Source organism: Thalia democratica, chromosome 6 (assembly GCF_965202585.1).
Source record: "Thalia democratica chromosome 6, ktThaDemo2.hap1.1, whole genome shotgun sequence".
NCBI classification, from domain to species: Eukaryota; Metazoa; Chordata; class Thaliacea; order Salpida; family Salpidae; genus Thalia; species Thalia democratica.
In genome coordinates, this window is record NC_139170.1 from 48,192,901 (window position 1) to 48,297,245 (window position 104,345).

The 104,345-nt window shown below is 26.2% G+C and overlaps 6 protein-coding genes across 10 annotated transcripts in view; 4 read left to right on the plus strand and 2 right to left on the minus strand.

Annotated features, from left to right (window-relative positions):
- The window catches only part of LOC145838556 (RNA-binding protein Nova-1-like), a 16,924-nt gene extending 7,704 nt beyond the window's left edge, over nt 1–9,220 (minus strand). For all 5 annotated transcript variants that reach the window (XR_014370038.1, XR_014370035.1, XR_014370037.1 and 2 more), the window contains exons 1-2: nt 8,980–9,220; nt 2,440–2,655 (exon numbers count right to left, since the gene is read on the minus strand). Coding sequence is in view for 1 of the 5 variants with exons in the window: in XM_082946173.1 (XP_082802299.1) it covers nt 2,440–2,655; nt 8,980–9,142 (379 nt within the window). In the remaining 4 variants the exon portion in view is untranslated. The remainder of the gene's footprint in view (nt 1–2,439; nt 2,656–8,979) is intronic.
- Nucleotides 9,221–31,596: 22,376 nt separating this feature from the next.
- LOC145839183 (kelch-like protein 35) lies at nt 31,597–33,905 on the plus strand. The gene is made up of 2 exons (XM_082946790.1): nt 31,597–31,831; nt 32,485–33,905. Exons 1-2 carry the CDS (start codon nt 31,597–31,599, stop codon nt 33,903–33,905), a joined length of 1,656 nt encoding a protein of 551 aa, XP_082802916.1.
- Nucleotides 33,906–37,633: 3,728 nt separating this feature from the next.
- LOC145839184 (leukocyte elastase inhibitor A-like) lies at nt 37,634–38,992 on the plus strand. The gene is made up of 2 exons (XM_082946791.1): nt 37,634–37,640; nt 37,758–38,992. The coding sequence occupies exons 1-2, from the start codon at nt 37,634–37,636 to the stop codon at nt 38,990–38,992; spliced, it is 1,242 nt and encodes a 413-aa protein (XP_082802917.1).
- Nucleotides 38,993–57,132: 18,140 nt separating this feature from the next.
- On the plus strand, nt 57,133–57,963 carry LOC145839185 (trypsin-like). The gene has a single exon (XM_082946793.1). The coding sequence runs from the start codon at nt 57,133–57,135 to the stop codon at nt 57,961–57,963; it is 831 nt and encodes a 276-aa protein (XP_082802919.1).
- Nucleotides 57,964–63,170: 5,207 nt separating this feature from the next.
- Nucleotides 63,171–80,257, minus strand: LOC145838002 (calcium/calmodulin-dependent protein kinase kinase 1-like). Its single transcript, XM_082945517.1, has 12 exons — nt 80,155–80,257; nt 79,613–79,714; nt 78,836–78,940; nt 76,991–77,042; nt 76,042–76,157; nt 74,130–74,188; nt 71,884–71,969; nt 70,502–70,575; nt 69,849–69,968; nt 69,406–69,533; nt 64,497–64,707; nt 63,171–63,827 (listed from the first exon to the last, which is right to left on the minus strand). The coding sequence occupies exons 1-12, from the start codon at nt 80,233–80,235 to the stop codon at nt 63,768–63,770; spliced, it is 1,194 nt and encodes a 397-aa protein (XP_082801643.1). The 5' UTR covers nt 80,236–80,257; the 3' UTR covers nt 63,171–63,767.
- Nucleotides 80,258–89,661: 9,404 nt separating this feature from the next.
- On the plus strand, nt 89,662–93,663 carry LOC145839186 (carboxypeptidase B-like). Its single transcript, XM_082946794.1, has 7 exons — nt 89,662–89,667; nt 90,805–91,056; nt 91,363–91,446; nt 91,676–91,772; nt 92,249–92,457; nt 92,731–92,815; nt 93,473–93,663. Exons 1-7 carry the CDS (start codon nt 89,662–89,664, stop codon nt 93,661–93,663), a joined length of 924 nt encoding a protein of 307 aa, XP_082802920.1.
- The last annotated feature ends 10,682 nt before the right edge of the window (nt 93,664–104,345 follow it).

Genomic DNA, 104,345 nt, shown 5'->3' on the forward strand with positions numbered 1-104,345 from the left:
ATTTTGAATTTATCTAGATTTTATTCAAAAGTCATAATAGTTTTTACTTTACTCTAATTCAATCGTATGTAAATCGCAAGCTTATTATTCTTATAACAAAATACAAATGTTTAATTAGTTCATAGTACAATTAGACTGGCAGTAAAAATTTATCTAAAAGTTTCAAACATTTAACTAGTAATGATTACAACAAGACTGGCAGTTTTAACTACATGTAGAATAATGCTGACTTCACAACTTTCACTGTTTAGCTGCTAGTGCGTATAAAATGTCCCTAGAGTATTTATTCCCTGATGATGCATATTGTGCTCTCTCTTATTAATAAAAATTTTAGCTACGTTGTTATTAACTGCTCAGTTTTATTTTGTTTTACTTCTTCAAAGTTTGATTTTTGGCTGTGAAACAATTTTTATAATAGTATTCAAACAGGATTTTAGTATAAAAAAGATTCAATTTTAAAGGTAAAGAGCTTTTGTTTGTCAGTTTTTTTAGTAGTACAAAAAACACATATAAACTATAAAAAACACTAATATAATTATTCCAAAACACTTTGTTGAGTTTTAATATTCTAAAAATGGTAAATTTTCGATTCTTATATTACTTTTGTGTAACAATCACTAATACAGTATACAAATGAAACATATTTACACATCATCTACACTTTTATCAAAACTATAAAGTTAAGACAAATAAAATAGCGAGCTGCTTATTTATGTTTGCAAAACAAACACGCTTGTCCAAAACTTTTTTGAACTTTCAAAATGTTTGTTTGATTTTTAACGTGGCCAACAACTTTTCCTGCTCTGTGATGTCACACGAGTGCTTTAAAGTGAGAGTTAAATTCTTTTGTTTTTCAGCTGTCTACTCGAGTTAAGTACGCTCTTAAAACGCTTTTGTTCTTGTCAAGCCACTGTGTATTTATATATACTTTCTTTTGTATTGGCCGCATATTTGCAATCAAGAAATAGCTCTGTTTAGAAAAAAACGAGGTCTTTTTAAAAGCTTTCAGATACATAGAATTCAAAACTGTAAAGTAATTGATAAAAAAGTTTGACCGGTTTATTATTATTTCAAACTATATTGTTTAAATTTACTTGACAGAAAAAACCTAGTTTTAATAAAAACACCAAAGCTAAAGCTGTGTGAAAACCGACCCTTAGTATAAAAAATACGTCAGATAGATCAAACAAACTGAAATGTTTGCAAAGTCAGCCGTGTAATCACGATGATATTTTTATGAATAAAGTTTCAACTTTTTCTCATCTAGCTCTTTTCATGATACATACTAGTATATAAGAAAGTGAGTTTTATCTTGAACGTAAGTTTAATCGAAGTTTAAATCTTTATAGTGTTTCAAATGAAATAGCACGTGACACTGAATTAAATTACAATGCTTGTTGGCAATATATATTTGTACATTTTTAAAGTGATTGAAAACTGCAGTCTAATGTCGAAAGCATTTAAACAAAACAGATTATTTCGTTTAAATTTATTGAACATTTAGTACAAAGTATTTGGCTAAAAGTGATGAAAATATGCTTAAATTAGTTTTTAAAAAAATCAAAGATTAGAAAGTTTCAAAACAAGTTAAATTAAAAAACAAATCGTTTATCAGTTAAGACGTAACAATTGAACAAAATTAACTCCTTTTATTTCGAAACATGTACAAGAAAACTGTTATTTGCGATAAAGAAGGTTAGGTATTTTTATTGATAGCCAATAAATTGCTTTGTGATTTGAACCACGAGAAATAATAATTTTTACAAACTACTTTGTCACGTAATTGTTAAAACTAAAACAAAAATCTAGAACGTGAATTACGGTTTAAAATATTATCATTTTTTGATTTTCACACTATAAAAAATATCTTTTTAAGCTTCATAATTTTTGGAAAATTCTGTATCTTAATGTTAATCAAATGACTTTAGTTAATAATTTTTTTCTTTAAAACTTGGTACAATTTTTTTGTATTTTTTTTAGTTTAAAATAACAAGAGGTTATGAATTGTTTAAAAATGCTCTGTATTAAATTCTATGCAATACTAATTTAAATGAAGTCAATTTTAACTTTATGATAACTTGAAATTATAAATTAGGTTGACTTTTTTTGTTTTTTTTTTTAGGTGGCTACTTCCGTGATTTTGTCGTTAGAGGATTTTAGTTTAAACACCGCCAAGTAAAACAGATTACTAAATCTGTTCATGACAAACTCTAAAAAGCTACAACAAATTTCTTAATAACTTCTTATATTTAACGCTCTACTACTAAGACAAAAATCTCACAGACACTTTCATCAATTACAGCTCACTGCACCACATAACTAATGACAATTTATCATTATGTTCTTCTACCTCAAAATAACCTGAAGAAGCCCTAACGTTCGCCCTAACTTAACATTACCGAGCTTATATGTATTTATATTAAAAAGAATCAATCCTACCTGGATAGAGATCGTTGTTCTTGGAGAGTTTTATGTTGGCCTTGGCGTCCTGCTGCATCTTGACGATGATCTGTCCCTGCTTGCCGATGATGGCGCCCGCCGCGTACGAGGGCACCATCAGCTTCAGGAAGTTCTGGCCCGGCGGCAGGTTAGACACCTGGACGGCTGCCGGTTGCTGCATCTGGACCGCGCAGTCGAAATTAACCATGCTTGTATCTGTGGTTTAAACAATGTTTATTTTACCTTTTTAAGTTTATTTTTGTTGGCTATAAATTCGAAAATTATTTTAGGTTTTGTTGGCGTTTTTTTTTGTAATTTTGGTGGACTGAAAAGCTCTTTAAATTTAGTAACTTTTTGTAACAACAAACAACATCTCGCAACTGTTTTCAAACTTTTGTTTAAAACTTAACGATTTTTAAACTGAATTTTTTAAAGGGCGTAGCGAGCTTATTTTATTTTTGCACGAATTTTTTTTCGCTCCAAAAAACTAATCAAAAAATAATACAAACCCGAAAAAGCGGCATCGATTTCTCGCGGGGAGGCGCGACGCTCGAGAAAAATAAAAAAAAAACAAATTGATTTTGCGGCGGCATTAAGAAAAAGTTGGAAGATTATCGATCCCCCTCAGAAGGAGCAGCTTCAGGTGACCGGTGCGGATCAATACCCACCTGCCATCCATAATGCATGAACATCCTCAAGTTCGTCCTTCAAACTTCGCAGGAGAGACATGTATGTGCTCAAAAAGTTTTTGTTTGACTTTTTACCCGGAGCTCTCGTTAAGCGTTGTTAAATTGTTGTTTACGATCTTTTTGTAGCTTTTTTTCGAGTTTACGATGAAAGCTAGTCGGCCGACTTTTCAAAGCGTAAATAGAAATTTTAATAGCATTTATTTTTAGTTTATCAGAATTTTTAAAAAAGTGCTTTATCCAGAAAGATTTGTCAATTAAAAAGTCTTACTAAGTCTAAAAAAAATACTTCTATTTAAAAATAGTTTTTGTTAGCTGAATAAACTTTTAACTAAAAAACACTGTTTATTTTTAAAGTCTGATAAAACTTTATTAATAACAGGTTATGCTCAACTAAAAAAGTTCTAGTTTAATTGATAAACTTACACCATAAAAAATGTTGTACTGTATCAAACGTGTTTAATATTAACTGTGATAATTTTCAACTAATATACGTTCTCAATTATACTCGTCATTAGATAGATACACGAAATTAAATTTGTTGTTATTTAAATTGATAACATATTAAAATAAGTACCAGTGTAAGAGTGCTGATTGTACTGGTGAGGTATCTCGTAAATGCTGGGAAATTGTATAGATGGATTTTGAGGAATTTCATACCCGTTGCCTTGTATGTACGATTGCATATTTAATTAAATAGTCTAAATTAATTAATTCTACAGATTAGAGCTACTGAACTACTATTAGGAGTAACTGCAAAAACTAAAAAGCTTAAACAACATAAATATTGTTATGTATGTGAGGTTGTAAGTTATGTTTTAAAAAGGTCAAAATGATTTCGTAACTACTGCAACTATTTTAGACAGTAAAAGTTAGCTGTAAAAGATTTAAAACTAAAGAGCTTAAGCTGAACCGTTTTAAAGATCTTGGCTAGTCAATTTTTATTGATTAAGGCAAGAAACAACTAGGTCATAAGATTAAAAGCATGCCAGCTCAAAAAGTTAAATCAAATTTGCTTCAGGGAAAACCGTTTTACATCCTCTTAAAGACTTAAAATGCAATCAGTTAAAAGATTTAAGCTGAAAAGATTTTCCTGTCAGAAATACTTTTTCAATACTAAGTAATTTTAAAATTGAAAATAAAAGCTATTAAATCATTGTTGAAAAATCTTTACAATAAACTAAACTGTTTGGTTTGTACAATTAAAAAAAATAAACAAAAAATTCATCACTAAAACACCTTACCAATCTGACTCTAACTGAATACAAATGAATTTTATTATTTTTTCTTTCATCTTTTAAAAAACTTTTCATTTCGATTACTTCCTGAGTTAGTTAACGGTACCTGTTGTGTTACGTCACAATTGCTGCAAAACAACCAATAAAAATTCAAATAGGTACTTTTAATTGCTACTTGATTAAAGAAAAGTTAAATTCGAGGAAATGTTTACTAAAGTTAATGGAATTAAAAACAAATTTTGAAATAACAAAACAATAGTTTAAGTTTAATAAGGTTTTTATCTTCAAAACATTTAAAAAAAGTCTAAGAACTAGTTCATGAAAAATTGTAAAAACTACCAAACTAGTTTTTTTTGAAGTTTAAGAATTGCCAAACTAGTTTTTAAGAAGTCTAAGAATTACCCAAGTAGTACATAAAAAACTTTTATAAGTGAATCAGCTTAAAAAATATTCAGCTTTATTAGTTTACCACATACGATTTACTGTTTAATTAAAAACTTTCCTTTTTACTTTATTATAATTAGTGTCTTAAATGTCTTTTTCAAAATAAGTAGAACGTATCAAGCTAAATATAAAACATACCCTGAAAAAAGCTAACAAAAGTATTTTTCTTTTGTTTACTTAATCTTTCAGAACTTATATTAGATCAAACTTTAAAGAAAACTGTTAAAAAAAAATAACATGCAACACTCACAATTTTTAGCATAAACTATTTATAGTTTAAGTTTTTTTTTAAGTTATAAACTGATATAAACCTTTTTCATGTAAGAAACAAACTTTTCATCACATGACTACTGCTACTGAACTGTTTTTATCTCTTACTTTCAAGATAATTCAGAACCAATGACTTTAATATATAAAAAAACAGTGTATTAGTATCAGTTAACCCATAGCACAGTTATATGTAAATAACTTGAATGAAGTATCCAACATTACAGAAGTGAACTTTCTGTGTGAAAACTTTGCTTGGAAATTTATTTTTGCTGATGCAATTTTAAATGAGCATGAAAACGTCATATAAAAAACTGTGTGGTTATGAATTTAAATATTCTAGGATATATTTAGCAGTCTTTATAATATATTTTAAACAACTGGTGTTTGCTGTCTTTTAAAAGTTAGCTTGTCTAAATTTTTTTCTTTGAAATTCAAAAACAAAAAAAAATACTCGAAATTTTTAAATATTTTATAGTTAACCAATAGACTGGTTATTTTTTGTAAATTTTTCTAGACATTTTTAGAGTATTTTTTTTAAATTTATTATGTGTAAGCATAATGCTTTAATCCTTAGCTTGCACTTTTACTTAAATCAATTTTATTTGATATAAAGTTTGACATAAAAATAAATAGTATGCTAGGCTTTTATATGAAACACTTAGACATATCATTTTTGTAAAGTTTAAAAACTTATTAATGCCAAAACGTGCAAAGTTAACGGTTGTTTCTTTGTAATTTAATTTGATAAGATTTACCCTTTACAAAGCAATTACTTTGAGAAGGTTGACGATACATAAAAAAAAAAGTTCACTTTTAGAAAAGTTACTGGCCAAAATACCACACTTTTGTTTTCAAAGCTAAAATTGAGTTATTTGATATTATAAACATTGTAACTACAAATATAAAATAACAAGTGCATATGTTTACCACAGAGTAGTTTTACATCAATTTTGACTTACTGACTTTACATTAGTTTGCAAATAAAATGAATAAAAAAACTACAGTACAGTTTTTATTTATTACTTAAAGACTAATTAAAACTTTTATTGCCTTAATAAGAGAAGAAATCCAGCTGTGTTTAGAAAAAAACAAAAACTTTGTTTGTTTTCTTGCCAAGTAATTAAAATTAATATAATTAATAAATATAGAAGTCGTAAAAAATTTATTTTGCTAAATGTTAACCATGTGCTCTCATTAAAGGACTTTGATTCTTTATGGTTACTATGTAGTCGACATTTTTCTACAAGTTTTACTTATGTGCTACTTTATATAAAAATAACACATCTGTTAGTTTCACTTATACATGAGACTTAAGACATTTATGAAATCATAATTACATGAAATAATACTATATGATGATAAATGTCGATACGAAAAATACAGTGTCGCAAATTTGATGTTTAAAGTTTCAATTTTTTTATGAAACTGTAAAAAATCAATAAACTTTATTAAATCTTTATACATTAATAATTAAACGATTTACGTCTACTTTTTCACCATATATATTCGTCATTAACGTTTATTTAATTAAAAGTAAGAAGAAATAAGCAAAACACAGCATGCGAATTTTTTTCGATACTTTTCCATATCATTGCAAAAAAAAAAATTGAATAGGTTTTACGTATTTGGAAATTTTTCACGTTCAAAAGTACCTAGCATATAATTACTGCGTAAAAAAATATCCCATTTTTGTACCATTACAAAAAGGTTTGTAATTTTTTTATTTAGAATAAGATTTACAAAACAGCGTATATACAAAAACCTTTAAAACAGTAAGAGTTAGGCTAAAAATATTTCTTATATCACAAAAGGTGTTCCTTAAAAATTTAGCAAACAAGGCAAAGGATAAATACTTATATTTTGTCACATTGTTACAAACAGTTGGATAAGAATGTTTTATTTGTGTTTGCACAAAACTTAAAACACTTATCACTTAGATTGAAGAAAGGCTGTGCAAATAGAAACTTAAAAATAAAAGTAAACACAAGATTGATTTAGTTTCAAATTTGATGAAAAACTCTTGTGCTTAAGTAGTCGTTTTGCTCTTGATTAATTAACAAAACAAACTGTAAAACAAGCCCTGTCAAGCTTTTTTGTTAAATTTACGTAAATTTTTAACCTTTTTGTAAAAAAATTGTACATTATTTTAAACTTTAATATAAAAAAAATTTGTTTGTTTCATTTAAAATACACATATCGTTGATTTATATAACCAATATGCTATAAAGTAGAAAGAAAATTGTTTTTATTTCAAAGTGAACGTGTTTAAAAGAATGATATATTTTTAGATATAAAAAGGTGCCAAAATTAGTGTTGAAGTTATGTAAATCTGTATAAAAAAAAATTAAAATCTTTTCAGCTTTAAATGTTATTTCAAGACCGATTAAGTAATTTAAAATTTAGTGTTTTTGACAGAAATGTATGTTTACAACAAACAAGTAAAGTTTTCAGTACAAAAAAAGAACAAAAATCTGGGTAAAATAGTTACGTATATACATATTAGTAAAATGGATGGTTTAAAAGTACTAGAGTGAAGTTTCAACGTGAATTTGTTTGGAAAAAGAACTTTTTTCCGTGCCGAAACAAACCAGCACGAAATTTCCATGTTACTTAAAACAAGAAATTTTACATGCTAATTTAAATTCCCACTAATGAAAAGTAGTTCGCACACACGAGATTTTCTGTGGGATAATTAAAAGGACATTTGTAATTGTCATTTAGAGTTTTCAATTTGATTTCGCATCAAGTAATGATGTCGTACGACTTTGATGGTTATTTTTCTTTGAAACTAATTTGGTGCATAATTAAATAAATTCATTAAAAACAGATTTGAAAAAATACACAAATTACATTTACTGTGCATTATGTTTAGATAATTAAGTTTATTAGCTGCTAACGGTGCAGCTGTCAAAATAAACCGTGACATCATCATCGAAATTATGACGTCACAAAGCAACAGATGAGCAACGTCACAAAGCGACAGATGCGATTTTAAACTGTTGCGACTCGAGAAAAAAAACTTGCGCAAGCCAACATGTGAAATTTTTTGATAATGTGAAAAATTTACGTGTTCAATACAAATCGTGTATTGCCATTCGAGCTCGACAGGATGTTGCGTCATAGTGAAAAAAAAAGTGGCAGCAGCAGCAACAAGGAAAATCGGTAAAAAATATCAATTACTTAACTGTAGTAGGTTTTTTATTTTCAGTTTGCTTTTCATTTGTATGCAGAAACTTAAAAATTAAAAGCAAGTCTACCTTAAGAGAAGGTCGAAAAAACGCGTTGTTCTTTAAGAGTCAATTTTTTTCTCAAGTTTTTGCGACAACAACAGTTTTTTTTTGAGCTCTATTAGCCTCGCGATAAGTGCCCCGCTGTGAGAAGGCAAAATACGAAATTGGCGCGTACGGCGTAGGAGAGACTTCTATTGTTTATAATACAAAGCCGATATTTCTTGCAGTTTCACATGCTCGGCTTGCACTCTCTTGGCAGAATTTAACTTTTTTTTTGTACTTAAACAGCCCGGGGCTTCTGAAGCGAATACTATGAAAAACTTATTTTTCTAAACAAAACTATGTTTTTTATAAACAAATTCTAGTTTTAAATTAAACAAAAACAACAGTGCTAATTTGTAAATCAAAATAAAAAAATCTGACTTACCTAAAACGTTGTGCTGTTGCAAAATAAAACTAAAAATCCTGGTTAACAACTTTAGCCGATTATTTACAACTTTTTACGTTAGCACAACGTTACTCTTATTGTACCAGAAATTTTTACTGCCTCAACTTTTGTTTGCACAATTGTAAAAAATTCCCAGTAAAAAGCGCAAACAGCAATTACTTTATTTTACTGCCCCTGAAAGCAGGTGCAAAAATAAGAAAACAAAATGTTTGAAAAATTCTCACCTCCGTCGACGCTGCTGCTGTTCGACGATGACGTCATCTCCGACTTCTCCCTCTTCACTATGACGTCATTACCAGCTTCCGACAGGGGCCGCTTCCGCGACGTCTCTGACGACGTCATCATCGGGAAATTCCCGTTTTGTGGGAGCGGGGCGGTCATGATCATCTTGGCCGACTTGCAACTTGGATAAATTTGAAAACTTGCAATCTTGGAATAATTGAGTTTGGTGAAGTTTGCTGCTTCGCTGTGCGATTTGTGTGCGCGAGATGTAATTAGGAGTTTCTCTGCTCGCGCGCTTTTACTTTCTCTTTCTCTCGCCTCTCTCGCATTTCGCGCAAGTAGATCAACTCTCTGTCTCGTATGGCAGCAAGTTTCTTTTCGTTTGTGCTTATTACTGTTTTGATGTTTTAATGATGTTGTTTTGAAATATGGTATTTAAGTGTTGCAAATATATTATTTTTTGTCTTCAAATTGCGACCTTTGTTTTTATGTTAACAACTTGTGACTTATTTCAGTCGATTATAACTTTTTTTCTCATTTTTACTTTATATTAGATTTTTTATACTTTTTAGTTTAATCGATAAAACAAACATGTCTAAGCATTTTAAGTACACTAGTTTTAAGTATCAAAGTAATATAAAAGATTACTCAAACACAACTTAAATTTAACTTAAACCAAAAGTATAAAGGTAATAACGTAATTTAAAAAATATATAGTTTTTATATTTAGAATGCTTTTGAAATTAATGATTTTATAAAGTTAGTAATTTTAAGTTTTTAATACTGAAATAACTGCCTTTACTTTAGTCTTCTACTAATGATAGCAGAATTTAATTTTTTAAAGAATACACTCAGACCTATTTAGAATTTTTTTTTAAGAATGCTAATAACAAATGTTGTACTTTTTATGCATGCTTGAAAAATGAAGTGTTTACGGTCATTAAAATTTTACAAAAGTTGTAAAAAGTTAAAAATAAAACAATAACGTGACATGTAAAGCATTGGATTACGCGACAAACGTGTTTATTGGGTTTTATGAGTTACAAAACTGTGAGTTAGTACTTATTAAGTTTAAATTGCATAACGAATATATTTGTGTAATTCAAACTTTTAAGCATTGTGATAAATTTTGATGTTTTTAAAAAACGATTCATACAATGATTTATTTTTAATGTAGCAAAAGTACAAAATAATAAGTTACTAGGTAACATTGAAACTTAAATTACACTAAAATTGTCTACAAATCCATCATATAAAATATCACAGCTACTATTCAGTGCTAATTTTGCAAGTCATAAACACTGTAACGTGCTTGTTAAAGTTTTATTATAAATCTTTATCTTGAAACCGTTTGCTTATCTTTCTCATACAAAATTTTGTTTCTTTAAACTTTTCATGAAAAGTTTCCAAACAAAAGCTAGAAGCTTTTTATCATAAAGATATCAAATAATACTTATTTGTTTTATAAACAAGGATTTTAGGCTTACAAAAGTTCAAACTGTTTACTTTTGCTTCTAAAAAAAGTAGCATTGAAATAATAAAAAACAACGAGCAATAATTAGTTTTTTAACAAAAAAAAATCTAAAAGACTCTAATAAAATGACTAAAGTTAAAGTTTATTTCTTAGTTTCATAAAAATTTCATATATTGCAGTTTTTCTTCAAAAATAAATGAAATAAAATTCAAAAAAAATAATTTTTTTTTAAAGTTTTCATAATAGTTATAAAATACATTGGAAAAGGTATTTTCTAACTCCTAGTACCAGTTGGTACTAAGACAATTAGTCTTTTTTAGTAATTGTGTGTATTCAGTAAAACTGATGTAATTAATATATACATTATTTAATAAGAATATAAGTACAATTAACTCAAACGTCGTTTTCTGTTAATTGACTAATTACTATACATAAGTTTTTGCTAAACAGGTATTTAGTTTTAAAAACCAAACACTTTAGTTGTTTATCGACGGAAATATATTGTAAATAGTTAGGCATATATTAATATATAACAAGATTTGAAATTTTTTATTCTTGCTTTTAAGTAGGATCTTTATTTATCAGAACTATATAAGTTCTAGTAAAACGTAATTATTTAATAAAATACTAGATTTTTTTTGTCTAAAAAATTAAAATGATATTCAAAGGGAAGCATTCAAAAACGTTAATCTTTAAAAACACACTAAATTTATTCAAAACAAAATAGAAAAGTAATTGTGCAAAATTATTTAAAGAATTCACACAAGAGTATAATAAAAAAAAATTTATAAACAATTTAATTGATCGATCAATTTTTTTTTATTACAAATTAGTATTAGGTTATTAATTTATTCCTAATAAGAAAAAAAATAAAGTTTGGCAGTAACTTATCGAAGTCATATTACTTTAAAAAGTTCACACATAGACCATAACAAAGTAACAAAGTCGGTCTTAAAGATACACAAAAATACTAGTCCCGCTATAAAAGACGTAAATATTAAAAGTAGAAAAGAGTTTGCTTTAAACATCTTTAAATCTAAAACAACATTTCCTTAAGACAAGTTATCTAATGTTTAATCTAAGTCATAAAAAAGACCAAATTTTATCTTAAGCTTTTTTTTATATCACATCACAAAGTTTATGGACATCAACTAATATCTGCTATTTTATCTTAATTACTTGTTTTAATTTTTGAAACAATCTTTTTTATTTCAGATGTTTTATACAGTGTATTTTTTTATTTTTTACTACTATTAAGATGTTTTCAATTATTTTTTTCATTTTTAAGTTTAGTTTCAAACTATTTTGTTACAAAATAACATTTTTAACTTATATGCTAACAACTTATATTAGTTTTAAGAAAATAACTAGAAATTTTTTCTTTTTATATACTAAAACTTTACGATAAAAGTAAACAGTTTTAAAAACAAGCTTTAGTTTAATGTAAGTCAAATTAAAAAGTTTACTTAAAAAATAACTGTAAGAAATAAGTCTACAAGTTAAAAAATAAGAAGTTTTTTACATGTGTTAGTATATTCAGTAGTTATGTAAGTGTAAAATAATTAAACAAGGTACAACACTGAACATTTATATTGTTATAAAGTTGTTTTATTAAACTCATATTGATAAAAAACCTAATATGAAAGTTATATGTTTTCTTAATTTTATATTCAAACAATAATAATTTTAGTTATTAAAAACCTTATTATTTTGACATAGAAAAAACTAAGTTGAATAGGTTAAGACCTTTAGACCTTTTAAAAGCCTAACTGCATTAAACTTTGATAAAGGTAATTAAATTATAAATTATAAAACTACTAGTTTATAAAACTCGTGATTTTTGTTAGAAAATGACTACTTTTTTGTTATCTTAATAATAAGCTGACACTGTTTCTTACATTAAAGATGTTTTTTTTTTTGATAAAGATCTTAAAATTTTTTAATTCAATATAGGTACAAGAATAAGAATATTTGAAACAAAATAAAAAAGATTCACAAGTGATAATATTTATCTTGTCTTATTCGTATAATCTAGTCTGGTTGTCTTTATAAATATACTTTTTCATTTATTATGTAAAAGACGTAACTAAAAGAAATTTAAAAGTTTTCTTTTAAAATCACTCATGATTTTTTTGTAATTAAAAATTAAAGGTAAGTTAATATCTATTGTTTAAGAAATAAACATTTAGACATTTAGCTTATCAAGTGATAAAGTTTAAAATGATACTGAGACTTTTTCTTTTTTTTTACAACGAGTTAAATAAAAAAAAAGCAGTTATTGTAAAAGTTTAATGCATTTTTTAACTAAAGTATACAATTTGCTCAAATCTACAATTTTTATAAACAGTTATTGGAACTTACTTAAAAATTTTTAGTTATTAGTAGTTTACTAACGCTAGAAATTATCGATAAATGTTAATATTAATAATTTCAACAAATAAATAAGGCTCCTATCAAACTCCTGCAGCCTTTATTTTAATTTAGAAACCAGGTTTCTAGTTTTTAAAGTCATGCGTGAGTTACGCACAATACTTCATGTATTTTAAATTTATGAATACAGTCTAATGATAGTATAAGCTTTGTAATTAGCCTATTTTAATGTATTACTTTTAGCATTGTCAATCGAAAAATTAAGGTAAAAGTTACCTAACTGTTTTTTTATTTTAAATTAAAGTTTTTTTTTTTGTTAGATTAATTTCAATAAGCCGTTTTGAACATGTGCCATAAAAATTCTAAATATATTTTAATTAGCTTACAGTTGTTAAAACAGCTTACTTACAAAAATATCGTTTATGCAGTTTATAAACTGCTTTCATAAATGCCAAAAATCACTTAAAGGTTTGAGACTTGAAAACTAAGTTATAAATGTGTCACGTTTTTTCTAATGTTTTTATTTTAAATAAATGTTTTAGAAACTTTGAGTACTGGAATTGCTTTAATAACTTACTTGTAAGTTTGTTTTATTTATATATACATCGTTTTTTTGTTATTAGTCACATTTGATTTATAAGTTTTTTAAGATTTATGATATACTTTAATGTTTTAGAAAAACAATAAACAAAGATTTTTACTTTAAAAGGAAAATCAATACAGTGATCTAATCTGAATTTATCTTAAAACACTTACTCAGTAGCGACAACCTGTGGTTAAAACTAAAACGAACTAAAAGTACTTCGTTATTAAGCTATTTTGATATTTAGTTATAACAAAGTTTTATGTACAAAAGTTAATTTTTTATATGTTTTGTCAAATTGTATAATAATAAGCAATTGAATGATAAGATAGAACAGGGGTCAGTAGGCATTTTGGGGTCGCGGTTCAAATTTCAAAAACTAATTTTTTTACCGGCCGCAGTTGTAGTTTTAGTTTTAACTCTTTGCAGCAGGGTAGCAGGCCCAAAGTATCTAATGTAAGTTTCAAACTTCCTGTGACTTTCGCCTAAGACCTGTGTTTTTCTTGTAATCCACTTCAAAACTGAGAACATCTATTGTGAGTTTAGAATTTTCTGTTAAATTTTGACTCTTTTTGGTTTTATTTTAAAAACCCAAAACAATCAGTGTAAGTTTCTTTTAGTTTTAGCAGACTACTTTTGCATATTTACAGGCCGCAGGCTTTAACTTTTGTGGCCGCACCCAATTTAAAATAAAAACAAACTATAAAAGTATGTCACTTATGTGAAAAATGCTTTATATTAAACCACAGTATAAAATGCTTTTAATAAATTACTAGTTGAATTTCAAAAGAGCTATAAAAATGTACAGTAAGAAAATTACAAAACTTACTTTAAATAACAATCTTAAAATCTAACAATTATAATTATATATACCAAAACTTATACTAAAACTTACCCAAGACAAAAACTATAAACATTTTATGAAATAAAAACGCTATTAGACTAATTATATTATTGCTATCAAAGATTTCTGAACAGGTTGCTGGTTTAGTATGGTTAATGGATATAGGATCTAACTTATTATAATGATATTCCTTAAACTTAAACTGATATTCTACTATTATCCTGCTACTAGATCTTCTAAAGACTATGTCCTTACTTTATTCTAGTAGACTCGTGTTTTGCCGAAATTGTTCAACTTTTTTGCAAGAAACTAATTCGTTTGGAATATTTCGTATAATAATGTTATATTTTTTTATAATTTAAATTAACAAACATTATTAGATGCTTTGTTTGTTAGTTTATGTATGAGCTTAAAAGGATAATGCTATAGCATTTACTTACAGGTATGTGTTTATGTGTGATAATTAGTAGTAAAAAAAATAAATGTTCTGAAAGTATTTTTCAGAACATTCACTCAAAATATTCAAAAATAATATTTCTGCACGTGCTCAGCAGATATTTTATTTTAAAAAGTATTATAACGTAGCTAACGCACCACAAAGCATGTTTTCCATTCTCTTCAAAATGAATTTTATAAAATTTTAGTATATATAATTATAATTCTTAGATTTTAACATTGTTTTTTAAAGTAAGTTTTGTAATTTTCTCACTGTACATTCTTATAGTTCTTTTGAAATTCAACAAGTGATTTATTAAAAGTATTTTATACAGTGGTATAATATAAAGCATTTTTCACATGAGTGCGTACTTTTATAGTTCTTGTCGTTTTCAACACTTGTTTTGCATTTAATTTTAAGTATTTCTCAAAATACTATTGAGTTTTTTTATAGTGGTTAATATACAGTATTTTAGTACACATATTACATAGTTCTATGGCGGACCGTATGTGGCTGTTTGCCTACCCATGATTCATATATATTTTCGAAATGTACTACTGTTTTTCTTCAATCCTGATTAAAGCTGTTTTAGTTTTTTATATTATTTTTTTTTTACTGTAATAAATAGTTTTTAATTTCATTACACAAGTTTTTCAACGGTGTTTATTGTGTATCTTTTAAATAAATATTCAATATTGAATTTGGTTGCAAAGCAAAGCCATTTTTACAAAAAATCTTAAATAGATTGAAAACCAATGAAAATTAGCAACAAAAAACAAAGTTAGATGTTTGATTCTACACGATTAACTTTTTAGATCGGACTAATAACGGCTAAACCAAAAAATGTCGCCAAGTCGTTGTTGACTTACACCTTCGTATATAAACTCATTAGAACTAGTTAGAGATCAATGCGTTTCGACATTATTAGGAGGTCGTGTTTTCATCGATGCCGGTAAACGCCTCTTGTTTCTTTATAGAAGTGTCCCTGCCAAAGCTTGGAAAGCGTCGGTTCGGTTGGAAGTGTGAACTATTGTGTGAGAAAATTGAACGAAAGAGAGCTATTTGATTTGAAAAGTAGAGAATTTTAAACGCAATTTGTTTCCAGAAAAACCTTGAATTTTAAACATATTTTTACAGGGTTGCCATTTTTTAGTCAAAAAACTGTCCTGAGTGACCTTAAACCAGGGTTTCCCAGACTTTTTTGCAAATGGCCCCTTTAAAGAGTTTTAAAAAGCAATGGCCCCCTTCAACATATAGGTTACTCATAAACTATACACATAAGACCTTTTTTTTTTTGCTCTTCATCTGCAACTCAAGAATATCTAGTGTAAGTTTCAAGTTATGGCCTTGTGGACCCCCTGTGGCCCCTTTGCTGCTCATGGCCCACTTTGGGAAACCCTGACTTAAACTGTACCGAGTCTTCCTAGGATTTTTTAATTTTCTGGAAAAGTATATATAATTTTATTGTTTAAACAATAGTCATGTGTTTAATCTAAGTTAGTTATAAAATAACAAAGTATTGTAACTAAGTAACCTAAATATAATTCAAAATTTATAAAAAAACAGTCGTAAGAATTAAAAAAGTATATACTGAGTAATTCTTAGCTGTTCTGAGACATTCAAAAACTTCAAACATCATGAATTATCCTGAATGTGTAGCAACGCTGCTTTTACATGTGGAATAATTAAATTTAAGTCATATAAGAAACAAATTTTAAAAAAGGCATTGGTTGAACTTCAATTATTATAAAAAACATTTAAAACAACTACACTATTTTTAGAATCTGAAAACTAAGAGGAAATATCTCAAAAACCAGTGGTAACCATGACACCTTAACATTATAAGTTACACATTCCAAGTAAGCATTTGAAATTTTAACTGACACACACAAACCACACAAACTTATTTTAAACCTCAAAGTTAGCCTGATGGTTAAGGATTTCTAATGAAGGCTTTCAAAGCTTCTGAGTTAAACGGTACAAGGTTAAAACCTAGTGCTTAACACACACAACAAAAAAAAATTTAGCTATCTAAGCTTGTTCACCTTAAAAGCAGATTAAAAAAAACAAAATCAAAATGGTCAGTGAAAAGAAACCAAAGATTAAAAAAAAAGTAACCAGAAAAAAAAAATATATACATAAATGCTACAAAGGGTAAATGATTTTCTTGTAAGTATTATTGACCCTTTTTTCAAAGCTTTACAAAAGTGTAAACTGTTAGTACAAAAGTGTACATAAATGTTCAAGACATAGTCGCTCTGACCATTTCTGTAAAAAGCCAGTTTATATTTTTTGGAAAACTTTGACCTACGTATAAAAACTACCAGGAATGTGCAATTATCAAAGTAACCCTGAAAACAAAAACTATCATAACAAACTAAAACAAAAAAATATCAATTTTCTTTCGATAGCTCTTAAGTTTTCTGTAAAGTAAACAACTATCTCTGCTGCAACTTGCTACGCTACATTCCTATCAACATTATTAGCCATCTAATGTTTAAATAATTAATTATAGCTGCCAAAATCTAAGCATCTATAAATCAAGCGTTTATACTATGCTTTCTTACACGTAAACTCTTTGAGTTATTCTTTCTATTAACAACCCAGTTGAAGTGTGTTGATTCGTTAACACGCAGAAACATATATTGGTACAATAAAGGAAGATTACTGTACAATTTGTTTTTATTTAATTATGAAAATATATTCTTATGCAGATTAGAAAACTGATTTACAAAATAACAAAAACTGGTATACTATCAAAATCCACCCGCGTTCAAAATCCACCCGATCAAAATCCACCCGCGTTCAAAATCCACCCGATCAAAATCCACCCGGTTCAAAATCCACCCGATCAAAATCCACCCGGGTCAAAACCCACCCGATCAAAATCCACCCAGTTTAAAATCCACCCGATCAAAATCAACCCGAGTCAAAATCCACCCGATCAAAATCAACCCGGTTCAAAATCCATCCGATCAAAATCCACCCGATCAAAATCCACCCGAGTTAAAATCCACCCGATTAAAATCCACCCGGTTCAAAATCCACCCGATCAAAATCAACCCGGTTCAAAATCCACCCGGTTCAAAATCCACCCGCGTTCAAAATCCACCCGATCAAAATCCACCCGGTTCAAAATCCACCCGATCAAAATCCACCCGGGTCAAAACCCACCCGATCAAAATCCACCCAGTTTAAAATCCACCCGATCAAAATCAACCCGAGTCAAAATCCACCCGATCAAAATCCACCCGGTTCAAAATCCACCCGATCAAAATCCATCCGGTTCAAAATCCACCCGATCAAAATCCACCCGACTCTAAATCCACCCGTTTCAAAATCCAACTGATCAAAATCCACCCGATCAAAATCCACCCGGTTCAAAATCCACCCGATCAAAATCCACCCGGTTCAAAATCCACCCGATCAAAATCCACCCGGTTTAAAATCCACCCGATCAAAGTCAACCCGAGTCAAAATTCACCCGATCAAAATCCACCCGAGTCAAAATCCACCCGATCAAAATTCATCCGAGTTAAAATCAACCCAAGTCAAAATCCTACCGACACAAAATCAACCAAAGTAAAAATGCAACCGAATCGAAACAAGCACCTTGCTTTATTTATTTCTTTTTAAATCAAGTATCATTTAAACAAATCTCACCACTCTAAAGTACCAATCTCAAACAAGTTTTATTTAAAAAACACTTATAAAATCTTGTATTTTTGTCCCTTATAAATTGAACTAAGAATAAAAAAACTGTACTACAGATTGAACTTATTTTGTGAGGTTTTTTGAGTTGTTATTTGGTATTTTCGCTTATTATAAGGAATTTTTGACAAAAATATTTTTGTTTTTTTGATTACTGAATATAATTTTGAATAGCTACAGCCGGCAAGCAGCTTTTAAAGGAACTGTTTTTTTTTTTGACATAAGTATAACTATAAGAGCTAATAAAAGTTAAACAATGTCAGGATAAATAAATTAAAGTTTTACTATACAAATATGACTATGTTAAAACTTTTAGAAAACTAAAGGATGTGCCAGAAAAAATAATCTTGTATTATTTCAATCACAATTACACAACAATCAATTATAATTTACTGTTTCTAGGTATAAAATTTAATAATTTAGAACTTTTAAGTAGTTTTTAAACAAATACGTCACACGATATAATTTTTATAAAAACTGAGTATTACAAGTGAAAGCTACCATTTATACTACAAATTAATCCATTTAATTTAGGGGTCAGCAAACTGCGGCCCTCGAAGTGTAGATATGTGGCCCTCGAGTATGTAAATTTGGTCCGCTAAACAAAACAAAATTTAAATTGAAATTTTCAAAAAAAGAAATCATAATAGTTTGTTTTTAAGTTCCTGAATATCATTTAAAAACCATTTATTATGCTTAAGCCTTAGATGTGAAAAAAGACAGATAGTAAATCTAGGAGTTTTCATTAAAGTTTAGACTTTACTTTTCCTTTTAAACAACAAAAGTTTACATACTTGGATAAATTACTAATATAATATTGCAAAGTTTTTTTAATTGGCAATTTTACATGTTTTAAACTTTTAAAAACACGGTGACTGGGTTGAAGTAACTGTTGTAATTTTTTTGTTTCAAAAAGTTGCAACCCAAAAAACTTTAGATAGATTATTAAAGTATTTAAAGGTTTTAAAAGAAAAACTTACACTGTTTAAAATGAAAGTATTAATATTTGTTTATATTTTAACTAGTTTAACAAAATCACTAAAATTTTAAATACGTGATATGCTATGCATTAAATAAAAAAAGATTTTTTTTAACTACTAAAAAGAAAATACAAATAAAATAATAGAAATTGATTATATAAAAAGTGTACATAATGATCTACACCTGTTTTTTAAGCTTAGTTTTTTTCAGATGTCACTGAGAGTTGCTTGTAAATGACAAACTGAAATGGCTATCAACAAAATGCAAAAGACTAAAAGAAAGATAAAAAACAACACTTTATGAAACCGAACCAGAAGAGGAAATGGATATTAAATTTTTTAATGTATTATTGCATCACTGTGTTGTTGTGTACCGTGTTGTTTTTTGAAACACAAAACGTTTCATATATTGCTTTCTTAATTATTAAACAGGTAAGAAGTGGTCATGAAAATTAAAAATTTGTTATTTAATTTAAATAACCTTGTAAATAATGATAGAAATAATAATATGACACAAGTTTTTTTAAAAAATAGTTTATGACTTTAGAAAAAAATATACATTTTAAATATGCCAGGCCTGATCCCTATAAGTAGATAAACGTGACTAAAACAGATTAAATACAAAAATTTAATAAAACAACGGCTCGCAGAAAAAATTGAAACATGAAATTTGGCCCGAGATAAACAATTGTCTGCCGACTCTGATTAAATCCAACTGCATCTTCGTTACTTTTTATTACAAGAAAGTAAAAGGCAAATGTTTAAAATTCATTTAGTTTGTGTTTTTTTTTTAATATAATTTTTTTATGTGTAAGGTCTTAACAAGATATTTATCTATAAAAGTATTTTTTTTAGTCTTAGCTATAAAAATAATTAATTGTTAACTAAATGACAACTTTGGCGAAAGCCGGTAGAAATAGTTCAGAAAATCTTGTGCCGTGAGGCAAGCTCTGTTTTACATAAAGGTTTGATTATACCTTTATTTTGATATATATATATTCAATCATCAAACCACAAACACTTGTTAGACTCAGATCGGGTCTCAGTCTACCAAGTGCTTGTGGTCTGATGATCTAATTGGTATGATCATCACTTTATGTTAATTATTATTGTAAGTTTATTGTCATACGAAGGACCCAGGCATCAAAACCTAGGCACTTATACTTTAATTAGTTTCTTTGTGAACTATATTTGGAATAAAATAAGCTAAGCTTATTTAAAACTTATAGCTTGATTTTGAAAAACAGTTGCCATAAATTAGACATAAAGTTTTTAAATGTCTTTTTATACCATTTTTAGAAACTACAGTACAAAAAAAAGTTTTGTAAAATTTTTAGAACATACAAATACACACTCTGTTGTGTCATGTCGTATTTATCTATTACTGAAATCTTCAAGATCTTAACGTTTTACATATATAAAAATTTAATAATTTTTTAAGCTATTTTAATCTTTAAAAGTTATGGTCATGTTAGTTAGACAATGCTTCTAAGCTTTTAATAAAGTTGTAATAACTTACCAAAGTTTTACACTACTTGATATTAATTTATCAATATTAATAATGATATTATAAATATAGTTACTAAGTTTAGATTTAAATCTAATAGGTGTAATATACTGTATTAGTTGTTATGCAACATAACATATAAAAGAATTTAATAACGAACGAAAACAAAACTGGTACAGGTATTAGCAAACTGAAGTTGTCTGCTTAAATGCCTAGAAAAAAAACATAATGAATACTATATAAGTCTTTAAAATGTTAGTGGCAAAAATGTTTTTTCTGAATCTTCAAAAGAACTTAATTATACATAACACTAAATTTAAATCTTTATGACATATAAATAAACCAAATTAAACAACTTAATGAAAAAAAAAGACTAAATTGGTACAGGTGTAAAGCAAATTAAAGTTTCTACAATTTCTATTCAACTTTATATTTATAAAAAAAAATAAAACGTTCACAACTAATTAATTAAAAACATGCAGTTATAGCTTTTAACTTAAATTGTCGGAAATTAATTCAAGAAAATTTATCGCATGTAAATTAAAATTTTTAGATTAAAAAATTTTAAATTTAAAATTTTAACGTTAACCAAAAGAGATTAACTTTTATAAAACCACTCAATTAATCAGTTTCAAAACTGGCCTTAACCTATTAATAAAATTAATAATACGATTGTTTAAGTTGATACAGTCTGGTACAAAAATTCATAAAAATAACTTATACTTGAATTTAAACTATCTTGTCTGAAATACATACTTTTTATAATGGACATATGTAAAAATAGAACATTTTAATAATAATAAAAAAATGTTATAAGTTTTTTTTTCGTAATATTTGTTATAAATATTTTAATTTTTAATATTTTAGATATGTCATTTCTAAAAAACTCAACTTATTTGTTTACTACTACAATTCTAAAGTATATAATTTCCCTAGCTCAAGTCTAACTACTAACTTTTTTAGTTGCAATTTACAAGCTATTTGAGCAAATTCAATGAATTGTAGAGTCGATATTTGTTTTATGTAAAGGACTTTAGAATTCATAGAAAAATGTTTAGCTTTTTAATTTGTACTATTAGTTAAAAACTAGCAAATTTAGTTGTTATCTAATTAAAAATAATTTATAACTTTAGTTACTTTAGACGAAACAATTTTTAGTTTTTTCAAAAATAGATGGTTTATAAAAAAAACATTTAATTAAATAAAATTCAAATAACTTAAACACTTTGAAAAAAGATAATAGCAGCTAAAATTATTGTATAAATTAAAAAAAATAACTAAAAAATATTTGTAACAAAAATTAGATAGAAAACACTAAAATTGTTTTAAAACAATTATTGATTTCTTACATATTCCTCATTTATATTTTTAGTAAATTAGTTTTCGTATTTTTATATTAAAATTTATGTTCTGTTTTTAAAAATTACTAATAAAAGAAACGTCAATAAATTGTTTACTAAAGACAAATAAAAGCGCTCAAAATATTTGGTCCTAAGTCCTCTTGCACGAACAAACCTTAAAGTTATCGAGTCGCACACCAAAAATATCTTTTAACGTCTTTTCCACGTCGAAAACAACAATGTTTAAAATATAATTAATAGGTGATAGTTTTTCCAAATTTAACAAAGGATTTTTATTTTATTATCACGTAGCAATTTTATATAATTCTTTATCTATATTTAATTTTTTATAAACACTGTTAGTTGAAATTTTTTTATAATAAAATATTGTATGTAATACTATTTTGAATTTTAAGTAAAGCACAAAACACAAAACTTTTTACATCAAAAAAAAAAGCTCAAAAATTTTAGATTAATATTTTAATTTTCTTTTTGTAACATTTTATTAAAATTTTCATAAATTTATATTATTTGAGATTTGATTTTTGTAATTTTCTTTAGTTTAATAAATGTTATTAAAGATTCTTCAAATTTATAAACTTCTATAGTTTTGATATTTTAATTTACTATGAGTTATCCTTAGTAAATATTTATATTTAATTATGATTGACTTTGGGAAATTAAATTAGAAGGAAGTTTAAATGTATTAAAACTGAGCGTAATTCTTTTTTTATTTTTTTTTAACTTCTTTTTTTAAAAGTAACACCAACACTACTAACATTAATAAATTATAAACATTTTAAATACTTGTAAAGCTACTATGAATATTTTTTAATGCTGTTTAATTATATTGTTTAACTTATTTTTTTAATTTTTTTATTAAATAAATTAAAATTTCTTTCTTTATAAATACTTACTCTTTTTTATACCAATAGTTGTTTAAGCATATAACTTTATTCAATTTTGCAAAATTCTATTAGAAATTAATTCTTATTTCGAAAAAAAATGAACTCGGGTTGATTTTGTTCGGGTGGATTTTGATCGGGTGGATTTTAAACCGGGTGGATTTTGATCGGGTGGATTTTGACTCGGGTTGATTTTGATTGTGTGGATTTTAAACTGGGTGGATTTTGATCGGGTTGATTTTGACTCGGGGGGATTTTGAACTGGGTGGATTTTGAACCGGGTTGATTTTGATCGGGTTGATTTTGATCGAGTTGATTTTGATCTGGGTTGATTTTGATCGGGTGGATTTTGATCGGGTGGATTTTGACTCGGATGGATTTCGATCGGGTGGATATTGAACCGGGTTGATTTTGATCGGGTGGATTTTGACTCGGGTTGATTTTGACTCGGGTTGATTTTGATCGGGTTGATTTTAATCGGGTGGATTTTGAACCGGGTTGATTTTGATCGGGTGGATTTTGACTCGGGTTGATTTTGAACGGGTAGATTTTGACTCGGGTGGATTTTGACTCGGGTGGATTTTGATCGGGTGGATTTTGACCCAGGTTGATTTTGATCGGGTGGATTTTGAACCGGGTGGATTTTGATCGGGTGGATTTTGACCCGGGTGGATTTTGATCGGGTGGATTTTGATCGGGTGGATTTTGATCGCGGGTGGATTTTGATTGCGGGTGGATTTTGAACGTGTCCCACAAAAACTACTTATAGGTTTGAGACAGGGGCGTCGCGTGGGTTTGAAATTATGTAAGAAAAAATTAGTATCGATAACGTTTTGGTTATTTAAAGAATAAAATCTCTTAAAAAAACCCTATTTAGACAACGACTATTTTGATCACTACACTACCGCAAACTTTTAGCTGACTGCCGCAAATGAACTCAAAAAAACAAATTTCTTCAAGAATTACAGCAAAATCAATATCTCGCGGTAAGTAAGCTAAGTTAAAAATTCCCTAAAACAGTACACAGGCATAAGCATCATTCAACAAGCTATTGTAAACAAAAAATGAAAACAAAGCTACGTTACTGCAAAAGGTAAGTAGTTAAGTTTATGGTGTACAAACATTATATTTTTTATAAATAAACTCATCGCTTCTATCAAAATAAGACAATCAGAGAACAAATTTGTAATAAGCAAATTATTGTATAAAAATATATAAAATGCCGTAATATAAGTCTTAAAAACATGATTTTTTTTTATGTGCGTACATAAGCTTAACTATAAGTGATTTTGGTTATCATAAAGTCAATGAAATATTTAACTAAATTTCATTTACATGTAAACTTGAGAGCTGAAAAAAATTTGTAAAAGTTTTTTTTACATAAATTTCTACTTTACTTTTACAGAAAAATAGTAAAGATTTATATTAAATAAAAACTATTTTAACTGAAACTGTCACATGTTACAAAAAAACAATCATCCCTAACAATCACCCACCCGTGAAACTTAGAATAATTAGCTTAGTTTAACAATTAACAAAAAATATGTCTACTTTTTTTGAATTTTGGTATATTTTGTCATAAACAAAGCAAGTAGTTTAGAAAGAAATTTTAAAACATTGTTGCCTTGCCACATACTCAGGAAAGAAGAGAAAACTCAAGATGATCCAGGGTAAATCAAGACAGGCCAAAAAAAACTAAATCTGACTGAAGCGGTTTTCGTTTTTGACATTGAAAATGACAACTTTATTTAAAATTGAAAAGTAAATGTTTTATCGCTATGGCCAAATGAAAATTAATCAACCTATTTTTTACTGGTATAATGGTTACATATTTATAAATTGTCATTGAAAAGTTCAACAGCTTCACCATATAAGTTAAAAAAAATTGAGTTTTTAAGAAAATGACTGTCTTTCATGAATAGTCCAAGAACTTGCTATACTATAAGAGCTTTGAATTTCACATAAAATGATTTCTTGGTTAACTACGTTTTTACTCTGTTGTTTGTATCTTCAAGACTAATCAATGACAGTTAAGTTAGCTGGGTATGAGCAGAGATTGTTTGGTCTTCGTTATAGTAGTTTATAAACATGCAGTTTTCGTTTAGTGACTTATTTTATTTATTTTTTCATGTGAGTTTCTTAATTGAGTATGATTATTATTATTATTATTATTTATATAATTTTTTAAATAGTTGTTAAGCTTATTTTATAAGTATTAAATGTTTTTGAACATGTATAGTTGAAGTTTATTTTAGTAGTTTTAAGTGAGATTTTTTAACTAATCTGATTACTATTTAAATACTTTAGTAGTTTTTAAGTTTTTTATTTTTTAAACACTTAGATATACATTTTTAAGTGTGATTTATTTATTTTTGTTTTCTTACATGTGTCTGGTAATTACTAGTGTTAGAACTAGTGTATATTTAGTGCAACTTACATGTTAAAAAAGTATATGAACACACTAAATGTTTTGACTTTTTGGTATTTGTAAGCACATAAGTCTGTAGATCTCATTAGAACAGCTTATGCTCTACAGTTGAAATGGAATGCAATTTTAAATTTTGAATGCTGAGTGTAACAAAATCAGTCAACTAGAACGCAAGTAATTCAGGCAATGCTAATATTATTATGGGATAGAGTGGTTAGATAAGACCTATAGACTAAGAGTTAGACACATATTGTTTAAATATAACTGCATTTTGACCTATTAGTGTATTTTTGTGGTTTAGTTATGGAAATTATTATTTGACCAATATTTAACTGTTTTGGATTTTTTGAATATTTTATAGTTCACAGTAATTAAAGTTTTAAATTTTTTAACAAAAGCAAATTTTTTAATAAACTTAAAATTTCAAATAACATTTTAGATACAACCAGTCACACAGAAAATATGTAAGGTTTATTTTAGAAGAAACAAACTAAAACAGCAAAAAAAGTGCTATTTTACTATAATCTATATTCCTCTTCATTTTGAAAGAAATCGTTTTCAAAATTTTTCAGCCTATCTATAATTTTTTTTTGATTTTGTTGGAGAAAGTTTCAAAATTTTAATTAAAATTAATTTTTTTATTAATATAAAAAAGACTTTTTTTATTACTTGTTTCAAAACTATTTTTTCGTAGTGCTTTAAAAATCTATATAAAAAAATTTATACTATAAATGAAACAGTTCCTAAAAGTTTAGGGTGCCTAACTTATAAAATTGAAAATAAGATCCGTTTTTAGTATTTTTTTAATTTGTTTTTTAATTTAAGGATTCTTTCGTACTCTCTGACTATAAATTACCATATCTCAAAATTAAATATATTTTTTTTTACTTGGTTAAAAAAACTTGTAGCTAAATTGAAACTGTATAAAGTAAGTTCAGCAAAATTATTTTATACACTTATAACTTCTTCCAAAAAAAACAAAGTTTATCTTCAGGTATAGAAAAAAATCAGTAGTTATTAAACTTGATGGTAAATACCTATTTTTAATAAAATCATTTTAAAACCCTTCATTTTATAGATTAAATTAAATTCTTTGTTTTCGAAAAAAATTTCAATCCTTATTTATCTATATTCAAGGTTGCCATACACTCAGGGTACTTAGAAAAACTTAGAGAATTTTTAAATTCCAAAAAATCCCAGAGAAACTCAGGGTATACTTTCTTGAAAACACAGGGTGATTCAGGGTAGTTTTTATTTTTTTTAAATTTCAGGGTAGTTTAAAGATTTTTTTTAAATCTCAAGACAGTTTTATTTTTATAGATTTAAAACGAGATTTAGTTGGTTTAGTTTCAATATTTTGTTATTTTATAACCAATTTTGTTAAAAAAGAAAAATTTATTTATTTTTTTTTAAGAATTTTAAAACTCTAAGGATGACTCAGGGCAGTTTAAGATCATTCAGGGCAGTTTTTTATACTTAAACAGTGGCAATTCTGATACTATCAAATATGTTACTTATATTATATTTCTTAATGTTAAGTTGTTTATTTATTTAATCTATATAGTTAACAGCTTTTATTTGTTAAACAAGATAGTTTCTAATGTTTATAGATTTTATAACGAGAAAACTGCAGAAAAGTACTAGTCAAATAAATTTGACATATTCCATACTTGAAACCTGCCAGTTATCAAAACTAACAGAGGCTGAAAAGTTAAAATTTAAACAGAATAAACCAATACCAGGTTTTTTAATTGAGCAAGAGTTCATTTCCAAAGAATTTTTTTTAAGGTTTACTTGCATATATTCATTTAATATTTTGAACACTACATACTTTAAGGTGTAGTTTGTTTTGTTTTAGCTTTGTTAATATGCAGTGCCAAAACTTTTAAAGATTCATAGTTATTAGAAATTGTTATATACAAAAAAATAAACCAGATTTGTATTTTTATGCTCATAAATGGTTATTTTTAAGTTAGTTAAATAGTTAAAAAGTTCAGTAATGATTCAGTAAAAAGTCTTAGAATAAATTTCTTAATTAAGTAGAAATTCAATTAAAGATGGTGAATATAATTAAATATTTGACTTTTTAACTTGAGAACAAATTGCTTTTAGATCTTAAAAGACCAAAGTGTACAAATAAACTATAGATATGATAAAAATGTGTACTTTTCTTTGTTTATTTAGCAGAGTCAGTTCTAAATTATTGTTGTCGAATTAACCTTTTAGTGATTTTAAATACACATATATCTTAGAATACTTAGATACACATGTATCCTAGAAAAAACAAATTTATGAGAAGTTAAAGTTTCTATGTGTTAAATAGATTGCTTATCTTTTGATCTAAAACTAGCAATACCTTTTATATGGATAGCTGTCTAAATTGCAAGAGCGTACCAAATTGCACGAGGGGACAAAACTCCACAAGTGTACAAAATTGCACGAAGATACTTTTGCACGAGGGGATACAATTACACGAATATACTTTTTCTAGAAGACACTTTTGCACGAGTAGACAATTTTTCACGAAGAAAATTTTGCACGGGTAAAATTTTTGTTTTTTTATTAAGTTTATTTATTATTTTTTTTTACTATCACTGTTAAACCCTAACCGTTACCCTCTGTCGGTAAGTTAATTATTTTATTTTTAATTTCATTTATTTTCACTTTATTTATAATTTTTTTTAACTATCACTGTTACCCCTTACCCTCGATCTGTAGCTCTTTTTTATTTATAATTTTATTAGTTATTGTTTTTATTTCTATTTTTACTATCACTGTTACCCCTAACCTTTCCCCTCCGTCAGTAAGTTTCTTTTTTCTTTTATTTTTCATATTTTTTTTTATGTTTTTTTTTCTGTTCATTTTTTTTTTATGTGTTTTTTACTCTTGTGCAAAATTGACCCTTGATGCTAAATTGTCTTCGTGCAATTTTATTACCTCGTGCAATTTTGTGCCCTCGTGCAAATTTGGTTTCGTACAAGTTTGACTTCGTGCAATTATGTGCTTTTGTGCAACTTTGTTCTCGTGCAATTTAGTGACCTCGCGCAATTTTATCTTTGTGCAACTTAGACCCGTTCCCCTTTTATATATATCAATATAAATAACAAATTTGGTCTTTTAAAGTTCTTGAGCTCATTTAATTGTGTGTAAACTTTTGTTAAAGGTACAACAGTTTAGAGAAAGTTTATCAAAAGTTAGTACTCCAAGCACGAATGGCTTTGCGGATGCTCAGAAACAAGAAATTTATTTTGTTTCCCGTGCTTGCTCTTTGGGAAGGAAGTAGCTTGGACTAAAACTGGTTTCAAAAATATTTCTAACATCTCTGCAAGATGCAAAAGCCATGAAAATTCACTGAGCAATATAAACAGCACAGTTGTGTTTTACTTATTAGGAAAAAAATTTATTAATAAGTCATTAAGTCAAAGCTATAAGGAAAGTATTGATAAGCACAATACCAAAGTTCAGAAAACAGAAAAATTTTGTTAATAATTAATAACAGTATTCTTTTATATGGTTTTCGATGCACTAAGAAGAAGTGATGAAAAAAGAGACTCATGAAATCCAGATTTTTTGGATTTTTGCTAAATTTTGCACGCATTCTAGATAAAGATACTAGTGACCACCTGGAAAACAGTACAGTTTTTGAAGGTAATTCAGCTACAATACAAAATGAAATGTTTAAATGTGTTCTTCAAATTTATAAAAACAAAGTTATTGCTCATGTCAGTAAAGAACCTTTCATAGCTTTAATTACTAATGAAGCCACAGATCATAATTATTTGTTGTCAGATATATACATAATATATGTTGTAAAGATATTTTTGGGCTTCTTTTAACCAGACAGAGTCAATGCTGATGGATTAGAAAATGTTATTCTGGCAGAGCTAGACAAATTTTTGAAAGGAGATAAAAAGAAAGCAGTTGCGCAGATTTATAACAGTGTTTCAGTCATGCGGGGATCACTTTGAGGAGTGCATGTAGAAGTAGAGCAAATAATGAAAATGCTTACTATGTTCATTGTGCTGCTTATCAGCTTAATTTTATTTTTTCAAAAGCTGCTAGCTGCCACGAGGAAGCATTTTTTTTTGCGAAACTAGACCAAATTCCTTCTTTTTTTTTCAAAGTAGCCAGGAAGAAGATGTGCTGTAGAAATTAATATTCCTTCTGGAAGCAAAACCAGGTTAAGTTAAAATTCAAAAACTGTTCTCATAGTTTCAATCAATAAACAGGATTTAACTTTGTTATAGACAACCAAGACCGTGTTGATTTTTCTACAGTAGCCAAGAATGCTGCATAAAAACTTTAAATGGTGATAATTTTAGTTTTTAAGCCTGCAGTTGAATTTCTGTACAGTGTCATGCGATGCACAGACTTAATTGTCCAAAAAGTTGAACAGCATTTGGAAAATTTTTAAGCTGCAGTCAATAGTATAAGAATTTCCAGTAGTAGTGACAATGTTAAAAAAAGCCTTTCTCTTCAGCGAAAGAAGTCTGTAACAGTGTCAGCTTCATTATTACTGAAAGGTTTACGCTTCTAGGGTATTTTAGAATTTCACAAATATTTTTAGCCAAATATTTTACTGTTCATAATTTGTTTTTCCTTTGGAACTTATAGAAACAGTGTGGAAATTTTTCTTGCAGTTAGATGTAATAATGTAGAAAGAGAACTAAAAACAATTTATTCACGTAAAGAAATGCATCAGGATGGTTTAAAGAAAACACTGTTATATCTAAAAGATTATAGCCTGACTAAAACATTTAACTAAACTGCAAAGCTTCTTTGCATTTGATAACAATACCCATGTACAGTAATGAAGCTTAAAGAACGTTTTCATTTTTAAAAAAAATAAAATCATTTTTAGAAAGGCCATGGGTCAATCAAGGTTAAACTTTTTAACTGAAATATTATTGGTAGGGACTTAATTAAAAACTGTACTAGTTTTAAGGGTGAAGTGATTAAAAATTTTATAAACCAAAAGGAGAGAAGAACGAATTTTTGTTAAAAAATGTGAAAAGTAAGCGTCTAATACAGGAGTCGGCGGCCTTATGTAACTCACGGGCCAATTTTTCTTGGAAAAATTGCTCGCGGGCCGCACTATTTAAAAAAAAAACCTTCGAGGGACGCATTTAATTAAAAAACATTCCAGTTTTCAGTATAAAATATTCTTGATAATTTAAGTTTAAGATCAAAAGTATGATAAATTAAGCAATATTAGAGCACAAACAAAGAGTGTTTATTGAATTAAGAGTTTAACTGTAAGTTTTTATTGAAAAATCTTAAGTTTTTATTGTTTTTAAGTGTATATTTTTGGCTGAAAAGGAGCTTACAAGCTGCAGTTTGCTGACCCCTGGTCTAAATATTTATTTTTGTGAAGTTACAACTTTAAAGTTAATTTTTTAGTTAGATATTAAGTAGTAAATATTTTTTGTTTCTTTACCAAGCAAACTAAGTTTTTTTAAATAAACTGTAGTTTGTAAAATTTTCTTTGTTTGTAGAATTTAATACTATTAAATATTAAAAAAATATTAATCTTAATTTGGTGTTCAATCCAACATTTTTTAAGTAACGTTGAAACTTAAAAAATATTATTATAATAGCTTTATTCTTTAGTATAATTATATTTTTATATAAAATTTACTCTACTTTTAGTTTTAACTTTAAAACCTTCCTAAAAATTAATATTCATAAGTAAGCTAACATTTTTTGAGTCTTTTAACTTAGTCAAAAAGTTTAATTTTTTCTAACTTTTATATCTTAATTTTCAGTTTTCACTCATTCTTAAAAAAAATATTTTTTTCAATTAACTTTTTGAAACTATTTTCTTTTAAACAATACTTTCTGATTACATTATCAATCTATTGTAATTGTTTAAGAAAAAATCTTCATCTAACAAAAAAAGTTTTCAAATAAGGGATTCTTTTTTTAATTTTTGGTAAAATAAACCTTGCGACACCACTGGTGTGTAGTACTTTAGCTTTTTAAATAATCAATACACAGTATATTTACTAGCAATTCTTTTTAGTAACTTTTTTCGACTAATAATGTCATTTAAAAGAGGGAATTCTCAAGTTGCAAAAACAAAAAACAACAATAAAGGATCTGAAGAAAAGAAATTGAAAATTGAAAGTCAACTAAATCTTTTGTGTAGTTCCTTTTTCGTTGCCGAAGCGCCTGAAGTACATAACTTTATAAACTTGAGCAAGACGAACGCTTTTACTGGTGTTGACCAAAACGAACTAACAAAGTTGAATAATTTGCTTGAAAAAGGTGAAACAAGTTTGTAAAAGAACTTGCATATTATACTATTGTGACAACAAAATATCTAATTTGGTTTGGAATGTTATAATATTTGTTTAAATGTGAATATAATTAGAATTAACCTTATATACTGTTTTTTCTTCTTAACAAGGAATCATCTAATTAGCACATAAAAGTGTTTTTTGTTTAAATAAAATAAATTTTATAGTATTCTGTGTTACTATTTTATTGTAATACACTATTGACAACCTTTAGTTTTTGATACAAGACTTTTACTTTTTTTTTGTTGTTCTGTAAAGTTTTTATCTATCTTGTGCTTAAATATTCTAAAAACGGTTTAAATGATATGGAGATAATGTTTTGTTTGCTTATTTATCATGCTAATCTTTTTTTATACTTAAATTTTAGATAAAAGCAGGTCTACCTGAAACAAGTTTAAAATCTCTCAAAATAACTTTTTTTAAACTGATCTAAAACCCCAACGGTCAATTATTCATCTTAAATTTAATTGTTATACATTTATTATATAAAAATAAATAATTATAGCTGTTATTCTGCAAATGACAATGAAGCAAAGTTATGTTCATTAATTACAGTACTGCTGCTACATATTGTTCCACAAAAGTTTTATTGAGCAACAAAATATTATTTTAAATATTTAACTTTTTAAGGAAGTGGACTTGGAAAAGGAAACAGCATGATCTCAGCTCTCAAAATTAGCAAAATGCTTCACAAAGAAATCAACGGCACCCAGCATGCCAGGCTCGTGGAGGAGGGAGTCAATTTACGAAACGTAGCAGCCTACCACCAAGTGGCTGAAGTTTTCAATTTGGCCGGCGTCGCTCGACAAACCGGCAGACTCGTTCGCAGCTGTTTCGCGGCGGTGAGCGGAAGCGAAAATTTTTTGCAGTTAGACTTTTCGTCCGTGGAAAAAATCCTGTCCAGCTCCGAGCTGCACGTCGACTCGGAGTTGGAGGTCGTGGAGGCGGCCAACGCGTGGTTGACCCACAAGCGCGAGGAGAGGAGAAAGTTTGCGAAAAAACTGTTCGTGAAAATTCGCATCTCGTTGTTGCCCGATGAGGTTTTGGAGAAATTTGTCGGCAAACCTCACTTCACGCGGTCCGCTTGCGTGTTTCAGCAATACGAAGAATGCGTGCAAGTGGTCAGGGACGTTCTCACGAACAAACCAAACCACAAGCACAACACCAGGTACTGCGGTCAGGGCGAGTTCTCCGTGCTGGTTTGCGGTGGTAAGAACACCAGAACAAACACCTTAGATTGTGACGTCATTAGAGTCGACGGGGAAAATTTCGGTGACGTCAGACGGCTGACAAAGTTTCCCGAATGCGACTACATCTTGGCGGTCAACGTTCAAAGCCAGTTGTACCTGTTTTCATACAACAAAAGTGGAAGTTGGATAAACGCCCGAAAGTACGATTTCACGTTGAACACGTGGCAAACGGTCGGTTCAATAAAGCACTCAGTGGACTGGTTCAGGCTGTGCGCTTTCATGGACAGGGTTTACTTCATCGGGGGCCGCCGCGGAAGGAACAAAAGACTCACCAAACGATGCTTCTACTTCGACACCGCGACCCTCGACACGAAGAGCATCGCGAATATGAGCGAGGCTCGGCAGTACGTCGCGAGCTGCGCGTTCCAAGGCAGGGTGGTGGTTTCGGGCGGCAACACGTCACACCCTCTGGTCACCAACTCCAGGACCAACGAAGCGTACTGCCACGTTTCAAACGAGTGGACCGGCATGCCCGACCTGGTCCACGGCAGGAACGAGCACTACCTGGTCCCGATGGGGAGCAGGTTGTACGCGGTGGGAGGGTTCAATTCCAGGGAAGCGTGCGAGGTTTACGACGTTTTGAGCGGCAGGTTCTCGGTCGTGAAGAGTCCGGTTGCGGACGTCGGGATTGAATTCGTGCTCGGGGCGTTCTCAGCAGGCGAGAAGATCCTCGTTTTCATGGACGAATCGAGCAAGGTTGCCGTCTTCGACACTGAACGGGAGGATTGGAGCGAAGAAGAGCTCGGAGTCACAAAAGATCTCAAGAGCTACTTGTGCTTGAAATTTCCTAAAATTTATTAAAACACTTTTGCACAAAGAGTCAATTTTGCACGAGAGTAAAAAAACTGAAAAAATTAAAAAAACTAAAAGATAAACTAATAAAAAAACAAAAATAAAAAAAGCTACCGACCGAGGGTTAGGGGTAAAAGTGATAGTAAAAAAAAAAATAAAATAAAAAGTTAGAAAAAAAATTAATAAAGAAATAATAAATGAAAAGTTTACCCGTGCAAAAACTTTCTGTTCGTGCAAAAGTGTCTTCGTGCAATTTTATCTTCGTGCATTTTTATCCTCTCATGCAAAAGTATACTCGTGCAATTATGTACGCTCGTGCAAAATTGACAGCTACCTACTTCTTTTAGGTAATATGGTTTTTGAATAAACAAATTTATTAATTTTGTTGTGCTTTATATATTTAGTTAAGTACAAAACCAAAATAGTATATTTTGATAATAATAACTAAATAAACAAAACTAGAAAAAGTTTTCGTTATTTTTTAAATGTTTTTTCTTTGAACAATGTAAATTTTATTTACTCAAAAATTATTTTTAAGTAAATACCTAAAAAAACTATAATTTGTAAATGTATTCATTAAAATATAATAACTTAAAGAATAAGTTAAAAAATTGAAATTTTTTCTTGCAAAATCTGCAAAACATTTTTGTAAAAAAATAACTCAAATACTTTTTATATGACAAGCCTATAATTAGTCTTATTAAGAGTATTAACTTGTATTGTTAGTTTGTTATTTAAACTAATAACATTAGGTGAAAAAAATGTTTGTTAAATAAAAATTTACTTAAAGCAGATTCTGTTTTTACTATTGTAAAACTCATTTATCTAGTCGATAGATTAAAAAAAATAATGTTTAAAATTTGATGTATCTACTCCCGAAATTATTTATAGCAAATCGGGTTAGAAATGATCGGGTTAGAAGTAATCAAGGTAGAAATGATAGTAAAACAGTTTTTATTTTGCACAAACAAACTATTTTTTTAAATTCTGTATATAAGTGGTCTTTTTTTTCTATTTTTTAATTTTTAAAACAGTAACAATTCTAGAGTATGCTATAAATTCACATTAATAAAACGAATATGTTTATTCTATTATTACTTAAAAGCTAGTTTTTTCAATTTGAATTATTTCTTTTATACTTCTGATTATAAAACGTAGTTTAAAATACTATTTTTAATAATTTTTAAAATTTTTACTCTTGCAATTGTTGAATGCTAGTATTTAATTACTTTTTGCCTGAAAAACAACTAACTTTTTGATTGTAAGACACAACGTAACTGCTATCAAAAATCAAACTTTATAAAAGTTTTATACAACTTATGTTTAAAAAATTAAAGTTTGTGACTTTAAGAGTTCAAAACCGTGGATAATGTTCAAAAAATATAAAAACTATCTACGCATTGAAAACTATTGAAACATTTTCTCATAAATTATCTAGGTAAAAAATTTAAATTCTAAAGTTTCCACTAAAAAAATTATAATGTCCATAGATAAGAATTATACACGAAAAAAAAAGTTTCTTTTTAAAAGGCAAGAACATATTCGTTTTTGAATTTATAGAATAAAGTATTGAATCCTGCAAAAACTATCAAAATTAAAGCTAAAATAATCGCATTAAAAAATGTATTGCAAACATGTCTATGTACGAAGTCTTTTACTAAAATAACTTTAATTCAACTTAACTAAAGATTTTATTGAATAGATAAGAACTTACCTATACTGTTTCTTTTTTTACACTGCTTATTTTGACAAAGTATTTCATTAAATGTTGTGTGTAAATATTGTTTAAATCATTGTAAAACATTCAATTCAATTTTGCTTTACATGTTATTGTTTGCGTAAAAGAAACATTTACTGTAAACAAAGTTATCACAATCAAATTTATTTAAACTGTTTAAACAAACAGCTAGCAGAGGAAGAATTCCTTTGTAAATGTATAACTTTATTATTATTAACAAAAATAAATAAAATCAGTTCGTTATGCACTTGGGTTGAGATAAATATTGTTTTAGAATTAGTGTTTTTTAAGTTACAGTTAAGACAGTAAATAAACAAAGTTTTCTCTAAATAAAAGTTTTTATCAGTAAAAAATTTTTCAGTTGAAAGACATATCTATGTTTTTGTTGTTTAAAAAACTAATTGTTTTAAAATTTTTAATTAGACATAGTTTTTTTTTACACTAGTTATTAAAGCAAAAAAAATTGTACATGATAATATATTCATATGCTTAGTTTTAAATATAACTTATATAAAAAAATTGTTAAGGGAGTAATTTACGGAAAACCAAAGAGTTAGTATGGAAATTATCTAAAGAGTAAAATTAAGTTTATTAACTTGTAACTGGTTGTTAATGAAATAAAAAATAGTCAAGAACTAATAAAACGGTTTTTCTGCCTGTTTCATTTACCAATACAGCTCAGTAGCTAAACCCTTGAATCTAATTAATTACAACATGATGACTTCAAAACTTTGTAGAGGCTGTTAGTATTTCGTTTAAAAAAATCAAAAACTAGTTTATAATGTTCATAATACTTATAGGATATATACACACGTTTCTATAAAATAGAAAAAGTTTTTATACAAATAGTTTTCAACCGTTTTAGAAGTTTAAATAAATTACGTTAAAATATAAAATTACGAAAAAAATACATATGCTATGTTCCATGCAGATCCACAATTATCAGCTATGCTACTTGAACTACTTTTTTTAAATAGTAGATGATTGCGGCAAAACTGATAACTTTTGCGGCAGAAAGTTGCATAAAGCATATGTACTGTTTTTTTTTTTTTGAATTAAGCATTTTAACATTAACTATTTAAAAGTCTTTTTAAGCGCGCTCAACAAAAATGATTTATTTAATAAAGTATTTTAAATGAGATACTAATGAAAACTCGGTTGAAATTTTTAAAGTTTCAGTTTTAAAATGTAAAAAAATAGTAATAATTTAGGAGAAAAAATTGTAGTGTTTTAAATTTTTAAATAGCAATTTACAGTCTGTAGAAAATAATAGTTTTAAACAATGTATTTGCGCAAATTAAACAAGAACATCAAATAGAAAAAATTGCATATTTACCAAAAGTCGACTTTTTAAACTCTAAACTATCTTTTTAGTGATTAGTATCACAATTTTTTAAGCATATTCTTTTTTATGAAATGATTTAAAGAATATAAAAAACTACTTGCAACACAGGTTGTTGTGTAACACAGGTTGTTGTGTAACACAGGTTGTTGTGTAACACAGGTTGTTGTTGTAAATAAACTGACATAGTAATTAGTTTTAATTAAACTACAACTGCAAAAACAAATTCTGATGCTAAAACAAATTGTCATTTTCACTGAAAACAGTTATAAGAGAAAGCATTATTTCGTAAATGTATAATTTTTGTAGTAACAAGTTACAAAATAGTTACAAAGTAGTAACAAAATACAAAATAGTCTTGTCCTAGACAAGACGTTAAAAGGTATCCGTGGTGTGCGACTCGATAACCGAAAGGTTTTTTCATGCACCTGGTCCTAAGACCAAATATTTTGAACGCTTTTTTTGTCGTTCAATAAACAATATATAGTTATTTTGTACTTTATTGATGTAAAAACAGATATAACAAACTATTGATTTCGAATTCAACTTCTGTGAGTCCTTACATGCTAGCCAGGCTTTATTTTTAGCCAAAATATAGATTTTGTTCAAACTAAGTTCTAAAGTAAGTTGCATATTTAAGGTATAATTATTTTTAAAATGTCTAGTACGTTGTTCTTTTACAACAAAATATTTATTTTGTTGTGTCTATTTTTTACAAAACTTCATTCAGCAGGTAATATTTTCATTATAAAAAGATTAAATAATAAGGATTTATCTGCAGAGGGAGCCGAACAGAAACAACCCAAGCAACACACAGAAGAAGGTCTTGTTGACATTTCGACCTCAGACCAAACAAAAACTTCGGAGCCATCAAAACCGACCAAATTTATGAATTTGAATTCTTTTAACGTGAGTCTCTTCAACAAGCTTTGTGAAAGCACTGATGAAAATGAAAATATTTTCTTTTCACCACTGAGCGTTTCGCTTGCTCTTTCCATGCTACTAATAGGTTCTGATGGAACAACCAAGCAGCAACTTGAAGAAGCATTAGGGTTTGAAGTAGATGAACAACTTCTTGGTAAGATAAAAGCGCTGAATGATGTCCTCAATTCCAACTCCGAAGGTTTACAAATCAAATTAGCTAATTCTATCTTTCCATCAAAAACTTTTGAACTTGCTTCAAAATACAAAACTGACATGATGAACGCTTTTGAATGTCAAGTAAAAACTTTAAATTACGAAAACAATGCAGATGATATCATCAATGACTGGGTTTCAAGTTGTACTAACGGAAAAATTAAAGAATTGATTAGTGACCTAAGCCCGGATACTGCGTGTGTTTTAGTTAATTGCATCTACTTCAAAGGTGATTGGCGTGATGCGTTTGACCCTGACGATACCTATGATCGTTCGTTTTACTGCACAAAGTACAAAACGCTACCAGTGGAAACGATGTTTCAGGAAAAGTACTACTTGTATCAATCTGTTGATAAAAAGGGGTTTAAATGCTTGAAAATACCTTATAAAGACCCTGAATTTAACATGATGATAATATTGCCTGACGAACGGTTCGGTTTGAGTGGCGTAATCAGATGTTTGGACGTCGAAACAGTTGAAAGCCTTGCGGGTGGCGAAGACTTCAAAGAGAAATTTGTCCGGTTGAAATTGCCCAAGTTTAAAATCGAACATGAAGCAAACTTGAACGAAACTCTGCGTTCGTTAGGAATAGAAGACGCTTTCGATGAAGAAAATGCAGACTTTAAAGCAATGGGTGTTAATATAGAGGAACCAGACCTTGGCCTTTATGTGTCTGGAGTATATCACAAGGCTTTTGTTGAGACAAGTGAAGAAGGAACTGAAGCTGCTGCAGCAACTGGAATAGAAATGTTAGACACGTTTGATGAACCGTTTTACGGACCAATACCAATTGATTTCGCAGTTGATCATCCGTTTGTGTTCATGATTTTATACAAAAATCAAACTTTGTTCATGGGTAAAGTGACTTCGTTTGAATGAAGCCAATCTGTAGCTATTAAAGCTTTGAATCTTAAAGCTAGTCTTGTGTTTCGTTTTATTCTTTTTTTTTAATATCGGTGAACCGTTTTTTTTAAATTAATATACATTACTAATTAAGATTCAATTTAAATTATCTAAAAAGTTTAAATTAAAAACAAAATATTATTTCTTTTTATTTAAATTACATATTATTGAAATCTTAAAATTCTTGAAACATAAATACTTATTGAGCAATGAGTTTCTACGCAATAAAAAATATTTTTGATGTTTTTTTAGTAAAGGTGGTTGGCTATTCAAAGTGTTCCAATAAACTACAAACATGTCAAAACTACTTACTTATTAGATCATTTGCTTGTACGAAAATTTACAACAGACAGTGTTGCACTAAATTTCAGCTCAAAATTTTATAAAGAGAAAGCTTATGTTTTTAAGTTTGTTTAATGAAGCCTAATAATGAACAATTTTTATAATAGCTTTGCGCCGCGATAACATAAAATTACGCGAATCTTTTTATAAATTTTATATACTAAATGTTTTATTAAAGTCAAATTATTTTAAAGAGCGACCTTGAGTTAACAACTAAAAGTTTAAACTAGATTTTGTTTGTTTAGTGAGCGAAAAATACTTTTTAGAGTAAAAAATTAACTTTAAAGATATTTCAAATTTACTAATACACTAAACCAAGATTTTTTACGACATATGTATAACAAATATTAATTGATATTTAAAATTTAATACTATGAATTAGTTTCATATTTTGATTGTACTTTTCGCACTGTTTAAATTTAGTTAAACTAATACTGATTTACTTAAAAAATATTTAAGGTACAAAAATATGCTAGTTTAACTAAGTTTTTAAAAGTAGAACAAATAATTTCAGATGTGTCGTGAAGGTTTCTTTATTTTCAAAACCCGTTTATATTACAAAGAAAAAACTCTAAAACAGGACAAACATAGTCGCTGAAATTACCTGACTTGAACATCTGTTAATATTTTAAAATGAGTTTATCAAACACTGTTTACCTGATACTTTTAGTAAACATACTTAACAATATTAAGTACATACTTTTTTTCGACAAAGTACTTTATAAAAAGTTAGCATTTCAACAGCTCTAGAGCAGCAAACGATGTTTTAAACAACTTTTCATTATTTAGCACTTTATAGTCACATCTAAAAACTTAATCTTTAAGAATAGAAAAGTTTTGTTTTACACGATCGGTTGTTTTGTTGCAAATTAACATTGTTTTTCAATTTGTTGTTTAAACTTTTTTTAATTACTTTACTTTGCAACCAAATTTAACATCAAAATGATATATAAGAGAACATATAATAAAACCGTTGATAAAGTAGTATGTAAAAAAATATAAAAAAGCTTATTATCTTACAAAAAACGAAGTAATACAAATATGTTAAACTAAAATAGCTTTATTCAGAAATAATCAAAAACTTTTTTTTTATCTTCAATTCAAACATACATACATATGAATCAGGGACCCGCGTACCACATATGATCCGCGAATATGGTTTTATTTTAAATCGAACGCGGCCACGAAAGTTAAAGCCTGCAGACTGTCAACACGTAAAAGTGGTCCGCTAAAACTGAAGGAAACTTACACTGGTTATTTTGGGATTTTTTATAGAAAAGCATAAAATTCCTTGGGTACGTTTAACAGAAAAATTTAAACTCACACTAGATGTTCTCAGTTTTAAAGTGGAGGTAAAAAAATAAAAGTTCTTAGGTAAAACTTACATTTGATACTTTTGGTATGTAGAGTAAAAACTAAAACCGTAACTGCAGTCTGTGAAAAGTTTAGTTTCTGAAATTTAACCCTCGATCACAGAATGCCTGCTGACCCCTAATCTATTTTGTCATTCAGTTGCTTATTGTTACTAAAGTTAAACATATAAAAAATTAAACTTTTGCAAAATAAAACTTTGTTACAACTACATATCAAAATAGCTTAATAACCAAGTACTTTTAGTTCGTTTTAGTTTTAATCACAATCTGAAATTAAAAACCTCTGTTTTTTTTTTTTATAACGCATAATAAATCCAAATTACTTAAAAATAAAATGTGACAATCAGAGTATTAAGTATAAATAAACAAGTAAAGTTATCAAAACAAATCCTCTACTCGAGGTTTCAAAAACATTTGTTTCAAACAAAAACATTAGAAAAAAACGCAACACTTTTATTATTTAGTTTTATAGTCTCTTAAACCTATAATAAACTTTTGTTGTTTATAAAATCTATTCAGAAAGCTGCATTAAAAAGATGTTTTTGGGTGTAAACAATTCTAACAACTGTAAGCGAATTAAAATATATTTGGTATGTTTGTAGTACATGTTCAAAACGGCTTATTAAAATTAATTTTAAATTAATAAAACTTACATTTTATCTAAAAATGCGGTTCGGTTGAATTTAACTTGATTTTTTTAATTGAAAACGCTAAAAGCAATGCCTTTTATTAGACTTATTAAAAAGCGATAATTTTTATTGTTAATAATCAATATTTAGTAAACTACTGATGATTAAAAAACTTAAAGCAGATTCAGACAAATGTTTTTAAAAAATTTAGATTTCAATAAATTGTATATTTTAGTTCAAAAAGGCAGTAGCTATTTACAATAACTGCTATTTTTTAATTTTTCTTATTTATTTCGTAGTAAAAAATAAATAAAGTCTCAGTACTATTTCAAACTATATCGATTAATAAGCTATATATCTAAATATATATATTTTTAAGTAATCAATATTAGCTTACCTGTTTTCTTTAATTAACAACAGAATATGATTGATAATTAAAATAAAAACTTGAAGTTCATTTTCTTTCTAGTTACGTCTTTTACATAACAAATTGATTTTTTGATAATAACAACCAGATTAGATTTTACGAATACTGCAAGATAACATTTATCATTTGTGAATACTTTTTTTTAGTATTCTTATTCTTTTATATACAATAATATAAAAAATTTAGGCTTTTATCAAAAAATATGTATAGTGTAAAAAGAGTGTCAGCTCATTAATAAGATAATAAAAAATTAGTCATTTTCTAACAAAGATTCAAGAGTTTTATAAACTAGTAGTTTTAAAATTTAAACTTTGATAACACTTATCAGAATTTAATGCAGTTAGGCATTTAAAAGGTCTAAGGGTCTTAACCTTTTCAACTTTATTTTTTTCTAAGCAAAATAATAAAAGTTTCTTTTAAGTTGTTCTTTTTACAGTGAGGATTTGAAATTAAAAAAATAATAATAATCTGACATCAATTTTATCAAATTTTTTTAATGCACATGTTTAATAAACAAGTACTATACGAAACAGTAAACACCTACATTGTTTTTATAGCGTTTTAATAAGTTCACTAACTGTTCTTTTACTTAAAAGGTGAAGTCTGCACTACTCAACTTAAAAAAGTCTAAGAAAAGCCCAATAAAAAAGCTGCCTCTGGTATATATATATATATATACAAGTACATGTATGATTTTACACACGAAAAGTAGTTGTAACAGTATTTTTGCACAAGTCGTTAGGTGTCACTAGCAAAACATTTTTATTTGTTTGTGTTTACTTTCCTATTTTTAAGAGAAATAAGTCAGTTTAAGTATTTTGTTTCTGTTTAACTTTTTGCCCATTTTTTCACTGCTAACTTGCAACTAGAAATAAAACAAAAAAAATTAAATTAAGGATGTTTAATCGAGTGAAGCTCTTTAAGATTAAAAGTAACTTTTTTAAACTACCATTAAAGATACTTATGCATAAATCTTCGAGAAAAGCATAGGTTTAGTATACAATTTAGTATAAAAGTTTTCTACATCGAGGTGTCAAGTTTAGTTTACGCAAACATAAATACCAAATCAATGTCATGAAGAACCATATTCATTTACAATTTGTAACATTGTATTTCAAAACAAATTCAACACATTTTAAAAGTAATAATAACTACGTTTAATTCAGCGGTGAGATTTCTATGTAAGTAGTTGTTGACAAAAAATATTCGCTCAATATGTTTATTCAAAGTTTACAACCTGAGCGAATATAAAATTATGCTATCAAAATAAAAATAAGCTCTTAAAAATAACTGAAATCTTTACAATTTTTATTAAAAACTTATTATTGGAAAATTTGAAAATAAAAAATATCAATACGTGTTCAGTTTTCAAACTTTTAAGTTAAAAATATAAAGTTTTCCTAATAAACATTGTAAAAAAAAAGTACAAAAAATTTGAGTTTGTTTTGTTTTAAAGATTATAATGAAAATAAATAGGTTTTCTTACTTTAAATTGATATTAATTAAGTGAAAGTATAGTTTGAAAACAATTACCTTTTAAGTCACTCAAGTGTAGTTAAAACATACATTTTTTTAATAAATTAAACGGATTTAAAAATAAATATATAATCACTGTGCTTAGAAAATAAATACAAAATTAACAAGTGAATTGTAGAAAATCATTTTTAGCTTAAATATTCTCAAAAGTCGTTTTAAAAAGAAATTTGTTGCTACTTATTCAATCTATAAAAAGTTAAATTGCTATACAAGTCTTAATAGGCTTTTAAATACACAATTTAAAAGAGTTTAATTTTGTTGTATGATAAATAAGCTATATTTTTTATTATCTTAAAAATAATTTAGTTTAAGTACGCGTATGTTTATGAAATATTTAATTAACACAACTAAAATGTCGGACTTTTTTTAAATTCATGTTTTTATCAAACACTTTAATGGTTAATTCAAAGAGTATACCACGAGTATAAACTAAAATCATGTTCAAAAGTTACTTAAAGCAAAAATAAAGTTTCTAAACATAGAAAAATGATTGAGGCCATAAAAGAGTGAATTAATATTAATCTATGTTTGTAGTTTAACTATTTCTTGTTTTACTTGCGTACTTTTTATACAATAATTGCAAAGAAACTCCACAAGATTAAAAAATCAAAACGTTTGAATAATTTATTGCTTAAATAAAAAACTATAGGTTTTGGCGTTAAAGTAAATTAAAAACTTTTAATTTTATTAGTTAAACGAAATATCATTCTGAAATAATTTTAAGTCATAGATATTTATTTTTTTATTAATAAGCACAAAAATTTAAAGATATTTACTAAAAACTAATGTTCTTTTTGAAAAACTTCATCTTTCCTGTTGTTAGCTCAGTAACATGGAAACTATAACAGCGAGTTAAATTTAATATTAAGCTTTTAATACACAGAAATCTGATCACAGAAGTAATTAATTTTAAAAAATTGCCTTTAAAAAATTAGAACGACTATAATAAAAACAGCATTTTGATTAACAATCACTGATTCAAACTACTTTTCTCTAGTTACGGAGTAAAAATTAAGTTTTTGAGTTCTATTTCGCTTCTGCATATGGGACAGTAACTGAAACTTTCTCCGCATTCAACACAGCAAGCGATGTGGCCACAAGGAATGAAAACAACCCCAACTTCTTTGTCCATGCAAATCTTACACTCCCTTTCCTTCTCAAGAGCCCGAATCTTGTTTTTATGAAAGTTTGTAGCTGCGCTTTTTTCTAATTCTGTCCTTTCTAGTTCTTCTGCTCTGGCTGTTGCGTGCTTCACTTGAAGCCGTAGTATTTCGTCGAGCAATCTTTCCTGATCTTCTAATTTTCTGTTTGTTTTCAACTGATCTTTCGCGACAACAATTTTACCTGATATTTCATTTAAAATTTCTGATACATTTTTTGCTTCTTTTTCTCTTTGCAGTCGTTCTATTTCTTCATTTTCTCTTTGTAATATTTCTCTTTTTTCATTTTCTCTCTGTAATCTTTCTCTGTCTTCATTTTCTCTCCTTCTTTCCTCGTTTTGCACCTCTTCCCTTCTTACTCCTTCCAATTCAACTGTCGATATTTCTTCGATGTTTCTGCTTGCGTCTGTTTCTCTTCTCCTAATAACTTTTCCGGTATTACGATCTTCATTCCTGCATTTTTTCAAACTTTAAGTGTAAGGAGGATTGGAATGTCTAAAATACCTAAAATCAAAAAAAAACAAAATAAACAAAAGGTAAAAAGATTGCCCAAAGAACGATAGTAAGAATCTCACAAGCCATGTTGGTCGATTGACAGAAATCAGGCGTCAGTTTTATGTAAAGATCGTAACAACAAGTAAGAAGACCACTCATCCTAAAAACCTGTTTAAAAAAGTAATATTGTAACTTTTGAAACAACAAATAAAGTATAAAACAGTTAAAATTGTTAAGAATTTGATTACCTTATTGTAAATGAAAGGTTAAAACTTGAATTGTTTTTTAAACTTAAACACATGCTTAAAAATAAAACATAAAATATGAAGGCTGAATTTACTTATAACTTTAAGAACTGCAATTTTGTCGAAACTCAATTCTAAACTTTTAAGTTGTAAAACTTAATTACCTAAAAATTTTTGTTTAACTTTTAAAATTATTTTTTTGTACTTTAAAGTACAGTTATAACACCAAATGCGTTTTCAAAACCTTTTAAGAGCTTTTTTATTCACTTTTGCTTTTATTACTAGTTTATAAATGATAACCTTAGCTTTATTCTTAACAACGCTTTGGTTATGATTAACTTTAGGTTGGCACCAATATCAAAGTGAAATTCAATGTACAGGAATTTTTCAGCTTTTTTTTAAATAATTTTCAGTTTTATTTCAGTTTTTCAGCGAAGCCCTGCTTATGTACTTATACTACTTAATGTAATTTTAGGTGACTCTTCAACTGTATATAACAGTGTCATTTCAACAATGCGACTTTTTAACTATTTTTTATTCTTTTATTATTACGGTTTATGTAGGTTACATATCGCTGTGAATTAATTATAAAAATTAAGTCGGTTTTTAGGCCTTATTTAACTCTAACGATAATGTGATTTCAACTAAGTGACATTTCAAATTATATTCTACATTAATAGATAAATTGATTGTTTCTATTCTTTTCAATTATACTAAAATCGGAAAGCTAAAGATATTTTATAATAATAAATTCTTTTTTTTTTTGTATTATCATAAAAGCATAGACTTTTAAAATACTTGAAAATCAGTATTAATAAGTATATAAAATTAAATAAAGCATAAATAGTATTATTTTAAACTATCTAATATTTTTACAAAAAGTTATGTTAAATCGTTGTCATTTAAATAATATCCAACAATATTTTATCGTATTTAAAAACTTCATCATTATTTTTTAAACTTTTGCCTATTTTTGTTATATACGATTTTTACTAAACTATTTTGTCATACAATAACTAACTAAAAATTAAAGTGCTGGTATTTAGTTATATATACAACACTACAGTATGTCAAGGACTTTATTTTTTAAAAGAATTAAATATAACTATTACATTTTTGACATAGGTAAAAAATTGCTGTTTGCTGATAAATCGTATAAAAACTAGATAAATTTAAAATTACTGTTAATAAAAATATCAACTCTAACATTTTAATCAGAGTTTCAAAAAGAAATAATTATTACTTTGAATTAAAAAAAGTCATAAACGAAATAATAAACAAACGAAAAAACAAAATACACTTTTTTCTATGAAAAATTTTACTTTTAAAACAAAGCTCCTGAAAAAACAACTTTCATTTAAATAACTGTAAAAAACTTTAATTAATCAAAATAATTTAAATAATCTTTTAATTAAAATTATCTAGTTTGTAACGAAAAACAAGTACTTTTCAACAAAATCATTTAATTTGATTACAGTGAACGTTGATTAAAACGAAATTAAAGAAATAAATGTGTAGACTTAACTTAACACTTTAAAATTAGAATACGTAGTTAAGTTATAACTATAACGATAATTAAAAAAAAATTATTGAAAATACTTTATAACCTGTTAAAGACATTATTTATTGATTTGATATACACAAAAAAGCAAAACTACACTTTTTTCATCTTAGAATTACAGATAGTCAAAAAAAGTATAGTCAAATAGTAAGTATTTACAAAAAAAAATTAAATTGCTTGATATATTGTTTGCATATTAAAATGTTTAAAAGTTTATTTGAGTTTTTTTAATTAAGAACAACGTTAATTGTTCTATCATGTTATCTCAAAGTAAAGTAATGAAAATCTTTTATTTACATTTTTAGAGGAAGTGTTAGAATGTTAAATAGAAAATAAGTGTAGTTTTGCTTTTTTGTGTATATCAAATCAATAATTAATGTTTTTAACAGGTTATAAAGTATTTTCAATAATTTTTTTTCAATTATTGTTATAGTTATAACTTAACTACGTATTCTAACGTTAAAGTGTTAAGTTAAGTCTACATGTTATTTCTTTAATTTCGTTTTAATCAACGTTCACTGTAATCAAGTTTAATGATTTTGTTGAAAAGTACTTTTTTTTGTTACAAACTAGATAAATTTAATTAAAAAATTATTTAAATTGTTTTGATTAATTAAAGTTTTTTACAGTTATTAAATGAAAGTTGTTTTTTATCAGGAGCTTTGTTTTAAAAGTAAAAATTTTCAAATGAAAAAAAAGTGTATTTTGTTTTTTTCGTTTGTTTATTATTTCGTTTATGATTTTTTTTAAGTCCAAGTAATAAATATTATTTTGCTGAAACTAAAGTACCAGTGTTAGAGTAGATATGTTTATAAAGAGTAATTTTAAATTTATATAATTTTTAAAAGATTTATTAGCAAACATTAATTTTTTCCCATGTCAAAAATGTAATAGTTTTACTTAACTTCGTTTAATAAATAAAGTCCTTGATATTACTGTAGTGTTGTACATATAACTAATTACTAGCACTTTAATTTTAAAGTAAGTTATTGTATTTACTTAGTTCAATTGACATTATCGTTAGAGTTAAATAAGGCCTAATGTGTAACATACATAAACCATAAAAACAAAAGAATAAAAAATAGTTCAAAAGTTGCATTGTTGAAATGACACTGTTATATACAGTTGAAGAGTCACGTAAAAATACATTCAGTAGTATAAGGATTTATTATTATATAATATTTTTAGCTTTCCGATATTAGTATTATTGAAAAGAATAGAAACAATCAACTTATCTATTAATGTAGAATATAATTTCAAATGTCACTTAGTTGTAATGACATTATCGTTAGAGTTATATAAGGCCTAAAAACCGACTTAATTTTTATAATTAATTCACAGCGATATGTAACCTACATAAACCATAATAATAAAAGAATAAAAAATAGTTAAAAAGTCGCATTGTTGAAATGACACTGTTATATACAGTTGAAGAGTCACCTAAATTACATTATGTACTTAATTTAAAAATAAAACTGAAAATTATTTAAAAAAAGCTGAAAAATTCCTGTACATTGAATTTCACTTTGATATTGGTGCCCACCTAAAGTTAATCATAACCAACGCTTTAAATATAAATTACCATATTGTTTTTTAACGAAGCAGGTTAGGAAAAATTTAAATGTTTCTTCAATTAGGTTTTTTCTTAAAAAAAGTATAAAACATTTTATCAAAAGTGGTTATTTGAAATCAATAGATTGTTTTTATTTCTTACGTACAATAGCTTTATAATTTAAGAAATACAACTTTCATTGTAGAACAATTTAATTTTGTTTTCTAGCTAGTTTGTATCAATTTGTAATTTTGTTTCACAAAAATATATATAGAAATCAGTGAAGCTTACATAAGAATTTATATATTTAAGTACATACTTAGATAAATTTTGTTTGTCTTAATAAAAAACTAAAAGTTTTAAAAACTTTTAACTTTCAAAATTGAAAACAGTGGTTGCTTTGTAGATTTTAGCTGATTTTCAATAAAATAAAGGCTAGTGCATGGATCTAAACTAATTGTAATGTGAAAAAGCACATTATAAAGAAATAAAGCAATTGTAACTTTAATAAACATTCTTAATACAAGCGTTTTATAAATAAAAAATATAAAAAACAAAGAAAAGTTCTTGATCAATACTTTAAAAAGCTCACGTTTTATTTTTTATTTAAGAGTATTACAACTAAACACTTTTAAAACTAGTTTAATAAACGTTTGAAGTTTTAGTAAAGAAACGTCTTTTTTAACGTACAGGGCTTTAAAATGGTTTTTACTAAAACATAAACTATCTATAAGTTTCAAGACTTTTTTGTTAACACAGAAGTATTTTTTAAAGGGTTTTTTATTAATTGTATGTAATGAATAAAAGGTTTAATTAAATACTTGATATTGTTTTTATGACTTAGCATTGTTTTTAAGTTTTTTTATACACGGCAAATTAATCTATATACACAAAAATGATTTGTTGAATTTTATATTATAACAATTAATTAAACAAATTACTAAAAAAACTCACAATTTTGACTCAGAGTTCAACTTAAACGGTCTGCTTTCTTAATGACTTTTTTACTTCTGGAGACGAGTGTTTTAATTGTGTTTGGAAAATTTCTTACAATTTCAGAGAAACAAAAGCAACTCAAGCAACTTTTTAAACAATCTGTAAAAAAATTTATTTGAAAGAAATTAAACTTCTGTCTCATTACAGTTGTTAGTATCAAAGTAGCGCACAAAGTATATACATTTCGCGTTTTTACTAAAAAGTTATTATAAAAACTAAGAATTGTTTTTACGAAATATTCTGAGCGGAACAACACAGTTTGTTTTTGATTTTTTAATGACTAACAACAATAAACTAAAATCGTTACATAAACTGTTCATTCTATATTTTTTACAACTGTTTATTTATACAAGGTTACAATTTTTTGTTGTCTAATATAAGTAAACAACGTTTATTTGTTTCTCGTTAATTCAATTTAAAAAATTGTTGAAGTAAACTTTAACTTTAAGTTTTCTGTTTTTATAAAAACATTAAAAAGCTCCTTTCATTGGTTGTCAAAAACAAGCAATCTTTGTAAGCTTGTTTTATATTTGATACTTAATTACATTACTGAAAATTTTTAGCTCATTGCATATAGAATATTGTTAGTTTAGAAAAAGTACGATATCCTTACATGTAATATATGTACTAGGTTTATTTAAAAAATAAATTTTTCTTCAAGTGCTAATTATTAAATTAACATAATCTTTCAAACATCTTATATGTATGTATATGTATATTATAAAATAAATAGTTTTTTGTGTTCATAAAACAACATAGAAAAGCCTAACAAAAATATGTATTTTGTTAGTGTTTTATAACTCTAAATTGTAATTTTGTCTTTAAAAAAAAAGTCGGTTTTTGGTCGAGAAAATTGTACTAAAACAATTCTATAAAAAAAAAGTTTCTTTAAAATTAAGGTTTAAAAGCCAAACAATGCATCTTAAAGGTATAATACAAAAACTTCATGTATAATAAAAAAATAAACTTTTAAGCCCTTAGTAGTTCTAAATAGTGATTAAAATATTAATACTTTTTAAATTTACGAGTACAACAAATAAACAATATACAACAGTATACAAAAGTTTGTAAAGTATACAACTTTAAGTTTGTAAGAGGTACTAAATATATAAAATAAAAAGTAGCTTCTTTTTTTTAAGTTATTGAGTAAATTTTAACGTTTTTTGTTATTAGAATAAAAATATTAGCACACCCTCTATCTATATGAAACATACAAAAAAGAGCTCAACGACTAAGATGATTTACAAAAGCTTCAAGTAAAACAACAAGGATTACAACAAACTCTTGTAAACTGTCTAGACAAAACAAATTTTTTAGTTACATTGTTGAAAGTTGACATTAGTTTATAAAGTAAGAAAACATAAATTTACAAAAAGGAATAACAAAAAATTTAAAACTTCTATTTTATCAGGGTGTACTAATATTTTGATTCTAATAACAAATAACGTTAGAATTTACTCAATAACTTAAAAAAAGCTACTTTTTATTTTATATATTTAGTACCTCTTACAAACTTAAATTTGTATATTTTACAAACTTCTGTATATTGTTGTATATTTTTCATTTGTAGTGCTTGTAAATTTAAAAAGAATTAATATTCTAAGCGGTACTTAAATTTTTTGAAACGAATGTATAACCTAGCTTTAAAGTAAAACACAAACAGATAATAAACAGGTTTTTACAACTTGTTTTAACAAGCAAATAATCTTTCACAATTGCAAACAATAAATCATTTAACGCTTTAACTTTGATAATAAAATTTAAAGACGCTTTTTTTGAAGCAATGTGCGACAACAAGTTGAAACATTTGTTGAAACAAAATTTTTTTTTTTTTCACACATTGTGTATGTTATCTAGTAAATTCTAAAAAAGTCTACTTAATGATATGCAAAATGTTTACTTTGTGCTCAAAAATTTGTTCAGTCAGTAAAGACTACACACTGTGAAACGAAAAAATAAAAATTAAATAAATCACAACACTATTAGTCTGTAGGGTTCAATACATCGAGGTTTCCAAGTTTGGAATTAATTCTGTGAATGCTAGATTTATGATAATATTACAGAAATTTTCAGTTTTTTAAGTTGCAACATATTTGAAAACAAGAAGAAATAAAACATACTGTAAAAGTTAAGAAAAAAATTGTATTTTTATCCAAGCAACATTAAATTTTTATTTATAGCTAAAAACTAAACTTAATTATTTTAAATATCCATTACATAAACACATACTAATTTTACTACTGACAAGTTTGTTAAAATAATTTATTGCATTTCAATATTCAAACTACATTGTTGCTTAATTTTTAACTGCCGTTTTTTTATAAACTATGTTTTGTTTTTTTACCAGAAAATATGAGTAGTTTTACAGCTTCATGCTGGATAACTAGTTAAGAAAATAGAATACAAAATTTTAGTACTAAACATCACTTCAGTTTTAAATCAAGTTCTCACTAAACTTATTTAGTAAAGGATAGTTAGAAAACCAAACAAGTTAAAGAAAGTATAGAAATAGAAATATTATCTAGTTTTGTTCAAGTCAAAATATTTTAGCAGGTAATATCTGTGAATGTCTTCACACAAAATCAATTTTTTTTGTCAACTTAATCCTTGCACTAAAATAAGAATTTGTACTAAGAACTACTTTTATTAATAAAAAAATAATGGTTTTGAAACCAAACAATTTATTACCCGTTAAAGTAAAAATAAGTTAAAATTCTGTTTGTTTTAGAAATGATCACTGTTTTATATAACAAAATAACCGGCGGAAGTCTGCAGAGCAGAAGTCTTGACTTTTGTATGCCATGAGACAAGCTCAAATTAAACGAAAGGGTTGATCATACCAATTCGACCATCAGACAGTATTAAGAGTAACTTTACTAAAGAACTGACTTTATTTCTGTAGAATTCTTAGTCATTTTAAATTATTAATTTTATAAAACTGAAATTAAATAGTTAACTATTATCGTTTAAATAAAATATCATTTTAATGAACATTTGTTTAAACTTTGTAAGCCCAGTAAAAACGCTATTTAATCATAAAAGCAGTTTACTATATCTAGTACAGATTTCATATTTGAAAAGTTAAAAAGACTTTCAAAATTTAAATTATCTGTTTATTAAACCGACTGCTATTAAAAAAAAATTAAGTAAACGTACTTGTACTTTTTGTCAACAAAAAATAGTAAAAGCTTTGACAGTTTTTCATTTCATAGTAACTTATATTATTTGAATTCTAAAAGCCGTTCTAATACACATAGGTTATTGATTTGTTAAGCTATATACAATTTCTACAATCTATAGTCAATAGATATTACGTTATCTATAGTCAAATAAATAGATAATACTTTGACAGTTAAACTTCATTTCAAAACCAACTGTTTTATGATTAGAATTAACTAAAATAATTAAAACTCTTCAAAATTAAAACAAAAATCTAAGTGTTCTAACAAGTGTCTATTTGATCATTACAAGGATAACATCTAACCTGTCAAGTACATTTGTATCTACACTAAGTATAAAAACTAGTTTACTTCAGAAATGCTTACAAACTAAACCTAAAATACTATTTAGTAAACATAAAATTTAATATAACAGTAAATCAAGCATCAAGTTCTAACTATTGCTAGTATTTAGGGTTGGACAAGTGTAAATAAAATTTTTTAAAAAGGAGTTTTTTTCTTATTTTACTCAAAGTTGGTAGTATCATAATGTTTTAACTTTTTATTTGATACTTAAACTGTTTTTTAGTGTATAATACACTATGTTAGTATAAACAAAATCAGCTTTATTGTATTTAAGTTGTTGACATAACACGGTTGCAAGGAAAAGAATGTTTTTGATATAATGATTGAAAATTTTACCTTCAATGAAAAGAATTTACAAATATTTTCTTAGAAAATGAGTTAAATATTTGATTTCTGATAGTAAAACATTACAATAACGTATTACAGTAACTTAACAAAAAAACAAATTATTTGTAAAATCTTTAAAATTAAAACCGTTAAAGCTTTCAAAAGTTGAAAAAATATATGTTTTCTATATTTATATAAAAGTTTTCTGGGAATTTTAGAAAAGTTCTTACTTGCAATTTCATCAAAATATTTAAAGTATTACTAAATAGTTAATAAAATTAATAAAATAATAGGACTAAAAAAGTAATACTTTATTTTGTATTTTAAACAAAAAAGGTACTACAGAAGTTTTTTTTATAGTGCAGGTCATTTAGTAATTAAAAATTGTACTGAAAAGTTTGATTATAACTTCTATTAAAACTAACGAAGATATACATTTTAAACACTTTTTAACTAAATCTCCCTACTTTTTTGCTAGTACTTACCGGTATACTATCAAAATCCACCAGCGTTTAAAATCCACCCGATCAAAATCCACCCGCGATCAAAATCCACCCGATTTTTTTTCATGTTTATTTATTTTTTAATTTATTTTATAATTTTTTTAATTTTTTTCTTTATTTCTTATATATTGTTCACTATCACTGTTACCCCTAACCCTTTCCCTCGATCGGTAAGCGAATTTGACTGGGTGGATTTTGATCGGGTGGATTTTGATCGCGGGTGGTGAACAATTTAAATTTGATGGCTTAAGTAATATAAAGTTATGCAGATATTATGTATCAGATAACTATATATTTCTAACAATTTTTTACAATTACAATTTTAATTTAGTCATTTTTGTATACAATTCTAAATAAATCTAACAAAACGAATTATCTTGCTTCGTAGATATCTATGTTTTTAGTAGGTTTTTTAAACTAAGTTAAACTCAGTTTCATCTATTTTTATACATACTTGCATGTTGCATGTAAAATTGAGGATATGAGATCAATAAGATACTTGTTAAAAACATGATAGTTATTTTTCTTGCTTAGGTTTAAAAGATTAAAAACATATAAAATAACAAAGACACTTTTACTTAAACATATATATAGATAAATAAAACACCAAACTTCTAAAACACTGCTCATAAAAAAAAATAATCTAAATAACTAGTTTTTCAATACAAACGTATCTCTTATCAAAGTATTATTCGAAATAATCAAGTTAACATATAAAGTTTCGATGATACCATTTGGATCATCAGACTACAAGATTTTAGTAGACTGAGACCTAGGTTTCCTTTTTGATGAAACTTGTCAGTCAGTTGCAACCAAATAAGTCCACCGAAGGCTTGTGGTCTTATAATCGACTTAGTATGATCAACCCTTTTGTTAACTTAAGCCTGTCTCACTAAAGTTCAGGCTTTGGCTCTCTTGGACTTTCGCCGATATTTTGTTTGGTCTCAATTATCAAGTAGCAGTTATGTGAGAAAAACTGATTAATATATTAAACTATTAATAAATGCTACAGAGAACTAGAAGTATTTTCGTCGAATTAACAAAAGAGTAGGTAAAACTTTTGTGATCATTGTTACTCATTTATTTACTTTGTCATTATTTTCAGTTAATAACAGTTATCATTTAATACCAAAAATTTTTGTTCAAAAATTGATTTGTTTGGTTACATTAACAGTGGTTCAGTCTTAATAGCAGCATTTTCTACCTGACTTTTGTTTAAAATATTTATTAAGATTACTATTTTGAATTAGATTCAAAATATTTACAAACTTCATGCCCATTTAAAAATCTAGTTTTAGATGTATTTATTTTAACGAAGAGTTAAGTATACAAATGGTAAGCTGAGATTACTGGTTCAAGTAAAATTTTAATAAATTAATCTTCTTTTCTAAGGAAACTTTCAAAAAAAAATGTTTATGTTTGCAAATATCATTTGATTTTATATAACTACAATTTTACGCTTGTTGTTACAGTAAGTTATCGTAAATGTTACAGTAATTTTTTTTATTTTATAAAAGTTAAGTTAAGTTTATGGTTGAACTCACTTTTTTAAAGTAATAAAAATTTATAAAATGAAATGTTTATATATTATTAACTGTTTTTTCCTGTAAGTGTTTCAATCAAATTATTAAATAAAATGTTGAAAGTTAAACTCTTGGTAAAAAATACTGATAAAATCCAACGTAACAATATTTAAGCTTATAAAAGTTTTACCTTTTTGAATAAGTTGTGACCTATTTTTTGAGTATGTTCACATGTTTGCTTTAATTACTGTTTATTGTTTTTTTTAGTTAGCTTAAAATTAATTATTAAATTCTAAAAAAAAATTCTACTTTTATTTTTACTATTTTAAGTTTTGGGCTTAGATTGTATTTTCATTTTATGTTATTAGACAAATTTTTGAGTACATTTTAAGTAAACACATAACTTAGTTAGTTTTCCTTTTTTTTTCATTCCGTTTAATCAATTGTTTTATAATTAAAAACTTAAATATTTAGATGATAAAAAATAATATATGTAATAGCTCGTAAGAAGTTTTAAAGCCTGTGGTGTACGACTCGATAACTGAAAGGTTCCTTGTACACCAGGTCCTTAGACCAAACTTTTTGAGTGCTGTTTCATTGTTCAATAAACAAAAAATAATTGTTGCGCCTTAAACATTTTTTTTTAATGATACTATCAAAATTAAGGCGTTATATGCATTATTGATCCCTTTTTTTCTACGTTGAATACTTATGTCAACTTTCAAAAGTGTAACTAATTATTTTTGTAAAGACAGTTTTGAATAGTTTCTTGTAATCCTTCTAGTTTTTTTGAAGTTATTCTAAATCATCTTAGTCGTTGAGCTCTTTTTTGCATGCTTCATATAGATAGAGGGTTTTTCATGCTTTATCAAGTTTTCCTTTTTTAATAACATATGAGTTAAAACTAGCTCAATAACTTTTCAATACCAAGATAACTACTTTTTATTAATTATATTTAGTACCTATTACAAACTCAAAGTCACGTGGTTTACAAGCTTAAATTACGCAACTGTAGTGTTTAATTCATTTGTTATGCTTATAAATTAAAATTAGTAACATTTTTTATCCCTAAAGCTCTATTTAGAGTTACTGAATAACTTTTTTAATATTTTGCCTGTTAAAATACCTATAAAATGTTTAAACATTTAGTTTTTTAAATACACAAAGCTTTTATACAGAAATTACTTTTGAAAGTGTTTTGTTTGGCTTTTAAAACTTAATTTGAAGACAGTTTTTTTATATAAAAACATTGTAATGCATTTTTTTGACAAAAAAACCACCTGGCTTTTAAAATAAAAGGTCAAGTTATAATTAATTATATATAGTTAGTTTAACTTGTTAGTTTCGCGCACCCTTTTGAGAAACTCTGCCTTAAACTCTTGTGAATATTTCAGCATTTGTTCTATTGATTAATGTACACTTTGCATTACGAGATAACTTCAACCAAGAGGTAAAAAATAGAAGTTTATGTTTTAATTAAAAGTGTTTTTAAGAAATTTGTAATTCAAAACACGTTAATTGTTAAACTTTAAATACTTATAAGGCTAACCAGCCAGTGGTAGTAATCAATAAAACTTTAGTTATGTTGTGTTTTTAACTAAATTATTTTTTTCTCTAAATTTAGCTTTGTTTGGAAAATTAAAACTACTTGTAAAAAAAAAAGATTAACTACCACTTGCAACTTAACAAAAACATACTTTTCATTTAAAAGTGTTGCAAAAAGTTTGTACTTAAATACAACAAAACTCTTTCTGACAATAGAATTAAAATAAGATTATTTATGAATAAGAGGCTGCTCTGATACCTTCTGATGTTCATCAGTTATCAAACTAATTTTAAACAAAATACGTCATAATGCATGCAAAAACTAAATGTGAATATTTGTGAGTTTCGTGAAACTTTTAATGTACTCGTCTGTTCGAAATGAAGATTGTGTTTCTTTTTTACTTTCTTTTCCAAGCATGCGGCGGGCAAATGTTTGGAGGCGAGCCCGTGACCGACCACACGCAGTTTCCGTTCGCGGTCCAAATCCAACGATTCAACTGCCGCCGACCTGAGTGCCGCTGCGGAGGTGCCGTAATCGCGCCCCAGTGGGTCTTAACTGCGGGCCACTGCGTGAACAAGGAAGAGAAGGATGGAAACAACGTCACCATAGGATACTTGGAGCGAAAGGTTTACATCGTGGCCGGAGACCACTCGGTGGTGGGGTCGTCCAATTTAAGGATCATAATAGAGCCGGAAGGAATGAAGATACACACACATCCCAACTTCACGGGTGACCACAAGGGGTACGACGCGGCGTTGATCTTTATCAAAGACCCGCTCGACTCCAACGACTTCGTCAAAATGATCCAGTTCGGCTCCGAGGCCGATCTTAAAAAGGGGCACGAATGCACCGTCATGGGCTGGGGCTACACGGAGGTTGAGTGGGCGAATTACACGCAAACCAATCCGTCGGACGTCCTCAAATTCGGAACGCTCAAAGTCTCAAGGGTAACGGTAGACAGGATTAGTTTAAGGCATTTGGCGAGGGACGGAAGCATGCCGTACCCGATACACGGCGATTCCGGAAGCCCGCTCGTTTGCCGGGACACCACCGACGGAAAACAAAAGTTGTTCGGGTGGGCGAGAAGCGTAAATCTTAAGGAAAATCTTGCCCGTTACGCGAACCTGGAAAAATTCAGAACTTGGTTAGGAGCAACAAAAGCTAAGGAGGACACCCAAGACATTCAGAATTTCCTTGAGTATTACTAAATGCTATGTTGCGATGATTGCCTTGGAAGTAATCAATAAAGAGATTTATTACAATTGTTAACTTAATTTGAAATAATTAAACTCGTAATCAACTTTTTGTGCAGTTCTTTCTTTTGTATAGTGTTAGTGCAATAAAACGCCCAAAACTCATAAGTTACTAACCAAAAACTAACTTGTTTGAAGTTAACATTTGTTTTTAAATTTAGTATTACCGTATAAGAAACGGTACAAAAAATAAAGTGTTTTTTATAACCTGCTCAAATAGTTTAAAAAATTCATATCCACCAAGTAGTAGTCTGCTTAAATTATTTAAAAAATATAACAAAACACATTTCATTTTATTTTTTGTTAACTTAAAATTTTTCAATCTACCCTTTTCAAAAGTTCTAGTAGATAACTAAATAGATTTTTGTAAAATAGTAAACTTAATAAAATGTAAGATTATGCGTCATAATAGGTAAATAAAATTATATGTACTATGCGATGCTATTATAAAGTTGATTAAAAAGTTTAAACATAACTGACTCATTTTCGAAAAAAGTTTATTGATTAATTTCGTTTAGCTCTCTTCGGAATAAAATTGCTAAAAGCTATGAATATTATAAAGTAATTTTAGTTATATATAATGAATTTGAAAAGTCTAACAAAAAATAGTTACGTCATAAAGTATAAAAGTCTGTTTAGAAAAAGTTTGAAAGATAGAATAGAGTTGTACTGAACTTGAAGTAATTTATAAGACAAAATTGCTAAAACAAAAACATTTAAAATAGTAAAACTTTTACCTGAAACTAAATTAAATAAAAAGCACATTAAAAAATACGACAATAACGACAACAATAATACTACTAAAGACCCTATTTGTAAAGTTTTAAAATTGTAAAAATCTCTTTGTTTGCAAATTTTTGGCTCGCGAGTTCTAATAAACAAAGATTCTAGATTTGAAAGATGGTAGGTGTTTCTATCTCGGGATAGGATTTCGAACCTATTATCCAGGTAGTTCTCGGCACAAACAGGGTTGTTGAGGAGGTGCTGATGAAAAGATGACTGTTCACCTTTAGGCTTCACGTCGTCATTGAAAATAAACCTTTTAAGCTTTTTCGTGACATGCTGTTTTCGCCTGACGTGGAAACGTTGAAATGTTCGACCTACGTAGTCATTTCCGCAATGACATTTAAATATGTATACTACATTACTCAAATCATGGGTAGGTGCGGCATCTTTTACGATTCCGTTAAGCGGGCGGTTGGTGTTGTACACAACACGTAGCGAAACGCTGTTAATGGTGGATTTTATAGCCAATGAAGCTTGCTTAGCCAGTCTTACTGAGTTTTTACCCATATAAGGAAGGCGGAGGTAGACTGGGTAAGGATGTGGGCCGAAAGAGGGTGAGCGGTTCATTTTGGACTGAGTTGCCTTAATTGTCTTCTTGATGACTGTTTCGGGGTAACCTAATGAGTGAAAAAAATTTAAATGTTGTCAAAAACTAGATCCAAACAAACGGCCGTGCAAATTTTAATAGCTCTGTTGGTTATGCATTGTATGATCTTCAATTTTTGTTTGGTGGGGCAAAACGAATTCCAGGAAATATAGTGTGGACTAAAACTATAGATTTTTTCTTGACCATTTTTATTTTGATACCATGCGAATTTCTTTTAAAACAAAGTGGTTAACAATTTACTACATGAACAAAAAATAGTAAAAAGTTTACTTCAAATATTTGTGTATTTTAGTTTTATTTAATTACTCATACTTCAGATGATTAATTTTTGGGTATTACATGCTTTTTTTTAATTAAATTCAAATCACTTTTTAGTGTATAACTTTACAACTATATTTATTGCGATTTTTAGTTATTATATGAACTTTTAAGGTTACAAAGTATTATAAATGTCTGTATTTTAGCCGTTCATATCGTTTTTTAAACGACAAAAAATAAGCTTCCAAAAAGTTTAAGGATCTGGTTTACAGAAAAACCTTGCGGTTATCGAGTTGTACGAAACAGATACAATTTAATTTCTTGTCCAGGACATACACAAAACATTTGACATATTTTTTCAATTGTTATCAGGACCTCTTATGATTGGTTAGTTTAAGTTCCATATTACATACACTGTAATATTTCTCTAAATGATTCTTAGTTTCAAGCAGGTGGTGGCAAAATTTAATTTTAAATCTAAAGGACTTAAAGTATATTTTTTAGTTTTATATCCGTATTAATTTTTCAAATATTAAAGTTGCAACCAACAATCAAAATATACATTGTAGTTTTTAGTACTATGCAGTATAAATATGTACTTTGTTTAATCTATTATCCAATAGATCTTTCTTCTCTACGAAATTTAAACAAAGTTAAATCTTGTCATTTTAAGTCAACATTTGTATTTAACTTATGATTAACTGCAAATGTGCTGAATAACGAACATTTACCACATTTTAACGAGTAAAGTATCTACAACTAATTAATAAGAAGGGCAAGCTTTATTCATACAATAGTAGATACTACATAAAATAAATAAACCATTTTAATACTTAATTGGTTACTTTACTTAGCCTGTCATAAGGTAAAGTGTAGATCAGGGTTTCCTAAAGTGGGCCATGAGGGTCACAGGGGGGCCATGAATTCATAATTTTAAACTTACACTAGATATTCTAGAGTTTATGATAAAGAGTATAAAAAAGGTCTTAGGTGTTTATAATGGTAGATATTCGAGTAATTTTGTTGGAGGGGGCCAAAGCTTTTTCAATTTCCTTAAAGGGGGCCTTTTGAAAAAAAAATGGGAAATCCTAGTGTAGATAAAAGTTTAAGACAAAAGCTATTGCAAGTTTATGTAAATTATTAGTTATTAGAAGTAAAAACCTACTAACTAATTATACTAATTTGACTTTTGTTGTTAATTTTTTAAGTATAAAAAGTCTGTGTTATTCTACTCAAAATACTTTCTTCAAAACGAACTGTTGTTAATTTAAATCAAGTTTTTACTATAAATTCGCAATTTATACTAATTGATTTTGTGCACTACTTCGATGCTAACTACCGTAATGAAAATTAAATTTAACTTTCCGTTAAATAAAAGCATTTATAGACTGTTTTTTCAACAGTTTTTATACTTCAAAAAACTGTTTGAAATTTTCTGTACCCAGCGATCAATAAAATTTTCTAAAAAACAATCAAATTTCTTTTTTTGGAAATAATGATAACATTGAAAAAATAGACTGTGTTAATTTTTAAAACTAAATAAAAAAGTTCTAGAATATGTTTAAAAACCCATTTTTTATAAATATACTTGGATTGCAATCGGAAAAATTATAAAATTACACATTGTTTATATTTCCAATAAACAACGAAAAATTTTATAAACAGTTTAAAAAAAATTCTATTTGTTGAGTAAAAGTAATGAAATACAATTTTAAAGAAAACTAATTTTATTCTTATGTGGCCCACAAAAGTTTTTTGAGTTTTTTTTAATCTAAAGCAATTCATTAGTAAATAGGAATAACAAAGGTTTAAATTTTTTTAATTCGTGTCAGTAATATTTACGAATAAAAATAATTAGTAACTTTATCAAGGAAAGTATTGTTTGTTATTTATCTGTTTTGGCTACAAATTTTTTTATTTTTCCATAATAAAATATACAACTTGATTTATGATAAAATGTTTAAAAATATTTATTTCTTATCAAAAAAACTATAATGTAACTAAACATAAATTATACTCGAAAGCTTTTAGTTTATAAAAACATTTTTATCGTACAAGTATTAAATTAATTTTTTTCAACTAGAAAATTAATACTTTGTTCTTTTGTCTATAGTATTTTTTAGTTTATACGAACTTAAAAGCACAGTGTATTTCTATTTAGTTTCTACTTTACTTGACATTACCTAAACATTATTTTTGAGTAAACACTTTTTGTTAAAAGCTTGGAAATAGATAAGATCTTGATTTGTTTATTTTTCTTGTCAGACAAAAAATATAATCCTTCCTTGTTGATACAAAAGCTTTAAATATCTGCGCACCTTTTAAACCAAAAACATGATAGAATATTCTTCAATTTGAGAAAATTTGTTTATTAAACAAACGAAAAAGGCAGACTGTTTTATTGAAGCTAAAAAAATTCTATAAAAAATAAAAAAACAAAACTGTCGGCACAGTGAAAAAAAAAAAAGTTTTTTGTTTTGTTTGCTTTACAAGTTTTTTAGAAATTAGACAAAAAACATTTAATGAAAATATTAATTTGATGCAATTCTAAACAAATAAAGGTATCATTACATTATAAAATAAAACATAGCTATCAAAAATAGAGAAAATAAAATTGATTAAGATCAAGCAAACTGATTATTAGTAAGAAACATTTTTTTTAATCTCAAGTATTTAACCTTTGAAAAAACTGTTGACGTTTTCAGGTACAAAACAGTTCGATCAAACGATCAATACTTACAACATGATTTATAACATATGTTATTGTTATTTGTGTTTTAAAACTGGAATGTTTTGTTGAAAATATAAGATTTGTATCATTTGTTTTATAAAGACTACAGTTCTCAAAAATTGAGTAAAAAATAATAATTTGATGTATTTTTCAATTTTTGATGATATGCAAAAATATGAGTTTTTATATTAAAAAGTCAATAGCTATATAATAACATTTTGAAAATTGAACAAAGAGTTACAAATTATGGGTCAGGCAAGGTCACAAATAAATTTTAAAACTTTGTTTTAAACTTATTACTAATTGCTCTATAAAAAGTAGTAGTAGTAGACAAACATAATTAAAACGTCTTACAATGCTTAGTTAAATATCTTGATCTTAAAAATTAATAAAACTAGAAACATGCTCACTCAAAAGTTTTTAAATAGAATAAAAGATTACTAGTAGAGAAACTAAATAATCTGATTCAGTTTAATACTAAAAACTTAAGTAAAAAATTTTTAGAGTCCCTTAAACGTAATATAATCAAATATAATCAAGTTTAAATTAAGTTATGACTTTACGGATCTTATACTAGTAATTTTTTTAACTTTATAACTACATTTTTATAGTTATAAAGCTAATTCATAAATTAAAGTAGTTTTTATTAAGAATATTGGACTAAAGCAAAAATTGTTTTTTCAACTAACTTCGTCAAGTAAAAAATATTTAGACTAAATGAAAAATTGCTATAAAATATATATAGTATTAAATCTTATATTATATATATTAAACCTTATACTATATACATATAATTGCCATTATAGCAGATAATTTTATCAAAACTTTGAATGTTTGGAGCTTAAAATTGTGTAGCAAGTAATAAAACTTTATACGAAATTTAAAACTTTCAACCATACAAATTTCTGTGGTATATGTTAATAACATCCATTAAAATTCTTTTCACTTGAGTAAATATCAAAATAATTCCAATGCAAAATAAGCGGTCAGTTTTTAAGTGCAATCATTAAAGTTTAAGTCAGACATATTACTGTAAAAATTTGGTACAAAAAAGAGCATATAAAAGTGTGAATTAGTTAAATAACATTAACCTATTTTATATTAAAAGGCACTTTCAATATAAGATACCTTCTATAAACATTATACAGGCTTTTTTTGATTATTTTGTATTAAATGTATACAAATATTGCTTTCGTACTTATATTTGCTTGTTTTAATTTCCAGTGCAAAGTTTTAGTAAACCTTTTTGAGATTTTCAAAAAAAAAATGTCCATAAGCTTATAGAAATATTGTTTTCATATAAAAACCTGAGCATATAATAGATTTCAGAGTTTATAAGAAAGTTTTTTTTTAATAATATTCCAAACTAATAACATTTCAAACTTTTTTCAGATTCGATCTAAATGTTCTGTGTTTCAACATTGATTTCACCATAATCTGTGTATATATTTTTTTATACGACTTCTTACATGATAAACATATTTATACTACCATTTAATAAAACTTTTATCAAATTAAATTATTTTATACAGATTACCAAACTTTATTTTTTGTAATGTTGCTAGCTATTAAAAATTTTATATATATATAAGTATTTTAAAGTTATGGTAAATAAATAATTTATAATAAGTTATATACTTTTATATCTTAATTTGTTTTATAAATTCGAAATTCTTCTTTTAAATCCAAAATGTTTAAATTAACTAAGGCAACGTTGTTTTACTTTAAAACTATAATAAAACTTATTATTTTTCAAAGAATATATTTTAATAACTTTAATCATAAGTCTTTTAAAATTCATTATACTTATAATAAAAACAAAATTATTTTGAGCTGTAATTTTTTTTTTTATTAAAAAAAAAAGTTTAGCAAAAAAAACTATGTTTAAGTTATTTACATCATATGGTTATTGTACTATATACACAATGATTTATTATCATTTAATAACTTAATTTAAAAGTACAACCTAGTAAAATAAATAAACAAAACTGCGTTAAACATATTAGTTTGAAACATATTTACTTATCTGTTTTAAAAATTATCTTTTATTTTAATTTAAATACTGCATTTCACTTCATGAAATAAAATTAATTAAAACAAACAAACCAGGGTATGAAGTTTCGGCACGCTCGTCACGCACGACTGCACATCCGATTCGGTGACGCTTATTACGTCACAAACGTCATTGCTGACGTCATCGTTGCTCAAACCCAGCCACGCGTGGCGGGCGACTTGGTCCAGTGTTATTCGGTCGAGGGGATTTTTGTCGAGCATGCAGGATATCAGGTCACGGACTTCCGCGGACAAACTCGAAGATCTGTTGGGATAAATTATTATATTTAATTTTTGATATAAAAAAGAATTGTTACAATATATAAATATGTTATCTGATAAGTTAGATGACCTGTTGAGTAACACAAAAACAAATATACATTTATTTATAGACATATTTCAATAAAGAGAATATGAGAACTTATTTGTTCTACTTCTATGGAAAAATATCTCTTTTTTTTAACAATAAAATCTGTAGTGGTTAAGTTTATTTTAACTTTTTTTTTAATTACCACGATATACTTTGTGATCATCTGAGTAATTAAACTTGATGTTTAAAAAAAAAAACATTTACATAGTTTACTTTTTCCTACAATGTAATTGAAAGTTTAATACAAATTTACCATTAAGTTGTTAATTTAAGATCATAAGTTTTAAAAAACCATGTATTAGCTGCATGTAAAAACACATTTTTAAAAATAAACATAAACAAGTTTTCATTAGATTAGTTGTTTAGTTTTATATATTAACTTTTTTAATTAATTTTACATTATTTCGAATTAAATAAAAATTATAATTTAGCTCAAATATGGGAAAAAACAAAGTTTTAGAACTTAAATAAAGGGTGTATAACATTTCTTCGAAAGTATAAATAAAAAGTTTGACTGTATGCAACAAGTTTAATAACTATTTATATAGTACTTATGATTTAATAATGTTCAAAATTAGAGGAAGTATGTGTTAAAAATAAACAGAATCCAGGAAGGTTTTTTTTAATACTTTAAAAACAAAAATTTATGTTTTTTAATAAACAAGTTTAAATATTAAAACATAACAAAGTTAGTTTTATAAATAAACTTAACTTTCCCAGGTTAATTAAAAAAAGTTACTAAAAAAATTGGTTTAAAAATAAACATTAAGCTCGATCGGAAACTCACATTAACTTTTTATTCCAAAAAAACTAGTAAACTAGAATTTTAAAATAAACTAACGGATCGTGAGATAAACCGAGGGTCAATTAGCTTTTTATTATTTTATTACCTTGTTTTTGCGCGTACAAGCTACATGATACGTCAATCACGTCATAATGTTACTTGTTACGTAAATTTTAAATTTTATTACAACGCGAAAGTTAATGCTTTATATGGAAGAAAAAAAATACGTACAAGTCAGTCTGATCGAAGATATGGTAAAATTGTATTTATTATATATTTATAGCGACTATTATGAGAGCTTTAAATTTTCTATTGTAGAAACCAATTTAAAAACTGTTAAATTTCATATACGAATTTTACGATAAGTATTTAATTTTTTTTTTGATAGATTAAAACATTTATTTAATTTTATTGTTAACAAAAAATACATACAATTATGATCCTAGATAGCTTTTTTGATATCGAAGAGTAACTTGTTTCTGTTGTATTATTCTAATCTAAACATTTCATAATTAAATTTTTATTGGATTATGTTGTTATAAATTCTACATATACTTTTCAAGAAAACCTCATTACATTAATAAAAATAATACTAAAATAACCTTAAGTTTAAAAATTACGACCATATTTTCTTTGGGTTTTCCAATGAAAATATTCTCTATTTTCGTTAAATGATCAAACTATTTTAATTGTGTACGTACAGCTTAAGTTACAAATATGAGATAAGAACCCCAAAAAATAATAAACGAAGCCAGAAATTTTTACTATTTCCCAGAAAAATGTTTCATTTTCGTGAGAACACCAACCACAAATTTTTCAACCACTTAAATACTTAAAAGAAAAAAAAGAAACAAATTTTTACAAATTAAATATTTTACAGAGAAAATAAATGAAACAAATTTTTACAGCTTAAATATTTAAAAGGAAAATAAATGAAACAAATTTGTAATAGAATTTAAATATTTAAAGAAAAATAGAATATTTTAAAAGAAAAGTAAATGAAACAAATTTGTGGTAGCATTTAAATATTTAAAGAAAAATATAATATTTTAAAAGGAAAAATAAATGAAACAAATTTGTGGTAGCTGGTTGTTTTTATGGAAAATCAAACAAGAAGGTGTGTTGAGAATTTCCAATAAATTATTCACAAATTACTCTGTTTTTTCAATCTTATCTGAAAAGGCATTTTAAAAACACATTTGTTTCTTACTAAACAAATTCGTTTTTTTTACCTGAACTAATTTTTCCGCACTAATTTTGCAACGGCCAATAAAGATTTAAAATACTTTTTCCAATCAGTTTTTGCCAGAGTTTGTCTAATAATACAAAACGTTGAATTATTTTGCATACAGGGTTGAAATTATATTTCTATAAATTTTACTTTTTATATTACTGCTAACTACATTATATTTTTTTATAAACTTAAGGTTGAACAAACAACAAATTTCAATTCTTGTTGAGAAACAATAGTTTTATGAACTCAATGCAAATATAAAAGCATTTCTCTACGTCTTTAAATTACTCTTCTCTAAATTATTTTTGTTTAATTTATGAAAAAAGTGTTTTTTTTTTCAACTTAATTAGTTCAAGGCAAACTAGGTAGCCTAAGTTTACGGATTTTAATATAAATAAAAACATTTAGATAAAATTTCATTTATGTTTTTCCAAAATATTTTCTCACCATAATTCCATGCTTCATTAGGCCAACATGGAATTATTTACTACATAAACAAAAACAAATTTGAGAAATAAAACTATATTCTGGTTAGGCTAATATATTTCATTATATATTTTCTAAACTAAGTTTTATCAGATTTTAACAAGTTTGACTTTACTAATAAGAAAACCAAAACCACAACAATTTTTTATTTGTTTATCACAGTTACATAACAAAAGTCTAGTATAATGTGATTTATCTTATATTGCTTCTTATCTAAGTGTTAAAACCGCATTTAGTTAATATTTATTAATAATAATTGAAATGTCGTGTATTTAAATCCACACTTAAAATCAAATTTATCATACAATAAATCTGTCAGCACTTGTGTATTAAAATTAAATATTTGATTTTAAGTGGCTTTCATTACCATAGTAAACTAAGTAATAAATAAAAACAGTACTTAATAAAACGGTTAAGCATTTTTTATAATATATTTAGAAACTGTTTTTGTATTTGTTTTTTTATTAGTATCTTGTTTTACATTTACTCATCAATAAAAACTTAAGTTTTAGACTTTCTTCACACTTCAAATAGCTTTATATTAGTTTGTGTTTTTGTAGTAAATTTAAAACTTGCTTACTAAAAAATAATTAATTTGTAACCTTTTAGAATAAAATAAATAAACTGAATTAATTTTTCTTAAAATTATGAACAACTTTAAAGTAATGGAGAATCTGCATAAAATATAATAAGTAAAACTTATTGCTATATTATATCTTTAAATTAATTAAAACAAAGTTGTTAATTAGAAAACAATCGTCCCCTTTTTTTAAAGTAAACAGTCGTTAAAATTGATTAGCAAATAAAACTAAACATTGTTGTTTTTTTAGTTTTTTTATTAAAAACATTAGACTTTTTGTTTTAAACAGTAGTAATAAAAAAACAATTACAGTAACCTCTCGGATCTTTACGCACTCGTGACGTTACGCACTCTCGTTTAGTTACGCATTTCAGAATTCTATAAAAGTCAGAAAATAAAAATTTTAATTTTTTTTAATATTGCACAAATTAGGTTTAATGTATATTTTTAAATTAAAATATGTTTTCGAATGCTAACACACCTCTCTATATTTTAAAACTTTGTAAATTTATGTTTCTTGACTAATTGATAAACATTTAGTTATACTTCAGTATATCAGAAATTTTGTTAACAATAAGAGATTAAATTAAAATTCTGAAATACACATGACTGTGTTTAATAATGAAAACATAATGAAATAATGAGAGTTTAAAACATAAAGAAATAATACAGCAATCTTGCCCTATATATCAATAAACACCATTTTATAAATGTAAAGAAATGCTTAATTATAAATTGAATTTGCTAAGTAGAATAGAATACAAATGTCACATATAAATAAAGATAAAGATAATTTCTACTTATTATTAAAATAGTAAAATTATTTCTACTCGTATTATTTTTTTTTTATAAAAATTCAAATTCTTTTTTTAATATATGTATAGTTTATCTGTTGTTTTCATATTTATAAAAGAAGTAAACAAATAGTTAAAAGTGCCCAGTCTGCTTTTAACTAGAAGCAATATATAAAAACAGCCATTATAGTGAGTATATTTGGTAACTCTCGTTTCTTTACGATCTCTCATATCTTTACGCGCTTTTTCTGTGGACACAATGTGCGTAAATAAGCGAGAGGTTACTGTAATAAATTTATCGGAGAAGTTTAACAAAACAATTACTAAATGAAAAATTTCAGAATTTTTTAAAATAAGTATTTTTTTTACTTTTATAATTGTCTACAGCGTTTTTTAGGCTTTACAAACAAAATTGTATTTCTTTTAACTTGACTTTTATAAGTTTTCTGTTAACTGTTTTTTTCAGAATTTTGCTAGGTTACTAATTGTACTCGATAATAAAATTGTTTTTGTTTTTTGTTTTGCTAAAGTTGAAACTAACTCAAAACCGACTGAAAAAAAGCTCTTAAATAAAAACTTACCAACCAGAACAAAGTAATGGAAACAAATAAAAAATTTTATCAACTTCTATAAGAAATAAAAATTATTAGATAAATAAAAGCGACTTGAACAAATTACAGCCTAATAAGTAATTTAGCTTAACAATATAACAAACTTGAAATCTGGTTGGTCGTTTTTGATTTGCTGATGAAGCTCGATGATGGATTGTGATTGGAAGGGAGGCCGTCCAATCACGAAGCAGTATAGTGTGCATCCAAACGACCATACGTCTAGGGGTTTTCCCTAGAATAAAAAAAATAAAAGTTGAAAATGTAAAAAAAAATATTGAAAAAGTGTCTTAAAATAGTAACAATTATAGAGTAAAAAGATAAGTTTATGGTTTTTTTAATATACTTTTTTTAAAGGTTTTTCTTAAAACGAAATAAAAAAATAATTTATTAAAAAGTATTTATCCATATAAGACATTTTTTTCTTTAATTTATCTATTATGAATTAAATAATAAATTTATGTTTAAAATTTGTTCTTAATTAACATATATTTTAGATTCTAAAATTCTTCAGTGTTTTTAGCAATTTTTTTAAATTAGATATTCAAACCTGAAACTTTGTGTTTTGGGTGGAAATACTTTCGGGGCTCATAAACGCCGGGGTCCCCGCGGTTCCCGTGATAAAGTCGTCATCCCCGTCGTATTGGTGGGAAACCCCCAAATCTGCTATCTGCGTGGCAAGAAAAAAAATTTTGCATGGCAACAAGAAATAACATTGAGAAGAAAATTTGTTTTACTTAAATCTGGAAAGGTTTTTATCAAAAGATCAACCGAAAAGGTTTAATGTTTTATAAAGTATATTATATTTCTAAACAAACTTTAAGTTTAATAAAGATAACTAAGAAATAAGTTCACAAACTTATAGAACTGTTTGTGTTTTTTTTTTTTAAACAAGAAATAATATTTCACTTTTTATTATACAAGCTTTGTTGAACTTAACAAATGTGAATGCTTCATCTTTGAAAAACAGCGTTTGTATTTTTGAATTCATATCAATAAATTAGTTTTTTTTATTTGGTACAATGTGAGTTTAAATGAATACTACAAACAATTTTCATATCAATAAACACATTTATTTAAAAAATAAATGACTTAATAACTTTAGACTATTTGAAAATGTATACCAGAAGCCTTTAATTAGCCTACACAAATTTATTGAAATATATTGCAACTTTTTTACAAAACTTTATAATATAAATTCACCTTAACATTACCATGATTGTCGAGTAGCAGATTAGAAGGTTTGATATCACGATGAATTATATGTTGGTGGTGTACTATAAAAATTTATTAAGTATTTAAAATAAACAATTAAGATTTTAAATTTTAAAAATAATAAACAACTAGTACATCTAAACATTTTAATATCTCGATGTATTATGTGTTGGTGATGTATAGTAAAAAAAATATTTTTAAACTGTTATAAAAACATAATTAAAAAATAATAAACAATTAGTACATGTAAACATTTTAAGATCTCAATTTATTGTATGTTGGTGATGTATTGTAAAAAAATCATGTTTTTATAAGGTTATATATGAAAAAATATACATTGTAGGTAGATTCTATTTAAGTTTAATCTTGTTAAGATGAATATATAAATTTAAAACTTTATATTTTTTCGTCTGATGTAAGTAGTTTTAAAAAAATTATATATAATTTGTTATTGGGAACAAAACTTTTAAGGTTATTTTATTTTTTTATTACGGATGAAAATCATTCAAATAAAAGTTTTGAAAACATCCGTTAAAAAGGAAGACTAAAAAAATCAATTAAATTTTAAAAATACTAAAAAACTAAATCAAGCAAAAATACTAGTCTTAAAATTTAAATTAACTCATTATTTAAAAAATACTTGGTTATCTTAATAATATATTTTCCTAGCAAAAAATAAGATTTAATCTGAAACTGAAAAGGAGAATTAAATTGGATAAAACAAATAAGATATTCGGATAAAAGCTTAAATTCTAAACCCATAGAGGTATCTATGGCGTATTGATTTTCAATAATCTTATTTTCAATCTTATTATTTTTATTATTTTGGAGATCTTATGCTAATGTGGCTTTTCTTTACATTGAAAACAACTGAACTTGAAGAAAAGTTAATACTTTAATAACTTAAAAACAAATTCAGTTTAAAGTCAGGTATAGTTGTTAATTGCAATTAGCAATAGAGACACTGTAAAATTATATGGGAAAATAATCTTTTATTTACACAGAAACAACTTTTGGTTTAGAAAAAATATACAGTTGTCTTGATTAAAAAAAAATTCCAATTTTGAAACAGTCCAACGAACAAAGACGTTTTTATTTACTTTTTTAAACCGATATATATCTAATAAATTAAATTAACAATTATTTTACAAATTCAAAATAAACACTCCTTTTTTGAAACCATTTTACAAACAAAGTTAGTTACTTTTATTTCTTTAGATTTCAAATCTAAATAGATTCTATTTCAAAAATAATATTTTTTACAAGTTTGTTTTAATACTTTTAAAAACTTTATTTTAATAATAAACCAACTAAATGTTTCATACTAATATACTTTTGTAATTTATATTTTAATAATCTTGTCAACTCACAATACTGCAAACCCTTCAAAACGTCGACGGAATACTTTTTTGCTGTTTTTTCATCAAAAGGGTCACAAGGAACTGTCATTACTTCACTAGAAATTAAAAAATTATAACTATGTTTATTCATATCATGAAATTTTATTGAAGGAAAATTGAAAAATTAAACTTACATATTTATTTCATACTTACTAAACTACTTAACACTTTGCAGTATGTACAAACATACTAACTTTTAAAGACTACATAGTATAAATAAACAGTATGAAACAAAACTAAGATAAATTTATGATAAAAATAAACTGTTTTAAACGATATAAACTAATAATATCATAATAATTTTAAGTGTATATTGTTATTTAATTTTAAGGTCTGTTCTACAATGGTGATAAAAGTTTAAAAATAAATACAAATTTGAAACCAATTAATTTTATTAAAAATATGTTCAAAAATAATTACATGAAAAATATAACAACCAAATTGCATAAACAGCTTCTTGTTTAGCACCAATTCAATAAATATGTGAACACATTAAACATATCATGGTTTGGATTGTGATAATAAATAAATGTCAACGTAATATAAGTTTAATTAAATCATTAAACAAATAACCTTTAAACTTATGAATTATTGGAAATAGATTTTATACTTTTTCAAGTAAAAAACTATATGTATTGTATAAGTATTACTATATTACTAAAAGAAAAAAAAAATAATGAATACAAATAATCTACTGTATAAAATTTTCATTTAATAAGATCAATAAAGATAACTTTATCTTAAATCAAACTTGACTACATATGAAGTTTTAAAAAATATGCGTCAACTACCTTTCTTCTGAAAAGTTATGTAAAATCACGTAACATTTGTATTTGAATGTCAAAACAACATTATTAATCTGGTGGGCAGTTTTATTTTTCACAAACTTTTCCAATTATCGAGCGCACATAGTTGGAAAACTAATAAATGAAAGTGACATTCGCATTCGCTGATAAATGAAAAACAAATTGACATTTTTACTCGGACAGTGTCATTCCGTTTCACCTGGCGTAGTGACGTAATAATCGGCGTTGTAACTACAAGTTTCCGATCGATAATTGCGGAAAACATCATGATATTGTAGCGGAGAAAAACAACCACGATTTTAATAACATGCACATAAATGTTGGCTTAGTGTTTAAAGTAACTTTTTTTAAAGACGTGCATAATATTTTTTGATTATTAAAAAATCTTTTGAGTATCAAAAAGTAGGTATGTACTTAAAAAAGTTATATAAATTATCTTCAGGTTTTATTTTATATAATTTTTTTGACTAACTTAAAAACGTACTAAACGGTAAAAGCTAGCTTAACTACGATTTTTTTAATCTATTTTATCACTTATATCAGCCACTATTTCAACTTTTTAACTTCAAATTAATAAATTTACATTCAAACTAACTGCAATATAAAGTTCAACTTACAGTAGATAGATTTAGTTAATTAAAACTTAACAAGTTAAAAGGGTCTTAATTAATTCAGGTTACTTGAAAATATTTCGCAACTTTTGTTAAATAACAGTTTAAAGAAGCGGCAACAATTAAGTTAGTAATCTTTAAATTCCCTTTAATACTTACACAGTGTTAAAGCACGTTATATAAGTGTCTTACATGAAATATTTAGTTCATTTATAGGAATTATACAAGGGTATTAATTAGAAAGGGCAATGTTTTACTTGAACATTTTGAATTACGTTTTATTTTTCTGGGAAAACAAGTTTTTCTTATCTACATGAAAACTAAACTATGCAATACAAATATTTGTAGAATGTGGAATTTAAAATACACCTAAATTTTATTTCATAATAACATTTATGCTACTTAATTCGAAAAACTTACAACTAGTGATTAGTTTCTAGGCTACAATAAAAGCTATTTTTTTGTAATTCTATCTTAGAAATTAAAAGCTGTTGTATCTTAATAATATACTTTCTTTTATAAAGTTTGTTTATAAAACTTGGTTTAGATACATTTAATTATATACAATTTATATAAATGCATTACTTAGTAAGTGTAAGTTTTAGTCTCATAAATTTGTTATTCAAACGTTGTATTTGGATATATGCAACTTATTTATATACTTATTGCTCTAGACACATTTGTTTACAAACCAACTATTTTATTTTAGATTATTATTTATATTTTTCTAATAAATTTATCAATTCACATCTATTTAATCAAACACAACTTATTTATTTATACTTATTTACCAACTAACCCGTTAGGCATGAGTTCAAACACCATACACAAGTCGTCTTCCGTTGGATCGTCGAACACCTGAAATTACAATGTGACGTCATAATACAACTAAAATCACATAATTACACGATAAACATATGATACATCACCATAACATATTCAATTTGTGTATGAAAACTTGTTTACACAATTTAGGGTCAACAACCACCTGTAGTAACAATATGACGTCATAATACAATATTTTACATCATAATAAACTAAAACAACATAATTATGTCATAATAGAAATGGAACAAAATATACAATAGTACTAGTTATACCAAATAACCACACGTTTAGATGTTATGCAAATAATTTGGTGTATATAATTGAATTGCAGACTATCAGTTCTGTAGATACAATTTCTTTTTTATTATTTTATGAAGTTTATAAAGTTTAAACATTCAAAATATTTCATTAGCTTTATGATTTACTAAAAGTATAACTTTAAGTTTGATGCCTCAGTTATTTTTTACTACTAAAAATAAAATTCAAAACTTTTCTGCTTCTATTGAACTTAAACCTTATAGACTGTTTTTTACGATTTGAAATCTTATACCATTCACCGTTTTTAAAATTGTACAAGAACTAAAATGCTGGATGACATTGGAAATAAAAACTTTATGCGAATGGTAATAAAAATTCCCACAGGGTTTAAATTTTATGTTTGTTTTACTTTTCAATACTTGAAGGTCGGCTAAACTCGGAAGCTTCGTAAAAAAATATTAGAAACCAAAAAAAAATTTGTAAAAATATTTGTTACTACATAAAAAATCAACAACCATTGCAACAATAGAACTAGTAGTCTTTGAAAATTTAAGCTTACTATTAAGTATTAACATACATAAAAAGTTAGATGATTTCATGAGCTATTAGTAAACAATTAAGGTGTGTCGATATTCTTTCATATAAATTTTAATACAGTTTTACATGTATAAATGAGTGAAAATAAAGTTTTTGTTAATAGTAATATTTAAGTTACTTCTATAAAACATTTAACTATTCTTGTTTTCTTAAGCACAGATTCACAAAATCATTCTTTTAAAAGAACACTTGTAAAAGAATAAAATAACTGTTTACCAAAACATATATTATTATCAAAAATCAGTTGCTTTCAGCTTAAATTAGTCAAAATTAAATTATAATAGTCAGAACTTTTCAAATTTTGTTCCATAAATAGAAACTATTTAGATATTACATCAGAAATAACCTTTTTTTCAAACACTAACAATTTTATCAAATTTAAATTTTACAACCAAATAATTTTGTTACCTTGTTAAACACAACTTGTTATTGAAAAAGTATAAAATTACTTCAACAATTTTAATTGCAAAAATTTGTTCTAGTAATTAAACTACCTCAAAAAGATCGGCACATTGAAGTAATTAAAATAAATGAAAAGCAACTGCAGAAATTTGTATTTTTAAGTAAAAAACTTTCGAAAAAATAATTCAAACTTCATCAACCTTGACTACACTTTACGACTTTACAAAGAAACTTAAACAAACAAAATTTTACCATCTCCATTACAAATATAAAAATCACATTCAAAACGTTTTAATTTGCTGTTAAAAAAAGAAAAACAATAAACAGAATATTTCTATTATTGTAATCAAACAAAAATATATATGCACAATCAAAATTAACTGGAAATAACTTTAATACTATATAATTACAGCATAAAAATAATCTAATAATTTCTACAAGTTTTACCACATTGGGATGGTCTAGTTTTTTCAGCAAGTAAAATAATATTTGATAAAATTATTTATACAAATATTTCGAATCAAATTACCTCAACCAGTTTAACCACATTGGGATGGTCTAGTTTTTCAGCAAGTAGAATAATAATTAACAATATTATTTCTATTGATTTTTTTTTTATTAATTACCTCAACCAGTTTAACCACATTTGGGTGGTCGAGTTTTTTCAGCAGGGCAATTTCCTGGTAGACGCGGTCCAATGGGGTGGTTCGTTTTATGTTGCCACCTCTGCGTGGAGGGCGTCCTTTGTAAAAATAAAAAAAATACTAAAGTGTTTTTTAAAAAATACTACAACTTGAATTACATGAGTTTTTCTCAGAAAGCATAAATAAGATTTTGAATTTAGAAGTAAACTGTTAAAAGATATAAAATTTAGTAATTTAACTAATTGATGAACAAAAGCTTTCTGTAATTTTTTTTTTGCATAGGGCGCTTATTTTTCCCATATCATAAACCTTATACTTATTGTTAAGTTTTGAAACATTTTGTTGAAAAATGCAACGTAGTATTATATGATTAAATGATTATATGACTCAGTTTTAACTGAGTTTTTGTGTGCTCAATTTTAAATGATCACTATCATGGAGACGTAACTTTTTGTCAGTATAACCTCAACTTATAAAACAAATTTAAAATTTTCAGCACATTTCTAAAGCGCTCTTTTTTAATTCAACTTATTTTTGACCCTTGCGTAGGTATGTTAAATCAATCGGCAGTAATTAGGTTAATGTCGCTTAGCCGCATATGCTCAAGTGCATAGTTTTTAAATATAAAACTCTGTAGTTTAGAAAAAGGAAACAGGATTTATTTGAGATAATTTTAAATTTTATAATAATTCAAGTGATGAAAAAAAGTGCAACATATATAAAAACTGATAAAAAAAGATAATTGTAGATTATAACTTTCATACATTATTTTAACATACTTTTACTTTAGTTTATTTTCATTGAGATATCACTATTGAAAAGTAGAAGTTGGAAGATATTTACAACAAAACATTTACTATTAAAATTTTTAATAAAGCTACTCACAGGAAAAAAAGCTGTTCTAACATATAAAAATAAATAAACAACAAACTTGCGAATCCGGCCTGTCTAACCAGCTTCTTTTTTGAAAGTATTTTCATCGCCTAGAAGAATATTCAATAAATTTCTTTTGCAAAAAAAAACTTTTAGTGGGTTTTAAATTTAATTTAACTGCAGAGAAAATTTAATTTAAAGCACTTTTTCATGTAGTCCCAAGAGGTTTTTTGCGTCTCAAAAAGCATTGTAGACGATTGTCAAAGCTTTTTTTAATATATCCAAAAACTTGCTTCGATTTACATTTTTAACGCAAAGCTGTATTCAACACCAAAAAAAAATGTGGCAGTTACTTAATTCTTTACATATATTCTGTTAAAGCTTTCTTATATTATTATATGTTTTAGCTTTAATAAACCCTTCTAGTACTGTTTAAGATAACATCAGTATTTCATTAATGTGCTTACGTAAATTCATAAATTCATTAATGATAAGAATTTTATGGCTTGAAAGGGCCATGAATAAATTATCAAGTTTTCAATTACCGAATGAGTTATGCATTTATAACGCGGGACCTTGAGACTGATTTACAGAAATTTTAATAGCTTTGAACCTTTTAGAAAGAAAAGGTAAAAAATCGTCAATTGATTTATTGATAAACCTTTTTTATGCGTTTAATAACAACTAAAGTGACCTTTAAAACTTTTTTAATACTTTACATTAGAAGTAAATATATATATATATATATATATATCAAATAACAATTAGTTTAGTATAAAAGATAGTTTAATTAGGCAAAAATATAAGTTGTCCTACAGAAAGTATAGTTGTTATGGCACTAAATTTAAAATCTTGGGAAAATAAAATGAACATATACAAAACAGAAGAAAATTAAAAACTTTCTAAGCTGGTAGCGTAATATTTAGTTTTTACAGTTCAAATAAGCAAATTAACGGGGTAAATTGATTAGCTTAATTCTTTTTAGTTTTCAAAAACAAAGCACAACAAAACAAACTAAAAAATTTTAACAAAATATTTAAGATGTTTTTGACAATTTAAAATTTTATTAAATACTATAATAATATTTTTCTATGTAGTTATTAAATTAGTTGTTTTCTCATTTACAGCTTTTTATTCATTATTTATTATCACAAAAATAAAATAATAATAAAGTTGGGTTATACTTTTTAATAAAGACAACTTTTGAGAGCTTAATTTACAAACTACACAGTTTAAAATATTTAAAATAGTATAAAGTTTTAATTCTGACTACTTTTAATTTGACTTTACAAAATCTTTATTGTCTTTAAAGTTTTTATACTTATTTCCAGGTATTCATTCGTATTTGTTACACTTAAATTAAATTGAGTTTCGAAAATTTTATGCGACTTTTACTCATACAAACATGAGTAGGTGGTCATAACTCATTTAGCTAAACTGCAATAACATAAAAAAAACATACTTTCTTTGTATTTTATATTTTTACCTTTTACTATTTTCAATACATTTATTTATTTATAGTTGTTTAATTCAAACCTATTTAACTTTTAAACTTTTTCATTAAAAACTATATTTTTTATTGTCGAAAAATTAAAAAAAAAACTAAAAAAATATAGCAATAACTACATTCTAATAAAAAGTAGATAAAAATAGACTTCGATATATGATTCAGCTTTAATAAATTAGATCAACCTTGATCAAGCAGTGAGAACTGACAAGATTTTTTATATCTGTTCAATTTTGTGTTACAATTCTTTTTAATTAAAACTTTAAAACTCTTTAAACATTTTTTAAATGTTAATTTTGCAAGCAGTGAATCTTTTTTTTTCAATTATATAGTTTAATTAAATACTATCAATACAAAAAATACCATACATATTTGTTATCAAACATTAAAACTCACATAATAGTTGTTGTCTTGGCGGTCATGTACCAATTTGACCAGACCGTACGACCCGTTTCCCAGGTCTTCCTTGAACAAATACCTGTTCCAAGCGTACTGGCCGTCCTGAAGAAAGTTTTTCATTGATGTTGTTTAGAAAGCATTTACTCACCATGAAACATTGGAAAACTATTACAAAAGTTTAAAATTATACTATAAAGATTATAATTAAGTAAAAAAAATAACAAGTGGTTTTACAAATGTTGTGGCTGACTAATATTTTAACTAGTCTTATAAATACTTGTTCCAAGCACACTTACCATCCTGAAGAGAACTGTGTTTGAGTTTGGTCACAAAAAAGTCACATGTTGTGAATGACATTAAAATTAAGCTAAAAAGTTTTAAATCTTTCATAGCAAGTGTTGCAGTTTGATAAAAATATTATTAATAGCTATTGTACAAGTACAGATTAAATGATAACCATATTTATGTTCACTGACCATTTAAATAAAATTTTAGTTTATGTTATTGAAATAACATAATTACATTTTCAAAACTTAACCATCAAACACTAATTTCAAAATTAAATTTGTGCTTTAATGATTAAATTTTAATAAAATAATTTTAAGTAACTTAATAAACACATAATTTACAATAATTAGATTCATGCTTGGTTCAATAATTTTTGATCATTTATTCTTAAGTTTTGTTGTTTTTGATTTAATGTTCAACTTGCAGTAAGTAGTTTACATAAAAATATTTACCACTTTAACCTTAGCAAACAATTTGATTACATACCTCCCAGTTTTTAGTGACATTTTTTCTTCCAATTAATTGTGTTTCACCACTGGAATTGGATCTTTTCTCTCTGCTGATTATTTGAAGACTTCTTGTATTTAGCTGAAAAAAAAAACAGTTTGCTTATAACTAAGTCGTTAAGTTTACAATTAAAATTTCTTAGTGTTTTAATTGTTGTTCAAAGAATCAGTATATACTTGAGAAAAAAATCTAGTAGCAAAAATTGTTCAGATGTAGTGATACTAGCTGTATTTTAAAAGTGTACCAAACTTTTTAAATACAATCTGTGCAAAGGGCAGTGAAAACAACCAAAATAAATAAAAATAATATTTATAGTCTTTTTAAATACAACATTTAAAAATTTAATCATATTGCATAAACTATAAATAATATAACTTGTATATAATAAATTATATAATAAAATTTATCATTAAACTGTAAAATTTTTTTTTAAACTTTACTGATAAATTTAAAATATTTAACATGTAAATAATATTAATTTTTTAACGAGTTTAAGTACTTAAAATACTAATATTGCTTACTTCAGACTTGAGATCATTGTTCTTATCCTCACTTAGGTTTAACCCAGTCAATTGTTCTGGCAAATCTAAACTTTCTGACATAATAGTCTTTATTTACTACCTTTAAATAGATAAACATATTTTCAAATTTATGATTGCATAACAATTTTTCAAAACATGTTTTCAAATAAAATTAATACTTTCTCACTAAATGTATGTCCAAAACAAATGATAGTTTTAAAATGTATACCTCAATAGTTAAAACTAGTAAAAAGAAAAAGATATTAATAAGTAAAAAATGATTCAATAACAGAAAGCGACAAACTTATTACATAATTACAACTGATTAATTTTTGAGTATAAAAGTGTAGTCATTTACAAAAGTTTTTATATCTAAAACTTAAATTTATAGTCACATTTTTGCTATTAAAATTAACAACCATAATATATCAAAGACATATGAACTGTAAACTAATAAATAAAAGGATTACAAATATAACCTAATAGTAATTAAATAACTTCTCATAACACAAAAAACTTTAAAATCAATGATTTAAAATATTGTATAAAGTGTAAATAACTACATGTTCAGCAGCTAGCAACAACAAAGTTCTATTTTCCTTTTTCAGTATCAAAAGTAATAAAAAACTAAAATATTTTATTTAAACCAATTTCAAGACTAAATATAAAAGCTTTTAAGGTATGTATATGTTTTTACCTTTGTTTTTATAACATTATACAAGAACAAGTACAAAAACTTTACATTTACAACTTTATGCATAAGAAAAATATTTTTTTTTCAAGCAATTACCAGCCTTGAAATTTTTCTTTTAATATTCAAGGTAGTTTTATGTATAGTAAAGTTTTGAAAAATGCTTTTTATGATAATAGTAACTGTTACATTATCATCACAAACCTTAAATTTTCTTAATTTCAACCCATAAATATAAACAAAAAGCTTGGTAGAGTATTTGCTAACCACGATTTCTTTATACAATTATTGGAGATAATGAGTAACAATTTAAGTATTCAAAAACTACAACAAGCTGTTAATGATAAAGATAGTATTTTTAAGCATCTTATAAGTTACAAAACAAATGTCATAACAGAAAGTTTACTTAAAAAGGAACAATGAAATAAATCAATTTTATTTTTAGGGTTTACTTATAATAAAAAATAACAGTGATAAGGAGTATTTAGGACATTTTTTTAATATGAATTATATAGTGCTTAAAATAAAAATTATCAGCTAGATTTTAAGAACTAAAAAAATATTAATTTTAAGATATAGTGAATTTTTACATTTTCAAGATACAAGCTAATGGAACCTTTTTATTGTCAATTTTCCAATAAGTTTGAACCTTCACTAAAAACTAAAAAATTTTCTCTTTTCAATTTTGAATTAGAAACTAAACTATCAGAAAATTCACCTTAGTTTAAAAAAAATCTAGTGTTATATTAAAAAAAAAACCATTGTTATAAAATTAAAAACAATTTAAATTTGTTACTTTAAAATGTTTATCATATAAAGCTTTTTCAAAACATACTTTCAAAAACTTTAAACTTTAGTTAGGGACCCTCAGTGAAAAAGTGTCTCTTCTGACAAAAATATGAAAATTTGAACAAGATTAGTTAACAAATAAATCAGAAGATAGACTTTTAGTGAGCTAGTATTTTCTTTTTTGTTTAGTTTGTATTTTCAATAGAAACTTGCCAACTTTTATTGCTTATACCTCAAATATTTACTTTAAACTTTGTTAAGGGGCTAAAAAATTCTGATACTTTAAATACTAATATACAATAAAAATTAAGTTTTAAAAACAAGATGTACCATTTATGTTCTTAAACAGATAATGATTGTGTAACTATATAAACTATTTTATTACTTTATTTCTAATTTTATGATGTCCTTAAGACCTAAAACTATCATGTTGACCATAATTACTTTCTTAACACCAGGTCAATTGACCATATTTTGTAGCCCAATGTGAAATTTTTTTTGTGTTTCAACTAAATCTTAATTACAATCATGTTGCATTCATATTTGCAAATTATGCTTTACTATACAATTTCCAAAATTTTTGATTTTCGAGCTTTTTCTAGCGGTTAGAATTTTTAGACATATGTTTTTAAAATTAATAATCAGCCAAGATCTACGTTTAATAGTATACTAGCTTTGCGAGTGTAAAATATAACTTTAAGGCTTAAGAAAAAGTGAAAATAATATAGAAGTGTTCTTATTAGAAGTTAAAAAAAAATTGTGTAACAAATCGTATTTATACAATAAACCAAATAATTTAAACAGAGGTATGATAAAATATAATAAATTTAATATTTAGAAATGTGCCGATCTAAACTAACTTACTTTAAAAAACAAAACTCTTTTTTTTTACAAATAAGTTGTCCTTTTTCAAAAATAAAAATATCAAAGAAGAAAGTAGATAAAATATTATTGAAAAGTTAAAGTTAAGATATAATAAACAAACTTAAATCTATATCGTTTGAAGGTGTGAAGTAAATAAAAAGTAAATGTAACATACAAGAAGCTTACTTAACATACTGAGTTTAAGAAAATAGTTCACCAGAAATCATAAGTCAAATAAATTTTAATTACAATGTTCAACATTAATTATTTAAATTTTGATAATTTTATTTGCTTATATTAAGTTGAACAAAATTTGAATTTTATGTCTAAATCTTCTATATGAAACATAAAACGTTTTAATAATTTGTACTCTTCTTCTTTTACATCTATTTCTTATTTAAAGCAGGTTCTTAAATTTTGATTTTATATAAATTTTAACTTTTTACAATAAACTGATAATAAGTATGATTATGTTATAACTTAAAACAAATACAAGTATAAAAGTATGTTCTTTATTACTGAAATACTTAATTTTTTAAAACTGCCAGTGTACTTTACTTTTATATTGATTTAAAAGTTATAAATTGCAAACAACAAAAGATACATACATCCAAGAATTCAATAGCCTTATAAGATTTTCAGTATAAATCATTAAACAAAATCTATAAAAAATTTATAGTGATTTTGATAAAAGTAAGGAATTTTGTTTTGTATTATTTTTATTATTGTTTATTGAAGGACAAAAAAGCACTCAAAATGATTTTTACCATTAATAAAGACCACTGATGTACGAAGGGGTGGGGACCTTTCGAGTTTCGAGTCGTACACCACTTGGATGTCTTTGTCCACGACAGCAAAACTTTATCATTTTATACTATGATGTACAATAAGAATAATACTTAGTAAACTTAAAGACTCTATAAATTAGTTTTAGATTAAATAAATACTATTTCATTTCAGTTTGCCAAGTTTTAAATCTTCTTAATTTTCTTTAATATGTTTATATGATAATTGTGTTAGTTTTAACAAATTTTGGCGGGCGCCGGTAATATAGCTGGTAAGATGCTTGAAGTAGTATTATATTGCTAAATTTAAATGTTGATAACAATCAGTATGCGATAATTCTGAAACTGACTTAATGCTGTTAATGTTAGAAAATTTGATAACCTTGGTTATTTTTATTATTCTTGTTAAAAATCAAACATTAATATCTTTAAGGTAGTTTAGATTTTAAAAATTTGCAAAGAAATTGTATGTTCTAAACTTTTTTCTAATATTTTTCTTTCTATATCCTAAGCAAACTTTAAGTAGTTTTCAAAATGGATCATTTACTTTTAATAAACTATCCAACTACTTAAGTTTGATTATTGTAATATTCTAGAAAAGAATGCTTATGCTTCCGATCTAATATTTTTAGGTATTTTGTTGTCCTACTCAATGATTAGCCAAAAATGTGTTGAATATTTATTATTAGCACATTTTGGATTAATCATAAGCAAAATACAATAATAACTTTATTTAAACATAATCTACTAGTTTATGTTATGTAAAAATAAAAACAACGTTTGGTGGATGAAAAATTAAAAGAGATAATAAATTTTCAATGCAGAACAAAAGAGAGATACAATCAAAAAAGATACTATTAAAACCATCTATGCATTTCATAGTAATAAGTTTAATGGGCTTAATGGAAATTTAAGTTTAAAAGCTTACCAATGTTTTACAGTTTTAATTTAGAAAACTTTTCATGTATCTTTTTTTATTCTTAGTATTTACCAACTAAATAAATTTGTCTGTTTAAATTCTTAATTAACTTTTTGTAATACTCATTTCACTATTTTCGATAAAAGTTTAAAACCTAAAATTTATAAAACGCAAATAATAATAAAAATTATAGCTAAGTTTTGCTTTTTAGTCTTTTTAGCAAAAGAAAATATAACATTAATCTATTTGATTAAGGTTCTTGTTTTATTTCATAAATAGGCAATAAAAAGTCATATATTTATGATATATCTAAACACATGTTTTATCTTTAAATCGGGGTTTTTAAAGTGGGCAATATCACCACGTTGGGAATGTTTGTAACTATAAGGGGGCAATAACTATCAAGTAGGTGGAAAAAATTTTAATGGTAATTAACTTAAAAAAGGTGCGATACCAAATGAGAAAGAACGTTTTTTTTTTAATTTATGCCAAAGGGCGATTATAAAAACGAGTTTGTTACCCTAATAAAATGAAGTAAATTTAATTTCGAACTTGTTTCTTATATAAAACTTTTATTTAACCTTTTGATGTTGTAATCTTGTTATTGTTTATTTAGTTGTCAATTCACCTGTAGTCCTTTAGATGAAAGAAATAATACTTTATTTTAAAACTAAGCTGGTTTAAAAAAGTTTAAACTAGATGAGTCAACCTCTCCCTTTAGTGTAGTACTGTATACAAAAATTTTTTAATTAGTTTTAGTTTAGTTAGTTTTTAATTTAGTTGTAGCCCTTTTGTGATTATTAGCTACTTTCAAATGAGTTGAAGTAGGATTTGCATCAGACTACTTTGTTTTTTGAATTTTCTGAAGAATTAATCCTATAACAATAAAATATCTTTTTAAAATTTACGACATCGGTATTAAAAGCAACTTAATTAAAATATTTTATAAAAAAAAATTGCATACATAGACGTTCTTATTAACGAAAAACGATTACATTTTGTTTTATCTTCATTATAAACAATGAACTTTACCGCAAGATCAACAACAACAGCATCCGAGACAATCCTACGACCGGTTTCGTCCTTATTAGGACTCATCAGGCAGGACTTTCAGTACTTAGTACTTAAGCCCGCTTGTTTAAGATCACAATAGCGGTTTCTCGCGACTATTCCTGCCTGATGAGTCCTAATAAGGACGAAACCGGTCGTAGGATTGTCTCGGATGCTGTTGTTGTTGATCTTGCGGTAAAGTTCATTGTTTATTATCGATAGCATAAAACATCTGAACATTGTTGAAGATGGCCGAAATAAATATTGGCTAAAACTGATCAAACGAGCGCAGACTACAATCTCACAACAAGCTGACAATGTCTGAGACGTTGAGCTATGAATGATATAGCTGTGTCATTTTTTCAACTTTACCCACAAACGGTAGCTTCAGTACTTAGTACTTAAGCCCGCTTGTTTAAGATCACAATAGCGGTTTCTCGCGACTATTCCTGTCTGATGAGTCCTAATAAGGACGAAACCGGTCGTAGGATTGTCTCGGATGTTGTTGTTGTTGATCTTGCGGTAAAGTTCATTGTTTATTATCGATGGCATAAAACATCTCAACATTGTTGAAGATGGCCGAAATAAATATTAGTTTTATCTTCATATCAGTTTGTGCTTTATAAATAATTATAAGTAATTTTCCTTTATGGGGACTTGATTAAAATTTAAAAAGTTTATGTCAATTGAATAGCTACTTATTTGTATTTACTTTGTTATTAATGCTTTATAATTTTTAGATTTTAGGATTATGTACGTTGTTGTATTTTAATTTTTGTTATTGTAAAATGTTTTTATTTTTAAAAAAACAATCACAAAACCAGAAACTTTGCTTTTAAACTCTACAAAAAAAAAACATAAATCAAACGATCTTTTTTATGAGAAGAGTTTTTAATATATTGAAAAAGGTTGAAGACTTCGATTTTGTATATTTGATTAAATAGTAAAAATTACTATCAAACAAAATTATATTTATTTAAGCTAATACAGATGTTAGTTGTTTTAGTATAAGTCATTTCAAGAAGTATTTTCTTTTAAATTTATTTTGTTTTCTTCAATACAAGCTTTCTCCAATATAAAACAGATAAAAAGTTCTCAATATTTTTCTTTAATAAACAAAAAATAATAAAATGTTTTGAAGTATGTTAAATTTTACGATAAAACATTTTACGACCTTAATGGTTTCAAACATGTAATATCTGACTAATTGTTAATGCTCTGTAAACACATCAGAATCAATTAAATTTTTTAATAAAAGTAAACAAGCTAATTTATTTGTCAGAATTTTTATTACTCAATCAGCTCAATTAGTTTTATATGCCAAACACGTATAGTGTTACGTTAATAGAATTTAAATTACTCTTTTGAAATGCTTTTATTATCATTACGACGTTTGCTGATTTAGTTTAAACAGCAACATTAATATTATATTTTCATAATTAAAGTACTACTATGTGGTTTTCCATGAGTTGTTTAAATTATTTCACGATTTATCTGTTTGCAGCTTGAAAAGTATAGTAGTTTAACTAGCAAGTACTTGAAATATATAATATCATATCCTAAAACAACTGTCACTTTAAAGCAGGAGTCGGCAAACTACGGACTGCAGATCAAATACTTTTTCACTTACTTTTCAGATAAACTTTTTCTAAAACAATAAAACAAAGATTTTTGCTACGAAATTATAACTTGTTTTTATTTGTGCTTTATCATTATTAGTATTGTTAAAATTTAGTCTTACGATAACTTTTTTTATTGCTTAATACATTTTTTTAATAACTGCGGCCTGCAAACAACTTTATGTAAGAGAATTTGTCAGCCACCTTTAAAATGCTGCCGACCTCTGCTTAAAATCATCAAAAAAACAGAGAAAAAAACAACGAATTTTTTTTATCTTAAGTTAAAAGTTTGCATCTAAGTTATTTAGTAGTATTTACAATTACTGTGAACAATATATATTTGCAAAAGTTTAAAGAAATATTAAATTAATTTCGTTTAAAAATACAATATACAACAAAACTGTAATATTGAAATATAAAAAAAAGAACCAACAGTATAAATTATAAGTATCTAAGTTTTATTGATTGAAAATGGAATTTTAAGTGTACAATACATTAGCGCTGATCCGGACCTCGCTAATCCGGCAGGTTTCAGTTAGAAAGTGGATTTGACTATTCCAGCAAAAACCAATGTTGTTGCTTTAAAAATTCAAACTCAGTAATGTTTACAACGTCTTTTTTCCCCTAAAACTGATTTAAAACTTTATCAAAGTTTTGTTTCATCTACTTCTTGTCTGTTTTAGTTGTTTGGTTTGTGGAAATATTTGAAAACATGTTAAATTAACAGAAAATCTAGGGTGTGTTTTATTAGTGCATTGCCTAGTATTAAAGAGATGGACTATTTTAAACGAATCAAGATTTTGTTCTTGCAAAAGGTTAATCCGTCCATAAGTACAAAAAAACTTGCCAAAACATGGCCGGAGTAGCGAGGATACACTGTATTCGTAGTTAAAGGTAATATTAAAACAAACACTGTTTCGCGATCAGTATTGTTTGATAAAATCATCTAAATAAACAATAAAAGTTTTGATACAAGGTAATTATATAACTTAACAAGTTTTATGACGTAGCATTAGTACTGTTTATCAAAAGAAAAAAAAAACGCTTAAAATAGTTGGTCCTAGGTCTTGGTGCACAAAAACCTTTTGGTTACCTTTTAACGTGATGTCCAGGACAAGTGTAAAAATATAGTAACCATGTTGTAAGTTAATTTTAGATAGCTAGCTAAGTTTTAAAACAACTGAACCAATATAAAGCTTTTACTTAATTGTAGAAATTATATTTGCTTGGGCTTTTTGTAGTTGTTCAAAATAATTCAGTATAGAACTTTTATTTCTCCTGAAGATAGATTAATTGTTGCAAACTTAACTTGAAAATGTTTTAATAAAGTGTTTTGTTTTTCATCATTGACTATAATAGGTATCATCTTAAATACTAAAGAATTAATACTTGTAAACTGTGCTCAAAATTTTACGCTGAATCATAATTACCAGCCATATGTACCTACATTTATTCTACACATTGCATTTTACTTGTTTTGATTCTGCCTAAAAAATGTAATTTTTTCTTTCGGGTAATAATTTTTATAGATTATAAAGGTCGCAACTACAACGATTTACAAATTACAGTTTGGTTTTACATATAGTTAATAAGGTTTTAATCGTTAACATAGCAAAAACAGACTTTTTTTTAAAAAAAAAATTATGTTTTTAATATTTTGTTTGAAATAGTTTATGCAAAACAATTTGGCTATACTGGTTTTGATAAAGTATAAATTACTAAGGATAAGACTTGATTAAAATTTGTATAGTTATACTGAGTTAAAAACACTTATTTTTACTTAAAAGAAATGTTTTTTTTAGTTTAAATTTAAAATAACGAACAGCAACAATGTAAATTGTATAACAAATAAACAAAAATAAAAAACTATAAAAAGTTACACTTTTAAACTTTTTTCAATTAGTTTGTTGCACCATGTCTTGTTTATCACTTTGAAAAGCAAAGTTACAACATATAGATAAAAATAACATTTTAAAATAAACTATTACAATAAAATAGAAGCTACAGGTAAGTAGAAAGTATCTTTTTTATTAATACTAAGTTCATAAACTTACAAGTATTACTACCCAACACACTACTTGTAAAAATAAACAATTGCTACAACTTTTTACGAGCATTTAGGTAATGTGGTTATAAAAGTCTTTTAAATCAGAGACATTTGATTAAACATAAAAGAAAATATTAAACAAATATTTGCTAGATTTGATGGGAACATTTTTATTACTTCAAATTTGTAACAAATCACAACTGATAGTGTCAAATTAATCATTTTGACCAGATAGCTTTTCATTACTAAGCTGTTTTTGAAAATTTGATTAGTTATTTTTATCAAAGTATGCTTTTATAGGTTAAAACGTTTCAGAAAAAGTAAGCTAAAACTTTTATGTTCTTTATTGCTAAGTTTTAGAAACTTTTAAAATATTCCTAATTTTACTTTTATGCTTTATTATTTTTTATAGTAATAATTTTGACGAGATATTTTTTTTACTAAGTTGTTGTTCAATATAACTGCTTTTATAAAACATTTTATAGCTAAAAATGTGTCAGAAAAAGTAAAATAAAAACTTTAAGTTCTATATTGCTGAGTTTTAGATATTTAAAACAAAAGAGTTTTTATATAGGTTCATGTTTTGAATATGAAATAAAAAAGAGAAAATATTAAATCATATAATACGAAATTATACCTTGAGTATTATTTATGAATGACTTAGTCTTAATGTAATGTAAAAAACTAGTTTTATAAACTAATATGATAGAATAAATCTTTTTTCTACAAAGTTTAAAAATAGAATGGGTGTTTGCTGTAAACTATGCTTGAATTTTTATAGATTTTTTTTCTTTACTACTCAAAAGAATAACCTCTTTTTATTCTACCTTGTTTAAATAAATAAAATGAAAATAAGTACGTTTTTATTGTGTGTACAGTTAGTGGTTTCATCTTCAAGTACAAAAACGTGAGTTTAGTTAGAAACTTTTTTTTAAATAACAAAAACAAACAACAAACAATTTTAAGACCAACCGAAAAGGGAAAAAGTTTAAAATCAAAAGAAAGCAAAATAAAGTTAGAAGATTTCGATTATACGAAATACCACACATATAATGAGGTTGTTTAGTTAGTTTGTTACTATAAAAACAATGCTTTACAGAAAGCAAAACAATTGTCATTAAACTTGTTGTTGACTACATTTAAAGTTTATTAGCTAAAATATGAAGGCTCAACTTTGAATATCAAAAATTATTTAAAACAAAAGCATGAAGCTGATTATAAAAGATTTAAGACTTTTTATTTCACAAACTATTAAATACTAAACTTGTTTAAGTTTAGTTTTAAATTTAGGCTAAAGATTTTATTAAAATATTCTTTTTAACTATATGACTTTTATTGTTTTAACTATGTTATGAAATTTGCCTAAAAGTTGTAAACTAAATTTGAATACAATCTTTTATTTTTACAAATAACTTAAATCAACTTCTAATAAAGGTGGTAATTAAATACTCTATTTGTTCCGACTAAATACAATGCACAAATTTCACGAAGTTTAATTTTTTAAACTTTTTACCTTTTAATCAAAACAAATAACAAAAACTAATAGCAAAACTCTCTTTGAACTTTTCGGTTTGTGGAAAATAAAACACTATGTTAAAAAAATTTTACATGTTGTTAACAACCAAAAATATACCACAAAATTCATAGTGAGAAAAACATCGATATAAGTTAAATTAAGATATTTAGAAAAGGTAAATAATAAATTGTTAACTTTAAATAAATAGACTTGATTCAAAAATTATCTGGCAAGAGCTTAAGAATAAGCTGAGTATTGAAATAAAAAGCCTAACTATTTTTCAAAGATTTCATAATTTATTAACATTTTCAATGATTAAAGCGGTTTATTCAAATAAATTTAAGGATTCAAAAACGATTTATTTTTGAAGGTGTGGGAATGGATGGAATTAATGGCGGGAAGCAATCCTAATTTAGAAAAAGTTCAAATTGGAACGACGTACCAGGGCAGACCGATTCTGGCGCTTCGTACGAAACGTGACAATTCAAACAAGTCAGGTGACAATTCAAACAAACCAGTTATACTTGTCGATGCTTTGGCGCACGCTAGAGAGTGGATTTCTACTGCAGCATCAATATACGCTTTCAATAAAGTAAATAAAAACATTTATTATATATTAGCTGTCAGAAAATGCATAAACCTTAACTAAAATAAAATAATTCCACATCATACTTTATAGATTTTAACAAACTATGGTTATGATTTTTATATAGGTATTATGAATTATTCATGTTTGATAAAATAAAATAACTAAAGCTATGTAAAAAGGGTGAAGAAACAATATGAGGTTTCTGTCAACATTAGAACAAAAATAGATTAACTTTTATTATACTAATTGTACAAATTAGAAAAAAAAAAGAGTAAGTAATCCCCAACTTATTTTCTTTAAACCAACAAATACATTAGTATACAAACTAATTTGTTATAGATATTTAACAGTGAGTCCTTGTTGAGCGATGTAGATTGGATATTTGTACCAATGGTTAATGTAGATGGATATGCTTTCACTTGGGTTAGATAACTATTTATACAAAACTTTATTCTTGAAAGTTTCAAAATTCTCAAAACACTAATAGATTACCTCGGCTATTAAAACTAATGAGTAATGACATTTAAAAATATTGGAAAATTGAATTCGAATCAGTTCAAACACATGAAAAAAAGTTTTAGTATAAACTTAGCTAAAAAATAAAAAAAAAATTTCTTGTTTTCGGAAATAAAATAATGTACTCAACTTATAGACAAAGGACAGAAATTGGAGGAAAAATTTGCGTCCAGGAATTAAAATTGGTTGCGACGGAGTTGATCTCAACAGGAATTGGAATGTGTGTTGGGGAGGTTTGAAATTATTTTGCACTTAAAAATTGTTTTTTTTATATAAAACTAGATTTGTAAGAATATTGTACAAAACAATATTTAAAACAAAGCAAGTTCAAAAATAGTATTGATATACTAAATAGGATATTTATTAAGAAAGTAATTTTTTTAACGTTTTTATTAGTGGTTAAGCAAAGGTTTGGAAAATAATTTAAAATATTAAAAACACTTAACTAGACCTACAAATTGTACATAAACTTTTATCTTTCTTAACTCAATTAGGGTTTAACTTTTATCAGCTAACTAAAATTTATTTAAAGCGTAGTTGAAGCTTTTTTGGTCTTGTTGTGTAAAACAGCTTTTACAACAATTACTTTATTACAGGTTGTAGTTCGCATTTTAACTATTAAAGCGTTCTGTTAAGCTTTCAGTACGTTAAATAAACTTTAAAAAGCCAAGAACTATAAATTTTAAAACTAAAACTAAGTTCAATTCAGGTAAATTTGCGGCAACGGATGAGCCGTGTCTTGAGAACTACTTCGGTCCGGGTCCCTTCTCTGAACCCGAAACACGTCACAGAGCTGTATTCATTCGAGCGAATCGTGACGTCATCAAGGCATACGTCACACTGCACTCGTACGCTCAACTCATCGCGTACCCTTACAACTTCGATGGAGAAGATAAACCTTTTAATTATCAAACTCAGGTTTCGGTTTGGTTGTTGTTTTACTTTTTGTCAGGATTGACTCAAAAAACTTTTTATAACCTAAAAAATTTTATCTTAAATTTACAAAAGTTCCAAAGTTTACATTATGTGAAATGATAGTAAATCATTGTTATTGTCAACTTTAAAGATTTTACAAAATCTTACAGCAGACTTAAATAGTGATTTTTTAGTCCAACATTCTTTTAAAGCTTCACAAATCAACTAGAATTAAGGTTTACAATAACTTACAATTGAAAAAAATACACCAAACAGCATGACATAGCGAGACAAATGAGTGCTGCAATAGAAAAAGTTGATGGAAAAATCTATAAGTTTGGACAAGCCGCAGATTTATTGTGTTTGTTTTTATTATTTAGTCATATAATTAACTCAACAAACTTAAGTGTTGCTATCAGTTTTTAAACTATTTTTTTATATTTTAATTATTTTTGAAATTGTTATAAACAGATTGTAAGCAACAAAGTTAATTTTTTATTCACAGTTAAATTGAAACTTAGACGTGAAAACCCTTTAGTTTTCTAAAGTTTTAAGTTTTCATTAACATAAACAAAAACTTCAGATGAAATTTTCTTTCCTTTTGTTTTTACGTTAACTACAAAAGTTTATTAAATTTTAATTTTAGATTAATTTTTCATAATAATTATCAAACTTTTGTTTACAAATTGTCCTAAAATATAAAAAACACAGCCCACTGCACAACAAGCTGATTCTAGCATATACTCCCTTCATGCAAAAATAATAGATGTTTTTAAACAAATTGTTTTTAATTTTTTTTACATAAGCAACCTTTATATTATTATTATTTGTTAACTATTAGAAGTTTCGAAGTCTAATCTCAAAAAGTAACACTCTTAATATCTTATATATTTATTTGAGCATAAGGAACATAACATTGATTTTAAAGAAACTCCTACTTTCCTGTATAAATTCCTATAACAGTTTTGTTTATAAGTAATATACTAAGTTTTTTATAATCAACATATTATTACAACAGACAAAGCATCGGGTGTATCAACGGATTGGACGCAATCGAACGGAATTGACATCAATTACACGATTGAACTGAGGGATGAGGGGGAGTTCGGGTTTAAGCTGCCCCCAGAGCAAATAGCGCCCACTGGCGACGAATTGTTTGCAGCGTTGAGTGTTCTTCATGATAACGTGAAATCGTTGTATCGAAATTGAAAAAGTTGAACAGAAAATTTCAACGTAGAATTGGATCTACTTTCTTTTGGCAAAGTTATAGATGAATGTTTATATTGTAGTGATTAAAAATAAACTTTGTTTCTGTTTTTCTGTTTAAAGATTTTAACTGTTTTCATGATAATGTGAAGTTGTTATATTGAAGAAAATTTTTTTTAATTTGTGTTCAAAAGCTGTGTATTTTTTTGAAATTGAAAAATTTTCTAGTGAAAGTAATTCATTTTTAATAAAGAGCAATAAATAGAATTCAAAAACACTTTGGTTGAGTAAATGAGTAACTCTTTTCATCAAGTTTTTTAATTTAATATGTAACGTCGATAATATAAACTAAAATTACTTCTACAATTAATACTTAATTTTAATTTATTTTAGTAAATTACGTAACACTATAAATCAGTTAGCGCCAATTGGTGATTGGTTGTTTATCGCATTAAGAGCCCTTATTGACAATGTGAAGATATTGTACCGTAAATAGACGGATTAAATCAGGGTTTCCCAAAGTGGATACAATCAAAGTTTCCCAAGGACAGATACTTAGGGGTCACGAGCAGCAAAGGGGTAAGAGGGGGGCCATGAGGTAATAATTTGAAATTTACACTAAATATTCTGGAGTTGCAGATGAAGAGCAAAAAAAAACCTTAGATGTATTTTATAGTACAGTAACCTCTCGCTTATTTACGCACATTGTGTCCACAGAAAAAGTGCGTAAAGATATGAGAGATCGTAAAGAAACGAGAGGTACCAAATAAACTCACTATAAAGTTTTTTTAATATTGCTTCTAGTTAAAAGCAGACTGGGCACTTTCCCACTTTAAACTATTTGTTTACTTCATTTATAAATATGAAAACAACAGATAAAACTATACATATATTAAAAAAAAGGATTTGAATGTTTATAAAATAACAATAATACGAGTAGAAATAATTTTACTATTTTAATAATAAGTAGAAATTATTTTTATCTTTATTTATAAGTGTCATTTATATTCTATTCTACTTAGCAAATTCAATTTATAATTAAGCATTTCTTTACAATTATAAAATGGTGTTTATTAATGTTTAGGGCAAGACTGCTATATTATTTCTTTGTGTTTTAAACTCTCATTATTTCATTATACTTTCATTATTAAACACAGTCATGTTTATTTCAGAATTTTGATTTAATCTCTTATTGTTAACAAAATTTCTGATATACTGAGGTATAACTAAATGTTTATCAATTTGTCAAGGTACATAAATTTACAAAGTCTAAAAATAAAGAGAAGTGTGTTAGCATTCAAAAACATATTTTAATTTAGAAATATACATTAAACCTAATTTGTGCAATATAAAATAAAACAAAATTTTTATTTCCTGAATTTTATAGAATTCTGAAATGCGTAACTAAACGAGAGTGCGTAACGTCACGAGTGCGTAAAGATCCGAGAGGTTACTGTAGTTTATAAACTTACACTTGATATTCTCGAGTTGCAGATGAAGAGCAAAAAAAAAAGTTATAGGTGTTTTTATAGCAGTAGTTTTTGAGAAATCTTGTTGAAGAGGGCCATGGTTTTTTAAATTTTATTAAAGGGGGCCATTTGCAAAATAGGTTAGGGAACGCTGGATTCAATAGTCTAAAAGAAAGAGTTTTTTTTGTTAATTTCTAAAACAGCTTGCAAGACCGTTATATTGTTATCATCTTCTTTTCGTTTACTGTTATCATTTGCAGCTTAAACAAAGCAAGTTAGTATAAGGGGCGGGTCAAGTTAATTAAGAGGGTAGCACAATTGTTTCGTTAAATAATAGAGTATTTTCTATACTTTCTTTGTTTTCTAAGACACTTTTAAAAAGGACGAAGTGCTTATTTAAGTGTTTAAGCATCTGTTTATTAGAATATAAGTATTAATCATTTTTCTAATCACTAACACTTTTTTATCACTTGTCTATAGTTTAATTTTCTTACAAATATTTTTTATAATAAATAGATTGATAATAAAGCCATTAAAACTAGATATAGGAAAAAGTCAAAACTAACCGCGAATTTACAAATATACTGCAAGCAAATCTTCTTTTAATACAATAAAAACTTACTAGTGATACAAAATAAAAACTACCTATGTCCTACGTCAGTGCTTCTGAACCTTTTTCTAGTGACGGAACCCTTTTCCAAAGTTCAACTTTTCAGCGAACCACTAATTTTAATTTTAAATAAAATGTTTAATTAAATAAATGATCTTTTTTAAATTTCGAAAGACTTCGCGGAACCCTATTTCAGAAGCACTGTCCTACGTAACTATAGCAAAATATAATTAATAACTTTAATTTTTCAACTAATATCCAACTGATAAATTTATTTTGCTAATAATGGTAGCAAATATTAATATTTTTATCGCTTGTTTTAGGATAGGAAATTACGGTTATATAAAAATAATTTTACGTGGATTAACAGCAATTAGTTCATAACTTATTACAGTTCTTCCTCGATTACCCGGTCATTTTGAGAGAGCATTTTTTTGTAATTATGTTTGGGTAAGATAAACTTTGTTTTTTTTTTCTAGAATCTACCTCATTTAACTATATATTACATACAAAAAATAAAATTGATGCAATACAAAAGTACTCACAACAAATACCTTAATAAAGTTTAAAATTAATCTTAAAAAAACAAATAATACCGCAAACAACTAAGCTAATATAGGAACTCTTTCTGAAAAAGAATAGAGATTATTAAGAACATTATAATAGATATAAATAACATATTATTTACCATTTCGCAAAATTTCAGTTTGTTTCCAATTTTTAGTTCAACTCATTTTGTTTTCATCAATTTTCAAAAACAGCTATTGTGTTTAAGTATGTAAGTTACTAAGTAGATCAGAAAAGATTCCAAATAAACAATAGTAACTTTTTTGTTTTACTGAGCACGAAGACTGAGAATAGTAAAATGAAACTTAAATAAATATCACGTCATGAGCATGACGTTTAATTGTTCTGGTGCACAACTCGATAACCGAAAGGCCGATAACTTTTTTGTACACCAGGTCCTTGGACCAAACTTTTTGAGCGTATTTTTTGTCGTTCAATAAATAATGTATATCAGAACTACGACGTAACTACAAACTGCTCGCTTAGTTATGGGACTGAATTAATTATGTTAATATAGTAAAACATTGATTTTGACTGAAACTGGCAGGATGAGCAAGGAAGCACTGTACTAGAAATTTCTTATTTTTTATACAAAAATTCTTCTTAATTTTTGTATTAATTATTTATTCAAAATTGTGTTAAAATAGAGTATATAAATTAAATCAATACTATTTATCATCGTACAACCTTGTCATATAAGTTCTATCTAAACTCTCAGTTAACTTTGGATGCAACTGCAATAAATGTTTGGTCATAACAACCATTTACATGTTAGCTTGAAGATTTTGTTTATTAACATTTGATTGTCTATAACTGCATTATAAAACTAGATATTTGTTTAATTTTCATTAAAATATTAAGACAAACATATTTACTACGTTTACTAATGCTTTAGCTAAAACTAATCTTACATTAATAGCTTTACCTGATTATTTCTAATAAAAATATTATATATATATACCAACCGTAGGTTTTGCATTTGTTGTTTATATTATTTTCAATATTATTAAATATAGTTGAGCAATAAGACATGGTAATTTTTTTAACTTTTGAGAGTCCTATTTTATCTTTAATAAATGCTTTATAATTGTATCTATATAAAGTTAAATTAAACAATAACCGGTTTTTTACTCGATATAAAGATAACTATTTAGTGGGAAAATGATTGCGCAGAACAAAGTATATGACTGTGTGAACTTAATACTAAACAATAATACAGAAGAACTAGTAATATTTTCCAAAATTTATTTTTACAGGATAATACAACAGACCTTTTAATGGTCAAAACATACGAGAGGAACAATGGTTAATAAGTTAATCTACACATTTTTCCGGTTGGTAAATCTTTATTCCTAGTAAATATATTTTAGTCTTAAGAATATAATATTTAGTTCAATATGTTAAAATTAGTCTTTTCATTGTTGTAATAGTAATTTTTAGCATGGTTTAATATTTGTATAATTTAATCTGTAACACTTGGTTTCTATAAAGCAATTCCTGCATTCGTACATGTATCATCATGCTATATTTCAACAGTCTACGAATTGTAGACATACTTATTTCAAAATACTACGGGCTGTACTAAAATGCAAATGTCATTGTCAAGCTGGGCTTGTAATAATGATTTTCTACATATACAGTGGCCTGCTGCTTAAGTACTCACTTTCCCAGAACAGCAAAAAAAAATTGTTTTATTCAAATTTTACCGATTATCTGCAGACTAAGGTAGTTAGCAGAAGAAACTTTCGGCTTTATCTAGACACGTCAGCAGATTGTCTTTTAATCTAATCTCGGCTTCTGCCTTAATTTTCTATTTGCACCTTCACTAGGTGGATTTTCTTTTTAAGCTGGTTAATAATCTACCAACCTTTCTAACTCAGTCAATCGTTTTTATCAGATGACATAACTAAAAAATGTACGAAAAGTATTTAATATTTTAGCATTTTCTTAAAATCAAATTAATAACTTTTATTAATTTAGAATAATTGACGTTTTTAAAAATGTTTTTTAAACACATTGTAGCTTGGCACTTTCCTTTCACAAAACAAATAGGGCTTAATATTCATTTTATAACATCATATAAGATTTTATGGCATTATATAACAACAAAGTCTTTCTGCATTTAATTGTTTAGTAAAATTTTATTGAAAAATAAATCATTTGAAAATACTTTGCAATTAAGAGTTATCTATTTTTCGAATCTTCTTTATTTGGCTAAATTGTTTAGTGGCTTGATGTAGGAGAAAAATGCAAATTATTTAATCCCATTTCGTCAATGACAATACGCATTTTTTAGTCCAATTCAACTTGCGTACTTAAGCAGCAGTCTTAAATTTTAGTATTTAATGGGTGATTTTAAAAAATATACTTTGGGTCTATTCTCATCAATTCACGTAAACAAAACAAATTAGTTGCTGCGCTACAACTAAAAGCTTAAATTCAGAAGTTGTTATATAACAAAGATAACTGTTGCGGGCAAAATATCTGCCTGCGTAACAGTTTCGTCGTCATGAAGCGTTGATGATCACAAATGTATTTCATTTCTTTAAGACTCATTGGTTGTGGCTTAAAACTTTCAGAGAATACTTCAAGCGCCTATTTTATTCGTAATATTTAATTTACGAAAATCTAGAAAATACATTAAATTGAGGAACCTAGGGTAAAAACTTTAGAGCTTGTAGGCGTTTTTTTATCAGAACTCTTTATCAAAAAGAAAATAATTCTACCATCAACTCATGCGGTAAATAAAATGTTAAAACAAGTTATAAGATATTTAAGCTGGTAACAGTATAACATGGTAGGTTTCCTTCGGTTAAGCCTATAACCTGAGAAAATACCTACGAGGGCCGAACAGCTTACCAAATTCTTGTTAGACGAACAGTATAGGTTGGATAGGGGTCAGTTTTGCAGGAAGGTACCTATTTACAAGAGTAAAGTAAAAATTTACCGACCAAGGTTTTAAGTGATAGTAAAAATAATCACCGACAAAGGGTTACATTCAGTCTTAAAATAAAATAATAAAAAAAGTTGAAATAAAAAAACCACCGACCAAGGGTAAGGACTAACACTGAATATAAAAAAATAGTTGAACATGAAATAAGTTTTAACCTATGCAAAAGTGTCCCTTCTTGAATTTTTGACACGTACTTGTTTAAATTAGATCAGCAGTTTCACTGGATGAATGAGCAACAAGTTTTGAATAAATAAAAACTATACAGTGCTTCCTCGCTAATCCGGCCGGTTTTAGTCGACTTATTTACTTTAGCGTTGAATTTTATTTTACTTCGAACAAGTATTTAATTTGCGTTTTATAAGTATGCAAGCAATATATTGTTACGACATAATAAAGTATCATTTGTATTATCTTTAAATCATACTTTTCCCGCTCAGTTGTAACAAACTTGTTTATTATTCATTTGCAATTTTTCAGTCTTTGCTAATCAAGTTACACTTTAATATATACTACAATCAACATATTTGGTTAGAAAATGGATAAGACAGCAAAGAAACGAAAACGCATTCAAGTTACAATTGAAAACAAGTTAAAAGTTTGCGAAATGGCAAACAATAATGTGCCTAAAGTTATTATAATGAGCCAGTTTAACATTGGTAAGTCAACTTTAAATGACATTTTGAGAGGCGAAGAAAAGTTCAAAAAGTCTAAAGCAGAAAAAGGAGGAGCTGCTAAAACGGCAAAAAAAGTAGAGGGAGGTGTTTTTGACAAGCTAGACAGCGCCCTTTACATTTGGTTTTGTCAGGAACGTGAAAAGGGTTGTCCTATAACTGGCCCAATACTATTAGAAAAAGCCTCCGAGTTCCATCGTTTAATTTACGGTGAACTTTCAAGGTCCTTTTCAGCAAGTACAGGGTTTCAATGGAGGTTTTACAGGACTTGCGTAATCTTAAAATATGTGGCGAAAATTAAGTGCAGATAGTTCAGTTGCTAATAAATTCATAAATGAGTTTTCTGTCATAACTGAGGGCTATTCTGAACACCAAATTTTTAACTGCGATGAAACTGGTTATACTTCAGAATGTTGCCTGGTCATACATTAGCTTCAGTTAATAGATGGATGAGTTGCGATGGTCCTGGATATGAGCAAGGAATTGTTGAACTGGTTACTGGGGATAACAAAAAGAGGCTGTTGAAGATGAAATTGGTGTTTCCCAGCCTACTAAGTGTCCATTTTCTCATACTGAAGCCATGCAAAAAATGGATGATTACTAAGCTAATTATCGTTGCCAACCAGAAGCCACACCTGAAGATGTGTCAAAACTCATCAAATTTCGTGAGTTTTCTGCCAAGAAACGAGAAAGCACTGTAAAACAATCTTTCATTCTTTCCTTTTTCAAAAAAAAATCTTAATTTAGTTTAAGTGTTAACAGTGTAGTTTTTTTCCATTAATTTTGAACTTATAAAATTTTGTTTCGTTTAGTTTTGTCAGTTTTAATACTTTTTTCTTTGAATAAAGTAAAATAAATTAACAGAGATTTTATAGTACGTTTTGGTATATACATTCATAATATAACTAAGGTAGATAGATAATTTGTAAAAAATGCGATATTTTGTTCTTATCCGGCCAAAGGCAAATCCGGCCGTATTTTCAAAAAAATCTTGCCCAATTTGGCCGGATTAGCGAGGAAGCACTGTATAACTAAACCAGTGAAGTAAATTTTGTAAGAGTAACTTAATAGTTTAAATATACTAGTAATCAAAAAGCAACGAATAAAAATGGTCACTTTTTCGGACCTCAAGAAAGCAAAGAAATAAAAATATCTATACATAAATTTTTTACGCTCAACATTCCATAAAAACGGTCAAATTTCCTCACTGAACTGCTTCTTTGGTTTCTTCTGAAGATACCATCTTTTAAAATGATCTAAAAATTTATTAACTTTGACACAAGTAATTTTAAAAATATTCAATGATTGAGTTTTTTTCTACTCTTAACTTTACTTAGTGTTAAGAAGTAAGTTTTTTAGAGCTCTAGCTGAAATAATCACTAGATTAAATATCAAGGCTTTTAAGAATAATTTAAAGTAGAAATTAAAAACACGCTATGTTTATTAGATGCATTCTGTAATATAATAAAAATTTTAAATTAGTTATTGTAATTACATTTTACCAGCATAACATCGTAGGTAGTTAATAGTAGTTTATTAAACGGAATTCAAAATAAAAACTTAACTAAAGCTATAAATTTTTAAAAAATTGGTTGTAAAAAATGATGAAACTATTTGCTACACTATAAAAATGATTTTAACCTTATAAAAATTTATAAAAAATATAAATGAATTTTAAAACTTCTTCAATAACAATTTTAACGGTATCAAGTAGTAGTCTACTTAACACTTAAGATTACTACAAGCCGTTGGTAACTAATTTGTCAACAGCATGTTATCAATGACAAGTTTTAACACAATACAGTAAATATATAATTATTTAAACACGATTCACTGTTTCTTTTATGTTGATTTGTCACTAAAGATAAAATTTACATTTAAACTTAATAAAAAGTATCACAATATGAATATAAGTATATATATAAGTTTTAAAAAGCTGTACTACTCAACAGCTTTATACATGTAATAAAAATTGTGTTCAATGCACATTTTGTCAATATAAAAAAATGTACAGATTCTGCTTTTTATCAACTTAAAGAAATTGAGAAGCATGAAAAATCGTTTTTTATTTCTAGGATTATTATACCAAGATAGTTGGTGTATTATACAAAATATAAGAATTTCATATAGCTTTATTTAGTAAAGTTTTCTCAAACTTACATTAAATTACTGAGAAAAATTCGTCTTAAATGGTAATCATTAGAAACAACATATGTACCTACAGAGTTGTCAAATATTTCCCAAAAAAATTCTTAAGTTTTAAAAATTTCTTCCAGGTTTTTAAACTTACAAGTGTTTTTGTCCATTTTTATTATAAAGTTAAGTTAAAAATTTGGTAAAAAAAGGCTGAAACGAGAAAAAAAAAACGTAAAAAAGCCCCCGAAAAGCCGCCGGCGGGGGTAAAGAAAAAAAAAAGTAAAAAACTGCTTCAAAACTATAAAATTTTGAAAAGATACTGCTACTGCTACTTCAAACGTGTTTTATATTAATAAAAATTCTAAATTACACAAAAAAAAATTGTACATGATAGAGTTTTGTATCTAATCAAATGTTCGGCATCTTAAATGTGAAAATGTTTAAAGCCTTTTCCAGTTTAAAGCTTTAGATTTTTCCAGTTTTTTTTTCTTAAATACAAGTTTTTTCAGGTTTTGTTTAACCTGGCTTATCATATTCAAAGTTTTTCCGAGATTCCAGGTAGGAAACCTTTTATGTATGAAAAGATAAAAAGTTCGGGTTAAGTAGATGCATTTAACAAGTAAAAAAAACTTGGAAATTTCAACAAATCAAGCATTAAAATTGAGCTCAAAACAAAACTATTCAGCTGGCTACAATTAATTACTAATTTGTAAGTTCATATTCATTAACACTTTAGTACACACTTGAAATAAGGTAGGTGAAGCAAAAACCATTTACTAGCTTACTATATAGCTAAAATGGTAGCAACAATAAAAAAATATTCAGTCGTATACAATACATGCAATTTAAATGGAAAATACTAAAGCATATACTTTAAACATATTCGTTTATCTAAAACTTATGACTTTTATAAAATACATTAAATTTTTTTTTTCAAAATTTATCTAATAAAAATATACTAATCTTCGAAGTACAATACTTTTTAGAAGAACTTTGTAATAAATTGTTATTTTACAGCTCTTTTTTAGGATAAAAATGCAAATATACAGAAAAGTTTTAAGTTTAAATAAACATAACACACATAGTTATTACAAAGGATTTAAATTTACAAGTTCAATTACAAAAAAACTATAAATGAACGAAAAATTATTTAACAACATTTAAATTTTGAAGCAGTTTGCATATCTTCGTAATTTTAGCAGAATTTGACATGTAACCAAAAAAAATTACTTACCCACGGATTTTAGACTAATTGAGAATTTGTTGGAACACTTTAGAAGTTCAAAACCTGAATTAATTTTTATACTTTAAAAATAAATAAATCATAAATTATCTAATATTTATAACTTAACTTTTATATAACTTCATAAATGTTTATCTATTATCTTGATCAGTTGATTAACTTAAAAAATTAAATTTTTCCACACAGAGCTCACCTTAACGGTCTTTTAATAAAAAAGTTTATTAAAAGATAAACTTTTAATAAAAAAGTTTATCAAAAGATGTAAAAACTTGCAGAACTCAGGTTTTTACATCTTTTAATAAAATTATATACATATATATATACACACTTATTATAACTTGTAATTTATCTAATAACTAAGATTATAAAAAAATACCTTAATTTTGATATCTAATTAAGGTGTGTGTAAAATTAGTTTCTGCCAAAGTAGCCAATTATAATGACAAAATGAAAATTATAATTTTTTTCTGGAATAAAAATTAAATATATTTAAGTATCAAAAAATATTTACCCAATTTAAAAGAATCAATAAACCAATTGTAAACTATCAGTAACTTTGTGTACATGCTAGAAATACCAATTCAGTAAGAAACACATTCTACGTTTAAAATTTATTCGCATGACGACGTTTCGACTTTCAATAAGTCATTATCAACAAATTACTGTGCAAAAATAAATAAAATTAGTGATAAACAACTAAGTATACAAAAAAACTTTACTAAGTGATACATTATATAATTATTTTTTTTATTTTATTTATTTTTGCACAGTAATTTGTTGATAATGACTTATTGAAAGTCGAAACGTCGTCATGCGAATAAATTTTAAACGTAGAATGTGTTTCTTACTGAATTGGTATTTAAAAACTCCAGTATCCCCACCTGTTTTTTACATGCTAGAAAACTTTAATCAGTTTTTATTTAAAATTTCTAAAAAAGCTTTCACTCTGATTGAAGTTTAAAAGGATTTGGACTTTTAACTATGCTTAAAAAGTCTTTAAATGCGTAATTAAGGGCATAGGGAGTCCAACATTTTT

Excerpts from the sequence above, each read along its gene's own strand:
- LOC145839183 (XM_082946790.1), top strand. The coding sequence starts at position 31,597 with ATGTCATTTAAAAGAGGGAATTCTCAAGTTGCAAAAACAAAAAACAAC. Across the intron at positions 31,832-32,484 it reads GCTTGAAAAAGGTGAAACAA|GAAGTGGACTTGGAAAAGGA; the intron begins GTTTGTAAAAGA and ends TAACTTTTTAAG.
- LOC145839185 (XM_082946793.1), top strand. The coding sequence starts at position 57,133 with ATGAAGATTGTGTTTCTTTTTTACTTTCTTTTCCAAGCATGCGGCGGG.
- LOC145838002 (XM_082945517.1), bottom strand. The coding sequence starts at position 80,235 with ATGTCAGAAAGTTTAGATTTGCCAGAACAATTGACTGGGTTAAACCTA. Across the intron at positions 79,715-80,154 it reads ACAATGATCTCAAGTCTGAA|CTAAATACAAGAAGTCTTCA; the intron begins GTAAGCAATATT and ends TTTTTTTTTCAG. Across the intron at positions 64,708-69,405 it reads AACGACCAACCAGATTTCAA|ATCTTCGAGTTTGTCCGCGG; the intron begins GTTTGTTATATT and ends TTATCCCAACAG.
- LOC145839186 (XM_082946794.1), top strand. Across the intron at positions 91,057-91,362 it reads ACATTTATTATATATTAGCT|ATATTTAACAGTGAGTCCTT; the intron begins GTCAGAAAATGC and ends AATTTGTTATAG. Across the intron at positions 91,447-91,675 it reads ATGGATATGCTTTCACTTGG|ACAAAGGACAGAAATTGGAG; the intron begins GTTAGATAACTA and ends CTCAACTTATAG.